At 37.9% G+C, this 144179-nt stretch overlaps 1 protein-coding gene across 1 annotated transcript; it reads right to left on the bottom strand.

The window, feature by feature from the left end:
* Positions 1-2337: 2337 nt before the first annotated feature.
* On the bottom strand, positions 2338-105293 carry LOC131071587 (uncharacterized). Its single transcript, XM_058007489.2, has 5 exons — positions 105057-105293; positions 96958-97029; positions 96780-96854; positions 54374-54457; positions 2338-2808 (listed from the first exon to the last, which is right to left on the bottom strand). The coding sequence occupies exons 1-5, from the start codon at positions 105078-105080 to the stop codon at positions 2593-2595; spliced, it is 471 nt and encodes a 156-aa protein (XP_057863472.2). The 5' UTR covers positions 105081-105293; the 3' UTR covers positions 2338-2592.
* Positions 105294-144179: the final 38886 nt, after the last annotated feature.

Below are 144179 nucleotides of genomic sequence, written 5' to 3' on the forward strand. Positions count from 1 at the left end.
TGTGGAGAACTAAGAAGAGCTGAAATCAGAGGTGAGAAAGTGAGCAAAAAGCTATTGGGGTTATTATGCTTTGTGTTACAACATTTTGGTTGCAATTGGTAGATCATTGTGTAATGAAACACTTACACAATAGAAGAATATAATATTTAATATGTTGCAAATACTTGATAATAATATGCTACTTCGAGGGGGCAATCTCCTAAACAACTTTGAGGGGTATCTCCAATAGTCTTCAATAAGAAACCAATATTCAACCTAATGATAATAACTAGACACTAACCCCTATATATACCTACTTATGTCTCACCTACAACTCACGCCAACTTAGACACTTAACTATAACCCCTAGAATGACCTAAATACCTATATCATAATAATGATTATGTAACTTATTTAAGAGTTAAGATAGCCACAAGCCGACCACTTACAACCCAAAAAATACTATAGGGTTAGGAGCATAGCACATTGTGTGTGTTCTTCAATATAGGCATTGATGACATGAGCCACATTCTTGTTGTGAGTGTTAACTAGTGGACTTTTGTGTTGCTTTGTTTGGCCCTAAACTAGACATTGCTCATGCAATGGGAGTCCTAGGTGGTATATTTGTCCTTGGTGAACAAGTTTCATTAGACTACAATATTGGCGTCTTCAAGCTTTGTGCATATTGGTCTGTTTGTTACCTTGGAAGACAATAACTTTGAGCAAGATAATTGATTATACAAGGATAGGAGTTGTAGTGTGGGTTGGATATATTGCAAGTATATTAATGATTAGATTTAGTTGGACTTGATCAAATGGTTGTGGTCATTGTTCCCGCTACACTAGAGTATCTAGAGCATAGTAGACCTTGTTTTAGTGAAGACTAGACTTTAGGGTTTCTACTCTAGTAAATGGTTGACGTAGGACACAACAATGTGTTGTTTGTGTGACATTTAGTGTGTCATCTTCGCTTGGAGTTCTTAGCTTTCATGCTTGGGCATGATGGAGGATGAGATAGTTGTGGTTAGTGTTGATGTGTTTTTTGTGCAGCTCGAACACAAAATAAAATACTAAGTATTTTATCCTCTCTTGAACAAAGACTCCTCAAGTGCTAAACTCTTGATCAAATGAGGCGACTCCAAGGTTTCTACTGTCAAGTCTTGACGAGTGGATAAACTTAGTGTATATGATGTGATTTTCTGTAATCACAAGGGGACTTACGTTTTGCTCATAGAAACGGGACTCGCCCGGACTCGCCTAAACTCGGCGAGTCCGAGTCCGAGTCATGCTCGTCGAGTCTCTGGGGCTCGGACTCGGACTCGTCCGAGTCTGGCGAGCAAACTCGCCAGACTCGCCGAGTTGGCGAGTTTGGCTCAAACTCGGCGAGTCCCAAGCCTCAAACTCGGCTACTGGTTGGGTTAGTGTTGATGTGTTTTTCATACACGATCAAACACAGAATAAAATACCTAAAGGTACCTTATCCTCTCTTGAATAAAGTCTCTGAATGCTGAAGATATCACGAAAAGGATCAATCGGGATGACTTCAAGGTTCTTTGTTGTAGGATCTCTATGTGTGGATAAGCACCAGTGGTCGTTGTATATGTTGTTTCTTCAAGGGGCCTTACGTACTTTCAGAGAAAGCTTGTCCACATTTTCTTTCCAAAATGCAGGAACAGGATTTTCCTAACACTAACGGATTTTCAAAAAATGTCAAAAGATAAGGGTTTCTAAGAAGGGATACTTGAACTAAATCCTAAGAATGACTCAATGAAGACTGGACTTGATAAGATTCTACCAATTTCAGTTTTGCCAAGAAATTACAACTCTACTAGAATTGATGCGATCTTCTAAGGGGATTCAATAACTTTCAAATCATTGAGGATATAGATATTATCATAGAGATACATATCAATACTTCCAAGAATGATTGAATTCTTAATCAATCTCAATGTTTCCAGTTGACCACACAAGGCATCCTTACAATCAGTAAGAAGCTAGTGGTTTGGAATATGAATCTTATCAAAGATCAAGCACAACACTTCGTCCTTCAAACTTAGAACTTAAATGCTATTTCAACTGAGAGTGATTCAAGAAGATAAACAATCATGAAGATAGCCACAAGTATTGCAATAAAACACCATAACTTCAATATTTTATTGATCTCATAACCAAATGGACAACAATTGTTCAAAATTCTTTCTTCACTACTCAATCTTGCTACAACAATAACTTTCTAACTTTCTTCTCTCTAAGCTCTCTCTCTTTTTTCTAACTTCTCTCTAACTCTTCTAACCCTTCTAACCTTCTAAAATGAAATGAGTAAGGATATATATAGCATCCTCAAATACAATGAACAGCTTGGATCAATTCAAGATCAATGGCCAAGATTTTACAATGAAACCCTAATTAGGGTTTGTTATAACAAACTTAATTCTGACCAATGAAATAATTACATTATTTGGACACATGTCTTCTCTGGAATATTCGACCAATGGATAGCCGGGGTAGGTACATCGAAGTTTGTGCCATCTTTATTGAGCTAGGTACATTGAATCTGGACATGCTGAGGTGGACCAACCCGACTAGAGGAGTGATGACTAGGATGCCACCTTGTCAAACACTTGGTTGATGCTCAATTTGGTGATGCCTTCCTTCAAATGCTGGACTGGAAGATAGATGGAGAAGGTCGTCCTTAATGATGTTGGACTGGAGGAGACCTTCCTTGATGATACTGGGCTGGAGGAGATCGTCCTTGATCTGGCTTGATCTTCTTTGATGAGAGTGTGCCAAGTAATTGATCCTCCGGCTTTGGGGGTCGTCCTTTGATGCCTACACAAAAACTTAAAATTAGTCCTTGAGCATAATATCTTAAAGCATAGAATTTAAGACCTTTCAAGGAACATATTAGACATTAATTTGAAAATGACAAAATAAATCCAAGAATTATGAATTTTCAAATTATGAATGAAAATCAGATTGCACAAGACTTAGATTTTCAAAGGATTGCTATGAAATCAAAATAAGTCTTGAATAGAAACTTCAAAAGGATTCTTCATGCCTTCTCCTTGAATGCTTAACTATAAACCTTTGAAAATGGAAGAAAGAAGATCAGATTTTTGCTGGATAAAAGATTGAATTTCTGGTCCTCCTTGGATGAATTATGTCCTGATTAACCTTCAAAAGAGCTTCACCCTCTCTAGCCTCCAACACTTAGCAAAAACTCGCCTCCAATCTGTTGGGATTCGCTCCTCTAATTTGCTCCTCAAAATTCGCATAAGAAGTAATGAATGAATGATTTGAATTTTGAAACAATACTCCTCCTTTATATAGGGCGCTCACCCTAATTAAGCATAAGGCCGACCTAGCAAATAAGCTTTAAAATAAGATAAAATCCACTAAAAAGGAGGCCAACTTGCTTGTAAAAGCCAATAAATGTGTTTTGAGCGCTCACTTTCATTTAAAATTTTAAAATTAATTTCAAGGCCTCCAAGGTGGATTTTATATTTGCTTTAAGGCTTTAAAAATTAATTAATTAAATGGTAAAGGCCTTAATTCATGCGAATTTAATTTAACCTCCCAAATGTCTTGAATTTGGCCAACTTGGTGAAAATTTAGGAATATGGAGGTTTGATTGAGGCTTAATGAAATTTCCTTTCTCCTTAGGCTTTGAAATATTTAAAGTGATGAAGGTCTAGATTCACTTCAAGACTTGTTTGAACCCCTTATCCATGCTTGTTCCCTTGATGAAATTGAAATTTTCTCAACCTATATTTGTAAATTTCCATGTCTTTGTCTTTACAATCTTGCAATTTGCCCTAAACTTAATCAATCAAGGTTGAATGATAGGTTTTTAATGATTTCGCCCTGGACCCTCTGGAAGGGTCAGGAGCGATTTTTCAATTTAAGACTTGAATACCTCATCCCCTTCACTCCAAAATCTCCCGGAAGGCAAGCTTATGTTTGTTTTGGCCTAATCAAGGTCTTGCATTTCAATTTTATCAATTTTCATGAGGGAATTAGGTGAAAATGTGAATTTCACCCTGGACCCTCTGGAAGGGTCAGGAGCGATTTTTACATTTTAGGCCACAATTCACCTTAATTTGATCGTTGACCTCCTCCAAGGCAATCTCCAGGGTTTATTTCTTTCCATCACAAGGTTAGCTCATCAAAACTTTGAAGGAAATATTGCATTTTCAAGAATTTCGCCCTGGACCCTTTGGAAGGGTCAGGAGCGATTTTTCTTGCTTAGGCTTACTCCATCATTTTAACTCCAATCCACCTCACAAGGTTAGGGAATGATCCTCTTCATTCACTTCACACATGCTTGGTTTGTTATTGCAAGGCAAAATAGGTGTTTGAAGGATTTTCACCCTGGACCCTTTGGAAGGGTCAAGAGCGATTTTCCTTCTCTGACCTAGAATCATCAAATTTTGAAACAAACACCTACTCACAAGTGGTCTCAAAGGCCTTTTCTAGCTTGGTTTAGCCTTGTCTTAGACACAAACTTGAAAGGAATGCACTGGTTTTGGATTTTTCACTCTGGACCCTTTGGAAGGGTCAGGAGCGATTTTTAGGTTTTAGGGCAATTCCTTCATCCTTTCATCTTCAAATCATTTCCAAGGCATGGAACATCACGCCTCACTCCCATCCAAGTCATGAATAGCAAAATCTTGTCTTAAATTTGCAAGAAAAAGAGAGAATTTGGAAATTTCGCTCTGGACCCTTTGGAAGGGTCAGGAGCGAATTTCCCTCTTGGATTCAAAATTTTCATCCTTAGCAATCCAATTCCACTTCGAGGCAATTCAAAAGTCTTCTCAAACCCATGTCTAAGCTTGGTCTAGTCCAATCTTTGGAAGAAAAGATAGGTTTTAGGATTTTCGCTCTAGACCCTCTGGAAGGGTCAGGGGCGAAAATCATGTTCTAGGATTGATTGCTTCTTCTTGACAATTTCAATTAGCTTCAAAATGCAAAACACTCTTCCTCAAACCCATTCAAGCCATAAAAACTAAAAATTTGCTTTGACCTTGCAAGGAAATAGGTGCTTTTAGGAATTTTGCTCTGGACCCTTTGGAAGGGTCGGGAGCGAAATTCACCATTTGGCACAATTCCTTCACTTTTTGATAATTTCTTGCAACCTCAATTCACTCCCAGGGGTAATTCTTTCCATGCTTGACCTTATCCCATACTTGGCTTAGCAAAATTTGATAGCAAAAGGTGATTTTGAGGAAATTCGCTCTGGACCCTCTGGAAGGGTCAGGAGCGATTTTTGCAATCTTGACCAAAAATCTTCATTTTTTCACCTTAAAACTTATTTTCTTAGTGGGATTTCATCTTTTATTGCCCTAGGAACAAGGTTTTCATGTCCAAGAAAGGTTAAAAATGGGTTTACAAGGAATTTCACTCTGGACCCTTTGGAAGGGTCAGGAGCGAAATTGCCTTTCTTGGCTAAAATCTCCATCCCTCAATGCTATCAAACACTTCTCAAAGCAATATCATGTCCATTCCTCTATTCAACACGCTTTGGGCATCACAATTTGGTCAAGTAGGGAAGGAAATGAGGTCTAGGAGGATTTTCGCTCTGGACCCTTTGAAAGGGTCAGGAGCAAAAATCATGATTTGGGCTTGATTCTTCCTTTTTTCCAACTCAAAATCACCTCAAGAGGTAACTAAACAACATCCTTCACCCAATGGATAAGGTCTTAAGCCAAAACAAGGTTAAAAGAATAGGCTTGCAAGGAATTTTGCTCTGGACCCTTTGGAAGGGTCAGGAGCGAAATTCACCTTCTTGGCTAAAATCCTTCATTTTCATCACTTCTAAACATGCCCAAGGGTTCCAACATGCTCATTCTTCCTTTCATCATGCCTTTGACACTTCAATTCAACCAAACCAAGCAAGAAATGCATCCTATAGAGATTTTCGCTTTGGACCCTCTGGAAGGGTCAGGAGCGAATTTCTTAATTCAGGCTCAATTCATTATCATTTCAAGTTGATTTCACCTCTCAAGGAAAACAAACACTGCTCTCCTCTCATCCAAGCCATAAAAATCAAAGAGTGACTTGATTTTGCAAGAAAAATAGGTGATTGAAGAATTTTCGCCCTGGACCCTCTGGAAGGGTCAGGAGCGAATTTCTTCTTTTGGGCAAAAATCCTTCACTTTCCAAGTTAAAACATCTTCAGGAGGCAAAAGCAAGTTATTCTCGTTTCATTCATGCCCAAAACTTGACCTTCTTCACTGCATAATAAGAGCTTTTGGGAATTTCGCTTTGGACCTTTTGGAAGGGTCAGGAGCGAAATTTCCCTTCCTGTCCAAAATCTTTCATTTTGCAAGCTTCCAAATCTTCAAAGGTATCAAATGATGTCCAATCTTTCCCCCGAGATAGCCTGCACATCAAAACTTAGCCAAAGTTAGTGAAAAATAAGCTCTTATAAGATTTTCGCTCTGGACCCTCTGGAAGGGTCAGGAGCGAAATCTCCATTCCAGGCCAAATTGCTCAGTCTTCAAGTTTCAAACCACCTCACAAGGCAAAGTTAGGTCCTTTTCCAAGCTAGGAACAAGTTTGCAATTCCATCTAAGGCAAGAAAGAGTTTTTAGGATGAAATTCACTCTGGACCCTCTGGAAGGGTCAGGAGTGAAAATCCTCTTTCAGGCATCATCTTGCTCTTCAAAAATCCATTAATTCCATCTCCGAGCAAAACATATCAATTCACCTCCAAACATGCCTTAGAAAGTATCACTTAGTCAAAAATGAGGAGAAAAAGAGCTTTACAATGATTTTCGCCCTAGACCCTCTGGAAGGGTCAGGGGCGAAATTTCCCTTTCAGGCCAAGTCCTACCTTACTTTGCTTCATCCTCCATCAAACTTGATCAAACCTACTCCTTTTCTTCACTGACTCTGCTCAACTGACTTAGACAGGGAAACAAGAAGGACTTTGACAAGAAAACCCTCAATCTAGACCTATCCTGACCTGAGACCTATTCTCCCTGCTCCTTGATCTAACCAACTTGACTCTCCTGAAAGGCATGCTTCATTCTGGCAATCTTGAGGCTTCAGGCAGACGACTAACAACCTCCCCAAACAAGACTAGATTTAGCTTGAAAGAAACCCTAAAACGAGCTTCCAAGGTTTAGCCCTAATCTAGCCAGCCCAGGTAGACCACTCACTCACTCAAAACCCTAAAAGCAGAAAGAAAAACAAGCAAAGAGAAAACAAAACCTAAGGCAAAAAGAGGGGGTCCCCATTCTAATGGGGCGATGTGTGAAATGGTCACAACAGTTAGTAAAATGACAAAAAAATACATTTTAAATTTTTTTTTTTAAATGAATGGTATCGTCTTTGTTCACTACAACCTTCGCCTAAAAATGAGAAAAATTAGGGTTACAACATGTCAGCCAATAGGAAAATAACACCCGACACCTTTATTAAATAATAAGTTTTTTTGGCCTCGCGGGGCGATGCCCCTTGACCCCACCTTGGGGGCACTGCCCCCAAACCCCCGTCGAAAAATATGGGGGGAAACTGCGTCGATAGAAGTAGGGAAAATTTAAGCTCCGAGTCAGACACTAATTGGATCGACCAAGTAGATATAGAGGCTGAGACTGTAACCATGGCAGAGGAGGAGCGGAGAGCACGAGCACAGACAGGAGATTCAGAGGCAAATAGTGACACGGATGTTCCTGATGTTGGTGAGCATGGCATGGTGTCACGGGGAGCGGCTATGTCTGTCGAATCATCCAGGACCTACCTTAGACGCCTTCGCAGGGGACCGGGGCTGGGGCCGAAGGGTGCAGGCTCCTCTGAGCCATAGGCTTGTAGTTGTATTTACCTTTGGTATTTGTATCAAACATTTGATGATGATCATATGATGACATGGATTTTTTATTCCATGAGTTTTGTAATATTGTATACATTTGACAATATTTATATATCTATGTTTGTTATTTCCTTCATCTACAATTTGCGTTTATGCTTATGTGATTGATGTATACTTGTGTATGTAATCAAATGAGCCGAGTTTGATGATGTTACTGTGTCTTTAAGGTGTATTCAATAAAGGGCACCTGAAACAAGTTTTAAATCTTTAAAAATCTCTAAATTTCTTGAGTTTTTCACCTTCCCAAGTCCAGCCGAGTCTGACGCCAAGTCCCGAGTCTGAGTCCGAGTCAGCCTTGCCGAGTCCAAGCCGAGTCCGAGTCCCGTTTCTTTGGTTTTGCTTGAACTCTGTTGGAACGTGAATTCTAATTGACTTGAAAAAGATAAAAAGGATAAGGGTTTAGAAAGACTACGCTACTCCTAAGATCAATGATAATGATGAATGTTATTTAGACAAACAGATTCCCTCAAATCAAGCCTTGCTTCATCATGATGACAACAACTACACAAGACCGATGCAATCTTCTAAGGAAGTGGAAGATTTTCACATTGCAAATACATCACTCAAATACCCAATGCTGGTGCAACCTGAACAAGTATCCACAATCAAACTTAGCACAATAACGAGGTTTAGCTAACTTTACACTTTAGCTTACAATCAACAAACTACAAAAAGTATGAACCAAGGAATTTATCACAATATCTTCATAAGCATCCACCATGATCAATGAACTTTATCTAAATTTGAGGATATAACATTAAACCGTGCAATATGTAGAAGAAACACCACTATCCACCATAAATTCAATGAAAAGTATGTTTGTTTATATGCCTTGGCAACAATTTTTGCCTCCTCCTAATCTACTCTACTACTAACTGCTAACTATTGTCTATTGATCAACTATTAACCTTTATAAATGAGAGCATTGAACCTTGTATAAAGAGCTTATTACAATTCAAAGGCTTAGATTGATTCTCAAATCAATGGGCAAGATCTTACAATAAAACGCTAATTAGGGTTTGTTACAACAAACTCCTTGACCAATGAGATAATTACAATAAATAGGACACGTCCATCTTTGAATGTCGATCAAAAAGTGATGACGTTAGGTACATTGAACTTTGTGCCTCCAAATGTGGTAGTTATCCTCCTCATTGGATGAGTCAAGTACATTAAATCTAATGCTTTCACTCGGAATGATGTGATTGGGTTGAAGATGACTAGGCGCCAACTCAACTTACTCATCATGTAGATCATCACAAAGTGGCGTGATTGAGCAATATCTCTTGATACTCAACATTATCCAAGCTTCATGATGGATGTGATGATAGTGGGAGATATTCTCAAATTGCATCATCTTTCTGATTTGACCACTTTCACTTATCCTTCTTCACACTTGGGAATTTTGCCCCTTGTGTTGCATTTGATGTAGACATTGTGACGTTTGTGCTTGATGTACTTGACCTTCTCCTTGCATTGGTGATTGATCTTCCTTGCCTTGCCGAAGTGTTCCTTGATCTTCTCTCATGTGATGAAGTCTTCCTTCATGATTTTGATGTAGACTCTATGATATCTATGATGGACCCTCCCTTTGTTCATGATGTGCTTGGATAGCTCACCTTGATGTGGGGAAGTATCTCCATATGCATGTGGTGTATTAGCCTTGAATCTTGGGTTTTCAAAGGAAATCCAAGATAATTCCTCATCTTTATTGCTCTATCTTGATGTGGTGAGTCTTCCATTGTATCATTGTGAAGTTCTCTCCCTACAATCCGTGAGGATAGATTTCCTTGAAATGATGTTGTATCTTGCACATTTCATCCTTCATGCTTGTGGATCTAGACTCCTTCACCTCCTTGTTGAGTCTTGCATCCGAGCATGAGCTGCACCTCTTCACTGGTTATGTTGATATCTTTCCTCGAACCTTTGACCCCTTCAAGCTATTAATACAATGCTGAAGTTGTGAAATGAATATGCCGGTCTCCTCCTTTGCATTGTTGAGTCTTTACGTTGTTGTTGCATCTTTCATCTGTATCCCGGAACGACCCTGAGCTGATTCCTCCTTTTCCTTGCCTTGAATGTGTAGATCATATCTTTGCGTTGGTGAGTCGTTCCTTGTATGCGCTTTTAAACTTGAACGCCTTGACTCCATGTGATTGAATCCTCGAGATTGTGATGATCTTCGTGCTGCTAACTCACCACCTCGTCTACCCATGCGAAAAACTCCCTTTCCTAGCAATCATCATCACATCAGTCCTGAAAGAAAACATTACAGATTAAAATCAATGAAGTAAAACTCAAATTTATACATGAAATCAAACTCTTTCCAAACTGAAAATGGTGACTTCACTAAGAATATGAGACTTTAAGGATCTGAAGATGCCATCCCACGAGTCTGATTTCACCTTTCCAGGTCTCATATGATCAAATGATGCACAGAATTAAGCCTCAACCAAGTTGCCTTAACTTCACCTCAAGCTGGAAATGACATTTTAAGTCTGGAAATAACTTGGAAAATCCTGAAAACCCCTCTCAAACACCTACACTCCAGGGCTGATATTCCTTTTAATTGGTTCTGAATTTAATCAGTCTGCCCTGGATTCCCACCAAATCAGTCCAAAATGTCTGAAAAGGCACAAATGTGATTTAGGTTTGCTCAATATCTGATCCATTAATTTGCCTTAAAACTTGAAAGGAAACTGATCAAAATTGGCCTCAGATCTGCTTGTCGTGGATTCCTCCTTAAGGTCAAGGAATATGAGAAGTGACATCGTGGATTCCTTGAGGTCAAGGAATTTGAGCATAACACTAAACTTCCTCCCTCAACTTCGTTGATCATTCCAGCTTTCTCTTATCAAAGTTATTTTGTTTGCAATTTTTTAAAATATTCAAGGATCAATATGGATAATATAACTTTTGTTTCACCTCACCTTCAAGCCTCAAGTCGCGGATTCCTTGAGGTCAAGGAATTTGAGAAGTCACATCGTGGATTCCTTCAGATCAAGGAAAAATGATCACTTCATCTCCTTCAATCATTCTTCACTTTCTTCTTTCTTGATTTTGCTTCATTGAGGAGTTCAATTCTTTTCATCTTTGCAAACTTCAAAAAAAAATCCAAGGATAAATTGAGTTAAGGCGATTTTCATCTTTTATCTCTTTCAAGTCTCCCAAATCGTGGATTCCTTGGGGTCAAAGAATTTGAGAAGTGACATCGTGGATTCCTTGGGGTCAAGGAATTTGAGAAGTGACATCGTGGAATCCTTGAGTTCAAGGAATTTGGGCACTCAAGGATGACTTCTCTTATTTCTTCAAGATTACTTCTTTCTTCAACGTTGATTTCACCAAGTAAAAGGTAGTTGTTGCAAGTTTGATTGGAGATGATCTCCCTTTGTTGAAATCATTTAAAGCTTCATCAACTTATGTCTTTCGCCCATTGCTTGGAAGGTTGATCATCAAGGATTTGGGTAACTCATAGATAACTTCACAAGTCTTCTCTAAAGTCTTGGATCTTTGTGTTTGATAATGAAGACATGGATAAACTTTCACTTGCCTTGGTGAACCCACTAATAGTGCAACTCCTGAATAAAACTAGCCCTCGAGGCCCTAAAGTCATGGATTCCTTGGGGTCAAGGAATCTGAGAACTTACATTGTGGGTTCCTTGAGGTCAAGTAAAATGAGCACTTGAGGACAAGTCACACTCTACTCTTCAAGTCTTGAATTTTGGGGAATGATAGCTAGATCCTTGCATTTGATCATGAAATCATGGATAAATTCGTTCATTAACTCTCATCTAACTTGATAATGCAACTTCTACTTGACCTAGTTCTTCAAGATTTCCAAGTCGTGGATTCCTTGAGGTCAAGGAATTTACGAAGTCAAGTTGGAGATTCCTTGAGGTCAAGGAATTTGAGCACTCAAGAAATTTAACTTTCATCCACACTTGTAAATCTTTTGATATCCATTTTTATCCATCTAAGTCTTGATCGAATTCTTTCTTTCTCACCCAACCTTTGAGGCACTTCCATTTGCTTGAGTTGTTCATCATTCATTAAACCTATCTCATGACTTAACCTATGGGTTGCATTGTGAATCCTTGCTCAATGAAGTTCTTGACTCCTATCCAATACTCAAGCATTTTTGACAAAAAGAAGTTGAAGGTTGTTCGCTCATCTCAGTCCAAGACATGGACTTGCTGACTTGATCACAACCTGACAATCAAAGCACTGCATCTCCTCACAAGAAAAAGGTTAATGATTAAAGAAACTACTGCCAAGCTAAGCAAACCAAGTAAAAGAACTATCCTTCGAGCAAAAAAGTGAGGGTCCTGTTGTGACATAATCACACATCACCCCATTGCAAATGTTGAACCCCTCTTTTTGCTTTTTAGGTTAGGGTTTTGGCGTTTTAGCATTTTGCTCTCCGATCTCTAGCCTTAGAAATGAGTCAAGTTTTGTGAAATTTGGAGGAGTCATCAAAGTCAAAAAGTGAAAGATTGGTCAAAAGAATGTTTTGATGCTACAAAAGTGCTCAGATAGGTCAAAGGAGTAAGATCACAATTTCCCAAGGTCAATTATGGCAACTTGTTTTTTAAGGAATTTTTTCTTTTTTGCTAATTGCTAAATTTAGAAAGTTTTGTTTTTGGCATTTTGGGGCCAATCTAGGAAGGTAGAATCCACCCATGGCATGATATAATTACCCAATCAAGTGTGAGGTCCGCCTAGGAAGGTAGAGAAAGTTCCTTAGACACACCCCAAGTCCGCCTAGGCATCATAAAAAAGGTTCCATGTGCTATCATGAAGTCCGCCCTAGGGTAGCATAATCTTCCTTGTGCACTAGCCAAGTCTGCCCAAGGAGTGGGTGTGAATAGTGATTAAGTGTTGGGAAAAGGATAAAAGTTTTTAAGTATGGCAACATCGTGAAAATTTCTTATCAAAAGGTTGAAGTCCGCCCTAGCAAGCATCAAAATTCCTAATCCAAGTTGAAGTCTGCCCATCTCAAGATGCAATAATCCTTGGCAACTAGCAAGTCCGCCCAAGACATGGCAAAAGATTCCTCAACATTGTGCAAAGTCCGCCCTATGCTAAGGAAGTCTTTCCTATCAACACATCAAGTCCACCCAGCAGCATGGAAACATTCCTCAAGCTATCATGAAGTCCACCCTTGGTAGGAAAAAGGAAAGTTTTAAAAAGAAAAAACGAAAAACAATAAAAGCAAGGGTGGAATTAGAAGGAATTCGCACAAGCCATGAAGAGAAAAGAATTTGAAAGTGAAAAAAAATTAAAGCATTAGAAAAGTTCCATGTGCCATCACCAAGTCCGCCATGGGTAAAGAAAAGAAGTTGCTAAAGGTGGAAGGGAATAAAGCAAGGAAGAAAAACAAAACAATTCGCCCAACAAGGAAAGTCAAAAGTCAAAAATGAAATCAGAAATTGGCCTAAGTGTTGGATCAAAGAAAAAAAACAAATAAAGGAAGGGGAATTCTCTCAAGCTTTGAGAAGGTGATAAGATGAATAGAGCAAAGAGAAATTAACCTAAGGAAAACAGTTTGGAATTTTTTGGATTAAAGACACAAAAAGCTGAACATAAGAGGAATTCACCAAAGTTGAAAAGGCTTCTATAAGGAAGGAAAGCAGGAAAATTGCCATAAGTTTTAAATCAAAAAACACAAAAAAACAAGGAGGTTCGACTTGAAGAGCAAATTATGATTGGGTTCATTCCAATTAAAACTCATTAAAACAAAAAAAACAATGCGAGGCAAAATTCGAACTTCCTATAAACATCAGCCTTGGCAATTCATTATTCACAACTTTCTTCTCATGTTTAGAATCTCTTTCAAAGTTTCTAGGCGAATTTGAGAGGAAATTGCAGGTTCAATGTAGCAATAAGGAAGAATTCAGATGATTGAAGGCAATTTGGAAGCAATTCTTTTAAGGAATTTCTCCATGATTTACAGGCTCATAAACTTTTCTAAGACAGATTTCAAGATTTCAACACTTCAAAATTCTTTCCTCAGTCTGAAACTCTGATTCTCAGACCTGCACATAGGTTTTCTACATCAAATTCTTTGGATTTCATCAAAGAACAGGGTTGTTTTTTTGGTGCTTTTCAATCTTCGAAGCAGAAATTTCCTAAATCAGACTTAGTTTTACAAATTCAAGAGTTTTTCCAAGTCGGATTTCAATTTTCAGAATTTTCCCAAGTCTGATTTTCATTTCTAAATTCATAATCAGACATTTAATTCCAAGTTTTTCCTAACTCTGATTTTCGTTTTTCAAACTTTGCTTAGTCTAATTTCGGGTCTGATTTCAAGAATTTAATCAGAAAATTGAGTTGTATTTCCAAATTTGTCATGTAGACATCATGCCTATTTCCCTAACTTAGGAATTTCTCATATTTTCAGGTAGTAGATGTCAACTTCTCGGAAAGTGCAGATAGTTCAACAACGAGGGCCCCCAAGCTGGATTCCAAGGTTCAGACAAAGTGGAAGAAAGTTAGTGATACTAACTGTTGATGTGTTTTTTAAGCACATGCAAACACAAAATAAAATACCCAAGAGTATCTTATCCTCTCTTGAATAAAATCTCTCAAATGCTGAAGATTAGCTTAAGGATCACTTGAGAAGACTCCAAGGTTCATGAATGTAGGGTCACTACGTGTGGATAAGCACAGTTGGTCGTTGTAAATACTATTTCATCAAGGGGCCTTTTACGCAAGCAAAGTACTTTGAGAATGATATGCGATGAAGTTTCTTCCTAACACTACTAAATGCTTGCCAAAAAATGGCAAAAGATAAGGGTTTAGAGAGGTTCTAAGATATCCTAAGAATGAATGGATGAAGAATGACACAAGTGAAACTCTACTAGTCTCAGCATCGCCATACAAGAACAAATCCACTAGAACTAGTGCAATCTTCTAAGGACATTTAGGGGTTTTCAAATCATTGCTAAACATAGATACCATTACTTGAATGCATATCAATGATTGAGCAACAATTGAACTTAAGCACGATCAATGATTCCAGTTGACCACACAAGGCACACTCACAATCAGCAAAAGGCTAGTGGTATGGATTATTAGTTTCACAATACATAAAATGCAACATTCCATCATTCAATCTAAGTACTTAAACTATCATCAAAGATTGACTTGAGAAGATAAAGAACCATGCAATAGGCTTCAAAGATTGATTAGGAACACCATAACTTCAATGTTTTGTTAATCCAATAGCCAAACAACAACAATTCTTCAAGTCCTTCTCTTATCATTTTTTACTTCTATCTCTAATATCTAATCTCTCTTTTCACTATTCTAGCACTATTCACTTTTTTTACTCTCTATTAACCTCTACAAATGAAATGAGTGGAGTTTATATAGGACTCCCAAATACAATGAAGGGCCGAGATCGAATAGAGATCAAGGGCCAAGATTTTGCCACCTAAACCCTAATTAGGGTTTGATACAAATAAAACCCTAATTAGGGTTTGATACAAATAAAACCCTAATCAGATAAACATTATCATAGAACCAACCAATGAGAAAATAGCATGTGCTGACACGGAAATCGAGGAAGCATCCTCCAATGAGAAAATGAACTGTCAAGTAGGATCCTAACAAATTGTCTTCTAGAATCATGTTCCCTTTCTCACGTTCCTTTTTGGCATATTCAATGAATCTGGTCACTATGCTTTCTATCTCTGTCATCGGGATCTCAAGGAGAGACTTCAGTTGCTCTTCCATGTGCATGACTTCTTTGAAGGCCTTGATGATGGCATTATCCCATTCAGGTCCGAGTTCTTGAGTTTTGCTTGCTAAAACCACGAACTTAAGCATGTCATACAACTGTTCCTTGGTGATCATTCCATCGGTCCCATGAAAGATGACTCTTATCTTTTCCTCCAATTCTCTAGCTTCTATGATCATTCCTGGATCGATCTTTCTTTCTAAAACAATTTGTGCTACTTCCAGAATCTTATCATGGATTCGATGCATATAATCTTGAACTTGACTGCATCCATTTCCAATCTCCTCAAAAATGACTCTCTTTGTTCGAAGTAGACTGCTCCATCGTAGAAAGCTAGGTGTAGATCCCTCTCTTGTTATCTTCTCTCTTGACCAAGCTTCTCGAGATGTTTTCCTTATTACTTGAAGCACTGGAATGATGACATCTCTAGCATGAGCAAATGCTTCAAAGGCTTCTATGAGGACATTTGTTCTCCCAAGAACCTTTATGACTGTGTCTAATGTCTTCATTATGCCCTTCATGAACTTCCTAACTTTTATGTATGCATCCTCTATCCATGCATCCATCAACTGTGTTGAATTCCTCATCTTCTCCATATGATCAACTGACTCCGCGGGAAGCAAGGGTGGCGGTGTAGCTGTTGGACTCTAATCTCTCAATGGTTGTTGAAATTGTTGGACATAGTTCCTCCACGCACTTATCTCCTTTTCTAAACTTCTATTCTTTTCTATTTCAGCTCTCAACATGTCATTAACTGCCTTCAATGAATCAGTTGCATCACCTATAGCTTGCTCGGAAGTGAGTGGACCCAAATCAATAGTCTCCATATCATACTCATCTACTGTGATTTCACCTTCATACTTTTCCACCCTTGGACTAGCTATTTGCAACTTCCTTGATCCCGAATCATCTCTAATCCCCTTGGACATTTTCGTAGCTTTCCTCTTCTCGGTGACTTCTCGAGTTTGGCTTAGAAGACTCGCTATATCATATGTTTGCTCTTCCTCAACTACTATCACTTCTTGAGCTAGTCTTTCTTTTAGCCATTCCGGAATAGAAGATCTTCCTTCTTGAATTTGTGCTTCTTCATGTATTTGTTCATCTCTGGGTGGTGAGGTAGTCTCATCATTATCTTCTTCTCCATCTCCTTCGATCTCTTGAATGAGATGGGTGAGATCTTCTTGTTCGTGAGACAATTTCTCCTTGCCTTTATCGTTGTGAACTGTAGATTCCGTTGATTCATTAGCTCCTTGACTCAACTCTTTTTCTATCCTTTGTTCTTCATGTCTGGAGGAAGGCTGACTTGTATTTAGTTTATGCTTCTTTCTTGAGGGCTCCTTTTCTCCACAATCCTCCTTTCTCTTAGATCCTCTTGAGTTAAATGGTTGAGGAGCAATCCCACTTGCGCTTGCTTCATTTTCATCATCTTCTCTTTCTTCTAAATGGAATGTTGGTGTTGTATTTTGTTCTTTCAGCTTCTGGTGTTGTATGTCTATCCATATGCAGGTGTAATCTAAAACTGGTTTCATCAATTCTTTCAAGTCATCAACCTCTATGTCGACCCATTTGATTTTGATCTCTTTGTTTTCATGGGAAGTCCTCAAGCTTCTTCATACGAGCCCTAGATGTATCACCTCATTGATGAAATCACTACAGGTGTTAAGATAATAAATTGGGCAAGAATAATCAATAATAATATTGATGAGCAGCTAAGGAACTTGGAACATACAAAGTCTTTCTACATGAGTTCCTATGTCATCTATATACTTGCATGGTGTTACAGATGCAAGCGATTGATTTGCAAAGGCATTGTGGGAAACAAAGACGGTCAATTCAAGCCATATGATTGCTATCTGCAACTGCATATGGAAGAGAAATCCCATGTCAAAAGAGTTATCGATGCATTCTTTATGTATGTCACCAGGACACTTCAAGGAGGCACCCATCAAAGATTGACACAAAAAGCAAAATATTTGATATGTAAATTTGGGTCTTGGTATATTCATTTCCCTAGATTCACATACCTGAGAGTCCAAGGATTCACAGGATGCTCATATAAACTTCCAAAATTTCCAACAAATAGAATGCTCCTACTTGAAACAAGCAATTGGATATGTTTGGGAAAATCCAAAGAGCCAAGCAGAAAGCAAGAGACCCATTTCCCCTCTTCATTGGAAGGATGTTGGAGTCATGTCCATCAGCCCAAGCAGCAGAAAGTGCAGATGTTGAGATGCAGTGGTATCCTTTCTCCTTCTATAGGTCAAGGTCTAACTTTGATCCCCATCGCCATATTACAAAGATAGATGAAAGGAAGCACAAGCACAAGTTTGATCTTGAAGATTTCTAGGCTAATGTAATATCCCCCTTAATTTTTTCCAAATTTTTTCCCACAATTACATTCAACACAACACTTGTTATGGTTAGGAAATGAAAACCAAATGTTGCTGAAAGCAACCCTCCACTTTCTAATCACCAAGAGCCCAATCTGGGAGGGTGAGAGTATACAGTGACGAGGGGATCGTTAGATGCCAATAACTGAAAAATTATTACAATCTTCGGGCGGCAAGCTAGCCCCTTCCACTTATATAGCGGAATAAAGAAAACAATGCAATCACTTGGCGATAAACCAACCAAGGACAAGCCAAAGAACTGAAGAATGCAATCACTCAACCGCTTGTTCAGCGGGAGGACTAGAAATGAAATTCAAATCAACTCTATCGCTTATGCAATGGGAGGACAGTATTACAATATCCAAAATAGGTGGCAAAGCCAGCCTCTTCCACTTATGCAATGGGACTTAAAGCAATAATCCAATAGGATGGTTGTTAGTACTACTAACCAGCTTACAATGCATAATATAGATTACAAACTAAGAGAAATCACTATTCCAAGATAGGTGGCATGGGCAGCCTCTTCCATATATGCAGTGGGACAAGAAAGAACAATAGGAACTGTTGTTAGTACTATTACCAGCATTACAATATGAATCATAGAAGTAAGAATTGAGAACCAACAACTACAAATGATAACCAAGTTCCTTCTTTCCACACCAATGAACTTACACACCCCAAAATCAACTCCCAACACCAAAAGCTCAAGGCACACCAAGAAAGCTCTTCACACAACCAACTTCAAATTCTGAAGTTAACAATAACACACTGAAAATATGCAGAGCAACAAGCTACGAACACACTAAAATGCTCCAAACTTCCCCAAATCAACTCCAAATTGCACCAAATCAAAAGCAAATGAAAGATATAACATAGACAACACAAATAGAACCTCAAACCTACACCACAAACATTCAGCACGCAACCCAAGACAGCCAAGGAAAGGGGACGGCTCTGCTGGGAAGTTCGACTTGCTAAATAAAATCCAAATCAGCTTTTCAAGATCCGCAAAATGGTGAACTTTATCGCCCAAAGCATAGAAAGAGATGGAGCCGATACCTAGAACCACACGTCAAGCACACTGGGAGCCACGAGTAAAAAACACCTTCAGCACACACCGCAACCAGCAACATGAACACTCAAGAAAACACACCAAAACATCTGAAACTGACACAAATTATGCAACATTGTTCTTCAATCCATTCCTTTGAATGAAGAGAGTTCACAAGCTCGACTAGTTGCCGTATTGCAAGCAAGAAATCAAGCGGCAACTAGGAGGTATGCATTCCCCGAAGCTTCATTCCAACTTTCGGCAGCACTTCGTTATAATTTCTTCATAGATACCCAAAATGAGAGCCCAAGGCCTATATTTATAACTTTTTGCCAGCCAAATTCAAATTCAAATGCTCATCCACATTTGGCGTTGCATTTCATTTCATTTCCTTGCACAAGTTCGCCCAATTTATTTTCACCATAAATCGCCATTTTTTATAAGGCACATAAAATAATGTATTAAGTGGGCACTCAAATATGACTTCAAAAATAAAAATACAACTAAGGCAATATACTTAGGAAATCGCCCATTTGCATAGAGTTATAATTTAATCTCTAACACCAAGTCACCCCCTAGAAGTCATAAACAATTTCGCCTACGCCATGGATAAAAAATAAAGTATTAAAAAATACTTCCTCTTCCAAATGTTGAATACTGTCAAAATGAACTGATGCCAAGGTACTGAACTACATTGCCGGAAAGACACTAAGCTAAGTTGTAGACTCCTGCTAAAAATAGCACTGCCAAAAATAGTACTTACTATAAATAGCATACTGCTAAAAATAGTAAGTGTTTCCAAGGTGATTTTCTCCACATTCTAAGCAGCTGCCGAACTTACTAAAAATAGTAAGTCCCGGAAAGCTCTTCAAATTGGTTTGCATGTTATACCATCGTAGAGCTCTTAGAAAACCCAAAAAAACCCACAAACCTCAACTACTTCTGCCTCTATTTACTAAAAATAGTAAGTCGGTCAAACTCCATAACTTGCTATGCATGTACCCTCACTGCGAAGCTTCCTGAAAAACCCAAAAGGAATCCAAAATCCAAACTGACAAATTCCAACGTGCAAGCCTTTGAAACTGCAAAAACATCCTCCTACAGGTAGGAACCCCTAATTTCTGCTTCCAACTAGCCTACGGGTCTCCAAAATAGGCTAACGGTCAGTTAAGCTGATTACTACTGAGAAAAGGACATTACAGTCCGCTCTCCCCAAGATTGCTTGTCCTCAAGCAACTAGAAGTCGGGATGCTGCAAATATCCTCATTCTCCCAAGTAGCATCCTCCACAAGTAAGTTCTTCCACTTCACCAAATACTCTTTGATTGTCCTTCTCCTCAAAGAGCGTTCTTGTGAATCAATGATCTCCTCCGGCATCAATACCATCTGTCCTTCCTCATCCAAAGGAGGTAAATCTGAAGAGACCACAACATTGTGTCCAAGCGCCTTCTTGAGGCGTGGCACGTGGAAAACATTATGCACCCTGCTACTCATTGGTAGCTCGAACTCGTAAGCCACGACACCAACTCTCCTGATGATTCTGAATGGCCCATAGAAACGTGGCTTGAGTTTCTCTGCTCCACTCTTCTTGAGAGTAGACCGTCTGAAAGGCTGAAATCTAATATAGACCATGTCTCCAACCTCAAATGAACGCTCTACACGTTGCTGATCAGCGCACAACTTCTGCGGATTCTGCACAATCTGAAGGTTGTTCTTCAAAGCCTTCAGAATGTCTTGACTTTGTTGCAACATATCCCTCGCTTGAGGGGCTCTACTATCTCCAAAAGTCGAATCAGCAAAGCTAGCTACCTCATATCCATATAGGGTTGTGAATGGAGACATCCTAATTAACATGCGATAGGAAGAGTTGTAACAATACTCTCCCAAATGAAGCCATCTCACCCAAGCCTTCTGCTGCCCTGACACATACTTTCCAAGATAACCTTCTAACCACTTATTCACAACCTCAGTTCGTCCATCAGTCTGAGGGTGATGACTGCTGTTAGGAGTGAGTACTATGCCACTCAATCCGAAGATCTCCTGCCAACAGATGCTTAGGAACTTGTTGTCCCTATCACTCACAATGGTTTTTGGCAAACCATGCAATCTAAACACTTCTCTAAAGAAGAGATCAGCAACCTGAGCCACTGCAAATCAGCTGGTAATGGCAAAGAAGTGTGCAAACTTAGCCAATATGTGCACAACAACATATATGCAATCTTTCTTTTGCATCCTTGGTAGCCCAGTGATGAAAGCTATCGAAATGCTTGGCCCTTTTTGATCAGGAATAGGTAAGGGCTGCAGCAAACTAGCTGGGAAAGTGTGTGCATCTTTGTTCTATTGGCAGACCAAACACTCTATAATGTAGCGAAGGACCACATCCTTGAGTCCCTTCCAAGAAAATCTTCCTTGGATCTGTTGATATGTCTTGAAATACCCTTGATGACCAGCCAACAGGATGTCATGAAATGATTGTAGAATCTGTTTCTTGAACTTGAAATCAAGTACTAGGAAGATTCTACCTTTATAGTGTATCAAATCATCATCCATCTAATACTTTCCTTCATGCAAAGTGCCCTCCACTAGGCTAGTAGCAAACTGATTTTTGGCATACTCTGCAATAATCTGTCGTTTCCAATCAGCAATAATCTCAACCAACGAACTCAAATGCGGTCATCTTGACAAAGCATCAGCCACAATAATGTTCTTCCCGACTCCTTGCACTCTATCATAGAAACTATCTCTAAGATCAAATCCGTTGTCCCAAATGCAATTACAAGCTGAGTGTAACCAATAACAATAATCTGGTGCCTGGATGTTCAACCAAAACCCAAATTGGTTGGCCCAAACAGACATCCAATCTATCTGAAGCCCAAAATTAATCCTGACAATAAGCTGATTGGACTGAAATTGTTCAAATCTACAGCTGAGAAAATCTAATTTTTCAATATATAACCTTTGCATTAAATAACCATCTCTGCAATACAGAGTAACTTCAGCCAAAATCATTTTTTTTTTCAAACCACGTGCTAGAAGTGACTTCCCAAAAATCACCAACTCGGTGGGAGACCAAGTTTTACTCATAATCTCTTTCCATTCCATTTGCAAGAACTCAAATGGGCTCAGTTGGTCACAGAAATTTGAAGTAACAGCAGCACTAAAATCATATTTCAGATTCACAACACTCCATGGTGTACTTCTTCCATCGTCTTTCGTCACCAGCAATCCTTGAAAAGGGTTTGGTGCATAGATACCAACCCCAAGAGTGGCTCTGCCATGTTGCTTCACTCCTAAGATTCTCATTTGGCCCCCACTGAAAATGCATTCAATGATGCTTGTAGATTTATCACCAATGCAATACTCCTCGTCAAACTGTAGGCTTCCAAGGTCAACCATCAAATCATGGCAATCCACACCATCATGGTCCTCTGTAGAGAGTAAGTCACCAAGAAACTTGGATGGCCCAATAGACAACTCGACCAATTCTACTTCACAATTACATACCACACCTGGATCCCATATCTCATTCATGTCATCAGGGTTAAGAGCCATCTCATCATCCAACTGAAAGAGTGGATTATCTAAGGTCACATCAACACTCATCACAAAAAGAGGGTTATCAACAATCTGAAAAGTATTTCCTTCCTCCAACTTAGACCAACTATCCTGCTGTCCTAAATCTGAAAATTCCAATTTAGGACACTTCTCCAAGTCAAAGACTTTCAGAATTTGGTCAAGCTCATTCTTCAAAGTTCCATAGATGGCACACTCGCCGAAAACTCGCTGAGTTTTTGAGCTTGGCGAGTAGATTTGACTTCTACTCGCCGAGTTTTTGGCGAGTTTTTGGCAAAAACTCGGCGAGTCCGTGACAAAAACTCGCCTACCTGATTCACTTAGCCAAAAACGGCAAAAACATAATTCATTTTTTGTTTTCTGATTGGGTTTTGGGCTAAGAAAGGGGAAGTTGACGTGGAGTGACTTGCAAGGTGATTTGGAGGGATTTTTTAGTGATTCCAAGTGGATTTGAAGGGGATTTGAAGGGAAAATCAGATTCCCAGGTAAGTTTTTTAATTTTTTTCTATGCTTTTTTAAAACAATTTGTTTATTTTTTGTTGCATTTAGATGGATTAGAAATGATTCCTAGGTAGTCTGAATCATTTCTAAGTTATTTGCACATGATTTAACACTAGATTTGACAAGTTTTGTTGAATTTTCACAATTTTTTTGAAGAATCTAGTTTTCAAAAAAAAATTCAAACCCTACTTTTTTTTTTAAAAAACTTTGAATGATGTCTAAATTTATTTAAACTAATGTAGATAGTTTGCTAAATTGTTTAACTAAAATATTTTATTTTTTTTCACTTTGTATGTGTAGGTTAAAGTAAGCATTAATCATGGCAAGGGAGCAATGGCCACTAGATCCATGCCCATCTAGATATATAGGCACCCATCCTAGAGGTGCTAGAGATGGGGCATGGAGGTATGCCTATGAGGCACCCGATCCTGGGTCAGTTATATGCATAAAGTGTGAGAAATACTTCATGCAGGCATCAATCGCCTCAAATACCACCTTGTAGGAATAGATAGGCATGATGCTAGAGCATGCCCTGGGACCAAAGGAGAAATAAAAAGACAAATGAATGCCCTACTTGCAGCTGGGGAACAGAAGAAATTGCAAAGGGAGAGGGCAAAGCTAGCCATGAGATCAGCCATAGCTGAATCTCAAGGAGTTTTTGTTGACCTTGAAGAGGAACAAGAAGCACTTGAGGGCATAGTGGGCTCTTGGTGTGGCCCACATATCCGCAAACCCACCATCACCTCGACCATTGCTTATGCTTCCTCTAGTAGAGTACCTGGCACTGTTCCACTTCCATCATCACGATCAAGGTCCATAGGTGATTATTTTGTGCCCAGGAACACACCTAGAGCACAACCATCATTAGAGACCACTGGATGAAATAAGGAGGTACATGAGAAAACTGACATTGCAGTAGCTGATTTTTGATACTTCAACAACATTGCATTCAATGTGGCGGACAATGCTTATTGGCTGAATTTGGTGACTGCTATGACAGTTTAAGGAAAGGGGTACAAGGCCCCTTCTCGCAAGGATTTGAGTGGGAGGTTAGTAAATTACTACATAGTCCACTTTGATTTCATTTTTAATTATTTTTTAGATTTCATGTTTATTAAATCAAAATTATGTACTAAGACCTAATTTCACTTTGCACTTACAGGTTGCTCACAAATGCAATTGCTAGGGCAAGAGAAGTGATGGAGGATCAAAAAATTGAATGGGCAAATTATGGTTCCACCATTCTTTCTGATGGGTGGACAGATGGCAAGAACCGTACCATCATCAATTTTTTGGTTGCTTGCAAGGAGAATGTAGTGTTCTTGAAATCTGTTGATGCCTCTAGCAAGGTGAAAAATGCATAAACATTGGTTGGAATGTTCAAGCATGTTGTCAAGGAGGTGGGGGTAGAGAATGTCGTGCAAATCATCACAGATAATGCAGCAACATATGTGTCAGCAGGTAGAATCCTTTTAAATTATCACCTTTAGGCATTAGCAATATTTTCATTTGTTGTGGCTTTGTTTTACTTGGTTGCATATTTCTTAAGAATAAATTCTTCTTTTGCAGGAAGAATCCTCCAAGAGAGGCACCCCACTCTTTTTTGGACACCTTGTGCAGCACATGTCCTTGACCTTCTTTTGGAGGACATAGGAAATCTTGAGTGGGTGACTCCAGTTGTGGAAGATGCAAGGAGGATCACCAGATATATTTACAATCACCCTTGGGTCCTAAATTTGATGAGACAGCACACCCAAGGGAAAGATTTGGTGAGAGCTGGTGTCACAAGGTTTGCAACGATTTTCTTGACGTTGCAAAGCCTTCTTGCTGCATTGACTTCTTTGAAACAAATGTTTGTGAGTGGAGAATGGCTTAACTCACCTTATTCAAAGAAGCCTGAAGGAGAGGTTGTCGCATGCATAGCCTTCGACAACCAATTTGCACAAAGGGCTGAAGAGATTGTGAAGGTTGTTACTTCAAAACTTTAATTTTTAAATTTTAGTTATTCTTGATTCAAGTCTCTCATTACTAATTTGTAACTTCATTATTTAAATTTTAATCTTTTTGTAATTTGTATTTTTCAATTGTAGCTGTCAGAGCCCTTGGTTCGAGTTTTTCGCTTTGTGGATGGGGATAAAACCCCAATTGGATATCTTTATGAGGCTATGGATAGGGCCAAGGAGTCTATCAAAAATTACTACAAGGGGGATAGACTCAAATTTGATCCCATTTGGGAAATTATTGTTAGGAGGTGGAACAATCAGCTCCACCAACCCATTCATGCAGCAAGGTACTTCCTCAACCCTCGTTTAAGGTTCAGGGGTTCTTACTCAGATCCGAATGGAGAAGTCATGGAGGGCCTCAGTACATGCATTGAGAGGATGGTACCTAATGTTGAGGAGAGAGACCTCATTGTGAGTGAGCTCCAAAATTATGAGGGAGGAAGGGGTAAGCTATTCTCTTCAGAGCTGGCTAGGAGAGGAAGAACCACTCAAACCCCAGGTATAACATTTGCCATTTGGATTTTGGAATCTAAAGACTAAAATGATTGATAAATTATGTTTTCTCTTTTCTCTTTGCTTTCTAACTTTTCCATTTTATTTATTTTGCAGATGCTTGGTGGCAAAATTGGGGTGGAAACACCTCACATCTCAAAAAATTTGCCCTCAGAGTCTTATGTCAGCCTTGCAATTCATCCAATTGTGAGCGCAATTGGAGCTTGTTTGAAGCAATCCACACGAAGAAGAGGAGCAAGTTAGCACAGAAACGGCTCAATGACCTTGTCTACGTGCAATATAATCTTCGATTGCGCATAAGGTAGAGGAACTAGAAGGTGGTCCAATTGACTTGGATGATATAGATCCTTATAGTGATTGGTGTAAATGTTATTCAATTCTCAATTCAAAATGCAAGTTATATTCTAATTCATCTTTTCTTTTAACTATGTATTCTCTATTTAATATGATAAATTTGATTATCTTCTTTTATATTGCAGGTGAGAGGAGCATTTATTGATTTCGATGTCCTTCTCACAAATGCCGATTGATATGTATATGCAAGCAGGGAGGATCAAGCAATGCCTTGACCGGTCATGTCTTTTAGACATGACCGATCAAGACATTACTTGATCGCACCCTTTGACTCATCGTTGCAATTACCAATCGGTGTATGCTTTAATTAACAACCCGATACCAATCGGGGTATACTTAACTTGCCACCCGATACCAATCGGTGTATACTTAACCTAATACCAATCGGTGTATACTAGTTAATCTCGATAACCATTATTGTTCACTGTTTAATATATCAACCGATATTAATCGGGGTCCATACGTTATAGTGTAAACCAATATTAATCGGTATTCTATGCTATAGGATGATTATCGATAGTTCAGTATTGATCGAACTAGGTAGATTGAATATATGCAAATGAAAAATGATCATCAAATGAAGGAACAATAGCTTGAAGTTTTTCATCATAGTTTATCGATAGGATAAATGATTGAACGAGAGACTTCATTTATCTCTCATTCAGTCATTTATCTTACTGAAGCTATCATGCATTAACACTCCCTCTTAGCTAGGTAAGATAAATGAAAAACAACATATCAAGCATCACAATTCAAATGATGGTTAGTATTCTTTACTCAATCTGACTCTTTAGAAAATCATATCCCCTAATCACATGATATGAAGTATCACCTAAACACGTGATACAAATGTTCATCACATCAATCTTGTGATGACAAGATATCACCTAAGCATGTGATATCAGTATTGCCTAAACATGCAATACTTAAGGATAAACATATGAGAATGATTAAATTCTCATCTTATCCAAGTTGTGGTATGTGCACTAACATCTTATACAAATGTTTTACCACAGCACAATCATGGCACATCCATGACATACCAGAGATCCAACATGATAACTGGTTTGGACATCATAAGATCGTCACCTTATAATGTCTACATACGAGTGTTCATTATCTTGAGAGATCGTCACCTCTCAGATATGAACCCAGGGGATAAAATCCACAATGTCCTATCATGACAAAGAAGTTTACACATTAAACATCTTATTGATATGTAAATACAGATTACAAAGCAAATTACCTTTCTATCATACCTAAACCTTTTCTAAAGTGATCAACCTTCACTCTGGAAAAAAGTTTGGTCAGAATATCTGTAGTTTGATCTCCTATACAAACATATTCTAATTGGATCACATTCTTGTCTACCATATCTCGCACATAGTGGTATGGAATCCCAATATGCTTGGATCTGTCATGGAACACTGGATTTGCTGAAAGTTTTATGCAGCTCTAATTGTCACAATGTATGATAGCAGGTTTCATAGGCTCTCCAAACAATCCCACAAGCAACTTCCTAAGCCATACTGCCTCTCGGGCAGCCATGGAAGCTACAATGTATTCGGCTTCGTTGGAACTCTGAGCCACAGAAGACTGCTTTGTGCTGATCTAGGATATCATGGCTGAGCCTAAACTAAAGCAACACCCTGAAGTGCTTTTCCTATCAGTCACACTTCCAGCCCAATCTGAGTCTGCAAATCCATGTAGGTCTAGATCAACTTTCTCATATTTGAGACCAAGGTTTAGAGTACCTTGTAGGTATCTCATAATGTGTTTTACTGCAATCAGGTGGATCTCCTTAGGCTCACACATAAACTGACTCAAGGCATTAACTGCATAACATATATTTGGTCTTGTATTTACAAGATACATCAGAGACCCAATCATTTGCCTATATAGAGTAGGATCTGATGGTTGTGATTCTATTGCTGCTTCCTTAAGTTTATGAAGGTTTGTTTCCATTGGAGAGGTCATGGGTCTGCAGTTTAGCATTCCAAATCTCTTCAAAATGTCCAAGGTATATTTACCATGGTTTAGTATAATGCCATAAGTATTTTGCCATACTTCCAACCCTAGGAAGTAATGAAGGAGTCCCAAGTCCTTCATATCAAATTCTTTAGCAAGGTCTTTCTTACACTGATCTATGAGGTGCTCTTTTCCTGTGATTAACAAATCATCAACATATAAAATTAATATTAGCATATCACCTTTGTTTTGCTTATAGTAGAGATTAGGATCTGCATCATTTTTGGAGAAGCCTAATTTTGAGAGATAGGTATCAATTCTTTCATACCAGGCCCTGCGAACCTGTTTAAGCCCATAGAGAGCTTTCTAGAGTCTACACACATGAGACTCTGTATCATGAATCTCAAACCCTTCAAGTTGCTCTAGGTATACTTCTTCTGAAGGTTCCTGAAGGAGCAGCATACTTTTGAGCTTCTTCTACAGTTTTGGCGGCCCATAGTGGTTTTTTCTTGAGGTTCTCTCTAGGTGGGTTTTGAGTTTCACCTACATTTTCCTCAAGACTCTCCCTCTGAAGCTCGGGAGCAGAGTCTTCCTCTATTCTAGGGGTGGGGATATAGACTTCAAGTTCTATTGAGCTTTGGGCTCTTTTGAAGGCTAAGTCTTCTTCAAAGATTACATCCCTACTCAGTTCAATATTCCTCTGACCAAGTATATAGATTTTGTAGGCCTTGGAGGTTTCACTATATCCTACAAGTATTCCCCTTTTTCCAGAAGGCTCTAATTTTAATCTATTCTCCTTAGGTACATGAATGTAGATAGGTCACCCAAATATTCTAAGGTGGTTGATATCTAGCTTTGTTTTAGTAAATTCTTCCTCAGGGGTTTTAGCTTCAAGATGGGAGTGAGGACATCTATTTTGTATATATACAGTAGTGCTTGTTGCTTCTGCCAAAAGGTTAGTATTTAGATTCTGATCAAGAATCATGGCTTTGGAAGCTTCTACAATTGTTCTATTTTTCCTCTTAGCTACCCCATTTTGTTCAGGGTTATAGTAAGCTCCCTCTTAATCCCAACATTTTTTTTTTAAAAAGTCTTTAAACAAATCTGAGGTGTATTCCCCCCCATTGTCAGTTCTTAAGGTTTTGATTTTATTTCCTGAGTAGTTTTCTGTTAGTGATTTAAATTCCTTAAACCTATTAAGGGTCTCTTCTGATTCTTTACATTTCAGAAAGTAGATCCAAGTTTTTCTAGAGTAGTCGTCAACAAATATTACATAATACAAACATGGGTCCACATACATCAGAATGAACTAACTCTAAAATTTTACTTGTTTTCCTAGTACTATTTTGACAAGCACCCTTAGTATTTTTACCTAGGGCACATCCTTTGCATGCCCCTGAATGATATTGCTTTAACTTAGATAGGCCTGTGACAAGGTTTCCCATTGATGATAAAGCTCTAAAATTCACGTGGCCTAGTCCTCTATGCGAGACTTCATTAGCATCTGTAGTTTCATGGATTAGGAATAAGTTGGGCTTTGTGCACAGCTCATACAAGTAGCCTTGTCTTTAACCAATAGTTTTAGCTTTCTTGATGGATGAATTCTTTGGCCAAGCCAACACTCTGTTGTCCATAAAGGTCACTCTGTATCCATTATCCTCTAGTGCTGATATGGAGACTAGGTTTCTCTTGATGCCTTGGACATATAGTGCTCCTTTAAGTTGTAATGATACACCTGACTTTAGTTTGATGGTGCAGGTTCCAACTCCTCTGACTGGATGTGTGGAATCATCTCCGATAGTCACTTCCTCATCATTCTCCTCTATCATGGAGTCTAGCACTTCTCTAAACCCTGTAATGTGTCTGGATGAGACACTGTCGATCACCCAGGAGTTAACCTTGTTTGATGCTTGGTTTGTAAGTGCTGAGTAGAGTACATACTTCTCGAAGTCATCTTCCCTTTTAGATTTTCCTGCTTTGGCAAATGTGGCTTGTTGTTTGGCTCTTTCTGGACATTTGGCAACATAGTGCCCGAATTTGTCACATCTGTAACATTGAATTTGTGAAAGATCCTTCTTGAAGGTGTTCTTGTCATGACGACCTTTCCTCTTCCTAAATTGTTTCTGCTTGCTTTTCTTGTTGGAGTTTGTATTTAGGACTTGAAGATCTTCATCTATATTCTTTTGTTTGATCCCTTTCTTATTTAAGCTTGATTCTTCTTGGAGACAATCTGCCTTTAGCCTATCAAACTTAGGAAATCCATCCCTTGCACTGATGCCTTGGACGAATGTTTCCCATATACTAGGCAACCCATCTAGAGCAATGAGTGTTATTTCTTTGCTTTGGATCTCATATCCAAGGGTTGCTAGTTCATCCCTTAGGGCTGATATCCGCATGAAGTAGGCATTGATTGACTCCCCTTTGATCATAGCTATATGATTTATTTCTCTCTTTAAAGCCAAGGTTCTACTAGCATTGGATATCTCAAATGCATCTTCAACTGCTTTGAACATGTTGTAGACCGTTGCATGTTTCCTTATGATGGGCATGATTTTATTTCTCACCCCATCAACTAAGATTTTGATGGCCTTTTCATTTCCCTCTATCCAAGTTGTTTTGTCAGGTTCAGTCTCAGATTCTGCAGTTTCAGTTTTTACAAATGATTCAACTTTAGTTTCTTTTAGAATCATCTAAATTCTAAACTTCCATGCTGACAAGTCAGCACCTCCTCCGAATCTATCTTTGAATCTGATAGCGCTAGCCATTAGAAGAATTGTGATGTTGAATATATGCTTGTTTTGAATTTTCCACAAAATTGAACAGCCTCAGGTTCGATTTAACTATAGCTCTGATACCATGTAAATGTTATTCAATTCTCAATTCAAAATGCAAGTTATATTCTAATTCATCTTTTCTTTTAACTATGTATTCTCTATTTAATATGATAAATCTGATTATCTTCTTTTATATTGCAAGTGAGAGGAGCATTTATTGATTTCGATGTCCTTCTCACAAATGCCGATTGATATGTATATGCAAGCAGGGAGGATCAAGCAATGCCTTGACCGGTCATGTCTTTTAGACATGACCGATCAAGACATTACTTGATCGCACCCTTTGACTCATTGTTGCAATTACCAATCGATGTATGCTTTAATTAACAACCCGATACCAATCGGGGTATACTTAACTTGCCACCCGATACCAATCAGTGTATACTTAACCCGATACCAATCGGTGTATACTAGTTAATCCCGATAACCATGATTGTTCACTGTTTAATATATCAACTGATATTAATCGGGGTCCATACATTATAGTGTAAACCGATATTAATCGGTATTCTATGCTATAGGATGATTATCGATAGTTCAACATTGATCGAACTAAGTAGATTGAATATATGCAAATGAAAAATGATCATCAAATGAAGGAACAATAGCTTGAAGTTTTTCATTATAGTTTATCGATAGGATAAATGATTGAATGAGAGACTTCATTTATCTCTCATTCAATCATTTATCTTACCGAAGCTATCATGCATTAACAATTGGACATCACAGGAGCAGCCTCCATTGTTTTCTGACACTGACATCACTGATTTGGAGAGGTGGGCTATGGAGGAGGGGGGTGGATTTGGTTTCAGGCTGGATGACATTGAGGAGGAGGAGGATGAGGACGAGGATTCATTGCCAGTGCCAGAAGCAGGTGGAGACATAGCTTCATCCAGGATGAAGGATGAGTCTCAGTCAGCCATACCGAGTGAGGAGGCACAGTCACGCCCACAGCAGACTTATAAGCCATACCGAGCGAGGAGGCACAGTCACGCCCACAACAGACTTATACGACTAGACCCTCTAGTTCTACCTCTCCCCAAGTTTTTGTTAGAGCTGGGAAGAGGAAGTTGTAATTGTAATTTGTAATGATGTATTTACTTTTGTTTTTACAAAAACTATTTAGTAATTTACTATTTTGCTTCCAGGCTTCCAGCCATCAGCATTCCTCATGAGGATGTGATTTTTGTAGACACTTTGCATTTAAATATATCTAGAATCAGCTTGTTTCTTTTGTGTTATCATTTATTGACTCATTGGATGCATCTTCTCATTAAATTTTGCAAAAAAATGCATTTTTTACTAAGTTTAAGCGTGTTTTTAAGTTGTCGAGTTTTTCCCGAGTTTTTTTCCCAGGGCTTGGCGAGTCGAGCCGAGTCGCGAGTAGTCCAACTATGCTTCAAACTATGAGTTTCAACACCATTATTCTGAAATGCAATTTTTGATCAGTCCTCTAAATCTGCCCCTTGAATGTCATCATCTTGGTATATTTTAAACTCACAAAATGAAAATAGGACAGCCTCTTGGTCATTAGGAACTTCATCATTAGCTGCAATATTTTCAGACTTATGACATGAATCTCCATCCAACAATCTGTTAACCTTTTCCTTTTGTTTAACATCTTCAATTTTCATCTGCTCTTCCTCTAGAAGCACATGAGTGCATTCAACACTGTCACTAGCTACATAAGAAACATTAAGAGATTCATCATGCACAACCTCAATTACTGTTTTTTCATCTTCTTCCGGCATTGGTCTCAAGGACAAATAATTGTCCAACTTCTGAACCCACGATTGTCCAACTTCTGAACCCATGATCTAGCAGAACTTTTATCACTCTCGTCAAAATGGGCTAGAGTAACCTTTCCAAGGGCTTGCTGATAATCTCGTGGAGCATAAGGGCAGCTATCATATCTTCCACCTCTTTTCTTCTTTTGGTTCATAAACTGGTCCAAGGTGAGGATATTTCGAATCTCTACAGGGAGAGAAGCATACTCCATGTAACTATTCCTTATTTCATCTACTATTGGTATCTCAATTTCAGGTTGAGGCACTTCCTTGGGTAGGAAGACGGGTTGCAAAGGTCTTGAAACTAACCCTCCAAGTGTTCCTCCATTGTTTCTCCCATGGTTACTCCTGTTTCCATTTCCTCCAGGGTTATTATAAGTGCTAGCTTCAGGTCCATTAGTGGGTTGATTAGGAGTCCCACCAATATTCTGATAAAGTTTGGCCAGCAACTGGGACAGCATGTCCATCATGGTTTCAAATTTTCTTTCCACTCTAGCATCAGGACCCTCATTCTGTTATGTTGTTCTCTCTGCCATAGAATCAACTAAATCAACTGCTACCTCTATAAAAGTCTCTTCAACTGGCACTGCAGGAATCTGATACTGTTGTCTTTTCTACTCTTTGTTGTAGTATCGGATGTCTCTATCACCCATGGAGAACTCTAATCAATCTGAACTCACAGGCTGGCAAGAATACCAGCTCTAATACCACTGTAATATCCCACTTAATTTTTTCCAAATTTTTCCCACAATTACATTCAACATAACACTTGCTATGGTTAGGAAATGAAAACCAAATGCTGCTAAAGTAACCCTCACTTTCTAATCACCAAGAGCCCAATCTGGGAGGGTGAGAGCATACAGTGACGAGGGGATCGTTAGATACCAATAACTGAAAATGATTACAATCTTCGGGCGGCAAGCCAACCCCTTCCACTTATATAGCAAGATAAAGAAAACAATGCAATCAATTAACAATAAACCAGCCAAGGACAAGCCAAAGGACTGAAGAATGCAATCACTCAACCGCTTGTTCAGCGGGAGGACTAGAAATGAAATTCAAATCAACTCTATCGCTTATGCAACGAGAGGACACTCACAATATCCAAAATAGGCGGCAAAGCCAACCTCTTCCACTTATGCAATGGGACTTAAAGCAATAATCCAATAGGATGGTTGTTAGTACTACTAACCAACTTACAATGCATAATATGGATTACAAACTAAGAGAAATCACCATTCCAAGATAGGCGGCATGGCTAGCCTCTTCCACTTATGCAGTGGGACAAGAAAAAACAATAGGAACTGTTGTTAGTAATACTACCAGCATTACAATATGAATCATAGAAGTAAGAATTGAGAACCAACAGCTGCAAATGATAACCAAGTTCCTTCTTTCCACACCAATGAACTTACACACCCCAAAATCAACTCCCAACACCAAAAGCTCAAGGCACACCAAGAAAGATCTTCACACAACCAACTTCAAATTCTGAAATTAACAATAACACACTGAAAATATGCAGACCAGCAAGCTACGGACACTAAAATGCTCACAACTTCCCCAAATCAACTCCGAATTGCACAAAATCAAAAACGAGTGAAAGATATAGCATAGACAACACAAATAGAACCTCAAACCTGCACTGCGAACACCACAAACATTCAGCACGCAAACCAAGACAACCAAGGAAAGGGGACGGCTCTGCTGGAAAGTTCGACTTGCTACATAAAATCCAAATCAGCTTTTCAAGATCCACAAAATGGTGAACTTTATCGCCCAAGGCATAGAAAGAGATGGAGCCAATACCCAAAACCACACGTCAAGCACATAGGGAGCCATGAGCAAAAAACACCTTCAGCACACATTGAGACCAGCAACATGAAAACTCAAGAAAACACACCAAAACATCTGAAACTAACACAAATTCTGCAGCATTGTTCTTCAATCCACTCCTCTGAATGAAGAGAGGTCACAAGCTCGACTAGTTGCTATATTGCAAGCAATAAATCAAGCGGCAGCTAGGAGGTATGCATTCCCCGAAGCTTCATTCCAAATTTCCACAGCACTTCGTTATAATTTCTTCATAGATACCCAAAATGAGAGACCAAGGCCTGTATTTATAACTTTTTGCCAGCCAAATTCAAATTCAAATGCTCTCCAAATGTGCCCAAACCAAATGCCATTCTATTTCATCCACATTTGGTGTTGCATTTCATTTCATTTCCTTGCACAAGTTCACCCAATTCATTTTCACCATAAATCGCTAGTTTTGATAAGGCACATAAAATAATGTATTAAGTGGGCGCTCAAATATGACTTCAAAAATAAAAATACAACTAAGGCAATATACTTAGGAAATCGCCCATTTGCATAGAGTTATAATTTAATCTCTAACGCCAAGTTGCCCCCTAGAAGTCATAAACAATTTCGCCTAGGCCATGGATAAAAAATAAAGTATTAAAAAATACTTCCTCTTCCAAATGTTGAATACTGTCAAAATGAACGGAGGCCAAAGTACTAAACTGCATTGTCGGAAATAGACACTGAGCTGAGTTGTTGACTCCTGCTAAAAATAGCACTGCCAAAAATAGTACTTACTATAAATAGCATACTGCTAAAAAAAGTAAGTGTTTCCAAGGTGATTTTCTCCACATTCTAAGCAGCTGGCGAACTTACTAAAAATAGTAAGTCCCGGAAAGGTCTTCAAATTGGTTTGCATGTTATACCATCACAGAGCTCTCAAAAAACCCAGAGAACTCAACTGCTTCTCCCTCCACTTACTAAAAATGGTAAGTCGGTCAAACTCCATAACTTGCTATGCATGTACCCTCACTGCGAAGCTTCCTTAAAACCCAGAAGGAATCTAGAATCCAAACTGACAAATTCCAACATGCAAGCCTTCGAAACTGCAGAAACATCCTCCCAGAAGTAGGAAACCCTAATTTTTGCTTCCGACTAGCCTATGGGCCTCCGGAATAGGCTAACGATCAATTAAGTTCATTACTGCTGAGAAAGGGACATTACAGCTAATGTTGATGATGAATATGAAAGAAGAGAATGTTGTCCCCACTACCAGTTAGCATGATCAGATTACTTGAACTTTTCCCCATACCAGATTAGTTAGAAGATGATGGAATTTTCACCCAGCCACGCTATGAGGAAGAGAAAGATAAACCTCTTCTTGCAAGACATTGGTCCGAACCTGAACTTTCAGATTTGGATACATTAATGAGACAAGTCATGAAATTCACAAGGTGGTGAGTAGATCAGCAAGTGCACAAGCTAAAGGAGAAGAAAATCCTCTTCACCTATGATTTGATGAAAAACTTGGATTTTAATTCCTCAAAAGATGACGAAGTAACACATGACACCAAGAGGCCAAGAAGTGGAAATTCTAGGATGGACACAACAGAGGGTTCAAAAAGAAAGAAGTAGAAAACAAATAAAGCATCTTCTGCTATCAACACTTCTTTGGTTGAAGAAGTAGGGTCATCCACAAGCAAGGGAAAGGCTCCAGTTGAAGATATTCAACAAATTGAGATGAAAATTCCTCCTTCAGTTCATGAAGAGCTGAATGTAGAGCCTGTTCAGCAACAAACTATTCCTGATGGTCCAATAACAACAATGGATGTGGACTTCGAAAATATTGAAGTTGACATTGTGGAAGAAGGTTTTTAGGAAGGAATGATTTCCGCACTCAAGGGAATTGGAGAAAGTGAAGGGAATGATGAAAATAAAGAAGAAGATAATGGCATTGAACAGCCAAGGGTGCCAAGTTGGTTGTTGCAAAGAATGAAAAAGAAAACTATTGTGGAAGTCCAACTAGTGGACAATTCAACAAAATTCCTAGCCAAACTGAACCAGCCTGTCGAGAAGAAGAAAGCAAAAACATATTCCTTGATCAATAGGGATGGCACAAGATCCCGTTCAGTGCAAGTGGTTGTTCCAAAATTTGACATCCAAAGAAGACATTGCTCCTGAGGAATATGAACTAATGACTGTGGACATAGGTCCTACTACAAAGGAACACGAAATTCAGGAGTTTGGTGATTCAATCAATACCATCAAAGAAAGGCTAAGGAAAGAAGTGGAAAAGAAAAACAAACTTAAGAAAGAAAATGAACAATTGAAAGGTTATATCCAACACTTGGTGAATCCCATCAACAGGGAGGAGACAGCAATCGCTCCACCTTTGATTCTTCCACGGGAATCAATTGAAAATTTTGAAGGAAAGAAGATGGCAGCCAAGGACGCTAAGGAATGGATTGCTAAAGTTGCAAATAAGGCCATCAAGTTCGTGGAAGAGTTGGCACAAGTTTATGATCAGGTCTCTTCCTTTATGTACAGAATCCAGTGCATAGCCAAGTTTTGGGAGGATTTTGAAACTGTTCAAGAGAAAAAAGTCCCATGTCTGAAGGTATTGAAACAAATCCCTAAGCAGGACTTGGTCAATGGAAAGGTGATTAATACTGGGCCATCATATGACTTCGATACATGGTATCATGCATTGGTAGCTAAAGGAGAAGCCTTGGAAAGGATGAAGAATGATGGTACCCGAATTGAAGAAATAATCAAGGTCATCCAAGACAAGGTCTTCATCATATTGCTGATGTGCTTGAATAGGAAACAGTCCGAGACAGGGACTTGGACATGGAAAACTTGAAGGCCAAAGTTCAAAACAACTTTTCCATTGCTGCAAGCTCAGTCCAAGGACAACATTTCAGCAAGGCATCTTCTTTCATGTCCATTGAAGGTGGTTTTCAAAAGCTAGAAATTGATTGGATGACCACCTTTGCCACATGTCAAGATGAGATGGACTTGATGGAGTACAAAACTGGCATCCTGCCAAGTGTCCCAATGGAAGAGTTGGGTCCCAAAGTGATCAGGTTCATCAAATTTGCTGCTAAGGAAAAGGATAAGGGAAACCCGCTTCTAGAAGAAAGCTGGATTAATTAGTTGTTCATTTCTCATTGGTCCATATTGGATAACTATGCTAGTTAGCCCTAATTAGGTTTTTTGTTTAATCTTGGCCATTGATCTTAAATCAATCCAGGCTGTTGCTTTGCAATAAGGGTGTCTATATAAACCCTCCTCATTTCATTTATTTCATATGAGAGACTTCGAAGAAATTGTTGTGTTGATACTTCTTAAGTGCTAAGGCATAATTCATTGATCAATTGTTGGTGAATCTTGTCTACTTTTGCAAGTTAGCATGGTTTCTTTGCTCTCATAAGAGTAGGTTTTATTTTCAAGTTGTTAGATTGGATGAAGGATTTGATGGAATTGCTCAATGTGGAATGATGTGTTCATACTTTTGATAATTGGATGATTTTCAGTTATTGTGCAAAGTTAGCCTGAACTTTATTCATTGTTCAAAATGTTGATGAATATGAGTAATATGAAAATCTTTTGAATTCCATAGAAGATTGCATTGGTCTTGTGTACATGTTGAGTTTGGCGAAGCGAGGATTGGTTTTTATTCTGCATTTGCAATTTTTGTCTCTCAAGTTCATAGGATTAGCCTAGGATTAGAATTATCTTCCTCAACCCTCATCTTTTGCCTTATTTTCCAAATCTAAGTAGTAGGATTGAACTAGAACTTATTAAAAATTGTTCCAAAAAAAAAAAGTAAATTAGGAATCAGTAAAATCTTTAGAACAATTAACTCCTAGGACAATTGTGTAAGTCCCCCTTGAGATTACCAGCATATCACAATGAACCAATTGAGACTATCCCCATGAATCATGAACCTTGGAATCATCTTTGTGATCACACAATCCATCTATTTAGCTAATAGAAGATTTTGATCAAGAGAGAATAGGATATCTCTAGGTATTTTATTCTGAGTTGTGCGTGCATAAAAAACACACCAAAAGGTCTCCATTTGCAATGGGACGATGTATAAAAACATCACAACAGTTAGGATGGTGGTCACTTGGAATATATTGCAAATGCTTCTATGAAGCCCATGAGAACAACAAAGTCAAATGGTATGGCATGGTTATAACCTTGGAGTTTACTTCATAGATATGTTGGAGCTTCTTTTTGCTCTTGCAAGGTATATGAAAAGTGGGAGAATGTTGGGATTAGATGTGCCATCCACCTTGCAAGTCCTAATGTTCAAAATATTTGTTTATTTGTATTTATTGTTTTGTCCTCGTTAGTGAAATGAGGCATCCCACTTTGAGGTGGCACTTTTGGCCATGTGTCAGCTATCTTGAAATGTGTGTAAAAAGTTGTAAACGTATTTAATGTCACTATAATATTGGTGTGGGGATTACTTATGATAGATTCTATGGCACATGTAAAATCATGATTATAGGGAATTGCAAAGCAAACTAGGAATCTTGACCCACTTGTGATACATGTTATGATGTGTTACAGAGCATCTTTCTAAGAAGGTAAATGATAAATAATGAGTCCATATGGGGTGTGAGCCATGAGATTTCTTGCCATGCGTTGTGACATTTTCACACATTGCCCCATTGCAAATGGGGACCCCCCTTTTTGTTGCCTTCCAGCAGTATAGGTCTCATTGATTAAGGTGGCTAGCAGTCTGAGTTAAGCTCCAAGTAAGATGTTTTGCCTTAGGAAATGATCAAGATCTCATTTGCAAGCAAGAAAAGTCTTAGGGTTTTGAGATGGTGAGAATTAGGGTTTTAGAATGGCATACGTTAAATTGAGAGAATGGTCACAAAGTGGCATATAGTGATAAACAAATGGTGAAGCATGATAGCATTGGGCACATTAAAGTCTTGAGGTGAAAATTTGGCTAAGGCAAGATTTTGCTTAAGGTGTAATATTGGCATGGGTTTGCCCACTATGAGGTAATTGTATGAATGAAAGGTGGAATTGTGCCTAGGTTAGAGGTGGTTTGAGGCAAATATGCATAAAATGGACTATCTCAATGAACAAACCTCCTATAGCAAAGATGAGATGGAAGTTCATCTTGTGCAAATGAACCCTCATGTGTCGCCTCTCGTGCAAATGAATAGAAAATGTCCGCCCAATTTGTGCAATTGGACAATCAAATGCCGCCACACCAAGCTTGATCTAAGCAAGAAATCATTGTGCAAACAAAGGTCACTTCATTGCCCAACTTGTGCAAATGGAAGCATAAAAGCCGACCCAACAAGTAGAGGTTTTGTTCAAACAGGGATAGAAAGCGCACTCATCAAGTTTGCTTGTGCAAATGAGCATCTAAAAGCTGATTAGGTTGTGCAATTAAAGACCTAAAGTCCGCTCAAGAACAAGTTGTGCAAATGAAGCACAAAACACCGCTTTGCCTTGGTGCAATAAAGTGTTCTATAGTTGATCAAACAGGTTTGCTTGCGCAAATGAGACCATGGATAACGCCAAGTTAGTGCAAATGAGGCACTAAATCCGCCCAAGACAAAGTCATCTAGTACAAACAAAACTCAAATTGCTACCTAGGTTGTGCAAATAAAGCCCATAATACCAAAATCATAATGCAAATGGGAATCAAAAATACCGAATTCATTGTGCAATTGTGTAATGTCCCCTTCTCAGTGATATGCATTCAGTGGTCCATTGGCCTATTCCAGAGACCTGTAGGCTAATTGGAAAGGAGAATTAGGGTTTCCAACTTTTGTGGAGTTCTGCACGAGCTTTCTAGGGTTTGTCAGGAGGGAATTCTTCAGTTCTACTTATGGTTTCCTTCTGGGTTTTCCATGAACTCCAAGGTGGCATAACATGCATTTGTTTCTTTGGTGAAGTCAGAACTTACTAGTTTTAGTAAGTTAGGGTTTGGCTATTTGGTTGATGCAGTTCTACTAAGCTTTCCAAGCTCTTTCTCTGGGTGCGAAGATTATGTTTTTTGGAGCAGTATTTCTTGACTTACTATTTTTAGTAAGTGGTTGTGTTGAGCATTTCTATTTTTAGCAGTCTCGAACAGGGTTCTGACTCAGCACAATTCAGTGGTCTTCATCGCACAACTTCATCATTGATTTTGGTATTAATCAATATTGGAGTTATAAGTTATTTAATTAAATATTAATTCCTTATCCTAAGGTTTGATATTTAATTATTTTATTACTGATTAATCGTGTTTTGGGTGACTTAGGGAAAAGGATAAATATATGCTACTAATATCATTATTTCCCTTAGTCAGGCGGTGCTGAGAATGATTAAACATGTCATGTTCATATTGTTTTAATATTGCAAGTTGTTCACCTAGCAAAAGTTCGAACTTTGCCTAGGGAGTTGGAAATAAGTGGACGCCATTTTGAAGGGACATGTTTAATTAAATTCAAATGTGTTGGGTGCATTGGAGGACATGTAATTTGGGCAAATTTGTGTGCATTTGCATTTGAATTTGGTGGAGCAAGGTTATAAATAAGAACCTTGGGCTCTCTTTTTGGATATCTACGAAAATTGCATTGTTATGCTGCCGGTTTGGAACTGAAAATCTGAGCTTCGAAGTATGGCTTCCTAGCTAAGTCTCAGTTTCGTACTTGCAAGATAGTACCTAGCTGTGTCCATGTATTCTCAGTGCTATTGGTGAGTGAGTTGCAGATTGTGGAGTGTTCTATTTGGGATTGGAGTGTTTTCTGGTTGCTGGTCGCGGGACTGCTGAAAGTGTATTTTGCTCACACCCCTTGACCAGGCGATTCCATCATTCTGGGTACCGGCTCATCCTTCCTTCCTACCACTGGCGATGCATATTGTAAGTTTTTAGCATCTTATTTTGAGTGTGGATTTTTATATTGCAAATCGAACTTCCCAGGTTAGGCGTTGGGTTTTGTGAATGCATTGGGAAGCGTGCAAAATAATTGTGGGTGTTTCGATGGCTTTCTTTGGGTTTGTTTTCTTTGTAGCTGGTATAGATATTGTTTAGAACAGATTTGGGGTGAATTGGGTGAGTATTGAGAGAGTTATGAGCGTTTTAGTGAATCCATAGGCTGCTGGTTTTGTAATTCCAGCCTGCAGATTTTTGATGTTAGCAGAAATTTCATGTTTCTTATCTGGATGTTCCGCATTACTCTCTTCTCACATTATCTTGATTATTGTAAGGTTAAGTAGTAGTACTACTAACCAATTCTGGTTTGTAACTCTCACCCCGCTGAAAAGTGGAAGAGGCTGGCTTGCCGCCTATTTTCAAGTAAATTGTAATTCAGTCCTCCCACTGCATAAGTGGTCGAGTGATGTCTGAGTGTAATGGTCCTCCCGCTGCATAAGCGGTTGAGTTGAGATTGTTTTGTAATTTCGGTCCTCCCGCTGAAATATCGCAGTTGAGTGATTTGTGCCTTTGTATGTTTCTCTTGGCTGGTTCACCGCCAAGTTTCTTGCATTCCCGCTGGATAAGCGGAAGGGGTTGGCTTGCCGCCCAAGCATTGTATTGTTTCCAGTTATTTGAAGCTAACGATCCCCTCAACACCGTATGCTCTCACCTTCCCACATTGGGCACTTGGTGATCAGAAAGTGGAAGGGTTGCATTTTCCAGCAAGTTTTCAGTTTATGCTTTCTAACCTTAACGGGTTATCTGTTTGTGGATGATTATTATTGGCCTAAAAAACAAAAAAAATAACTGGGATATTACAAATTGAAAGGTCAAAGGCCGCCTAAAGTATGATAGAGCAAACAGAGGATAAACCACTGAATTGATTGTGCAAACGAAGGGTTTAAGGCTGAATTTATAATGCAAACAAAGAGACAAATGCTGCCTAAAGAATAATGTGCAAATCAATCAAAAGATGCCAACCTCTCGAAGACCTTTTCAAGCAATAATAGTAGGTCAGCCATCAAGCACTAATCAAGGGTATAACCGCTCAGCAAGGAGAATTTAAAATGTTTTATTTACTAAATAAGGTCGGCCTAAGATCAAGGTAAAGAGACATACCCCTTCAGTCATCCACACCTATAAGAGGGACTTTTAACCTCACTTTACGCATCATTCAAATAACAAACAATCAGCGAATTCCGATTAATACATGAGAGCAGTGCGAAATACATTGGGATCAGCAAATTTGTTGATCATTTCATTGATCAAATTCAACATCAAGCAAGGCGATTTTTGAGAAAGGTTTTGAACCCAATTTGGAAGAATTTTCAGTCCATTTCTTGAAAAGGTTTTGAACCCAATTTGGAAGAATTTTCAGTCCATTTCTTGAAGACAGCCTGGGCAGAATTTTGTGAAATTTCGTATACCATCAGACCTGTAGCAGCATCAAGGGCAAAATTACTTGGGATCAGACCTTCAGCACTTGTCAAGATTTCGTTTGCAAAGCGTATCCCAGGCAAGATCATCATTCATTATCAATTTCAAGAAACCCCAGGTCTGCCATTTTGTTATAAGAGTTTAAAATCGAGTTATTTATATCACTTTCAGGTCTGATTTATTTGTCCAAGTGCTGTAACTCCTATTTTTCAAGACAAGTTTAAATTGTTCATCTTCACCAAGGTATGTAAACCGGTTGATGGGACTGTTCTTGTTAGAGATGTCGTATCATGAAAGTTGTTGATCCTTTTCTTCTCATATTTCTGCCAGCAACTTCATTTGCATTGCAGTTAAGACTGAAACATAAAGGTTAAAATCTGATTTTGACATCAGCCAATCACTAAAACCCAAAGCTATATCAATTTCATGACAGAAGTTATCTTTCTTGTAAGTAGATGTCTGGAGCAAAGACTGGAGGAAATGGGAGGCAGGCCCAAACGAAGAACAAATTCAAAGACGTGCTCTTCGAGACTAAGCTCTATTCTAAATGGTGAAAGGTTGGTGATACCAACCTTGGTCACATTGATGTCAATGACTTCAGGGATCGAATGTTCAGAAAACGAAATTAAACACTTCCAAGATGGCAAGGAAACTCACAAGGAATGGTATTTTTGTAATGTCCACATTTTTAGTTTGACATCAAATGATGTGTCGTTAGCCCGTTTTGCCTTGGTCCCAAGGACTTTACAGGGATGGGTGAGGGATTTGGCCTAGGCGATTTCAGTTTCAAGACAATCGGAGATGTTCTGACGAGCTTTCCAGATACTTACTATTTATAGTAAGTCAACTATGGCTCAGTGACTTGAAATATTTGATGCATTTTTGGATGTCAGCATTTTTGGTGTATTTAATTCTTCATCAATTTCGCCAATTTATTGAGCTATTATTTAATTGGGCGATTAAATTAAAAGTTCCTAAGTTAAATTTAAATATTTAATTTAAATGATTATTTAATGCTGGGTCTAATGTTTAAAGGGAAAAATCAAAAAGTTCCCTTTCATTGTGGAGACATAAGGGGGATAATAATATTTATTTAAAACACTCTTTTATCCCACATTCTTGGTGCATTGGGATTTAAGCCGAAAAAGAGTTATAAAAGAAAGCTTTTAATGCTGAAGAGAACCTCTTGGGAATTGTGTTATTGGAGTTTGTGTTTCTGGAGAAAATCTGGAAATTTCTTGACTTTTGGGGATGTACACCCTCATTGGCGACATTTCCCACGTTTGTGAAAGATAAAATCTAGGAAATTCTTTAAAATTAATTTGCAGAGATTGGGGAAACATGGAATTTAGCATGTGCAAGTTGAAGTTCGTAACTGGGAGAAAAGCAAAGTTGGGTTAATTGGAAAGGGCATTCTTGACAGCCATAGGGTATTACAGTTTTTCAGTTGCAGACAATATTGCACCGATAAAGGATGTTCGCAGGGATTGGAGTCTTCATAAGAAATATTTACAGCCTTGGAATAGCGGTTGGGTTAATTTATAATTGAAAACTTCTTGAACAAATTGTGTCAGTCATCATATGAAATACACAGAGGGAACCCGAATGTATGCATTGAATAGACCAGACGTCTAATGCTGGTTATGATTTACATTGAACGACTCCATTAAAGGTGTTGGGCGTGAACATTAACCCCAGCATTATAACTGTTTGGAATGCTATGCACTGTTGGTGCAAACATTGAGCAACTCAGTTTCCTTTTCTGCTGAATGTGAATAGTTTCTTAGCTGAGCATGATATCTTCTTTCTGCTGAGCACATACATCACTGTGGTTGGGCGTAAGCAACAGACCTGGCTGGGTGTGGACAATACTTTGGTCTGGGCGTGATTCATGAGCATGCTTTAGCATTGGGAGCATGGGACAAGAAGTATACTAAACTTGCGTGAATGAGAAAGGAGTTGCTGGGTCGTGTGATTCAATTCAAACAATCAGCAAGACGCCAAGTTCCAAGTTCACCATTTGTTCTCCTGCAAATTGTATTTGTTTAATGTGAATCGAATAGGAAGAATAGTTTGTGTTCAAGGGGAAAGGGCAACATTGATCTTTCATACTGTTCAAAAGCTTTGTTTTCAAAAGTACAACAGTATTGCATGGTGGTTGCCAATCAATATTCATTGGTATAGTTATTGGCTGTTAAATTAATTGCACATGAATATGTTTGAAAAGAAAGAATGCAAAGAAACAAAATAAACGCACTAGGTTAAACTTAACAACAGTTCACAGGATTAAAAAAAACAGTCACTCTTCTTCTCAGAATAGGGCAGCCTACTACAGTGGTATAAGAGCTATTGAGCCTACCATCCTATGGAGTTGGATGTCAAAGTTTTTAAGGTTTAGCAAAGTAACTCAAGGAAAAAAAATTATGAACCCTACAACAGAACAAGTCATGGGTCCTCTTTCAAAGGAATTTAATGAAACTTTTCAATGTGAGTAGCTAAGAGATTTGCAGAAAGAAAATGAAGTGGGCAATTGGCTCTATATACTTGGATTAAGATTGGAGTCTATGAAAGAATTTGATGATATTCTCTCTAAGTTAGAGGAATTAGACTCATATTTTTCCAAAGTAGATCAATCAGATTGGAGGATTCTAAATTGGGCTTTGAAGCCTTTAATGCTTGCTTTGGTCCAGCACAGGTTATTGAAACATCCTTGTGAAGAGGTGAGAATTGCAGTTGCCTCTTGTCTCAGTGAGATCACAAGAATAACAGCTCTGGTAGCACCCTATAATGATGACATACTGAAGAAGGTTCTACAGCTGATTGTTGAAAGTCTTTAGGGGTTACATGATGTTAGAGCCCCTACTTTTGGTAAGAGGGCTAAGATTGTAGAGATTATGGCAAGAGCCAGAACATTTATTATTATGTTGGATCTCCAATGTGATAAGATGATTCTGCAAATGTTTAATTGTTTCATTGCTGAAATTAGGAAACGCCAACTAGACAAGGTGAAGTCAGATATGTTCAACATCTTGTCCATGATCTTGGTTGAAAATGATGATGTTTGTATGCAGTTGCGATCAAATTTGCTAGACATTTAGAGAAGAGAGTTGCATGTTTCAGTTGCTACCTATGATCTCTCAAGAAGTTTGGTTGAGCTGAAGATTGATAAGTTTAGGGAACAGTTTACTACTGAAGAGTTGATCACTTTGGGCTTACAGGTTTCACCTTCTCTTCAGGGGAGAATTGATTCAGATGCTGAGAAGGAAGTCACAGCTTTGAGTACATCCACTTCTATGTATGATGAAGGTAAAAGGGATAATGACTTCCATTCAGTTAAGGAGGATATTAGGGAGGTTGAGTCAATCACTATAGGTGAGGGGTATGCCAAATTTTTCATTGGGGATGTGCAGATTTTCATTGATAAAACAATGGAAGAGAAACTTCCTTGAGGAGTCTACTTGTGATAACACTACTGCTCCAGTAGAACTGCATGATGAAAGCATACCATCTTCTAGTGATTTGGGCACTGAGGAAATTTCTTCAGGTGGAATTCGTGCTGATCTAATTCAAGAGCATAGTGTGTGCATACAGACTTTGTAGAAGAAGAATTTCAGTCACAATCAGTTGCTTCTCACAGCCCGCACAGTTTGTGGAATCAACTGAAGGTGAATGAGGATGGGATTGTGGCAGCCTTATCCCATCATAATGAGATGCAAAAACTAGTTGAAAATTACCTTTGGATGATTCAGTTGGAAAGAAGACAAAGGGAATTGAAGCAGAGACTTCTCTTGATAGCTTGCAGACGATCAAAGAAGGTATGGGAACAATGAAGTCAAATTATTTGCACCTTCTTTCAGATCGTGATCACCTTCTCAACCTAGTTGAGATTTATTCAAATGCCTTGAGAAGGAAAGAGGAAGAAATTGATGATCTTTGTTTACAGTTGAGCATGGCCCACTCTTCCTTACACAAAGCGGAGGAAACCATTGCTGGTCCATCAGTAATCCATGAGCGTGATGTGAGAATCTTAGAGATCAAACAAATTATTGAGGGGATTGAGGAAATTTGTAAGAAGAAATGCCACAATAGGACTTTAGCACCTTTCCAGATGATTTCAGTTTATAGTTTGGAGAGGAGCATGTTAGTTACCATTTTCCAGCACCTTCCTCATGGGATTTACCTCCTATTTCATTGATTGATGGCTGTCCTACATTGCTGATCAGAATTTTCTCAATTTGCACTTTGGGGGCAGCGGCTATTGAATTGGATAGGGAAAATTGGAACTGTTTTTTTGGAGTAGGAGGAAAGGAGTATGATGAGTTCTTACCCACTTTGGGCTGTAGAGATACCTTGTAGTCCATTTTTTATTTGGTTTATTGGTTACATGGTGTTGTACTGATCCATACCAACAGCTTGACAGGTATTGGTATTTGTTTTTATGCACCTATATTGGGTGTCATTCATATTTGCAGGAGACCACTATGGGTGGATTGAACTGTCGATGACTCAGACACCTCTGACTTGGTCACAGGCTCATGCATCTTTGGAGGGTTGGATGGTTCTCATGTTGTTAATGTTGATGGAGTTGATCTTTCCGCATTGAGCTGTGAGCCATCTTTTGTTGTTGCCAGCACGGAGGGAATTATACATGATCACTCTGATATTTCATTGGTGCAGGCAAGAGTGTTTCACCTTGACTACATGTTGAGGTGTGTTTACCAATTTACCTTTAGCTCACATATACAGGATTTGACTACGTCACTGATGGCAGGGAAAGGTGATTTGATTATGGAGCTTTGGGGTTCGTCTTGGTATGACATGTTTTGATGGCAGGTGATGAGCCCATGTTTGGCAAGCCTCACACTTTGTTTCAACCAGCTAGTTGCCCACAAAATCAGGTGTTTGAGAGTTGGTCTGTTTGGACTAAAGAGGGTGACAGAGTAGTGCAGCGTCAGCATGGTGGATTTTTTCCTTCTGGCGAGAACCCAAAGTGTAGTAGTATTGTTGTTGTTATTCCCTATTTCAGTATATACAGAAGATCATTACAGCTGTTGCAGGTGGATGGATGGAAATTTAGCCTAGGATTTGGTTTCTTAATGAGTTGATGTTACAGTTTATAGTTTTAGACCTGCATACTTGCAGTTCCGAGCACTCACTGACATCTATGCTGACAATTGTAGGGGATCTGTGGGGCATAGTGCAGCTATCCTTCACTTCCTTATGGGAGGGGTTGATTCATTGCAGTCATTTCATTCTTCTTGAGGTTGGTTTTTGGAGAGGAGCGAGGAATGTTTTCTTTTGGAGGATAAGCAGGGTGTTTTTTCAGTTGCCCAGGATCGTGATTGACAATGAGTTTGTATTCTGCTTTCTTAGGAAATTCTGTTTTGGTCTTGATAATGATTTTCCTATGGGAATTCAGGGGTTGAGTGTGCAGTGTGCATATGATGTTTTATCAATCATGATCAGAGTGGCACAGTATCAGCATGGGGGGTCCGTTCAGAGTTTGATGCAAGACCTTGCAAACACATTTTGTAATAGGTCGATAGTTGTGCTGATTGTGTCAATCTATGTTGCCATTACAAAATTCACTCACATGGTTTCTCAGTTTGATTCCTTCTTTGAGTCGTATCTTTGGGTGATGATTCAGTTATGCAGTTCGTGATTGCCTACTTCGGTGGGGGTTCGCGGAACATCATTGGTATAGGTGATCAGCAAGATAGAGCTCGGAGTAGTTGGTGTTACGTATCTACTGGGTTCATTTGGGACCCTGGGATCATATAGAGTTTCAGCATGATTCGAGCTAGTAACCGAAGGGTTACAGTAATATCCCAGTTATTTTTTTATTTTTTTTCAAGGCCAACAAGAAGTTAACCCGTTAAGGTTAGAAATCATAAACTGAAACATGCTGGGAAAGTAACCCTTCCACTTTCTAATCACCAAGTGCCCAATGTGGGAAGGTGAGAGCATACGGTGTTGAGGGGATCATTAGCTTAATTAACTGAAAACAATGCAATGCTTGGGCAGCAAGCCAGCCCTTTCCACTTATCCAGCGAGAAAGCAAGAAAACTTGGCGGTGAACCAGCCAAGCGAGATACACAAAAATACGAATCACTCAACCGCAATATTTCAACGGGAGGACTGCAATTACATAACAACCTCAACTCGACCGCTTATGCAGCGGGAAGACCATTACACATAGATATCACTCGACCACTTATGCAGTGGGAGAACAAAAATTACAATTTTGCTTGATAATAGGCGGCAAGCCAGCCTCTTCCACTTTTCAGCGGGATGAGAATTACAAAACAGAACTGGTTAGTAGTACTACTACTTAACCTTACAAAAATAGAGATATGAGAAAGAGAGTAATGCAGATTATCCCAATAAGAACATGAATTTCTACTAATAACCAATCTGCAGGCTGGAATTGCAAAACCAACAGCCTAAGAAAACTCTAAAAAGCTCACAACTCTCTCAATACACATCCAAATCACCCCAAATTAGTCCCAAACCCACACTAGATTAACTGCAATGACAACCAACCCAAACCATGATATCATACTCCCCTTATTGATTTTGCATGCATCCCAATGCAAAACAGAAAACCACGCCTAGCTTAAGAATTTCGATTTGGTCTAGGAAATTCAAAACTCAATTAAAAATGCCAGAAACTGACAAAGTATATCGCCATTACTAGGAAGGATAAAAGAGCTAATACCCATAACAGTCAGTCGCTTCAGCAGAGAGGTGTGATCGAAAATGCACTTCAGCCACAGGCAAACCAGCAAGTCACCAAAATCGTCCCAACACCAAAAATGACTGACATGCTCTGAGAATGTAGAAGATAACAGCACACAGCTAGGTACTATGTTTCAAGTATGAAACCGGGAAGCACTAGGGAGACGCACTCCGAAGCCTCAAGTTCTGTCGCCAAACCGGCAACATAACATTACAAATATTCAAGATGCCCAGAATGGGAGCCCAAGGCTCTTATTTATAACTTTCACACCATCAAATTCAAATGCAAATTGCTTCAAACTCAACTCTCTCCATTTGCATTTCATTCCAACTCACGTGGACCCCAAGAGTGGCACCATCCTACAAGTCAACCCTCATGCCAAAAAGCATGGACCACGATTTTCACTTAGGGAACAATAGAGATGAAAATAAAATAATATCTCATCTTAATAATTTTGACATCTCCTTATTAGACATAAATTTCGCCTAGCACTTAGGAAATATTAGGCATTAATCCCAAATTCAATAAATCAGTAGTAATTGATTAAATTAATTAAATATTAAACCTTAGGATAAGGAAATAATATTTAATTGTGTCACATATGACTTCCGTACTGATTAATGTCAAAACCAGGATGAAACTGAGCCAGGAAGACCACTGAACTGCTGCAGGATCAGGACCCTGTCCACTGCCAGAAATAGAATTATGTCATACTGTCACTTACTAAAAATAGTAAGTCATGAACTAATGCTCTAAAAAGCATGATCTTCGTGCCCAGTGACAGAGCATTGAGAGCTCTGTACGACAGTATCACCAAAATAGCCATTCCCTGACTTACTAAAATAGTAAGTCCTCGCCTCATCAATGTTGGACCCTCATTGTTCATTTATTGATAGTTTGTGATTACATTGAGGATATAAGTGCTGATCATTACAACTTAATGTTATAATATCGATTAGTTGAAAGAGATGAAAAATCAGTTGTTAAAACCATTTTATTTGTATTAGTTTTATCAACTTTTACATTACTGAATATCACTGTCTATCGTGAGGGAGCAATCTCTGACAACAGAAATTTATTTATATTTGATTTAATAATAATCTTTATTAACCATAGAGTCATCTTTAATGAGACTATCGTAATTGTTTTTTTTTCTTCCTATGTCTTTGTATGCCTTGTATTATATATAAAGGAGTTTTCCTTTAGTTGTTCGGTTCTAGAGTTCTAGTATCTAGATAGGGACGTTGCACTTGTTTATGGTTAAGAATATTATAAATTATGTTTATAATATAATATTAATTTATTTTTATTTGAATATTTCCGGAATATTATTAGATATTAATTAAATAACACATTCAATAAAAATTCAAATAGTAATTCGTTGTTATTATTATATTAATTAATAATAATAATTACTTCATTTAGGATATATATAATGATCAAGGAGGGGACATGACAAAGTTCACAAACTCAAAGAAAGAAAAGGAAAGGGATGCATGATGACCCAGCCCAGGAAAAGAAACATAAATCAGCAAGCACTCAATCACTACTAGCACTCCTTCCGTGAGAGAAGTGGATCTCTTTGTAGACACGAATGCAGCATCAATCGTTGATACTATTCAATCATTGATATGCATTCAAGTGATGGTGTCTATGTTTGTTGATGGTAATTTGAAAATCATTCAATTCCCTTAGGGGATTGCACTAGCCTTTGTGAAGTTGTTCTTTGTATGTCGAAACAAAGACTAGATGAGTTTCATCAAAGTTGTCCTTCATCCTTAAATACTTAGGATTAGTTTAGTATCCCTCAAACCTTTTAACCTTTTGCATTTTTTTATCAATCATCTATTTAGTAGTAGTAAGTAAGAGAGTGGCATTGCATATCATTCGAAGGCTTTAAGTATTTCTTGAAATCAAGAAGTTTACCTCCTTGAGGACATATACGTAAGACCCCTTGGAGGAGCAGCAAATACATCAACCATTGAGCTATCCACACATCAACTATAGAAACCCTGGAGTCGTCTCGGTTGATCATATAATTCAGCATCCAGGAGAATTTTGATCAAGAGAGGATAGAATACTTCTGGTATTTTATTCTGTGTTAGAGGTGTCTAAAAAACACATCAACACCATGGATTTGGGGACCTTGTTTGGGTCCATGGTAAGCTTTTAGTGGTTTTCTAGGCCACCTTGAGTCTATATATGGAGGGCTTGAGTTTTAGATGCAAGGTTATGCTATAAAATTTCCTCCAGAGGAGTTGTATGCTGATCTCCATGTTAAGGTTCTATGCCTACAAGTTATCATAGCTATTTTTGTTGCTCATAATACATTGGTTTTGTGCTTTTTAATGTGGGGTTTTCACCCTAACAGGTTTTCCCCATGTATGTCAATGTCTCTTATTTCTATCTATGCTGCTTCTTTTCTTCTCTCATTTTTATTCCTAAAGTGTTAATCGACATATTATTATGCTGCTGAAATTTCCATAAATCAGAAATCTACATTTCTTTCCTCTACGGATTCATGTGGGAATGAATGTGTCATTTTTCTGCTTTATGGGCATAGCTTGGTTGCATTTTTATCAGGCTTTTGTATAGTAAATCTTATGATACTAGAGGTGCATACTCAGTACTTTGCTAACACAAATCTTGTCCCATAAATGTAATCCAAAATGCATAGATTTATAGGTGAAAGAGAAAGATGAGGCAAACCAGTCAAACATAGACACTGGAAAGTGAATAAAAAGACTCCCAAAACATGACAAGGACTTAGGAACTTGTGTTACCCAAACCAAAAGAGCAATTTAAATTGTATTCCAAGATATCTTATAAAGGAGACAACCTTTTATAATCAAGTGCCACATTGGATGAACAAACCCACCTTGGAATAAGTATTGAGAATATGTTACATGGGAAAAGGAAGATTGTAACAATGACTAAGAGCTGTCTATAATAAATTTCAGTTGTTATCCCTTGCTTTGGATCATAAAATCAGAGATTACTTATGAGCCATCAGATCTGAAAATATATTTAATTTTTGTGGCAAGTAGTTGGAACCAAAACCCACCTTTTGAACTAAAACTTTATAAGAGACTGGTTGTAAGACTATTACAGGATTGGAAAACCCTTTATTTTTAGGCAATTTTTAGACTGATATTAGTTGTTTTCTCTGTTTTCTTGGGTTTTCAAACAGTGGGTTATGTTCTTGTGAATGTTTCTTGGATTTCAAATTAATAATGGCAAAATTCCTTGTATTTTAACTGAATGTCATAAGAGTTCAAGGTTGTGAAGGATTGTATTTTAGATTTGCTCATGCATATGATAGACTTTTATAAGTTTCTTCATGGTTGAGTTGCCCTTAGAGTTCTGCATCACCTTGTGTCTCTAATTGTGTGTAAAACTTATCAAGAAAGAGAGACTTTTCAAGAATTTTATCTTCTCAACATAATTCTGATTTCACATCACTGCAAAAGAAGCTCACTTTTTTCCCTTTTCTTTCTCATCTTTTGCATTTTTTTATGCCCATTGATTAGCATAAAGATCTAGAATAGGATTAAAGCTTACAAATTGACTAGTAAAGCAACATTTTCTTGATTGCAAGTGCTATTCTATTGTTGATTTGAACTAAGAAGTGATAATAGGTATGCAATGAATTGATTTAAAAATCAGTTGACTTCACACGTTAGATCTGAAAAATTGAAAATACTGATTACTTGTGATAAAACCAATAATTTCTCTGATTTCTTTTGGATCATTCATAGTCCCTTTGATTGGAACAACATTTCATCAATCATTGAGTTACCTTGCATGGCCATGACCTGGTGATATAAACCTTGAGGAAGTCTAATCTCTTTTCAGGAAAGGTAGAGCACATCTGTATTTTATTTGAGGCATGATAAAACATGCATCAACAGAATAATAGATGTGCAAATGTCTGCCCAAAATGTTTATAAATCAAACAAACAATTCAAAGTGAGGGACATGCAGTTCAAGAGTTCTAAAACAAAAGAAACAAAGAGGGTGCTTCTGATAAATCATCTAATTTGGAGTTAATGATGGCTGAAGTTTAAAACAGAGAAGTAGAGTTGGAGAAAAACTGGAGGCCAGGGAGTAAGGGTGTGCAGTCAAGCCAGCAGCAGTGATGATCATGAAGTAGTTGCAAATGTATAAGAGACGTTATTATCTTCCCTGCCTCAGATTCTCACAGCAGATATAATGCCACCTTCACCTAGATAAACTTCTATTCCTATTGTTACTTGAGCTGCACTGCCCAAAACTTATGAATCCTAGATTGGCATTACTTTTACCTGTCTCCCACGTCACCCTAAGCATAATACAAATTGCTCTAAAAGCAGGGATAGATATGAGAGCAATAAAATGCAGTTAGAAAATAAAGAATAAGAAAAGTATAATGTAAAGAGCCATTATGCTACACTGAGATTGATGCATTCAAGTTATTGAGTTGTTTTTACTTCTTCCAGATTTTATTCCTCAATGGTGCTTGTTCTTAACCACTGTAATCTACACCTATTATAGGATAATAGCATATAGGCACATTCTAGATACTGTTATCATATGGATTTCCAATGATTATCAAAGTCCATGACAGTTCAAAGTGGATGTTCTCCCTGTATATAGTATTGTTATTAAAGAAAAGATTAAACATTGCTCTATATTGTGTCCTATGTATCGTAATGTGTTGATTCTATTCTACAATGCTTGCACATTTTTCTTCTAGGATGTACTATGGTGTGTGTCTGTCTGTGAAGTTAGTATTCTACATTGAATAAAACAGAAATTCACTAAGAAAAGATATATATGAACATTGACAGTATACCAGGATTAAATTACAGTTATCTATAGAGAAAAGAAAAAGGATGGTGAAATTTACTTGATCTGCAGTTATCAACAATGATGGTTCTGCATTTAATTCACCATTGTTAAAAGTTGCAAGCTTTGACATAATAGCCTCCGCCTGTGGAAGAACCACTGCATTAATATGGGACTGATAAATAAAATGCATGAAAACTACTAAAGAGTATTTTGATCCAAACAGAAATCCTCTGGTCGCATTCCACTTTTGGCATGATTTGGTAGAAACATAAAATCGCAAGTAAAATTAAACCAGCAAATTGATCTATTAAACAATGTTCACATACTACAACTTAAGGAAAATTAGAACAAGTGCAGTAGAGAGTATCATCAGGTTGAAGTAAAATAACCCTGTTTCCCATTACAATAAATACCAAATGTGGCTCACCACAGTGGTTTGAATGCTTGATAAAAAAAATGTTCTTGGGTTGTCTAGTTTACACTGTACTAATGTTGTTAGTATTAGATTTTATGGCAGTTGATCGAAAGCCACCACAACAAGTGTCATTGTGTACCTCTTGTGTGTGGCAACAGCAGCAACATTTTATTTTAAGTTATTTAAGAGAATCCCTGTCCTTGCCATCTATGTCTTGTTTTTTGTGTATTCAAGGTTAAAACATGCATTTGTTTAAGTTTGAAAGCAAAGCTCATAATGTTTCTATCTCCAGGTATTAGGATGAGTAAGAGATCAAGCAAAGACTCGGCTTATAGCAGCACAATCTCAAACAACCACTTAAGGCATACTTTTCAGGTAGTTGATGCTGCTATATTAGGCTTTATCAAAAATGTGTTCAGTGAATATAGCCAATCAAATGCAGGGGAACAGCACACAAGCACATCCATGTTTTTAGTATTGTGCACATTCAATAATGTGATGTGTTTTGTCATTAGTTAGGTGATTCAGGAACGTTTGTCTGTAGGTGACTAACTAATACTGCAAGAATTAATTGAACACAATATTTTATTAAATAACTGAAAGATCATTATAAAGAGGTTCCTCTCCTTATATACAGATTGGAGAATGAAAACTGCAAACAGATAAACATGACAACTCACCCACTACTAAAAATAATGAACTAAAAACCAAAAAAATATACACTTGCCACTAAGGTGGCTTAATTACAATTTTAAGATCTTTTAATAATTTAATATTATTCTAATAACCCCCCCCACCCCTTAAGGCTTACTTCACTAAACGCAAAACATATTGAACTAAAAACATCTTAAACCATGAAATTTGCCATTCTTCAAAAAGTTTTCTTTGAAAACGGACCATATACCAGGTTGAACTCCATCAAGCTGCCTCGAACCTTCATAAAAGTGTAGTTCCCGAGTTGAATTCCCAAGTTCCCGGATTACCACCTCCCCAAACTCTCAAATCACAAATATCCCAAACCATTAGACAACAATCCATACTAAGCTACATTTAGAGAGTTCCATCAAGTTGTCTCATAACCCTCATAAGGGTATGACTCCCAAGACACACTCCCGAGCTAACTAGGCAACCATCCATTTTGAATTTATCTATACTGGATTTCTTCCTATCTTCAAAGTGTGGGTTTCTTAAAATACGTGCAATTCATTTGGCATAGTAATCTTTGCAGGTTTTCTTGGAAATGCATCTAGAGCATTTTCAAAATGACGACAAAGTGTGTCAGAATTAGCTTCAAGAAGCACCTCAGAACATTTTACTTAAAGATATCTATAGAGGAAATGCATGGCTGCCTGCAATTTTTAGTCTACTTCAACTTCAATGTGCTGGTCATTTAGAGCAAATCAAATCCCGAAAGTTAAAACCATTAACTTGAAAAATGTTTGGATCATTCCAGTACTACATCATTATAGCTAGACCTCCAATCTTAATCTCCTCAAGCATAGACTTCAAAGTTGGATCATGTACATGTGTTCCTACAAAACCCGACTATAGGAGGTTTTTAGTTGTCTTTCCCATAGCAAATAAAACAATAACAGGCCTTTCATCGTGAAAAATGAGAATCAAATCAGCAACTTTTGTCATTCTATCAGTTGATGCATCTGAAGAACAACCAAACTTAATGACACAAGTCAACTATTTGTTGCTCCTCATTCTTCTTCTTTCCACCCTCTGTCTTCTCAACCACTGCTATAATTTGGCTTTCGCACCTATTCACCACATTTTCTTTTCTAAAATGTCAAACATTAGCATCTCCCAAGATGTTATGTGCTTGAACTGACGACAAGCTAACCTTGGCAAGAATGTCAATATGGAATGAAACCTAGTGACATTAAACCTTAGGCCACAATGATTGAAATTCAAAGATGACAACTAATTCTCAAATTAAATGTGTGCTTTAGTTTTGCACAAAACAACTTAATAAAACCTTTCCACGAGTTTGAACCCAATAATCAGTGAAACAATGCCAAACAATTAAATCCCTAGCTGTGGCACAAACTCAAAATTGGCGTGCGATCTTAAAAAATGACACGAAAATACAAATATATCAATCATGTGAATACGTAGATGATAAAATTGACACAATTTTTGGAAAATTTGTGTGATCTTAAGCAAAATAAACAAAGGATTTCTGAGTGTGAATTTCCTTTTCTGAAGACAAATTTACTAAAAAATGAATCTACGAAATCTGAACCTAGCACATTTTTTAGCAATAAATATTGGCACGATTTAACAAAAAAAAATCATAAATCCCTAAAAACAAATAGGTCGTGAATTATACCAAGAAAAATTTGCGATTTTCATCTTTCATTGAAATTGACAAATTCATGTGACCCCTTGCTCTGATACCATATTGCAAAAATTAATAGAACATAATATTTTATTAAATAACTAGATGATCATTACAAAGAGATTCATCTCCTTATATAGAGATTGGAGAATGAAACCATGCAAACAGATAAACATGACAACTCACCCAATACTAAAAATAACGAACTAAAAAACAAAAAACACTTGCCACTAAGGTGGCTTTGTTACAATTATAGGCAATATCTTTGAATTATTTAAAATTATTCTAATAATTTGTTTCTCTTTGTTCCCACTCATATACAAACATTTTTATTTTCCATGTTTTGTAACATCGTGTTTCCCCTTTAGTAACGTGACAATGTATTTTGTCATTAGGTAGGTGATTTAGGAGTGTTCATCTTATGTGAGTTTGGAATAGTCTATTTCCCAACTAATAAAGTGCCTATCTATTGTAAAACCAAAAATTCTATAGTTCTCATATGCTGCAAGTATACATTGTGGTCCTATACAAAGCCAATTGTTGTACCATATAAAACTTTTGTATTGTGTCAATTTTAAGTTTAAATGTGCTATTTTCTTGAGTACAACTCATGTTTCAAGGCTTGTAAATTTGACTTATCCTATATGATTATCATCATTCTATGGTTCTTTTCTAAATTTTCGCAAGGTCATGGAACAAAGTTTTTTATGTCATTCATCATGGTGGAGAAAGGAAGTTGTTGTTGAAGGAATTTGCTAAAGCTGATAACTAAGTGTGCACCTAAGTGAAGGGAAGTCAGGAATCCAATGAGGAAGTGCATGCACCTTATAACATTAAGCTCAAGTTCTAAAATACAATCACAAGCGTGCACCTTCCTAAAGGAGAAATTCAAACGAAAAATTGACTAAATATGTTGTTAAAGTGTGCACATGGAACAGAGAGGCAAACCTACTAAAGGTCCAATTTTTTTTGTCAAGTGCACGTGGATGAATGAGGTTTGTGTGGGAGTGTGAGTTGTGTGTACCTATGTGCAGGATAATTGAAATCTAAGTTATATTGAAAAGTACACACCATAGTGAAGGGTGCTTAGTTTTAAATTGAGAACTTCTAACAATGATGTATAAGTGCACACTTCATAAAGGAAACAAAATGAAAAGGTTGAAAGCATAGATATCAAGAGCATGCTTGGAGTTGAAGGGTGCACCTCATCAAAGGAAAAATCAAATGTTCAAAAACCACGATGTATAAGTGCACTTGAGAATGTCAAGTGCACCCCTGATAGCAAAGATCAGCAGTTGATAAGATCCATACATATAATAATGGCAATAGAACAATGTAGATGAATAATCACACAAAACATAAGAGATGCTTGTGGGCCAAGATGTCCAAATATCCAATATTTGTAGAAATAGAATAAACCCTTGAGATACAATAACAGCATATAATACTCCATATTTCTGGTAGAAATGTGTAATGTCCCCTTTTTATGGCCTTTCCAATATCGATAGAAGCTCCAACTTTCTTGGAGAATGCCAATCTTTTTGGGTTGGATTTCTGATGGTGGCAATGAGTTCAAGAAATCAAGACCAGTCCCACGGTACTTTTCAAATGTAGTTTAGTTTATACCTTTTGGGAGCATTCCACATTTCTTGAAGAAGTTTGCTATTTTTGGAAAGAACCAAACTTCACAAAGTTTGATATCCAGCAAACTTAAGGTGACATTGGCATGGCTGGAATTCTTAATTGACTTGTTTTAATATTTTTCACAACTTGGTGGTCGTGTGGAAATATAATTATTTTAATTATAAAGTGATTCATATGGTTAAAAGTAAATTTAAAAAGATCACTTTATAAAGAGATAAATATGATTTTTCTAGAAAGTTATTAAATAGTCATAGAATATACCATATAGCTTCTAGAAGGATCCTAAATAAAAAAATAATATAGTCACATATAAGGAGCTGGAATGATTATTCTTCAAAAAGTGATTTATATAAATAATTTCTACGAAGTTCCACAGACGGAGTTATAAAAGGAGGTTGAGGAAACTCATTTCATTCATTCCTAGCATTTGATATTTTGTTGAAACCCCAACTGTGGAGTTGAGCAAATTTCTACTACCCTAGAACAAAAATTCCAAGGCAAAAATTAATTTTGGGAGTGAAAGATCTTCCCTAGCCAATACAAAGGTGGATTCATTTAGGATTCATATGTGTGTCCAATGCATTCATTTTATGTGAAGATTTGTGTTGCAATATTATTTCCAATTTGAAATTAAAGTTTGAAGAATTTCTTGGAAATATTGGCAAAGCAAATTATAGAAGGGATTTGAAGGGAAAGATACAAGCTACATGATGATGTGTTTTTTATGCACATGCGAACACAGAATAAAATACCCAAAAAGTATCTTATCCTCTCTTGAACAAATTCTCTCAAATGCTGAAGATTAGCTTAAGGATCACTTGAGAAGACTCCAAGGTTCATGAATGTAGGGTCACTACATGTGGATAAGCTCTGTTGGTTGATGTGATTATGCTGGAATCACAAGGGGACTTACGTTGGAATGCCTGGATGCTTGATTTACTAGAACTTAGATCATCTGATGTTTCAATCTAGTGATGCTTTTTGTCCTAAACTAACTTGAGTTGAAAAAAGGGCAAAAGGAAAGGGTTGAGAGAGTCTATTCTAAGACCTAGAATGTAAGAAGATAGTTGAATGATTAGCTAGAATCCTACCGAGCGAGGTCTCACCATCAACTGAACAATTTGACACAAGAGAGTCTATTCTACGACCTAGAATGTAAGAAGATAGTTGAATGATTAGCTGGAATCCTACCGAGCGAGGTCTCACCATCAACTGAACAATTTGACACAAGAGAGTCTATTCTACGACCTAGAATGTAAGAAGATAGTTGAATGATTAGCTGGAATCCTACCGAGCAAGGTCTCATCATCAAACTGAACAATTTGACACAAGCTCAGTGCAATCTTCTAAGGACATTTCAAAGATGTTCAAATCATTACCATCGAACATTGATCACCATTCAAGTTAATGCATAAACAATGAACGCATAACAATTTGAAGTTAAGCTCATATCATTCCATTTGACCACGCAAGGCACACTTGCAATCAGCAAGAGGCTAGTGGTATGGACTAAACGGATTCCACATAAATGCTTTCAACAAATTCTTCCATTCAATCTAATTATTTATCATCTAACATGAAGATCCAACAAGAAACCATGCACGTTGTAAAGAAACAATACACTTCACCATTACTTAATGAAAATGGAGTTCATTTGCAACTTAGGCAACAATTTTTGCCTTCTCCTCCTATTCTATTCTAATTGTTATTCTATTCTTCTATTCTATTCTCCTCTTGCTACTAACTATTCGCTATTAGCTAACTATTAACTATTAACCTTTACAAATGAAGCATTTGAGCTTTATATAGAGAGCTCATTTACAATGAACGGCCGAGATCAAATCTCTATCAACGGCTAAGATTTTACAATGATACCCTAATTAGGGTTTGTTACAACAAACTCTCCTTAGCCAATGAGAAAATTACATTTAGTGAATGTGGACCAATAGATATTGAGGGTAGTTACATCGGAGTTTGTGCCTCCATGGGTGAGCTTGGTTCATTGAATCAAGACGCGTTGATGTGGACCTCTCTGATTGGTGGAGTAGCGACTGGGATGCCACCTCAATCTTGCACTTGTAAACTTGATTTGATTCATCATCATGAAGGGATGTTGAGTGATATCTCTTGATACTCAACATTATTCAGTTGCTCAATGGGATGATGATGATGAGAAGCAAACTTTGATTAACTCTTCTGAAACTATCTGCTTCTTCAATCATGGTCGATGTAGGTCTTGTGATGACTTTGGTTGATCCTCCTTCCTTTTTGACATACTTGATGAATGATGTAACTGGTTGAATGTAGCTCCTCATTGTACTGACTTCGACTCTTGGATTCCCGAAGGGAATTCAAGATTGTAAAACATCCTTCCATTATGTAGGTTATCCTTCCTTCATGCTCTAGTGTTTGCTGATGAAGCTTCTTGAAGAGGTCCTCCTTGTATCTTGTCCTTGGTGTTGAAATTTTCTCCTTGAGATCCTTGTTACAATCTTCCTTCAACCTGGCCCATTTGATCTTTTTTCTTACCTCCTACAAAATGAACAATTGAAAATCAAACACACATGATATACAGCTTGATCTAATCTTTGATTTTTGATGATTTCATTCTAAATGAAATCAATGAATTCACTGTGTAGAAGGTAATTTGAATGTCCTAGGACAAATCTGGGTTGTCTGGAGATGAATTCGCTGATTGATAAGCTTGCTGGCTGAGCAAATTCGCTTCTCCCTGATGCTCCAATGATAAATTTGCCTTCTCAAAACATCAGACCTGCTCCTTTAATGATTGAAATTCCCCTTTATGTTGACTGAAAATCGCTGATGCTTGATGAAGTTCGCTGCTAGAGAGGGATTATGTTTTGAATTGATGCTAAAATGATTAATTTAACCTCTCTTTTATATGCGCTTTAGGGTAAAGGATGTGTCTCTTCGATATAAGGCCGACTTGGTCTAATAATAAATAGCTTCCTTAATGCTGGCCGACCTATCACATTCAAGCCCTCCCTTTTGGAATTCGAATTTTAAATCAATTTGGCGCCAAAATACTTGTTTTGGGGAATTCGCTCTAGGGCCTTAGTAAGGTACACAAATTGGTGAATTCGCTCCAACACCTTCACGAGGTACACATGATAAAATTCTCTCTATGACCCTTGCAAGGTACATCATTTGGTGAAGGATTCGCTCTGGACCCTTAGCAAGGTACATCATCTTGATAAAAAATTCGCTCTATGTCCTTCGGAAGGTACATGACTTACTTGGAAAGTTTGATCTCAAATCTTAACAAGGTACATGCTTGAACAAATTCGCTCTAAAACCTCTCCAAGACTTCAAAATTCACTCTCGATCTTCACTTGGATAAATTCGCTCCTGATCTCTTGGAAGGTACACATCTTGGCAAAAATTCGCTTTGGACCCTTAGGAAGGTACATGTCCTTGCGAAGAAATTCGCTCTCTATCCTTTGCAAGGTACATGACTTGGAGATGAAATTCGCTCTAAATAGGCTGCAAGGGACATGATCTCTCCAAATTCGTTCTTGACCCTTGGCAAGGTATGGGGTTTAAATAAGAAATTCGCTCAATGTCCTTGACAAGGTACACATGATAAAATTCGCTCTATGACCTCAGCAAGGTACATCATTTGGTGAAGAATTCACTCTGGACCCTTAGCAAGGTACATGACTTGGAGACAAAATTCTCTCTGGGACCTTTCCAAGGTACATTACTTTAGGATTCGTTCTAGGATCTCACTTGGAGAAATTCACTCTTGATCCCTTGCAAGGTACATAACTTTGTGTTGAAATTCGCTCTAGGACCTTAGCAAGGTACATGACTTGAAGCAAAATTCACTCTAGGGCCTTAGCAAGGTACATGACATGAAGCAAAATTCACTCTAGGGCCTTAGCAAGGTACACATGATAAAATTCGCTCTATGCCTTGTGTAAGGTACATGTCCTTGTGAAGATTTTCGCTCTAGGACCTCAAGAAGGTACGGGGGTCAAGGCAAGTTTGCTCCAGCAAGGTACAGGGCCTAAATGAAATTCAAGGAGGACACCATTCAAACAACCAAGGCTTGTTCTTGCAACTAGAAATATGATCAGATAACACAAGAAACCTAGGCATGATACAAAGGAGTCCTTCTATCTAACTATCATGCTCAACTCACTTGACTTTCTTAGTTCCTCATTTCAATCATAACCCTGCAAACAAGAGACAAGTCAATCATTCCAAAAGCCTCGACAACTGACTGTTTTCACTCCAACCTTAGGAGACCACCCTGACTTGATGAACCCTCTAGCTACTTGAGAAACTTTGTCCCTTCAATGCAAAGATTAATAGCAAAGGACCCTAACGCTACTTAGAAAGCAGAAAAAAGTGGGGGTCCCCATTTGCAATGGGGCGATGTGTGAATACCTTACAACACTACAATACCACTATAGTACCTGCTACAATAATTGCTGCTGTTTAAAATCTTTCATCAAGTTTGAAGGGTGAATTTTGAGCATTAAATAAACTATAAATATATTGTTGAAGTAATCATTGGCCGCCCAAGTCAAAGGAAGGCAGATCTGAAGCAAGGCATTAGTCGCTGCCCATATCAAGGCAAACTTAGTTTATATATCAGCTGCCCTTCTTTCTGCATTAATAACTGTCATATTTGGTCCGCAATAGTGGTTTAATGGGGCATAGGGTCTGATTAACAGCACAGCAGTCTGAAACAGCACTAAGAAAGGTTTTTAATTAGCATATCAGCATTCAGCTTCAGAATTATCTTTTGTTATGTAACAAAGTGTATGAAAAGAAAGGTATTACATTGTATCAACCTTTGTAAGTGTTTACCGCTTGAAAAATTAAATACAAGAAATAATAATGCACATGACAATGCATACCAAACACGGCAATAAAATATATCTTTATTCGCGCATGCAATTATTACAGAGAAGAGACTAGAGATGGTCGGCCAAGGATTACAATAGACCTGACTATACCGTACTCCTTTCCTTGGCGATACACAACATATTTAAAGAACCCGACGATTGCCGAGAGGTACACAACCGTCAAACAACCGACGCATAACTACCTGAAGGACAACCCACTTAATACAATTAATTAATACACTGTCGGGTAACCAAAATTATCAAACATAACAATATGCATTTTATGCCAACTACATTATCTCCCCCAAAAGAAAAAGTCATCTTCCAAATGACAAGTAAACATCAAGTAATATATGGAAAGACTAATGACAAGACTGTAGGGCAAGACTTGTACTAGACAACCCCAACATGCAGTTTACCTGCCAAATCAAAAGGGGGTTTGGGGGGCAACGCCCCCAATGGGGTCAAGGAGCAACGTCCCTTGCAAGGGTTTAGGGGCAGCGCCCCCAACGGGATCAAGGGGCAACACCCCTTGCGGGGTTGAAGAGCAACGCCCCTCGCAGGGTCCTGGGGCAGCGTAGCGCCCCCACTGCCAACACCAAATTACAACCTTCAAAACTACACGGAACTCCATGGCGCACATAATTTTTGAGATTTTTTGAGACGCCAAAAACATTGTTGATGAAGCCAAAAAAAAAAGATTTCGCAGTGTATAACCAGCCGTACGGTTCTCTCTGCCTTCTCTGTGTGTACAACAGTACAACTTGCCAAGTTGTCTCCTATATTGAACCAGTACGACCTTCTGCATACTACCCCCACGTACAGTTTTTGCTTCATGTCGTAAGAACTTCCTTGATTGTCATTCCTCGTTTGATTGGTCTTTGTACGGATTCAATATTCCAACTTACTATACAGATTTCCAGATTTCTCTAAACTTACCTGACAATTTTGTACGGATTTCGCCAAAATCCCTTCTCAACTCTGTACAAACTCCCTCCAACCTTGTACAGATGTCTGTAAATTTTTCGTGTATTCCTTCACGCCTCGTACGGATTCCTGTTGTACGGATGTCTTTACTATTCGTACCGGCCATATGGCATCCTTTTGGTTATGCACGGAATATTTCTCTCTTGCCAAGTTCGTGACACCGTATGGATTCGTACGGTAATTTTCCTACCACAAATCTGTACGGCAATTCCCGTGAGATGCTTTCCACTCGTACAGCAAATTCTTCATGTCTCGTGCAATGGCCTTCTCCCATACGGGTCCGTACGGTACTCTCACCCCAGCTGGCTTTGATCATACGAGTTCACAAGGTGACATCGGCCTGGTCTATACGGCTCCATATGATGGCATACATCATTTTGACCGTACGATGGATGGCATACGTCGTTTTGACCATACAGTGGATGGCATAAGTTGTGTCCATATGATAGATGTACGTTGTTGTTTTGTTCGTACAGTGGATGGTGTACGCTCATGTTGTGTCCGTACAGTGAATGAACTACTCCTTTCATGACCCCTTCTTGCCTTCCACTTTTGTGCTCGTACGGTGTATGGAAGTAGCCTCGCGACCAAACTTTGTGCTCTTCGTATGATGTATGAACTTCCTGTGTCGTGTTCTTGTCTTTGCCTGTACGGTTCCTTCTATTTATTTTTTTCTCTCAATTCCATATTCTTTGACAATACGCTTGCATATGATCTGACCACATACGGGTATGATTTCCTTTCGTGTAGGCTCCTTTGTTTGTATGGCCTCTATCCTTCATCGGTGGGCTTTTCCCGTCCACTTCCCATCTCCGTACTACCAGATGTATCATTCATACTTTACATGCTTTCATTAGTTGCTCTTCACCAGGAGTTGTAGCTTCAAGAAAATTACATGTTGGTGAAAATAGCTCACAGTCCTCCATTTGCCAGTGGAATAGTCCATTCAAGGAACTCGTCTCATCTTCAGAGCAATTTTCCAGTTCGAGCACCCCTTCATCGTTGGGTTCCATGCCTTTCCTCTCTTCGTCCATACCAAACTCTCCACCCTCGGACTCTGAGTCGGAGGATGCCAGTTCTTCACTCACCGCTTGGTCCCTCAAGTCAATCACATACTTATGCCTTTTACTCTCAATGGAGAGTGTGCTCTTCTTCCAATTATGATTTGCCTTCGCCATGATCAACCAACCTCTTCCGAGGAGGGCATCATAGGCCTTTTTCTCCAGTGGAATGACGATGAAGTCGAGGAAGAAATGTTGGGTGTCGATAACAACCTTTTGTGCCATAAGTGTTCCCAAGGGTTTGATACCATGTTGGTCGGCACCTACAAGCTAGAATGTTGGTGGCCAGAGAGTTGGTTTGCCCAGACCCCTCCATGTTTCTTCCAGCAATACATTTACTCCAGAGCCGCCATCCACGATGGTATTGGTCAGCTTTCGTCCCATGATCTCAATTTCTACTATAGCTAGCTCCCAGCCAATACTCACAGTGAGCAGCATGAGGTCCATGGCAGACATGCCAGGTGGTTCTACTGCCGACATGGGGTCCATGGCAAACGTGCTAAGTGATTTTGTTGTTGGCTGGCTGGCTACAATCCTGGCTGATGATATTATTACCGACTACATTTGTGAGTGTCATCTTCAATTGTGGCATCCTCTGCAGAAGGTCAGATACTCGTACTAGTACGGTAGCTTGCAACATTTGTTTTATGATAGTTTTCTCAGACTCCGATCGTGGTGGAGTACTGGCGGCATCATGTGAGGCCCTTTGCTCCTCCGCCATCGCCCATTCAACATCCACCTTTGCCTCTCGGAGTCTTTCCTTCTCCGTACGGGGATCGAGGTACACTGCTTTTTTGCTTTGTAGCCTCGTGATTGTGAGTATCTCCTTGTCTGGCTCTTTGACGTCCAGCATATTTACCCCTTTCTGCTTTGGACAGTTGGTGTCTTCATGGTCACCTGGTTCACACCGTTTGCACAATAATTGTACATTGTCTTTCTTGTTCTGGTAATCTCTCACAAAGTGTCCCCATTCACTACATTGTCAGCACTGTATGATAGGACGTCCTCTGGAGTCGTGTTGTATTTGGTTTCGCCCTCGTTGATTTCCATAACCGCTTGGTGATACAGTTTGTGATTTCGATGGGCTGGACTCTCCCCATGTGAAGAGTACTTGTGTACTTCTCATCTTCAAATTGTACAGGCACTCCTTGATTGAATGCCCCGGAACTTGGCAAATTTCACAAAACATATTTCTAGGACAATAACCTTTCGTGTTCCCCTCACTTTTGCACTCAGTACACCATAGTTCATTACCTTCTCTATTGGTTCCTTTCTCAGCCTTCAATTCTTTCATCATTCTCAACATATCCCGTCGAAGGGCTCGTACGGTTTTGGATTCTTCGTCACGGCTACCTTCGGGGTTCTCATCATCGTCGATCTTCCTCCTCTTGAGAGGAGGTTTTGTTTTCACTCTCGATATCCATCGCCCGATTGTAAGCATCGGCATACGAGAACGGAGGCACTACTTTCATCTTCTTGCACAGTGAGGGTATCAATCCCTTTGTGAACCACCTCTTCTTCAACCCGTTGGTTGGTTGGTTCTCCATCTTGTTCAACAGTTCTTTGAGCCTACGGTTGTACGCGCGTACACTCTCAATTTTTCCCTTGCTTGGTATTATAGACTTCGGCCACGATCTCATTGTCATCCCTCAAGAGTTTGAATTCCTCCTCGAAGGCCTTCTTCAAATTATTCCATCTTGTTTTATACTAGGCGTCAAGGTCGGTATACCAATCAATTGCCATCCCCCGGAGGGTGGCCGAAAACACCTTCAACCAGTAATCTTGGTCGTCTTGGCCATTTGCCTCCCAAATGGTTATACATGTTTTGAAATGTTGTATGGGGTCTTCTGATCCATCCCCCGTGAACTTCGGCAGTTTTTGCTTCTCCTAGGTGTTCACCATTGTTTTCACTTGGAAGGTACCATGTGTATTCACCTTGTGTGTCAAACATGGGTGGACTGTTTCGACCGCTAGGTTCCAATGCTTTTCCTGCACTTTTGTCCACGCAGGTGTCCTCTACACATCCACCTTCAATGTCCCCAACACTCGAGTACTTCCAGGTGTGTCGAACTTGGGTGGACTATTCAGACCGCTAACAGTGCTTTCCTTGCACTCTCGGCCACGTGCGCGTCCTCTAAACGTCCACCTCCAGCGTCCCAACACTCCGAGTACCTCCAAGCTCTGACTCCTCTTTGTGCTCCCTTCGGCCAAGGGTTGGCAAATCACCTAATTGCTTGGTCTTGACCACCCTATGGCCTCTTCTCATTTTTAATGGGGTCTACGGGCATGAATCACTCAAGGCTGACCTGATTTCTTTAAGGCAACGGCACCAAAATGTTTACCACTTGATAAATTAAATACAAGAAATAATAATAATAATGCACATGACAATACATACCAGACACGGCAAAAAAAAATATATCTTTATTCAAGCATGCAATTATTACAGAAAAGAGACCAGAGATGGTCGACCAAGGATTACAATAGACCCGACTATACCGTACTCCTTTCCTTGGTGGTACACAACATATTTAAATAACCCGACGGTTGCCGAAAGGTACACAACCATCAACCAACCGACGCATAACTACCCGAGAGTGACAACCCACTTAATACAATTAATTAATACACTATCGGGTAACCAAAATTATCAAACATAACAATATGCGTTTTATGCCAACTACAGTAAGCAACCCGTTTCAGTTTACAGAGGTCTACAACAACATCGAATACCTTTAAACATATTGAAGTCAGATCTATTTAAGTATTTTTCTCACTTTTTGTCTTAACAAATCTGAGTACAAATTGAAGTTCATATACATTTGTTATGAAAATAACCTGCTGAAATAATTTCTGAACAATAAAGGAAAGGAATTTGGCTTCTTATTGTGATCTAGTGAAACCATTTCTGTGTATTGCGAAAATCGTTGTTGAAATACACGTAATATAGTTTCTTGTCAACTGTTTGACAAAATATCCCTATGCTATCATTGAATGTTGTGATGCTTTTGTGAGGAATTCATAATTTGAATTTATAGTAGTAACTGTTCTAAACCATTGCATTCAGAAATATTCTATGATAAGTTGTATGCAAAGTGTTTGATGGAATGTCTGCAAGCTAAAATCAGAAATATTGTAAGTTTGGGACAAAATTTTGTGATGGGGACTTTACAATGGTATTTGAGCTGGTGGTCTTGCCATCTTGTTGGGAAGTTTAGGTCTTTGTAGCTTGCATCTATTATATGTCAGTTTCAGCAGTTAGAGGTTGGTTTCAGCAAAGTGCATGACAATGTTCAGTGGCTTTAGCAAGATGAAGTCATTTCAAGAATCCATTGAAAGATCCCCCTCCAAGGTCCGATTTGATTTTTCTGATTTGTTTAGGCTTGCTGATTGAAGCTTTTGTGTTTGTTTGCAAAGATTTGAGTTTGAGTTTCAATGCTGGTGATGGAATGGGTTTTACTGTAGAACATATGTAAGAAAATAATACTTTTTGAACCCAAATGAAAAGATTATGAAAGACTGATATTAAAGTCTGAGTTCTAATTTATTTAGATCACCAATGCATTTATTCAGAATTAGAGAATTGAGACACCATGAACAAGAATTTGCATACCCGGAAGTCTAGCGCTCAACAAATTGAGGAATTTATTGAAGAGCTGAAGGGAACACCTGAATAGGGCATCCAACTTGCTAAGGGGCGCCAATTGGTTTTATTTGCAATAAAAATAATTACTGAAAACAAATAATGAAAGTAACCATGGAAATGCTGAACCCTACGCCTGGCCCCCAGGCAAGATTATTAAATCGAACTGGGAATATCTAATGTGCATCACAAACTGTTCCATAATTTTTTGTGGTGACTGAATGAATCACAAATTTGCTGCTGATAATTGCTAATCAAGAAATCTGCACAAACTCCAATGCTGATCCCAAATGGTACGGCATGCAAGAGGAATGGTACGACTGCAAGGATAGAAGTGCGGCTGACCTGGATATTGTACAGCTGGAGAATGAGGCTTCAAACCCTCCAGATCTGCTCACAAATTGCCCTATGTCTGCTGCTACCAAATTCTACTGAAACCCTTGCAGAGAATTTCACCAAACAATGCCCAATCATCCTCCAGGTGGCGTCCTGTTTTATTAAATAAACCTGATATAAATACACCCAAATCCTAGGTGCGTTATTGCTGAAGAAACTGTAAAATCTGCCTGAATAAATCATTCAATGTAGCACAAATGGAAATCCTTTATAGATACCCCTCAATGGTGAACTGGGTTTTCGTCCAATTCACAATTCTCAGGTTGCCAGGTGACCATTCAATTCTAACCAGTGGATTTCAATAGGGTATTTGGCATACCTTCTCCAAGGGTAACTATGTGTGATCTCGCAAGAAGGATAACCCCCAACATAAAGAGGCCTCACTTTGCAGAATATGCAAGCCAAATTTAACACAACAAGAAAACGATAGCATATGGCGTGAGAGAATGAGGGAACTCCTCTCACATAAACATAAAGCATTCTATATGACATAGCACACCATTGCTCTATTCGTAGATGTCATTCATACTCAGGTTCCTATTGAGAAATGGGGCAAATTCTAGCCTATCTCATAGCTTGATCCCTCTTGGATGACAGCATTCTATAGGACTAACCTAAAATATGCAAGCACTGGTAGGGGAAGAAGCAGCACAACCAACAAGGAAGAAAAGAAAGTGTCGAGCGATGGGGGAGACAGTATGGAGGAACACCATGAGCCTATAGAATTGTCTTCATCCACATCGGCCACTATACCAACAAATGAGGTGTCATTGGTTGTTGATGCATAGTCCTTACCAAAGATTGAGATTGAAGAGGCTATTCTCGTCAACGATACTCCCATAGCCCCATTGCCATCTTCACTACCAGTTACGTTGTGATCGTCACTGACTGTTACACTGCCAACTACATAGCCACTTACACTGCCAACTACATAGCCACTTACATTGCCAACTACATAGCTAGCTAGTTACACTACCAACCAAATTGCCAATTACGCCAGCTACACTACCAACCACAACACTAGTGGAATACATTTTACCCACCGAGGCCACTCTACCAACAGAACCCATATTACCAGCTAAAGGCACTTTGCTTGGGGACGCCACGTTGCTTGCAAACACCACTTTGGCTAAGAAAGCCAAACAAATTGATCACTAGCTACACCTACTTGGGATTTTGGTACAGGTTCTAGCTTTTCCAGTATCGAGTTCTCCAAGGCTCATGGATGACGTACACAAACAACAAGACACAGAATTGATCATGGTTGTTGATAGCGCCTAGCCTAGTCCTACATAGGCAACTATGCCTTGCATGGAGAATGTACAGGAGAAAGCACCATAGCACCCTTCGACGACCCGAGAGTTGCCCATGGTTGATCCATCTATTGAGGATCAAGAGTCAAGTGGGACGAAGTCAAAAGGCATAATTATCAAGATTGTTAAGCCTGATGAAGAGGACGAAATTGGCACAGTTCAAAAACATCTACAGGATTTACAGTCTATGATCATAGTCATACAGGAGGTTAGAGACATCTTTAGGCGATTGGATGTAGAGGATTCTCCTTTGGTGGTTAGTGAATCCCAATACATCTTGGCATTTATGCAAATAGAATGTGAAGCGGAATTCGCTAGATGCTTCGCTTCTCAAGGATGGCCAAGGGTAAAGATTCCAAAGATGATGGCAACTTGGCACCCTACCAAGCCTACAGTAGGGGAAAGACATGGTCAAATAATTTCAGCTCTTTTTGGCATGGAGACCTCCTTCAAAGATCTATTCTATAGACTAAAGCATTAGGTAGTCTCTATTGACGAGACCACATAGCACAAGGATGAAGCCCTTTAGATGGTGCAGACAATACATGCTGAGATGGTTGACTGTATCTAGAAGTTCGAGGAACAACTAGCCCGACATGCACAACTCGTTGAAGCATAACGGGTTAGATTGACAGCCACGAAGGTGAAACTAGCTGAAACGAAGGCACAACTAGTTGATAAGGAGAAGGAGATTGAGCAAACCAAACACCAACTAATTGGTAGCAGCTCAACATTTGAAGTTGCGCACAGAGGAGGTCCAAAGGCTTTGGCAACTACAATCCTTGACATCCACTCCCACATCCTCTATACATCTAGGGACGTCTTCTCATCGTACTTCTCAGTAGTTTTAGTTTTGGTGTTGTTTAGTCCTCAATTTTGTCAGTTGTCATCTAGAAGATGACTTTCTTTTTGGGGGAGCTGATGTATTTCAGAAATAAATAAAAATGAGTTAATTTGAAATTAAGTAATTAGTCACTGACAATTGATTGTTCGTTGGCAGTTGCCAACGGTTGGCATTTTCAACCAACCTCAGCTTGGCTATATATTTCTTATTGCACTTGCAGTTGGGGACTGCATACATGAATTTCCTGTATCTATTGCACATCCAAGAAAGAATGAATAAAAAGACATCTTTCTGGAACATTGTTGCAAGTAATTGTTATTGTTATTGTTATATTTTGTATCTTGTTATTTCCATTTTTGTTTACTCTTTGCAAATCATTCAAGTAGAATACTCGAGTAAACAATGGCATGGTAATGTATGCTCATCTTTTTGCTTTCAATCCACATGAAAATGATTTGGTTATGTTTTTTATGATACACAAGAGTGGGATAGATAAAAGATTTCATAGAATACTGTGGTATGAGGTGCTCCCTTCCACATAAGAAACATTGATATTTTGTAAGTATCTCAACTTGGCTGATTATTACAAGAAATTTACATTGATAGTTCAATGTTAATCAAAGTGATACAATGAAAGCATGATGTAGTGTTCTTGAGGTTAATTTGGAATCCTAGAATCTCAAAGAATTTTATCCAAGATTAGTCAAGGGTTGAGTTGTGATTGCTTGAGGACAAGCAATCTTGGGGAGGGAGGAGTGTAATGTCCCCCTTTTATGGCCTTTCCAATATATGTGGAAGCCCAACTTTCTTGAAGAATGCTAGTCCTTTTGGGTTGGGTTTCTGTAGTGGGCACCCTAGAATGCCCAAAAACTAACCCCATTGCTGATAGGAATTTAGTCAAACAGTTTGCAGCCAACTCCTTATTCCTCCGTTTAATGTTTCAATGTTTTTTTTTTTTTGTTTTTAAATATTTGCACAGGTATGGAACCACATAACATGAACTAAAAAGAATTTACAATAATAGGCAAGCTGGAAATTGAACTACTGCTGTTATAATATTATTTCCAGAATTAACAAAAATCAAATACATAGCAGGTTATTTTCAACTCACTAAATACTCCAGCATTTTGACATAATGTTCCAATCAAAGTTTCTAATTCTGCTGCTACAGTAACATGAATAGTGCTGCATGAATAGTGCCAAGTGAATAGTGCCGCGTGAATAGTGCCAGGTGAATAGTACCCGCGTGAATAGTGCCGCGTGAATAGTACCCGCGTGAATAGTGTCGCGTGAATAGTACCCGCGTGAATAGTGTCACGTGAATAGTACCCGCGTGAATAGTACCCACGTGAATAGTGTCGCGGCTTGTAGCTGGAAATGCAACCAAATAATGCTGCTGCTTGTAGCTGGAAAAGCACCCAATCTGCCTGTAAATGAAGCTGACAGCGAAGGATTCCAAAGGCCAAACCCCAAGGGAATGACGTCTAGAATGTCACAAGAGAGGATAGACGTCCTCTAATGCCAAGAACGGATCTGCAACTCACACACCAAATTCTTCTCATATTCCACCTCCCCAATGAAGCCACAAAAGCTCCCTTTTATTCTTTCTCCAAGGGGCGACCCAACTCACTCAAGCAATGTGGGATAAAACATGTTCAATATAAAACATATTAAAATATTCACTTATGTCTCCCTTGGTTGCCCCTTTGATTTACACATATCTCCATAGAACAAATATTAAAGTAACACTTTAATATTTTACAATTAAATTAAATGTTACTTTAATAAAACTTCAGGCATTAAAATATATTAGCAATCGGACTCCGAATAGCGTGAGTGATAGCTCGTCGGAAAGCTCTCGCCAAGGAGTATCAAATCCAATCACCAAAACTAGCCCCCGTTGTGTCCTGCTGACTTACTAAAAATAGTAAGTATGCCTGAAACTAAGTAAATCAACTTCGTTTTGGCCCAAACTGGAAATGACTAGGCCAAAACACTCCAGGATCCCTTTAAACCCTTCGTTAGCCCTCGGGACCATGTAGAGCTAGGCTAACGCACATATACTTGGTCAATCTGCTAGAGTGGGGACATTACAGTCCGCCCCCCTTGAAATTGCTTGTCCTCAAGCAATCTCAGTCCAGCCTGCTGTATCACCTGCTCATTCTCCCATGTAGCATCTTCCTCCGGCAGGTCTCTCCATCTAACCAAATACTCCTTCACTATCCTGTTTCTGAGTTTCCTCTCTCTGGTGTCCAGAATAGCCTCAGGTACTAACACGAGCTTCCCCTCCTCATCCAAAGGAGGTAAATCTGCAGAAGGTACTACACTCTGACCAATAGCTTTCTTAAGCCTAGACACATGAAATACATTGTGCACCCGACTGCCCTCTGGAAGCTCAAGCTCATAGGCGACTTCGCCCACTCTGCGAATCACCCTGTAGGGACCATAAAATCTAGGCTTCAACTTTTCAGCTCCGCTCTTCTTGAGTGATGACTGTCTATATGGTTGTAGCCTCAAGTAAACCATATCCCCTACCTCGAAACTGCGCTCTATTCGGTGCTGATCAGCGTACAATTTCTGTTGATTCTGGGCCTGCTGTATATTCTCCTTGAGCACTTTCAGGATGTCCTGACTATCCTACAATAAGTTTTTGGCTTTGGGCACTCTGCTGTCCCCCAAAACTAAATCCATGAAGCTAGGTGCATCATAACCATAGAGTGCCATGAAAGGAGTCATCCTGATGGACATATGATAAGTGGTGTTATAACAATACTCTCCCATATGCAACCATCTGACCCAAGCTTTTTGTTGTGCAGTTACATAGTTCCTCAAATATCCCTCCACCCATTTATTCACAATCTCTGTTTGCCCATCTGTCTGCGGATGATAACTAGTGCTAGGTGTAAGATCTGTACCACACAACCTAAACAACTCCTACCAAAAAACACTCATAAACTTACTATCCCGATCACTGACAATGAATCTGGGCAACCCATGTAACCTGAATATATCTCTAAAGAAAAGATCTGCCACCTGTGCTGCTGTGTAAATGGATGGAATAGCAAAGAAGTGAGCGAACTTCGTCAAGCGGTCCACCACCACATAGATGCAATCCCTTCCCTGCACTCGTGGTAACCCAGTGATGAAGTCCATCGAAATACTTTCCCATTTCCTATCAGGAATGGGCAAGGGCTGTAATAAACCTGCAGGAAATGTGTGCTCTCCCTTATTCTGTTGACAAACCGCACACTCCCTGACATACCTCTGAACATCATCCTTGAGCCCTCTCCATGAGAACCGCTCTCGGATCTGCCTGTAGGTCTTGAAGATCCCCGGATGCCCAGCTGTGGGTGCATCATGAAATGCCTTTAGTATCACCTCTCTCAAATGTGATGACGGAATCAAATAAACCCTGTCCTGAACTCTGATCAATCCATCTATCACCTCATAGTGATCATCCTGTATAGTACCTGAAATCAATCCAGAAGCCCAAGCATCTCCGACATACTCTGCTATAATCTGATCTCTCCAATCTCCTGAAATCTCTGCCAGAGCACATAAGTGAGGTCTCCGAGATAAGGCATCAGCCACCACGTTTTTCTTACCTTTGACAAACTCTATGTCAAAGTCATAAGCCTGCAATTTAGTAACCCATTTTTGTTGCCGGTCATTAAGATCACGCTGGCTCATGAAATATTTTATGCTATTGTGATCAGTTTTGATCACAAACTGTCCGCCTACTAAGTATGATCGGAATTTGGCCAATGCATGCATTATGGCCAACATCTCCCTGTCATAGATAGAATAGCTCCTCTCAACACCTCGGAGCTTCCTACTCTCGAATGCAATGGGATGTTTCTCCTGCATCAATACTACCCCTATCCCATCACCTGAAGCATCACACTGAAGTTCAAATGGCTTCGTGAAATCTGGTAGAGCTAAAACCGGACAAGATGGCATCACTTGTTTGAAGTGGTCAAAACATCGCTGCGCTGCTTCCGTCCATACGAAGGCTCCCTTTTTAGTGAGGTCTGTCAAAGGTGCTGCAATCTGTGAAAACCCCTTAACAAACCTCCTGTAAAACCCGCATAAACCAAAGAACCCCTTAAGTTGTGTGAGGTTCGTGGGAGTAGGCCAATCTACTATAGCTCTAATCTTTTCAGGGTCTACTCGAACTCCATCTACACTAATAATATGCCCAAGGTATAGTAATTCTGTCATACCAAACTCACACTTAGACTCCTTGGCATATAAAGACTCTCTCTCTAGGATAGATAATACCTCCTCCAAATGCTGTGAATGTTCCTCCCAGGTCTTACTGAAGACCAAGATGTCATCAAAGAAGATCAAGACAAATCTCCTCAACTGCTCCCTGAATACCTGGTTCATACAACTCTGAAATGTAGCGGGTGCATTGGTTAGTCCAAATGGTTAGTGCTCTGATACCACTGTAGTGGGCACCCTCATGCTGAAACCTCATTTCCAACTTCGCTAGGTTGAAAGTGAACTCAACCAGCGATGCCATCCATGTCATACCGAGGATGACGTCGTAATCTCCCATGTCCACAACGTAGAAATCATCCTCCAACTCATAGCCATCTCCAAATCTAATGTGAAGATTTGAAACCTTCTGAGTACATAATAGCTTTTGGCCATTAGCCACCATGACCCTAAAACCCTCATGCTCCTCTGTCTATAAACCTCTCCTGGCTACCAACTGTGTATCTATAAAGTTATGTGTAGCCCCAGTGTCAATGAGAGATGTCACTTTCTACCCCTGGATAGTACCCCTGACCTTAAATGTGATTGCCTTTTGGGCCCCTGTCAAGCATCCCAACGATCTATCATCCTTAGGAATGCTGCTCTCCTCTATCATGTTACCCTCATCTGAATCGGAGTGCTGATCCTCCCCCTCTGACTCTGACTCCTCTGCTGAAAAATACTCCATTTGATTTGCCTTAGCCTTGAGAGGGCATTTATGAGATAAGTCCCAAGGCTCTCTACACTGGAAGCACAGTTTCTTCTTTCGAAGTTCATTCAAGGTTTCACTGTCTAGTCCTTTTGATCCTTCTTTGGGTTTGTTATACTCTTTCTGAAATGGTTTTTTGTCTTTGTCCTTGCGGTAGGAAGAATCTGTTGAATGGTATTTTCCTTTGTATACCGAAGGGGCTAAATCTCGTGCCTTTTTAGTTGTTTCTGCTAAGGTGAGTGGATCATGTCCCTTCACCCAACCACGTAATGGATCAGCAAGCCCATCACAAAATAACACCACCAATCTCCTAGGAGAGATATCAGTAACAAGTACAGACAACCGCTGAAACTCGGCGATGTAAGCATCCACTGACCTTGACTGTTTTAACTGTGCTAGCTCCTTGAAATGTAACTCGGGATCCCTAGTGTCAAATCTCTCAATCAATCTTTCTGTGAATTCCTCATAGGATGTAATCTGATTATGCCCCAGAGTCACCATGCCATGATGCCACCATTCATGCGCAACGCCGTCCAAATGCATAGCCGCATACTTGATAGCCTCATCCTCAGGCATAGGATTTAGCTGCAAGTATGTATCTACCTTCTGCACCCAAGCTCGTGCAGTCATCTTCCCTGAAGCATCATAATAAGGCAAGGAAAGTTTTCCAACTTTCTTCCTCAGCTCAAAATTCTGATTCCTCCCTCCTGCTCTAGGCATATGTCTCATCCTCAAGTCCATATAATCTCTGAGGGAAATATCTGCCTGAAACTCGGGTCCACTGGCCTCCCAGTCCCTCCTGAACTGACCCTGTAACTCAGTAATCTGCGGTTCGTTCACTGGTTGAACCAGATCCCTAGGTGGAAAGGTGGGTAGAAGAGGTCTCGAGCTCGCTGTTCGAGCTGGGTGTGCAATGTGTCTAAAGTTATCCGCCTCAATTCCATTGTTGCCATGTCCATTATTACCATTAATGTTATTCTCAGGGCCATTGTTGTTGCCTCGGCTTCCATTATTATCATTGCCCCTATTGTTATCGTTTCCCCCATTGTTATTGTTTCCATTGTTGGCCTCACCTGGATTAATATTAACGCCCATCTATCTAGCCATAAGCTGCAACATCATGTCCATTCGCCTATTCTGCTCCTGCTGCATACGCTGCCCTTGCTCTAACGTACCCAGCAACTGTCTGAACATTACCTCCCCCTGATCTGGAACGATATTCCTCTCATCTCGGTCAACCATACTGCTGTCCTGATCGAAGAATATTTCCTCTATGTCTGTATGACTGGATTCTATGTCCACCTGCACGGATGAACTAGACTGCTCACTCTGACTATCCGGATTTCTATTTTGTCTGGCCCTGGTATTGCGAAAATTATAATGCCCCTGTCACATGCTCAATCATACATTCTGGACCTGTTTTATTTCTGCAATATGTTTTGGTGAAAGTTTCCCACAAGATGGCAGAATCTTCTGCTCTGATACCACTGTAGTGGGCACCCTAGAATGCCCAAAAACTAACCCCACTGCTGATAGGAATTTAGTCAAACAGTTTGCAGCCAACTCCTTATTCCTCCGTTTAATGTTTCAATGTTTTGTTTTTTTTGTTTTTAAATCTTTGCACAGGTATGGAACCACATAACATGAACTAAAAAGAATTTACAATAATAGGCAAGCTGGAAATTGAACTACTGCTGTTATAATATTATTTCCAGAATTAACAAAAATCAAATACATAGCAGGTTATTTTCAACTCACTAAATACTCCAGCATTTTGACATAATGTTCCAATCAAAGTTTCTAATTCTGCTGCTACAGTAACATGAATAGTGCTGCATGAATAGTGCCGCGTGAATAGTACCCGCGTGAATAGTACCCACGTGAATAGTGTCGCGGCCTGTAGCTGGAAATGCAACCAAATAATGCTGCTGCTTGTAGCTGGAAAAGCACCCAATCTGCCTGTAAATGAAGCTGATAGCGAAGGATTCCAAAGGCCAAACCCCAAGGGAATGACGTCTAGAATGTCACAAGAGAGGATAGACGTCCTCTAATGCCAAGAACGGATCTGCAACTCACACACCAAATTCTTCTCATATTCCACCTCCCCAATGAAGCCACAAAAGCTCCATTTTATTCTTTCTCCAAGGGGCGACCCAACTCACTCAAGCAATGTGGGATAAAACATGTTCAATATAAAACATATTAAAATATTCACTTATGTCTCCCTTGGTTGCCCCTTTGATTTACACATATCTCCATAGAACAAATATTAAAGTAACACTTTAATATTTTACAATTAAATTAAATGTTACTTTAATAAAACTTCAGGCATTAAAATATATTAGCAATCGGACTCCGAATAGCGTGAGTGATAGCTCGTCGGAAAGCTCTCGCCAAGGAGTATCAAATCCAATCACCAAAACTAGCCCCCGTTGTGTCCTGCTGACTTACTAAAAATAGTAAGTATGCCTGAAACTAAGTAAATCAACTTCGTTTTGGCCCAAACTGGAAATGACTAGGCCAAAACACTCCAGGATCCCTTTAAACCCTTCGTTAGCCCTCGGGACCATGTAGAGCTAGGCTAACGCACATATACTTGGTCAATCTGCTAGAGTGGGGACATTACAGTTTCAGTGGTGGCCGCAAATCAAGGCAAGTCTCATTGTACCTTCCAAGTGCAATTTCAACCTTTTGCCAGCATTCCACATTGGAAGTCTGTTATTTTTGGAAAGCACAAAACTTCAATAAGTTTGATATCCAACGAACTAATGGTGACATTGGCATGATCATAATTTTTAATTGCCCTATTTTAATATTTTCAACAACTTGGTGGTTGCCCTATTTTAATATTTTCAACAACTTGGTGGTTGTGTGGAAACATAATTATTTAATTATAAACTGATACATATGGTTCAAAAGTAAATTAAAATAAAAGTCAATTTATAAAGAAATAAATGTGATTTTTCTAAAAAGTTATTAAATGGCTACAAAATATAGCTTTTAGAAAAATCCAAAAAAAGTAAAATAAAAAAGTGATTTTTAAAAATAATTTTGGAAAGTTTCAAAAGAGGTTATAAAAGAAGGTTGAGGAGACTCATTTCATTCATTCCTAGCATTTGATATTTTATTGAAATTTCATTGTGGAGTTAAGCATATTTCTACTGCCCTAGGACGAAAAACCCTAAGGCAACGATTGGTTCGAGAGTGAAAAGTCTTCCCTAGTCAATATCGAGGTGGACTAATTAGCATTCAAAGGTGTGTCAATGTAATATCCCCATTTTAGCTCACCATGGTCTATGCTTGGTTTAGCCTATCACTGGGTCCTTGTAGGCTAATATTGGTGATTAGAGGACCCTATTGTGGAGTTTTTTGGCTCTCTAGAGGGCAGTTGTCTGTGTTTTCATCTCCAAATCCTCCATATGTTCTGAGGCAATTGATATTCAGGGGTTTTTGGCTCTATTTGCATATACTTACTATTTATAGTAAGTTAGTTGGACATTAGAGACCCACCTTCTATTTTTAGTAAGGCATCCAGATTGACAGTGGGAGTTGTGGACTAATTGATGATGAAGTCAGAATCATTAAATAATAATTATTAATGGAGTTATGACATTTAATTATTATTAAAGTGTTACTTTAATAATAATTAATTATTTTAACGGAATATCATATTGACTTCATGTGACTTTATAATTGAGAGGTATTTAACATCATAAAGTCAGAATATAAAGTGTGAACATTAAATGACTTTATTTGTCTTTATAATAAAAAGGTCATTTAATGATTATAAAGTCAAGCTATTTAAAAGTGCATTTAAGTTATATTGGGGGGCCCACTTTAAGAGATGATATGAAGTTATATTAAATGCTTTTAAAGTATACTTTATTATAAGTGATAAAGTGTTATTTAAAAGGGAGATATAGGTCATTAATAAAGTATACTTTAAATTATAATGTTGTGCACTTAAAAGCTATGTTACCCGGGGACATGTCCCCGGTATTTTTTTTAGGCGTCCCCATCCCGGGGACAGGGGACTCCTAGGGGACGTCCCCATAAATTCTGCATATTGACAATCAATTTTGACAATGAATTCTATAAGCAATTTGACTTTGACTCTCAATTTAACACAAATTTGGCATAAGAATTCTGCTAGTTCTTATATGTTAAGGTTCTATAACGTATATGTGCATGCGTTATCCATGTTTTCATATGAATATTTTAAATTTCGCTATGTATTTTAAATTTTCCTATTTTTATATAGCCGTCCCCTTTGTCGTCCCCTGGCCATCCCCAAAATTGGCAAAAAAAATCACCGTCCCAAAAACATGTACCCCCGTCCCCTACCATCCCCATCCCGGAAACTCGGGGTAACATAGCTTAAAAGGAGATGAAATTAAAGTGAAATTAAGGGGGATGAAGCCAAATACCAATTGAATATTATATAAAGGCTTTTTGAAAAGGATTTCATTTTTTTATCATTTCATACTTATGTTTTTGGAGTTCTTGTTTGGAGAAGGAACCAGCTAGGGTTTCTGCCATTGTTGAGCATTGGAGAACGAATACTCTTCAGTGTTGTGCAATTTTGCGGCTGTGAAATATCAGCTGAGATTATTGCCTGTCTGTGGGCTTCATACAAAGGTCTAGATTGTGCATATTGGTGAAATATTTGAGAAGATTCTGAGGGTTTGAAAAGTAAATCGTTCAAAGAGAAGATAAATTTTGAGGCTGCATTTTATATTAGCTGGCAAATTTATCAAAGCCGTACAGCTCCTTCATTTCCAGCCGTACAACTCATTGCCCTAGGCGTGCTAGCTGCTAAGGGTTATCAGAATTCCAGAATGGGGTTATCTCCAGCATAAGGAGTTCATGCTTGCTGCCACAGTTTATCAGGTTCTTTATTTGCATTCTTTTTGCATTATATTGCAGTCATAAGAAAATCATAATAAGATTGTATATGTAATGCTGCCCTATACACAGCAGATCAATTCTGTAATTACAGTAATGTTCATACTGAAAAGAAGTATAGAAACTCATATGCTCTTGGTCTGATTGCACTTCATGTTCAATTTGTAATCACTTTCATTCCATTGCAATATCATATTGGAGGCACAGAGAGTTTGGCAGCCAATTGTTTGTCAAAATGTCTTCTAACTAGAAGTGTCGATTTGCATTATTAGATTAAGGTATCTAGTTGCTTTGGGAAGGTGTAAAAAGTCTTGTATTATATTTTCATAACTTGTTAAGCATTTTAGCATATGTCTACAAGCATTTTATAATCTTTGGCAAACATCAAAATGCAAACACGGCAAACTGAAATCTAAAACAACATGTACAGAAGTTTCATGACTACTGTTTGACAATATTCCTTGAGGTACAAATCAGCAAATTTGGATCAGAATAAGCAAGGGATACTACAGTCTAATGTATTCAGTTTATGTGAAGATTCATGTTGCAATACAATTTCCAGTTTGAAATGAAAGTTAGAAGAATTTCTTGGGGATACTGGCAAAGCAAATTACAGAAGGGATTTGAAAGAAAAGACACAAGCTATTCAATTCCTGCTACGGTAGTTGGTGTTGTTTAAAGACTTTCGTCAAGTTTGAAGGGTGAGTTTTGAGCATTAAATAAACTATAAATATATTGTTGATGTCATCATTGGCAGCTTAAGTCAAAGGAAGGCAGATCTGAAGCAAGGCGTGAGAACTAGGAGGAAAGTCTATGCCCAGATCAAGGGAAACTAGGTTCAATACATCAGCCTCTCTTCTTTCTGCATGAATATCTCTCATATTTGGTGTGCAACAGCAGTTCGATGGGGTATAGGGTGTGATTAACAGGACAGAAGTCCTGTTGTGACGTTTTCACACATCGCTCCATTAAAATGGGGACCCCCTCTTTTTGCTTTTGTTTTGCCTGTTCTTCTCTCTGCTTTTAGGGTTTTGAGTAGGGTTTTGAGTGAGTGAGTTGTCTGGGCTAGGGCTAAACCTTAAGGGTTTCTTCCGAATATTTTTCAAGCTGAGTCCAGTCAAATTTTGAAAGTTATTAAGCATCCTTCCGAGGATTGATTATTGAAGTAAGATAAGTCTGTCAGGAAGTCAGATATGTCTCAGGTTAGGTCTAGTTAGGGTTTTTTTGAGGGAAAATTCAAATTTTGTTTAAGTGTTAGCATTTTGAAGATGAAATTGTATATTCTTGCCTAGGTAAATTTTGATCAAATTTCGGAGGCAAGATGATGCCTGAAACAGAGAAAGTGCTCCTGTCCTTCACTGGAGGTCCAGGGCGTATTTCATTCCAAGTGCAATTTCTTGTTTTGTGAGGGCTTGCTAACTGATTCCGGGCCTTGAAGATGACCTAACTCTGCCTTGTGAAATGATTGGAGACCTAAATTTTGAATGGATTAGCTAGAAAGGACAAAAGTGCTCCCGTCCCTCACCAAGGGACCAGAGCACAAATGTTATTTTATGCATATCTGTCACTGACTTTTCCATTTTGTTTTGTGCAAGGTCTTCCGGAATAATATTGGGACGTGACTTGGTGTTTTTGAAGATTTTGAAGACATGAAAATGGTCAATTTTGGAGGTTGAAGGAAAAAGTGGTCCCGTCCCTCTCCAAGGGACCAAGGCAAAGTGCTCCCGTCCCTCACTGAGGGACCAAGGCGAAAAGGCTTATTTGAGCCATTCTTGCCCTTGTTTGGTTAAATTGAAACATCAAAGGCATAGTGAAGGACGAAATGAACATGATAAAGCATCCAAACTTGATTGAAAACAATAAAATGATGAAGTTTTTGCCTAGAAGGTAAAAAGTGCTCCCGTCCCTCACTGAAGGACTAGAGCACTTTTCTTTATATGCACAATTTTAGACCTCTTTTGGACATTAACTTCTATTCATAGCATGAAGTAAGATGAAATCTTCCCTAGCAAAGAAATTTCGAGGTGAAAAGTGAGACAATTTGGCTTAGAACGCAAAAAGTGCTCCCGTCCCTCACTGAAGGACCGTGCCACTTTTTTAAGATTCACACTATCTTTGCAAGGTTAAGGTGATTTTATGATTTGAAGAGGTTAAGGGAGGCATGTTTTGTCCATTGAATATAATTTAAGCGGTCTACAAAGGAGTAAATCAACCCAAATGATAAAAAGTGCTCCCGTCCCTCATTGAAGGACCGTGCCACTTTTTCAAGTTTCTCTTCATTGTTCGATATTTTATGATAAAACTTGACTTGGATGGGAAAGACGAATGATGTTTTATGCCTTGGATGCAATTGAGAGGTTTAAAGAGCAAAAAGTATGCCAAAATGACAAAAAGTGCTCCCGTCCCTCACCAAGGGACCAAGACAAAGTGCTCCCGTCCCTCACTGAAGGACCATCCCACTTTTCTAAAAAAAGAAATTTCTTGCAAAGGCAAGGCAAGTTGCGTGATTGAAATGAATGAGAGGAGGCAAGATTCATCCATTGAAGATAATTTCGAAGGCTAGCAAAGGACAGATAAGCTTGTAATTGCAAAAGTGCTCTCGTCCCTCACTGAAGGACCACGCCACTTTTTCAAAGTGCTCCCGTCCCTCACTGAAGGACCATGCCATTTAATATGTTATCTTCCCTTTCTCACAAATTTTGGACAAATTGAGACCAGGGCGCAATTTTCAAATATGACCATTTACCTTGCATTTTGAAAGGATATTTTTATTACCAAGGCTCAAGATGGTGTGAAATGTGATATTCTACGCCTTGAGGGTAAATTGAAGATTAATATGATCAAGAATTCATGCAATGGACTCAAAAGTGCTCCCGTCCCTCACTGAAGGACTGTCCCACTTTTTTTTGAAAACAACAAATTCCCTCCGAGATTATGCCAAGGCAAAGTTGTGTGAGATGGTAAGGATCCTCTAAAACATGGTGAACAAAGGTTTGACTTCAAAAAATTGAGAATCCTAGCCTAAAAATGAAAAAGTGCTCCTGTCCCTCTCCAAGGGACCAGAGCGCTTAACATGTGCATTCTTTATTTTTGCCATATCCCAAAGTTGACATCCTCCAAATCGCATGAAATGCCAAAATCATCAATTTCAAAATATTTGAAAAAATTTAAATTAAATTGGCATTTAATAAAGGCGCATGGCATTTAATAAATTAATTTTGAGCCTCAAAAAATCGATTTTTTATTATTAAGGCATTTAAAATTAATTTTTATTAAATTAAAATTAAAAAAGAGAGCGCTTGAGGTATCATTTTCATTATTTTACTAAGTCGGCCTCTTCCTTTTTAGTTTTATTTATTTTTTGGCATATTTTCATCAAGTCGGCCTATGGGGAGGTGAAATGGTGAGCGCTCTATATATTGGGGTGTGTTTTTTATTATTCAAATCATTCATTCATTGTTTCAAGTGCGATTTGGAGAAGCAAGGAAGGAAGTGCAAAAGCTGGCCTATTTGGAGCGAATTTTCCTCAAGTGTTGAAGACTAAAGGTGGTGGAGTTGATGCTTGTAAAGACTAAAGGGGGCGCATTTTGCTAAAGGAAGGACTTCAATCTACATTTCGCCTAGCCAAAATTCACCTTATTTTTGCATCATTTTTTTAGAATTAATTCTCAAGTGGAGGTATGGCGAGATCATCCTAGTCCCAATGTTGAAATTGTGAATTTTGAACTTCAAGTTTTTGAAAATTGCGTAGTTATTAGGAAATGATAACTCAAGATTTATCATGAAGTTTCCTAATTAAAATCTTAAATCTTCCTTTTGAATCCTAATTTCTACACTTCAAGATATATTATTAATTGTGAAATATTGTGTAGGTATCAAGATGGCGACTCCCAAGCTCGAAAGATCTACAAGTCGGAAGGCTCTCCTCAAGGAAAATCAAGCCAAATCAAGGACGGTCTCCTCCAAGAAGATCAAGCAAGGATAAGGGCGACCTCCTCCAGTCTAGCATCGACAAGGATGGCTTTCTTCAATCAAACATCAACAAGGGCGACTTCTCCAATCCAGCATTCTAAGGGCGAGGTACATCAACATCCTGCACATCAAGGACACAAGAAGTCAAAGCAAAGGGTTCGTTGAAGAAGCAGATAGTTCCAGAAGAATTAATTAAGGTTAACTTCTCAACGTTACCAAATTGAATATCAACCAAGTGTCAAATAAGGTGGCATCCCAGTCATCACTCCTCCAGTCAGTGTGGTCCACCTCAGCATGTCCAGATTCAATGTACCTAACTCATAGAAGGTGGCACACTCCGATGTACCTACCCCGGCTATCCATTGGTCGATTTTTCCAGAGAGGACATGTGTCCAAGCAATACAATTATTTCATTGGTCGAGCATTAAATGTTATGTAATGGTTGTAACAAACCCTAATTAGGGTTTTCATTGTAAAATCTTGGCCATTGATCTCGAATTGATCTCAGCCATCGAATTGTATTATGGGCACTATACAAACCCCGACTCTTCATTTTGTAAAGAAAATAGATAGAAAGCAATAGAAAGGAGTTAGTGAATAGAGAGTAGTTAGAAGGTGATTAGAATAGCAATTAGAGTAGAGTAGAGAGAGAAGGCAAAGATTGTTGCCAAGATGTTGTTGTAAAAGACTTGTAACTTCATTGAAGAAATGGTGAAATTTATGGGTCGATTCGACAATTTGCATGGTCTCTATACTTCTCGTATTTGATTTCGTGTTATTAGATGAGTGGAAGAAATGTGTTTGATTGATGGTGGAATTCGTATATCCATACTACTAGCAGTTTGTTGATTGCAGACTTGCCTTGCGTAGTCAACTAGAATCGTTCAGCTTAAGCCTAACTTCAATTATCGCTTCTTCATTGATATGCATCAACCTGATGGTGTCTATGCCTGCAGTGATGATTTGAACATCATAAAGCTTTCCTTCGAAGATGGCACTAACCTTGTGGAGATGTTCCTGTGATGTCAAAACAAGACTTAGTTAGAATTTCATCAAAGATCATTCATTGCTCTTACATTCTTAGTGTTAGGATTAGATCCTTTCCTCGCCCTCATCTTTTTTCTTTTTTTAAATCAAAGCTAGTAAGAGCCTATGTTCCAGCAATATTCAAAGCAGATTAGACATTCAATCATCAAATGTAAGTCCCCTTGTGATTCCAGCAAATCACATCATACCACAGAGAGCTTATCCACACGTAGAGATCCTACAACGAAGAACCTTGGAGTCATCCTGATTGATCCTTTTCCGCGACATCTTCAGCAATCAGAGGCTTTACTCAAGAGAGGATAAGGTACCCTTGGATATTTTATTCTGTGTTTGATAGTGTACAAAATACACGTCAACAAGTCCGAAACAGCACTAATCAGGGTTTTAAATCAGCATATCAGATTTCCAGATTATTAATTGTTCTGTAACAAAGTGTGTGAACGGCCAGGTATTACATTGTATCAATCTTTGTGAGTAACCTGTTTCAGCTTATACAGGTCTGCAATAACATTGAATACCTTTAAACATTTTGAGGTTGGATCTGTTTAAGTATTGTGCTTATTTTCTGTCTTAACAAATTTGAGTACAAATGGAAGTTCATGTATATTTGATATGAAAGTAACCTGCTGAAATAATTTCTGAATACTAAAGAAAAGGAATTTGGTTTCTGATTGTGATCTAGTGAAATCCATTTGTGTGTATTGTTAAAATACTTGTCGAAATACACAGAAGTATAGTTTCCTATCAACTGTTTGACAAAATGTCCCTATGTTGCCATTGAATGTTGTGATGATTTTGTGAGGGATCCATGATTTAAACTTATAGTAGTAGCTTTCTAACCATTGCATTCAGAACTATTCCATGATAAGTTGTATGCAAAGTGTTTGATGGAATGTCTGCAAGCTAAAATCAGAAACATTGCAAGTTTGGGACAAAATTTTGTGATAAGGACTTTACAAAATGACTCCACACTACATCTCCAAGAGATCCCAAACAAATAACATACTTTTCACATATCCTTGTATGATATTTACCCTGTTTATATAAGCTTCCTAATAACATAATGGGGGGATAAACCACTAAACCCAACGTAGGCTTACTCATTACCTAATAAAATTGACCCAATATCAGTAACTTAAGGGATGTGTGCTACATGTCAGCATCTCCATCCCCCTATATATCATATCCATAGGTACGTAACAAAAGTCTTCAAACTTTATATTGACAAGGGCCTCCTAGGGAACACCTCTACAAATAATTGAATTCAAAATGCAAACATTGAAAAAAATTTTGTCAAGCATATGTTTGGGGTGTAGGTGCATGTTTGGCGGTCAAGTGGACACCTCACTAAGAGAATATTCAAATCCAATTATCAAGTACATGTCTAGGGTACAAGAGTGTGTATAATCTGATAGGGCACACCTCACTCAAGAAAATATAATTTCAAACTCAACATATAAAACCAATTATTAGATGCACATCTGAGGTGCAAGTGTGCACCTCACCAAAGGGATATTTCAAATTTCAAAAATTATTTTAACTTTATTCACAAGTATACACCTAATGATGAAGTACACACTTGTACAAAGAAAATCAAAAGTGCAAGTTCAAAGTCTGTTTTATAGCATATTGGCATGCGTGTAAAGTAGAAATAGGAACCTATCAAAGGGATTCGAAATGTTTTAAGTGAATTTTCAAGGTTTTCTAGATGCCTTCAAGTTAGCTATGATCCAATGAAAAGTTGCCGAGTCATCAAAGCCAACCAAAACCACCTATCCATGAGTCTATTAGCTTGCACTATCTTTATTTGTCACCTTTCTCAAAGGAAAAAGCATATTCTAAGTTTTCCTATTTATAGCCCTTACTATTTTTAGCGATCTTTATTTTTAAATTTTAGCCCAAAGTTATGTCTTTTCGATCATCTATCTTTGGATCTCTTGTCATGTGACTTTGAAGTGTGTTTGTAATAATCTTTACCATCAATCTAGATAACAATTTTGTAGTTTTAGTTTTAGTTTTAGGATAGAATTTTATAATAAAACTTGCATTGCATGCAAGCAGTCAGTTCCTAGAGTAGTAATAGTTAATGTTTATTTATTTTCATGTAATAGCTTTGTAATCATTATAAATAAGAATCATTTGCACTTCATTCTAATGGTAATTCTTGTGCCTACTGAATGCTAAAATTTCTATTCACCAAGTATTCATTATTGTTAAATCAAAACTCAATGTTCATTCAATAGAATTTATTATGCCTATTTTCTTATAAATTGCTATTGAGATTTTTTATTATGTGTTCTAAGGTACATGTGATGTCCCCTTCTAGTTGACATCCGTCAGCTGAGTAGATTAGCCTATCACAGACCCTCGTAGGCTGATGAGGTTGGTTAGAGGGTCTCCCGGAGATGGATTCTTCATCTTCAGAGTGAGCATTACAGGACTGGCTTTCATTTGAGGTCTCCAGGACTCCGTTTGAGACACTTTCTATTTTTAGCAGTCCTGCTATTTTTAGCCAGTGGGTTGGGTAGTGGCAGAGTATGGCTTGGCAGTCTCCAATTCTGACAGCAAGCAATTCTGATGGATACTTAGAGAGATATTAATATTTAATTACTTTAATTAAATATTAAATGGCAAACTTTAATGTTTTAATATTTTTAAGTCACTTTAAGTTATAACTTAAGTGAGGGTCTATTTCTCATCGGATGGGGCCACTTTTATATTAAACTGAAAAGAGATTTATTTTTGAAGCTTCCATAGTCAAAAATAAATATTAAAAGTTAATAACATCATTTAATGCCAAATCGTACTTTTCTTGGGAATAGCGCCAAACCCTAAAGGGAAGAGTTAAAAGAAGTTTTTAGGTCTTCTTTTCATTATGTGAAGATTTGATATTGAGTTTGCTCTGAGGAGACTGTGGCTTGAGGGTTTCAGTAGGGGTTTCTTTTTGCAGATGATCTGAAGGTATCGGTACAGGAAAACGGCGGATTTTTGTGCAGTAGCATTAGAGGCTATGAAATATCAGTTGATTTTGCTTTCAATTGGTTTTATCCAGAAACCAAGATTGGGCAGATTAGAAAAGGTTTTATTAATTTTTATGCAAAGGATTGATTACAGCCACACAGAGTCAGGACTCAGAACAGAGGCAGAAATAAGTGTGTTTACAGCTGGGGTTTTTTGTGTATGTACAGCCTGCAGATCTGCCGTACCTTTCTTCCTTAGAAAGGTACGATTTTGTTGAAGGAGGAGTCCAAAAATTCTGAAATAAATCCTAAAGGAGACACCTAGCTGGTAGCTTCAGTTTGAGCTGCTAAACTCACCATTCCAGGTAGTTTGGACTGATAAATAATTTTGTTGTTATTAATTGTTGTTGTACGGCAGCAAGGATAATTAAGGGGTTTCTTAAATGTGAGGTATTTGACAATAAATCTTCTTGGTCTTGTCTGATTTCTTTATTGAAGGTGTTTATGAAAATTGAATGTAATAAGGGTTTGATAATCCTAATTTTATGAAGTTCAATTAATTTCCAGCTCTTTCCAATGTTGCTTTTTTGCATACTATTTGTTCAAAACTAGCCTTGTTAGAAATTGCAAAATACAAAACATAAAACGCAACAGGTTCAACTAAACCCCCGTTGTCTGAGTTGAGAACCCTTGGAAGGTTCTTTAAGTAGATCAAGTGGATTTCAAGGAGGTTGGAAGCTTGTATTGCAAATTTGTTCGAAGTTGGAGGTTGCAACTTTGTGTCAATCCCTTTATTCAACTGGCATTATTGTTCTTATGTGTTTTAACCTATTCGATCCTTCAAAGAACTTGCATTGTTAAGTCTCTAATCATAGCTTAACAATGTAAACATGTAGTTGTAGGGTTTACTTTCAATCACAAAGCATAAAAACCTTTTTCTTAGCGACAAAGTGTGTGCAATCCTTTTGCCCTAAGTGAATCCAAAAAGACATTTAATTTTATTTAGCATGCTAATAAACGAGTCCAGAAAACACTGAATATTGTATTTAGCAAGGATATATTGTGCAGATTGGATTAGGTTAGGCATTTGATTTCTCAGGGTTCTACATCGATCCTCTATACTTTCTTCTTCTCAAAATGAACCATTTCTTTGTACCATTGTAGGATTTGTTGTTCTTTTGATTTTTAGTTGCATTTGCCATGAAGATCTTGCAATATGATATAAACTACAGCAAGGACTTGGGTAGGCAAACAAATACTGTGTCAATGTCTTCAATTACAACCAATTTGCGTCTTGTGGTTGAAATATCCCCTGCTCTCAAATGGCTGTATAGGCAAGGAATATCGTCAAACAATTGGCTGACAACCTGCTGTTCTAAGTCTCAGACTGTATAACCTGAGTGTTATGCGGTTTACTAGTCTGCTGAATAACTTGCGTGTTATGCTGTTTTGACTGTTACAAAGTTCTGATTGTTTTCTCTGTGGTTGTTTGAATGCTGATGAAGTGTATGTTTGCTTGTTGATTTACATAGGTGTAATGCAGTGAGCAGAAAGACAGATTGACTAATGAAGACGAATAAGAAACCTCAAATTTAACATCCACAACTAATTGTCATTTCGTCAAACATATGGCAGGCATCTTCAGATTTAAAGCAAGACTTATTATAGCAAATATAAATCTCATAAACTGATCCCTTAATTTGAATGCACCCCCATTTACAACTATCAAGCTTTATGCTTGCAAAAATATATGTATTATCCTCTATACTCAGAAATATGAATAATCATCTATGGCAGCCACACCAACAGACTTTATAAGCAATGTAATTATAACAAAAACAAGGTATGAACCTGGTGAAATAAATCGCCTATTGCTGTAGATGAGGAATCAAGTCATAACTAAGGTAATATGCCCTTCCAAGGGCCAAATCGAGCTCCTCCTTTAGCCGCCCCTGTTCCTGGTTTGCTTCTGATCAGAAACAATAATTTGCAGTCTCTAAGTCTCTTTTCAATCATCAAGAACCAATGACGCCACCTCAGAAGTAGAGCGCTCCAGTAAAAAGGTAAAGTCAATGCAATAATGGGCCTCCATGAACAAAATCATGGTCTCCTTGGGCTGTTATACGGGGATACAACTGCAGTATATAAAATTTGCAAATCGGTTTTCCAGGAAGCCAAAAAGATGAGGATTCCAAGCACAAAAATGAACCCCCAATGATCTTATCAAAATCTGAAGTGTCTCCAATGTAGATCAGAATAAATTGCAGCCTTGATTTTGTTCAAAACCGTCGATTTCACCCTGGAAATGGAGCGCCCCAATCAAGTAATGAAATCGATGCAAGTGATGGCTAATAGAGCCAAATTGTGACTGTCCCAAAACTGATATAAATCTGAAAAGTTACTGGGATAAGAGCTCAGAGAGTGTAATGCAATCAACTCCAAAATGGCAACATTGTTGAAGACACTTGATGCCAAAAATACCTCTAATATGATCCCAAGTAAAAATTGGCCCTTGGCCACCAATGTAGCACAAATGAGATGACTGAAGTATCACCTCCTCAATGCAACCCCTCAAGAGATCTTTCACTCCCTCAGTTATGCTATCAATGGGAGTTTTCATTCCCAAAGACAATAATCTGCAGAAACCCCTTGGCTCTACAAAACTCAATCAATATCAAAATCAATTCCCAGGCTGCCTTGTAGCTCAACTAGATCTTCCTTTATACTTTTTCAGTCCATCTCTAGAAGCTTCTAGAAATAATATTATTTCACTTAAGTGACTTTGTGATATAATTTTTAATTAAGTCACTTTATTAAATTAATTAAATATAAAGTCATCTTTTAATATTTTAATTTATTTGATAACTTTATAAATAATTAACTTAATATTATTAATTAAAATAATTAATCAAGCTATCCATAAGAAATATCAATAATTTGGACAACTTAACTAATTAAATTAATTAATTATTCTTACTCCAAAAATGGGGACATTATAGTGGTACTTGATTCTTTCAACTTCTTGCAAATGCATTCTCATGTAGAGAGGTCCCAAAGCACCTAAAGTCTCTTGCAAGATCATTCTAATGTTCCTAGTTCATAACTACCACTTTGTCAGTCAAATAACCCATTTGTTTTGCCATATTTATAAAATCTTCATCCACAAGTACTGACTAATGTTTCCTTTCACCCACTATTTGATGACCCAAGTTTATGAAGGCAAATGACACTAAAATGTTTGCCATTAATTCTACACTACCAATATTCAACAATGTAAATAACAATATGTGTTGCAAAACTTTAATTCATTGCATATATTGTTTGTAATGGTCTTTTCCTTATTGCGTATGGACTTCTGGAATTTGGAGAGGGATTATTAAGTATGTCTAGTTGTCTGGTATCATATCTCTATTGTTATTTCAAAAGTGTTTTTCTTCTTGATTGACTATAAATGTAGCCCACAAAATAGGCAGCAATCCTGGAAATGTTTGAGCCTCCAAGCACTTAAAATGAAAAATGTCTTTAACTAGTAGTTTAGGAGTACATGTTAGTTTGTGTGCAATTCATGATTCAATATTCCCAAGGAAACATCTCTAGTGATCTTCAAGAGTTTTCATTCTTAGAATGATCTCTTTCATGTCTTCGTCAGCTTAATAGAGGTCATATGTGCAGTAGGTTAGACCTTAGTCTGGTGACAAGTTGGGGCCAAGAGTAAACTAGATGCTACTATTGTGTCTGCAATTTATCTATTTTCAGTTGTGCTCAGCCTTGTTTAAAATACCTCTAGGAACACCCTCCTAGGTCTAGTTGAGCCCAAAGCAAAAGGGAGAATATCCACTCTCAGCAATTGGTTAGTTATCATTCACTCTCTGTTGATGAGTTGATCTACCCACCCTTCAAAAATGACATTTCCTTGAGCAGCAATTTTAAGAGCTAATACCTTCCCTAACATTGGATTGCTTCATATATGACAATACTTACAAATTTACAATTATTAGTCATATAACTGAACTCAGGAAATTAGACTAGCATCTAATGCCAACAAAACATAACGAGATGCATACAACAAAAAATTATCTACAATCTTTAGACAACACATGGTCTTAAGAGTTTTCCTCCACGAACAAAGATTTTTGTGGATTTTGAAAAATAGCAAAATCTATACATCTTTCAGATACCCTCTCTCAAGTGTGTAAGATGTTTCTATCACTTCTTAGAAAAACCAATGATGTATTAATAAAATAGGATTATTTTCTTCACTATGCCTTTGGAGGCTTTATCCATTTCTCTTTGAAAGGTGGCACCACCAATTCATAAGGAAAATGGCATTCTTTTGTAAGCATATGTTCCCCATTTAATTGTGACAGCAATTTTGTAGCAATAATTGTTATCTACCCATACTTGATTATACCTTGAGAAACCATCTAACAAGCAAAACCTCCTTGGTCTACCTACAAGTTTTTGCATTTTTTCCACTAATAAAAGTGGATAATGATTTTTGCAGGAAAAGATATCTAAAATCAATGCATAATCTACTATCATCATTCTCTTCTCTCACTAGAACTAGATTAGCTACCCAAGTAGAATGCCTGATAAGATAGACAATATGAGCATCAATTAGCTTTTTTTCATTAAAGGCTCAATTCTGGGATTGATAATCCTCTATTTTTGCCTAAAAGCTTTACATTAGGAAGAAGCTCTATTGTATGTTGTATGACATGTTGGTCACACTTTCAAATTTTCATAGCTCCAAGACCCCTGTCAATGTTTTCCACTAATTACCAAAAACATAGCAGCTACCATCGAAGTAAGCCTCAGCTACATCATAAATATTCAATTAGGATTGATGCTTGCTGATTTATTTGGAAGCTAAGCGGTGGAGGAAGGCAATGAAGTGCAGGAGATAAAAGGGTGGCAAGAACATCAATAGTGAGGACAAAATAAGAAAAACCCTTCAGATCAAATTGCTGATCTCTGACCAGGAAGAAGCATCTCAAAGCTGAGGTTTTCAATATTTACGTCAAAATTCAGAGTAAACTTTGTGGAATTTTGAATTTTCAGCAGCCACTACTGCCAATAAAGTAGCTAGCGATTCCAATTACTAAAAGGGGCATAGGTTAAGTTTGGGGAATTAGAGGTGGTTCACACTAGCTGGAACAAATATTCTGACATGTCAGTTCTTCAAGTATTCCAATTTTTGTTTTTGCTGCACCAGTTGCTTTTAAGACAATTATAGAAGAGATATATAAGGCACAGAAGATATTTTTGTGGAAAGAAGCTTCACATTTTGATTTAATAAAATGTACTCAATCAACCGAATGTTGCATAAATCAAACTCATTTAGGATGGGGAGTGGACGAGATGGGTTACAAGAACAATCTAGTTCTTCTGTGAGGCTTTCCTGGAGATGATCCAAGTAATTGGGGATGCTTTGGTCTACCATTCTCAGTGATAAGTATGCTCCTGGAGCACCCTTTTGTAGCTTGTAAGGAATGTGTAGAAGCTGTACAAATTGGAATTGTTTGATTATAAGATAGCAAAATAATTCAAAATAATCTCTCTAGAAAACAAAGAATGGTCAAATAATGCTCTTTGGGACGATTCCTCTGATGAGTCACGCTCATGGATTGGGTCTGATTCTTAAAAGTTATGTCCCTTCCTGAATAAGAATATTAATTAATCTAGATTTTGAAATTATTTATTGATAATTAATATTTGTGTTTGTATCGAGGTCTGCCTACAACTAGACTGGAGCCCATAATTAGAGAAGATGACCTCAACCCATACACAGAAATCAGCAAGCCATAGCCCTGATGTGTCAGCTGAGAATCTCAAACCTGAGACTTGCCTGTAAAATTAGACCTGCCAATGTGTTGTGCTCCTAAACTTGGACAAACAACATTAAAATTGATGAAAATTATTGGGATGACAGTTACAAATAGAATTATCAGAATTAGGTTTTTTACCATAATGTATTGATTTTACTCATATGAGAAAGGGTGACAAACCATGAAACTGCAAACATAGAACACAATAAGACCATTTGTGGAAAGTGCTGAGGCTGTAACAATAGAGCTAACTATGTTAGAGGGATTAAGCAATTCATTGATAGTGACATAAAAGATAATGAATAAGACCATTTGTGGAAAATGCTGAGGCTGTAACTAATAGAATTAACTATGATAGAAGGATGGAGCAATTGACTGATAGTAACATGCAAGATGGTGAATAAGATTAGATGATCTCTCCTAATCCAATGTGAGTTTAATATCATTTATTAGGTCTAGAGGGGAAAAAGGTTGAAAATCTTTTACTGATCAGTAATTCAAGAAGGAAGTGGGATAGTCAATATGGTATATTGAATCTAGCTTGTTGAGCATTACAAAATATGACCAGTATTGTCCAATTTTGTATAATGCTAAAATCTAAAACATTGGGCACTTATTGAAAATTTGAAATGACTCAGTTCTAGCACTACAAAGAAATTTCCAGATCAACATTCTAAGCTAATGGGAAATGAAACAGTAGTCCAAATAGAAAGCAAAACAAGTTTGAAATGCATGAAAAAATTGTTGATACATATAACAAACTGTGATTAGGACTGTTTTAGATGGTGGAGATACAACAATAAATCGTGTAAATATTAACCTTGCTTCAAAACTGTCCCTAGATTTCTATGATTAAATTGCAGTTGTTTGAAGCATTGGATTCCCATAGGATTTTTCCTGTCAAGTCCTGGCTCTACTCTTTAGGTAGATAACAAATCAGTGTTGTGTCTTGCCTGTAAGATGGTATGTGTGAATTTTCAACTTTCAAGTAGTAAATCATCTTTTAAAATACAGCAAAGAAAATAGGAGCTAAAAGATATCACAAAATTGATGTTTGATTCACAAGCTCTGAACTCAGTCCAATAAAGGGTAAAAACTAAAAACCACAAAACTGACACTTTGGTGCACATGAAAACAAAGGAAACTATAAACATTAATCTGGGTCACCACGTTAAAAGTCTCATAAACAAAAGCATATTGGCCAACCATATCAATAGGCATAGGAATATAGTCCAGTACAGCACATGAAGATATACCTTAGCTTCAGCCAAAACCATGACTAATTCTTCAGGCTTCTCTTTGCGAATAGCTTTCTCATCAATATCTGCTGACTAAAATAACTTGTTTGCTTTAAACAATAGTTATGCATTGTCAATGAATAACAGATCAATTCAGCATCAATATCACGAAAAGAGCTATTCAAGAATTACATACAATGATAGTGAAATCAAACCCCATCTCTCTCAAAATAGATTGGCGAGAACTTGATGATGAGCCTAGTATAACCTGTGGAGATCAAAGTCACAACGTCACAGCATTTACTAGCAAAGAAAAACATAAAAAAATAATAATAAATATACAAGACTTACTAGAGAAATATTTACAACCAGATTTCATTAAAAACATTATGTGCATTTTTAAAAGAATAATAAAATCAAACACTGGATAACTGCAATGAGAAATAATCAACCCAATACCAACCAAACTTGAGGACATGTCTCAACACCATTAGCAAACATTAGATGAAGAGTCAGCATCAAAATATCAGTAGCTGCCAAAATCCTATATCAAGGAACATTGCTGACTCCATGGGAGATGGGTTCACATTGTTGAACAGGATGGCAAGTTGCAGCCACCAGTAAAGTTCACTTATAGATATTTAAAATTTAAATACATCATTACAATTCCAAATGGAAGGCAAATTATCAACTGGGACCCCTTTGTAAGTGATTCCACTCACTGGAAGCTCTGTGAACTCAATACAATGTTTCACTTTTGCATAACCTCTTTGTTAGTATAGCATTGGCCATAATGCGTGTTTTCAGGATTAACTTGCCTTTGAAAAAAATTTATAGGTTTTACCCTCAGCTGGAGCAAGAAGGAAAAAATCATTTCAAGCGAGAGAAGGATGTCTTTATCTTCATTAGAGACTTGGATGAAAACTTCAGCAAAAGGATATCTAAGGAAGAAATCATGGTCATAGGAGAATGGATTGACTGGTTGATACAATTCCTTATGTTCACCTACATCAGACTATGCAATTTTAGCGTCCAACCATATGAATAGGTGAAGGACTAAGTTAGACACCCCAAAACAAAATGTATGTCATTCATTGTCTTAAGTATCAAATGTAATTAGCAATGCTGATGGGGAAGGTGATGATAATGACACAAAAAAAGAAATAAGCTAGATCCAACTTGTACACAAGCAAAGGTCACAGAACCAACATCACACCTCCTTGTGGAGCACAAAAGAATCCTCTCTCACAAAACTGTAAGTCCAACCCCTCCCTCATGCTGAGAAAGTGGTTAAAAAAGATAATATTTTGAATTCTTCAATCTTGATTGATAATATTACACATTGTAGTCCATCATAACATTTCTCAGAAAAATTCTCACATTTTTCAATCTGCTTCATTCTTGGGTTATGGGATCAAAGCCATCCCCCTAGGCCAAGTGCCTCTGACTCCTCCGGCCATCTAAATTCTGATTTAACTGTACAAGAGAGTACATTATTTGGTTCCTAATTACGTCATAGTCTCATTGCTTGTTTAAATGTTGTCACTTATACACCAAATTCGGCATCCCAACCTCCTCTAGGTGCAGCAATTGGTCAATCAAAGACAAAGAGTTTTTAATCAGTGATCCCTGAGCTAGAAACTCTTTTGTCTTTGATTCCACCCAAACCATCTAAAAAATGCCAAAACCCAAATTACTATTCAAATGGATGAATCCGGTAAACTGTGTGCACAAATTGCCATTCCCTTAGCTAATAAGAGCAAAGAGGGTATTTAAGCTACGAATTACTAGATTCATAAATTAGTAGTGGGTAAACCCTAAGTTACCGATCCGGGTTCGGGAGCAGGTTCGAGGACGCGAACCTGGTTCATGGGTTCGAGCAAAAACGTTTTTGCCTTTTGGGTTCGTCCGTACATATATATATATATATATATATCTCTGTGTGTGTGTGTGTGTGTGTGTGTGTGTGTGTGTGTGTGTGTGTGTGTGTGTGTGTGTGTATTTAAAGAAATATACAAAATTACAAATCTATATACATTTAATAGTATGCTACTTCATCATTGATCAATGACAAATGCCAATTCAATTGATAGTTTTGAATTTCAATAATATCATATTATGTCATATACTCATGTGCCATATAATATATATCAATGTATCATAGATTCATATAGCAAGGGGCGGATTAGGGTTTTTTGCTTTAAAAATGAAAAAAAAAAAAATTGATGTTTAAAAGTCACTTTAAGTGACTTAACCCAGGCAGTGAACCTGCGTTCACCTAGGTCCGGACAGGGTTCACCCAAGGGGCCTTGGGTTCCTAGTGGATTCATGTTTGGGTTCCCTGTGGGTTCGTGAACCCAGGGCCCCTGGGGTGAACCCTGTCTGAACCAGTCACGAACCCAACGCTAACCAAGACCCACGCGGACCCGGTCCGTGTTAGGGGCTCTGGACAAGCGAACCTGGTAAGTTAGGGTAAACCTAGTAGAGAAGGAGATATTCAGTAATTAAGACACTAATGCAATCTACCATCAATGGGATTGAGCAATATCATCAATCAAAAGCACGCCTAAAGGAATGGATCAATAAATTTTGTATATATGAAATTTGTTTACTCCAGTAAATTCAAACCAATGTCAAACTCTGTTGTAACTGCCATATCAAATGATAGATAGGAGTGTAATACCCCAAGTTTACGAATCAGCATCAAGGATCTATAAATAGCGCGGACATTCTCCTCTAGCTCAAAGAATTAATCAGTACAATCCATTGCACACTAGATGATCAAGGCAAGCCTTTCTCATCCATGGCTATAATGTAATGATCCACCCCTGGATCTTTAATGCAAGTCCGATTTTTTGTTTGAAAATTTTCTGATTTTCTGATTTTCTGATTTTTTGTGTTTTTTGTAGTTTTTTGCTTGGTTTTGACTAAGAAGAAATGCAATACAAAATAAAGAATGTTGAAGAAAACGGTACAGCAAATAAACACATACAATAGATAAATTTTTATGCGTCTTTATTGAGTGATTTGCTGGCTACATACCCCTTATCAGCATGTATAGGTCTGATACAAAATCTGGAACAGCAAACTTACCTTGATGAGTTAGGTATTTCACCCAAGAACATTGTCCATGGGTCTGATCAGCTCCAATAAAGATCTGAAACCCCACATCCCAACTAGGAATTTGCTGCCTGGTTTCAAAATAATGTACGGCTGGCTGGTAATTGTCAAGGGTACTAATAATGACTCAAATCTGCTCGTACAGTCAGAAATAACAAAGAATCTCTATTCCTTTCATTGCTGCAACCTTAATTATGAGTCATGTTGCTGATTTTCCTGAATATAATTGAAATTCTGACCTTTGAGAGGTCTTCCACTTCTGTAGGTTTTCCAAATTGAAGGGGTTTTTGTCCCTACAACCTTTGAATCTGACCCTGAATTTCAGAGCTCTGATTTTCAACTTCTTCCTATAAAAAATGATGTCAAGAATGCTCAAATGGAGGCTCCCAATGTGACTTTATCCTCCTCAAACCCTAATCAAACTTCTTAGGGTTGCATAATGATTTAATTTATCAAACTTTATTGAAATATTATAATTTATTATTAAATCTCCCTTCTTCCTCCTTGTAGGTACCTCTTCATGGGCTTTCATTACATATTATATCTCTCCCCCTTTTTAAAAACAACTTGTCCTTACTAGGGAGGTGTACCATGGGGGCCTCTTTTAATTTATTAATTATTATTAAGTAATTTAATCAATAAGACTTTATTTTATTCACTTAAAATATTAAAGCAAACACTTTAAAATTTTGTCTTATTCCAAAGCCATCACTGGACCATCTAATCATCTAGAAAGGCTCACAAGCCCCCTACAAGACTCCACAAGCTCCGGGTGGTCACCAGGCAAACTATCAGTCCCCTCCTAAAAAAAGGAGACTGACTCTGAGCTCCTGAAACGCCTCACAAACCTTCCCAAAAGGCACAAGACTCCTGAATGGACTCCCTATCCATTGTATTAGCCTACAGGAACCTTGCTGATAGGCTAACCTTGCTAAAAACTCTGACACTAAGAAAGGCACAAAAATGGGGATGTCACATATAAAAGAAGTTTCCAATTGCATCAAGAGAGATCTAACTAAGTTAGCCAACTTTGAGAAGGTATCCATGAAAAACATTTAGTCAAAAAATCAATTGCAATCAACGATGCCAAGTCTTGTGAACTAAAGCAAGGCAAGTGTCAAAGGACATTGAATGTAATGTTTAATTGAATACTAGAATGTCTTTTACAAACTCCCCCCTCAAAGAAAATAACAAAAAGGTTGTAAACAATTACTATATACATCCTAAGCAAGGAAGAAGCAGCAAAGCAGCATATCAAGATAGATCCTACTGCCAAACAACATCGAGAAGAAAAGGCCAAAGACAAATCACAATATAATATGGCAAATTGAGCTTGACCCTCTTCAATTTTATTGTTGAATTCCATATTTGTGATTTAATTATATGTGAAATAGTTTTTAGCTACCAAAAACATTTTATCACAACTTTGTATAGTGACCAAAACCGATTTCCTATTAGATATAATATAAAGTTAGACTATACTTATACAAGCACTTAATGCTTTGAACAATGTATGCAAGGGTGAAAATCACATTACTTGATCTTTTCCCGTTTGTGTTGGACTCACTTTCACCTAGTTGTCCCTTATGCAATGACTTTTGTAAAAGTGCAATGTTTCTATGTAAGCGTTTGCAATTAACCTAATAATAGCTTCAAATATCGTCAAGGAATATTCCTAATCCATGGGCCCGAAATGACCCCAAACTTTCAAATTCAAATTTAAATCAGTGCCCAGGCTGACTCCCTCCCTACTTGTCACTACTTCCAACTTCAACACGAAATGTATTAATTTGTGTACTAGGTTGTTGTATAAAAGGACAAGCACTAATACATTAATGTATTTTTTTTATTTTTTTTTCTGATAATAACTTCCGATTAAAAGTAAAATGCAATGCAGAATCCTTCCCACTTTTTGATCACTTAGGTCACGAAATGGGCAATGTAAGAGCATATGATTTTCTAGGATATACAATTAACTGAAATGCAGCAACTAAAAGCAAAGCATCAGGTGGTTAGCCAGCCAATACCACTTATTCGGTGGGGTGCATGCAATACTGAGAGAAGTAAACATCCACTCTTTCAGTGGGAATTACAATGGCACTTCTATTTTTCCACGGGAAAGCTTATACAATAGTAAAACGAAACCAGCTTTTTCCACTTAACCAGTGGTGATTGTAAAGTGGTGAGCAATTACAATCAAACCTCTTATTAAACGGGGTAAGTATCAACAATAAACCAAGAATAAACTCACTGCCGATACGACCATCCAATGTTATAATTTAGAATGTGTGAAAGAGATAGCTTTGGGCAGTTTGTTGCAGCATCCATGATATCTGATTATACAAGTTTTATGTATATTCATTGATTTATATCAGTCTCCAATCTGCAATAAAAACTCATATTTTGAAATTTGGAAGGATTTCAAGAAATTTTTGTGCATTTCGGGCTGATCAGGTGAAATAAATTCAATAGTTTTGCATGCAGATTTGTGTTGGAGATAAGGAATGATAGGTTTGATTCATAGGAGTATTATTTTGTACATATGATGTTATTTTCTGTTATTTATTTCATGTTGAATTTGGTGAAGTTTCAAGTTGATTTGATAGTCAAATCACCAAAAGTGAGTGCATAGTTTATAAAAATCTTGTGAAATCTTCGTGGGTGTTTCAGTTTAATTTGAAAGAATCAATTGCATGTTGTTTTTGGAATGAAATGTGAATTAAATTTTCTGTCCCTTTCTGCAAATATAGTATGATACATAAATTATTTAACTTGGGACATTACAGTGGTATCAAAGCTAAGATCTTGCCAACTTATAGGGCTCTTAGTTGCAAAACATGGGAGGGTTCTACAAATCCTTTATGAGGAATTATGAAATCAATGAAAAATCAATTAAGAGATAATTTTATCTCAATTTGTTATGAAAAGGATAGGTATATTGTCGACAATATTTGAGGCAAAGACAAGGGCAAAGAGTGCAGGCCTGCACAAGTAAATTTTACAAGGCAATCCAACTGAGAAGAGATATGATGGATCATAATATATTCATGAAGTGCTTAGGCCAGCTGCATATTCACATAAAGAGGCCAATTTTGATGGCTCTCAATCACACTACCAAGAGATGGACAAGAAACAAAATTGTCTTCCTCTCCAAATCAGCAAAAACAGCAAAGTGATCAAAATAATTCCAACTCTAATGGAAAGGTAAAGATAATTTTACTACTACTTTTGCTAGGAAGGATACTAAAAACATTTTGTGCATTGTGATATTGATGGCCATACAGATGAAGAGTGTTGGAGATCGCATCCTTTAAAAAGAAAGACCACTACTCTTGCAAAGTTATATTCTACAAAGTTTGTACAAAAAACCATGAGGTCAATGACTACTTATTTGTTCATAAATTATACATCAATCTATCAAAGAAAAGTCAAGCTATGTTAATATACCAGAGTAAAAATGAAGGGACGCCATGGAAGTTACAAGAAATGAAACTACTTAACTTCTATGACTTCGTATCTCCGTTTCATCATTTTCTGGAAACTCTATTGGATAGCACACAGAATAGGGCTGATGCTAACAGAGCTGTAGAAATTAGAACAAGAGGAGTTATGGCTGTGATATGGCATAGAGTACCAATGTTGCACCACGAGGTGATAGATGGACCAAATCTGTCTGAATTATCCATAAAGAATCTAGCCCAAGTGCAGAGACCGTACCACAATTGGAAACTTTTTAGCTTGAGTGGGAGGAACTGATATTTCAAAAATACTAGAATTTACTTCTTTTTCATTTAAAGCAATTAGATATTTCATAAAAAACTATGATATTCAAGTCTGGAAAACAGAGAATAAATGAGCACTCAGAATCTGATTTATGTTTTAAAGTTTTTTCAATTCAGATTCAAAATTTTCTCCCTAGTGTTTCTGCACGACGGTTTACATTAATTACAGCAAGTTTGTAGTAAGGCATATAACTGGATGAAAAGCCGTGCAACCATGAAGAGGTCTCTGCAGCCATGCTGTACCCATCCAATTATTTTGACCTAATTAATTCATAATTTATACATTAACATATTTTATACTCATGGTCTCTGCAGCCATGCTGTACCCATCCAATTATTTTGACCTAATTAATTCATAATTTATACATTTACATATTTTATATGTATACTATAAACTGACCCTATCCATAGTTACTTGGAGATATAAGATGCGGGTACCGGTTGAGGGGTGCAATACGAATTTTTGTACGTGAGAAAATAAATAAAGAGACAGCTAAATTACATTTAAATGTAGTCACTGGAAATTGTGGTTATGGGAATGGAGATGCAGTTATTGTTCATATAATGGAGTTTCCTGGTAACTATATACCCACACAGCTGACCTTTTCGGATAATTCATAAATTATATGCACATATAATTAGAGGTATAATATACTGACCCTATACCCACAAAGCTGAACCTTTGGGATCTACGACATTTTTTAATTCTGTACGGATAAGTACTGGTAGAGAGCACTGAGCACTTCTAACTAGTGCTTGAGCATTACCTTTCAAGTGAAACAACTGGGTTGTATTGAGTATTTAGCATTTCTGAAATTATGTGCATTTCAGTCGTTACCATAGAAGGAACCGATACCATGAAACTGAGTGAAACAACCAGTTCTTGTATCAGCTCAATTAGGCCATGATCAAAATATGTGATGCAATTTACTTCAAGTTAGGTGAAGGATATCTAAGGGCGGGCTTGTATAACTGTTACACACATTGTAATGGTATCTTCAGAAGCTGTATACAAACCCCTTGTGCCGTACCCATTCAGAATAGGAATTTAGCTGCACCAATCCAAATTGCTAACATATTGGAACCCATTCCTTAGTAGAGACAACCGGCAGAATTAGGGGATTAATACACTGAAGAGGCATAGAAATTAATGATGAGAAATACTCCAAGGGCCTGACAAATACCACATACCGCAATTGACCAGTTTCTTATAGCTTAGTAGAGAAAGGATAATAACAATGTAATGCTGTGTTGTGGCATTACATTGCATTGAGGGTTCAAATCTGAACAAACTAATCAATGAGATACAACTGAAATATTTGCTATTGTATTTTATACTCAAGCAAGGAAATGTATTAGATGTTGCAGGAAAAAGATTGAAAAGGAATCGAACCTTGAAGGAAGTATTTGAATCCATTGTATGTTATAGCTTCTCGCGTGTAGCAGAGAGCAGGCTAAAAGTGCACTAGCTATTCTAATACGTTAGGATAAAAGTGCACAACTATTCCAATACGTTATCTTCAAGCATTATCATTCCATAGCTGGTGGACGATCGAATTGATGTGGAATGGAGGGAAAAGTCTCTACGAGGGATTCGGACTACAAGCTTTAGTTGGCTGGAATTGGTGCTGTATGTTTTTAATATCTTAATGTAATGTAACAAAGTTCCAAAAAGTGACATAGTGGTCAGTAGTAATAGTAAAAAATTTAAATTCGTAAGTATGTTTGCTTTAAGAATATTTTGATTTTGATTTTGATTTAAGAAAATATATGATTGTTTGAAGTAGCTATTTTGATTTTGATTTAAAAAAAATAAAGATTGTTTGAAGTAGCTGTTTAGTAATGTATTTGTAAATTGTGGTGAGGATGAGATAATAAGATTGATATTGTGTATTTTGAATTAGAAATAGTCAATATAATTTGAATTGTAATTGTTAGCTTTAAATTGATTTTATTTTAAAATTTTTATTTTAATTAGATTAAAGATTATAATTATAATTAAATTAGTTTATTATAATAATATATTATTCAGAAGGATGTTGCCTTTGTTAGATTGAGTTTATTATTTTTTAAATGACTAAGTTAAATATATTGTTGAATTATTATATTGTTAATTATAAAATTAAAATAAACTAAAATAACAAAGAATTAGAAAGTGATATAAGTTAATGGAATAAAAGATAATTTTGCAACGACAAATATTTTTAATAATAAAATAATAATGTAGTTAAAATTATTAGATAGAAATTATTATGGCGTTGAGAAGGAGGCTAGGTCTACAACCCAGGGAGTTTCAAGATTTTCAACCCAATGATCAACCCAGGTACTATGTGAAACATGTTTCTTGCTCATGGTTGAAGCCTAAATGGGTTTGGGAGGATCAGAACATAATTTTTCCACCAAGTTTGAATAGGAGGGAGAATGGCTAGTGGAATAAGGGTTTTGGGAAATCCAAAGACGAGTAGCAAGGCACTTTCAGCAATCGAAGCAACACCCAGTCAGGTCTGAAGTCAGAATGGCAAAGGGTGTGCGAGAAAGAATGGAGACCGAAGAAGATCCCAAGAGTGGAGGCTTCGAACAAGGTAAAATTGACCCGACTGGAAGCGCAAAAGTTGTCTTTCTTTTTGGATAACAAAAGTTGGAGTGATTTTGTCTCCTTTCTGAGGGCAAAGTGTTTTTTCATGAAATGGATTGGGGATTGGCCTGCCTTTGGTCGAGCTAAGAGCTGGTGTGAGGAGAACTGGTCGTTTAAGGTGGATTTAAAGACTATGCCTAATGGTTTCTTTTTAGCAATCACGGAGGACAGTAAGAATAAGAGTTGGGTTTTCAACAATGGTATTTTATTTATGGGAGGAAGAGGTTTGTATGTTAGAGATTGGGAACCAAACTTCAACCCTCTTAAGGCCCCTCTTGAAGAAGTGCCTATTTGGTTGCGCCTCTATAACCTTTCGCGGGAGTATTGGAATGAAGAGACCTTCCAAACGATTGGGAACAAACTCGAGTTCTATATTAAATCAGATGAGGCTATTGAGAAAAAAGATTTCAGCATGTATGTGAGAATATGCATTGGATGGAAACCCCATTCCCCTTTCCCATCTTGCATCGAGATAAATACCAATGTAGGATGCTAGACACAGTAGATTGAGGTGGAAGATCAAACGGAGCAATGTAAATTATGCCGCAAAGATGGGCATTCGGAGGAGGTATGTTTGATTGGTCCCAAGGGCAAGTTAGTGGATTCCTCATTGGAAGTTGCAAAGGTGAAATTTGTGGTAGAAGAGAACAAAGGACGACAGGTAAAGGGTTTGGACATCAGGGTTTCACCTTCTACGGAGCCGCCCCAGGACAAAAGGGTTAATGAGGATAATTAGAGTTTAGAAAACACGACTAAATCGATTAGAGTGGATCATATCACAAGCCAAATTGAAGCAGCCAGCCTGGTGGAAGAGGCCTTAAACAAGGTTGAGAAATCCATGGAGGCTCTTGATGCTAGAAGGAAAGTTACTCGGAAGGAGCATAAATTGGATGATAGTGCTCAGTCGGAATAGGATAGGCAGACTAGAAAGGATAATGTAATGTCCCCTTCTCAGTGATGTGCATTCAATGGTCCATTGGCCTATTCTGGAGACCCGTAGGCTATTTGGAAAGGAGAATTGGGGTTTCCTATTTTCTAGGAGGATTCTTTGGTGTTTTCAGGGGGTATATGTGGGAGTTTGATAGTTTGTATTCTGGATTCCTTCTGGGTTTTCAGAGAGCTTCATGATGGTTCGACATGCATCTGCATCGAGTGACTTTTTCCAGACTTATTATTTTTAGTAAGTACGACGACTACTCAGAATGTGGTTAAAATCACTTTGAAAACACTTACTATTTTTAGCAGTATGCTATTTTTAGTAAGTACTATTTTTAGCAGGATGTCAGCAGGCCTATTCAGATGGCTATTTTCTGCAAGTCAATTTGAGCAGTTGGTCTTCCAGCATTTTTTGGTGCTATTTTTGGCAAGGATTCCGCAGCTCAACTCAGTGGCTATTTCTGGCAGTATTATTTTGGCAGGATCTTGTATTCACTTGGATGACTATTTTTAGCAGTTCGATTCAGAGCCCCAACTCAGTTCAGTTTTGGTGATTTCCAACACTTCAGTCTCCGGCTCAATTTGGTAATAATCAATATTTGAGGAGAAGGTATTTTTAATATATTAATACCTTGGGCATGAGGTATTAATTTTTTATTATATTATGGATGGACGACTTAGGAAGGGAGAAAATATTAATTTTGTCCTAAGTCTTTTTGGGCGAATTATTTCACCTTCTTTTTGGATGCCAAAGTGCAATTTCATGAATATTATTTTTTAAGCATTATATTTATCAAAAGTGGCGATATGGATGAAAATGTGCTTAAGTTATAATGTTTTTATGTTGCAAAGTGGGGACCAAGGGAAAAGTTCAAACTTGAAGACTAGTTGGTGGATTTTCATCTTGGGCGCCATATACTTGAAGGAAATGAAATGAAATAAATCGCCAAATGTGAGTGGAATGAAATGACATGTGATTTGGGCGAATTTGGAGGCATTTGCATTTGCATTTGAATTTGAATTTGAGCCTTCAAAATCTATAAATGAGAGGATTGGGCTCCTCATCCACCATCTATGAAGAAAATTATAACGAAGTGCTACCAAAATTTGGAGTGAAGCTTCGAGGAATGCATACCTCCTAGCTACCGCTTGGTTTCTTGCTTGCAATACAACTAATTGAGCTTGTGACTGCTCTTCATCCAGAGGAGTAGATTTGAGGAACAATGTTGTAGATTTGTGTGTCAGTTTCAGATATTTTGGAGTTTTTTCTGAGTGTTCATGTTGTTGGTCGCGGTGTGTGTTGAAGCGTGTTTTCATTTGTAGCTCCTTGTGTGTGTGTCAGGCCATTCTGGGTATTCGCTCATTCATCTCCTATGTCATGGACAATTCATCTTGTAAGTTTTTGTTGGTTTTCTTGGAGTATTGAATTTTATTATGCAAGTCGAAGTTTTCTGCAATAAATGCCTTATGCTAGGAGTGTTTTGGGTTGCATGTTGAGTGTTTGGGGTCATATTGTTGTTGTTTTCCAATTCATACTTGGTCGCTCAATGCTTTTTGTTGGTTTGGGTGTGTTCTTGGGTGAATTGAGTGGGTTTTGAGTGAGTTAGGAGATTTTTGGTGTGGATTAGTGTTGTTGGTTATGCATTTCCAGCCTGCTGTCATATATATCGGATTTTCGAAAGTTGGATTTTGGGTGTGTTTTTTAGAGTGTGAGTAGATTGGGTGGTTAGGTGATGACTGGAGGTGTTGTTGCAGTTGTCATCTCATAATAAGCACTTGATTATCAAATTTCATATTTATTGTAATGCTCGTTAGTAGTACTAACAGCAACATTTTGGCTTTTGGTTGTCCCACTGCATAAGTGGAAGAGGTTGACTTAGCCGCCTCTCTTAGATTAGTAATATTTCTTATATTCAGACATCATTGTAATGAATTTGTAAAGCTGATTAGTAGTACTGACAGGTATCTTTCAGATTTCTTATTGGGTTCCCACTGTATAAGTGAAAGAAGCTAGCTTGGCCACCTATCTTGAGTTTGTAATACTGTCCTCCCACTGAATAAGCAGTGGAGTTGATATTAATTTCCATTTCTTGTCCTCCTGCTACACAAGCGGTTGTGTGATTGCATTCTTCAGTTCTTTGGCTTGTCCTTGGCTGGTTTACCGCCAAGTGATTGCATTGTTTTAATTTCCCACTATATAAGCGGAAGGGGCTGGCTTGCCGCCCGAAGATTGTAATCATTTTCAGATATTGGCATCTAATGATTCCCTCGACACTATATTCTCTCACCCTCCTAGATTGGGCTCTCGGTGATCAGAAAGTGGAGGGTTACTTTCAACAGTATTTGGTTTTCATTTCCTAACATTAACAAGTGTTGTGTTGAATGTAACTTTGTGAAAACAATTAACGGGGATATTACAGATAATGGGAAAAGGATAGTTAATGAGGAGGATTCAGATGAAATGGTATGGGAGGAAGAGGAGAATGAATGGGGTTTGATGGATGATGAAGATATTGTTGACATTCGCACCATCAGCCAAACTATTTCTCAAATTTTGAAAGCTTGTATAGGAGAAAAGAAATCCAAAGGGAGGAAGTCGAACATGATCAGAATTGTTATGGCAGGTAATGCGAAGGGACAATGTAAACTTTTAGTAGGGAAGGGAGGTGCCCTTCCTAAAGAAAAATGAAACTCATAAGTTGGAATGTCAGGGGTTGTAATGCCCCTAACAAGAGGCATCTGATCAAGTGTGGGATTGATCAGATGAAACCTAATTTGGTTTTTTTTAGGAGACTAAAATGAGCTCAAAGGATGCAGGGGTTTTCTTGAGATTTTGGAGATCGTGGGTAGGAACTTTTTCAAGTGTGAATGGTGTTGTGGGTGGGCTTAGTATTCTTTGGAACCATGTTCTTCTAAGGGTGGAGGAATTCATTAATTCCCAAGCATGGCAACTGTGTAAAATTCATTCCTTTAGTCTTAACTGTGATTTCTTCCTTATTAATGTATATGCCCATGCTAAAGCTAGTTTGCAACCAGAGGTGTGGAAGCAATTGTTGATGATTTTGCATAACTTATCAGAGGACCTGGTGATTCTTGGGGGTGACTTTAACACAATTTTGGATTTGGCAAAAAAGAAAGGAGGTAAAGTTGGTGTAAATGCTTTACAAGTTGGCTTCCAACATTTTGTCTCTGAGAATGGGTTGAGAGAGATCAAAACTAATAATGGAACTTACACTTGGTCTAACCGCAAAGTGGGGAGGGGAGCACATTGCCAAAAAATTGGACATATTTTTCCTGGGGGTTAGTTGGGATAATATGCCGCTAATCTTTGAAGCTGTTATAAAATTGATTGTTGCCTTTGATCATTTTCTGGTCGAGCTTCTTGTGGGGTTGGACAGTGCTCTGGTTAAATGTCCCTTCAAATTTGAGAAAATGTGGTTGAGGGACAATGGGTGAGAGACCTAATGAAGACTTGGTGGTTGGAAGCTCCAGAGATTTATGGCTCAAAGGCTTTCAATTTTTATAAGAAGTTGCAGTTTCTCAAAGGGAAATTTAAGGAATGAAATAGAATCAAATTTGGGAATATCTTTGCAGATAAAGCTGCTATTGAAGTTGAATTAGAGGAGATTCGGGAGATCATTATGGACCAAGGTATGATGATTGATACCTTTAACAAGGAAAAGAGCTTGAAGTCCAATTATAATGAAATCTTAGCAAGGGAAGAGGTGTATTAGAAGAAAAATCCCCATGAAGGATGGTTGAAGGAAGGTGATAGAAATACAAAGTTTTTCCATAACGGTGAAGATCAGGCAATCTTGGAATAAGCTGACATCTATTAGAAGCAGGGAGAATATTCTTTTGGACAAGGTGGAAGATATCAATAAGGAAGTGGTGGATTTCTTCAGGGAGCTTCTAAAGCAAAATACCAATTTGAACGTTCAACGGCAGGATCAACTACTTGGGTAGATTCCTCATGTGATTTCTGACAGTCAAAACCGAGTTTTGTGCAGACCAATTCATTTGGAAGAGGTAAAGTAGGCTGTTTTTCCAATGGTAGGAGACAAGGCCCTGGGGCCGCATGGTTTTCCTACCTTTTTCTATCAACATTTTGGGGAAGTAGTTAGTTCTGATGTTTGGAGTGTTGTGGAAGAGGCTAGGGAGAGTGCTTGGGTGGCTAAAGAACTTAATTTCACTTTCATTGCCTTAATACCTAAAGTTGAAAATCCTGACTCCTTTAGTGATTTTAGACTGATCTCACTATGCAATACTTTGTATAAAGTAATCGCCAAAATTATTATGAACCATTTGAAACCTCTTTTGAATTTGATCATCTCAAAAGAATAGAGTGGTTTTGTTCCTAGGAGATCAATTAGTTGAAGGCATTATTATTTCCCATGAGGCTATTCACACAATTAGGAGAGTCAAGGTTGATCGAATGATTATTAAGTTGTATATTAGGAAGGCATATGATATGGTGGATCGTGACAACCTGCTTTGAGTTTTGGATAGGTCTAGCTTCTCTTCTCACTGGTTGAATTGGGTGAAAGCATGCATTGATGGCCCTTAGGTCTATGTTCTTGTCAATGGGAGCCCTAGAGGCTTCTTTCAAACTTCTCATGGCCTACGGAAAGGGGACCCTCTCCCCCTCTCCATTTTCATTATTTTGGTTGAGGTCTTGGGGAGGTATATCAAGCACCTGAGGTGTAATGGACAATGGAGAGGGATTAGTATTGCGGCTAGTCTGGACTTGGTCTCCCATCAACAATTTGTTGATGACACAAATTCTCTTTGGAGATGCCTCTCTTAGGGAAGCTCATACCATAAGGAAAGTAATAGACTCTTTTTGTGACGCTTCAGGCAAGCAATTGAATTGGTCCAAGTCTGATGTTTTCTTCTTTAACACAACTTTGGGGAAACAAAGGGATATAGTTAGGATTATAGGTGTTAAGTCTTGAGCCTTCTGGGAAGGTTTTTAGGTACTCCACTTTTTTGGGGCCCAAATCAGGTAGGATTGTGGCACAGATTGATGGACAGTTGCATTAATAAACTGGAAGGTTGGAAGAGAAAATTGCTTACCTCGGCAGGTAGGCTATTGTTTTTGAAATTGGTTTTGATGCTCTGCGAAAAGGGAAGGTTAGTCAATGATATCAAGACACAAACGAGAAGAAAAGGCAAACTGTTAGTGTCAAAAATCACAAACAAAATACTTTCCTACACAAGCATATCAAAAGAGATATCAAAAGCATGATAAAATATCTAACTAAGAAGGTAAATATGATGAGGCATCTCCAAATGCCTCCTAACATGCTCTTGGTTTCTTCTCCCTTGTTCCTCTCCTCTCCAAGTTCCAAAATAGTGTAGCTCTCAGCAGCTTTTTGCACTATGGATGCTTATGGAAGTTTGAGATTGAAGTATTTGCTCTAAATGTGAATAAAAAGCTAATATTATGCTATTGATACTAAAATGATTTATTTTAACCAAAATGACAAGATTTTAGTTAATTATGCTAAAATGCTCTCTTAAAATGCCTATAGCTTAAATGCATACAAGTTTTCAGGATCATGACTATGAATGCTAAATGCTTGAGGATTTGAAAATGAGGAATGTGAGCTCTATTTATAGGTAAAATGGAGCAATGGATGGTTGAGATTGAGCAATCTCAACAAGGGTCAGGATTGAATGATTTCAAATCCATGTGAGGGCTTTCAACCCAATCCCAGGATGACAAGTGTCAATGTGAGATAGGTTGAGAGGAGAGGGAATAAGCATTAAATGCTTGACATGACTTTGGGAGTTAAGGTTAAGGTTAGTTGAATGAATAATCTCTTTATTCAAATAATAAAGCTTTTATCCAATGGATAAACTCTTGTGCAAAGGCAAGAGGGATAAATATGGTCAAAGCAATAAATGTTTGAGGAGACACATGAGTGAAAGTTGAAATAACCATAAATGGTTATGTAAGAGCCATTAATGGTCATGTAAGAGCTATTAGTGGTCTTGGAAGACTTTGGAGGTTAAATTGCTGAACACACAAAGCATTAAATGATTTTCAAAGACTTTGAAGTCTTTGAGAAGTGACTCCAAGTTGCTTAGGAATGTGACAATAATTAGGGGATGGATTAGGCTAATTAGGAAGGGGTTAGAAGATTCTAGAAGGGGATTAGATTTGCAAGTGGGTTTGGTGGGTGAGGGAAAATAGGATTTTTAATTAAAATAAAATTCATTTATTTCAATAAATGTGTGCAAGTTGCATCTGTAGGAAAATGCAAGTGGGGGGGGGGGGGGGATAAATGATTTAAATAAATGTTTGATTTAATTTATTTAAAAGAGGAATGGGGGGATTTAATGAAATAAATATGATTTATTCATTTAATTGATTTGAATTTGATATAATGAATTAATTAAAATAAATTGAATAATTTATTTAATTAATAGGAGAATATTTGAAGATGAATTAATTAAATGTTAATTTAATTAACTGATGGCTGGTGGATTTTTAATCAAATAAATAGAAAATATTCATTTAATTAAATTGGACAGATTTATGTAACTACAGGTTCTTTTTACAATTCCAATTTACTCTATGATGTGTTAAAAAAATCCTGAGAAAGTTGTCAAAGGCATTAATCCGTGTATGAGAAAGTTCTTTTGGAATGGCAAGAGTGAGCAAGATAAGATCCCATTGGTGGCATGGGACAAGGTTTGCCAACCAAAGATGCCAGGGGGTGCAAGGCTGAGAAACTGGAGTCTTCTAAATGAAGTGATGGGTGCAAAATTAATTTGGCAAATGTATTTGAAACCGGACCAGAAGTGGGTTCAAATTTTGAAGCACAAATACCTGGATTCCACTAGTAGGGAAAAAATCTTTACTATACGGGAACTCCCGAGAGGATTGGCAATTTGGAACTTCCTTACTTCTTATAGGGAAGTTATTATGGAGCATATAACATGGCAGTTGGGGAATGGGGAGAAAGCCAATTTCTGGGTTGATTCGTGGGATGGAGCACCTTCTCTGGCTCTAAGAACTATTGTGAAGAATATTAGGCAAGTAGCTAAGCTCCATTAGGGTTATAAGGTTAGTGATTATATGGTCAAAGTTAGGAGGAATGGTGTGGAAGAATGGGTTTGGAAGGATGTTGAAACGCTTCCCCTGTCTCCCCCTTTGTGGGCTTCCTTTGCTAACATTCTCGGTGAGTATAGACCGTATCTTTCCCCCTAAGAGGATGTCTTAAAATGGTGTGGGTCAAAATTTGGGAATTATTCAGTCAATTTAGGCTATAAATCATTGAAAACTCTTTGGTTAAAAAGGAGTGGCCGTCTAAGCTCTTCTAGAGCTCCAAATGCTTATGAAGGTGGGTGTGTTTGCATGGTTAGTGTTGAAGAAGAGAATCTTGACGGTTGACAGGTTGAGTAGACTGGGCTTTAATGGACCATTCCAATGCATCGTGTGCAATGCAAATGATGAATCTTTGGATCACCTGCTACTGCAACATGAAATGGCACAGTGTGTATGGAAGTTCCTCTTGTGCAAACTGGGGTGGGAAGTCCCTCTTCCGGAGAAGGTGGTTGACCTATTTAAGAGTTAGTTTGTTGAGCATAGAAAATTGGTTTTTTCTAGCATATGGATTGTCTTGCCCTCAATAGTGGTGTAGGAAATCTGGAAAGATAGAAATAGGTGTATCTTCCAGGATAAGGCAGAGTCTATGGAAATTTTATGTGATAAGGTGGGTTGAAAGGGCCATCTCAGAAGTTGTGTTTGCATCGACAATAAATCATAACTTCCTTAAGCACCCTTTTCAGTATGATTGATAAATATATTCAATCTAGATGGCCTTTGGTGCAATGCAAACATGTTCATGGGTTTAATAGGGTTCATCTTATGGCTAAGGTGGAGAGGAGAGGCGAAGAGGTGTGGACTAGGCCAGAGCAGGGATGGATCAAGATCGACTTTGGTGGGGCGTCAAGAGGTAACCCGGGCATCTCAGGTGCTAGATGTGTGGCTCATGATGAAGAGGGGAAGGTTCTCTTCAAAGGGGCACAGAGGTTGCAAGATGGGACAAACAATGAGGCTGAGGTGCAGGTTGTCCTATTAGCGGTGGAATTGGCCAATAACATGAATATCTCGAGAGTGCACCTAGAAGGGTATTCCAAAGTAGTAGTGGATGTTATCATGAAAGGCATGTCTTTAAGATGGTGGATTAATAAATTCATATCAATTATTTTCTCAAAGCTCGAGGTTTTTCAAGATTTTCACATTTTACATATTCGAAGAGGAGGGAATGAGGTGGCAGATTCATTGTCCAACGTGGTGTGTGAATTGGATAGATGTGTGTTGAGATGGTGGGGGGTGATGATTTAGACGTCCAATGGCATTCTTAATCAATTTGCATGTCCACCATACTTGGTTGTTAATGCAAATTTTGTGATGAGGACATCTAGAATTCTTTCTGTGTGTTTTGGTTGGCTCGATTGAAGTTGGCAATTAATGTCGATCAGTGCTACAGTGACGAAGGAGTTTGATGTGATTTGCATTTGTGGTGGGAGTGGAGATGTGTGTGACATTCTCTATGTCTTCATCAAGCTTTTTGATATGTGCACTTGGTGTTTTTTCAGGGAAGAGTTTGAGGCAAACACTTTGGTTTTCTAGATTGCTATGGAGGCCAATTTCACTTTGAGGACCTCCAAGATCCTTTGTGCATTTTGGGGGAAGGTCTTAGAGTGCAGATTGAAGAATATGTTCCACTCCAAGGATGCTCTTTTGATCAGGAGTGTGCAGTTGGTTCTTGATGAGGAGTTGGGAGTGATTGGATACCGGTACCGGACCCGTATGGATGTATACTCCCTCATCATGGTGTGGGGACTCGACTTAGAATCCTCATGTGAGCCGTCTGAAGGGTTTTGAAGGCAATAATCCAAGAGGAGTTCCTCGAAAACATGGAGACGCTCCTGGAATGGGTTGTACCAAGCGCATGTTTTGATATTTGTGAAGGGGTTTTGGGGTTTCATCAAGAGTTGAAAGGTAAATTCATTCCCTTTTTTAGGGGGTGGGAGAAGGTGAAGGCAAGGTTCATAGAGGAGGCGAGGAGAGGGTGGGAGGTGCTAAAGTTGTTCCTACAAATAATGAAGTTGGAGGAGGTGATACATAAAGCTCGGGCAAAAGCAGAGGATGGGGAGGTGACAAATCGGAGGCAGAGGCCGAGAACAAGAAGGATGAGGGACGTGTTGGCTCTTACCTCGGCTCCAGGTAGTTCTTGATGTTTTACTAGGTGCTTGTGTCTGGGATTCATTCCCTTATTTAGTATTTTGTTCATAGAACTTGTTTTCTCTATTAGTTTTTTGGACTGGTTCGGGTAGGTTGACGAGTTTTGTATGCCTTGGTTTTTCTATGTGCACTGCTTTGAGGGCATTTAGTAGGGTGGTTTTGAGAACAATTATGGTTTGGTGGTTTGAGTTTACCACCTTTTTGTTTAAAGATTATGTAATTATTTTTCCTTTTAATAATATTAAAACTCATATTATCTACCAAAATAATAATAATATTGAATAATGATAAAAACTACTATCATTGGTATTAAAATTATCACAATTTGAATAAAGAAAATCTTAATTAAAAATTATATACAATAAAATGATATTAAATTTAAATCAATTTAATGTGAGCAATTTAGTTGAGTAAGTGATGTGCAATAAATGATTTTTAATTCTTTTTATGTTTGTTTATCATTTCACTATTGCAATAAAGATAATACAAAATAAAGATAAATATTAGTAATTATATAATCTTAATTAAAAATTATATACAATAAAATGATATTAAATTCAAATCAATTTAATGTGAGCAGTTTAGTTGAGTAAGTGATGTGCAATAAATGGTTTTTAATTCTTTTTATGTTTGTTTATCATTTCACTGTTGCAGTAAAGATAATACAAAATAAAGATAAATATTAGTATTCCTATATAATTGTTTTTTCATTATTATATTATTAATATATTATAATTATAGTATAATATTATTCTATAATTTTTTATATATTTATTATTATTATATTTTTCTTTATTTAATTATTATAATAAATATTAGTATTAATCTATAATTTGTTAATTATTTGTTTATTGGATGTGTGAAATAAATTTGAAAAAAAAAATTAAACATACTAAAGATTATGTTATTGTACCTAAAACTTTGCCTAATAAGATGTAAATTTTTTAGCCAACCAAATTGAAGAAAAATATTTTTTTGTAATTTAGAAACTTAAGTAGCGGGAATCCCAAATTTCAAATCTGGGAATGGTGAACTTCCTGGGGAAGGAGGATTTCCTAGGGAAGGCAGTTTTTCTGGGGTCGAAACTGGCAATCAGGCAAGAGGACAGGCATCTCAAGGTACAGAAGAGGACAAGGAAATAGTCAAATTGGTGGACGAGAAAGATTCCAAAACTGGGGACCCACATGATAGAGGTAAAGGTAAAAAATGGTCTTCCCTTTTTGGAGTGAAGCCGCTGGCTAAATCAGGGCTCCCGGAAGTTACAAATATCTCTGATCCAGTTTTAGGGTTTATTGTTATTTATGTTCCGGATAAACTGGTAGATCTAATTGTTGTTGGCTTAACCATGACTTTAGTTGGATGATTTACTGGCTTTATGCCTAACATTGATGTTGTCAAGAATTTCATAAGGAGGAAATGGGTTTTAAAAGGTCAAGTGGATGTGGCAGTGCTGCCTAGGGGTTTTTTTTCCTTTGCTTTTAACTCTGAAGAAGATATGAATAAAGCTCTATGTGAAGGTCCATGGATGTTCGGCAAGTCAACTTTGGCTCTTCAGAAATGGGTCCCGAACCTCGCCCTTGATGAATCCTTCTTTGTTTCGGCGCTAGTCTGGACTCGCCTCCCGAGTCTCCCACTGGAATTCTAAAATGAGGAAGTCTTTAAGGGTATTGCGAATTCTTTTGGAGAACTTCTTTCGATTGATCCAATGACGGTGGCTAGATCAATGTTAGTCTTTGCTCGCATCTGTGTAAATGTTAATCAAATGACAGATATGCCCCAATCCATAGAGATTATTTCTAAACTAGGGAAATGGACCCAAGCTATTGAATATGAATCACTCCAAATTGCCTGTTTCCATTGCAAGAAATCGGGGCATTGGGCAAAATCATGTCTTCTTAAGAAGAGTAAGGAAAGTAAATCTGATAGCAATGTGAAGTATAAAAAGATTTGGCAAACAATTGATAAAAAAGGAGACTCATCAGCAGAGTGTGATCAAAATAAGGATGTAATGGAGCTAGTAAATGAGGTTGATAAGGGTGAGAACAGTAATAATGAAAAATAGGATTGTGTCTGCTCTAATATCCAAATAGAGAGTACTAAAGAGGGGGAGCAAGGTAGAGAGTTGAACAACAAAAATAAACCAGAGGACCAGGAGGTTGGATCTGTCAGTCAGGAGAAGGAAGAGGTAAGTCCCAATGAAGTTGTGCCTGTTTCCTCTTTCTCAAAATCAATTGAGGAAAATTTTAATGAAGCTCAAGAGTTTAACCCTTCTGATTTAGAGCCCTTATTGCTTTTAACTAATGGAAGCCCAAAGCCTCCTCAATGTAAAACCCCATCACATAGTGTGGTAATGGATATCCTAGAAGGAAATCTCAGGATTCTTGGTTCGAAAGAGGGAAAAGTGAATAAGGAGGAACTCAATGGAGGTATCTCAACTAGAAGCAGGAATAAGAAAAAGGCTGATGTTGGAAGCCAGGACAAAAAGCAGGGGAGGCCATCTCTAAAACATCAAAGGGAACAGGAAAGTTGGAAGAACTGTGCTGATGGAACACAGTGTTCCATCGAGTCAGCCCTATCTTCGGTTAAAGTATGAAGATAATATCCTGGAACATCAGAGGGATGAATGCCCCTCATAAGCAGGATGTGTTATGAAACATCATAAGAGATCATAAACCGGATGTGGTCCTTGTTCAGGAAACCAAGATGTCTAAGGATAAAGTGGAAAAGATTAGAATTTTTAAAAATAATGGTGTCATAGGATCTAGCTCGGAGGGAGCTTCTGGAGGAACTGCGATTTTTTGGAATCAAAAAACCATTAAAGGTAAGGATATCATCTCTGCTTCTAATAGGAACTTTGTGCAACTTGAGCATATCAAGGATAAATTTGTATTGGTGTTAACCAATGTCTATACGCCTAATACCAAAATTGGGAGAGCTAAATATTAGAAAAGACTTGCTAATGACAGACTTAAGTTTGCTGATCAAAGTTGGATAATAATGGGAGATTTCAATACTCCGCTAAAAGAGGAAGAGAAGATGGGAGGTCTCCCCTTGCAGCTTGATGGGAAACAAGACCTTATGGAGTTCATTAATGATCAAGCTCTTATGGATGTGGATCTTCAAGGGATTAACTATACCTGGACTAATAGAAGAACCGGAGAAGACCTGATTCAAGTGAAGTTAGATAGAACTTTAATTTCTCCTGAGTGGTTAGCCAAGTATAGCTGCTATCTTGCTTCTATTATCAAAATTGGGTCAGACCATTATCCTATCTCTTTTACTGCCAACTCTTTGTCGGCTAAGAGAAACTTCCCTTTTAGGTTTGAAAAAGTGTGGTTATCCCATCCATCATTGGAAGCTTGTGTTGTTGATTGGTGGAATTCTGAGGTTGAGGGTACGACTCTCTTTAGAATAGCTAAAAAGCTCAAGGCTAAAATTAAAATTTGGAATAAAGAGATTTTTGGGGACATCTTTAAGAGTAAAATTCAAATTAAAACTAATATAAAAGAAGTTCAGGATAGAATCCAAGAGAATGGACTGTCTGATGAACTGAGGGAGGTGGAAAATTCTCTTATGTCTAAATACCACACCACTATTTCTAATGAAGAGAAGTTCTGGAGACAAAGATCTAGAGCCCTGTTCTTGAAGGAAGGTGATAAAAATACCCAGTTTTTTCACCTAACTGCTCTTAAGCATAGGGCAGCTAATAGGATATCCAGATTATCCTGTAATAAAGGGATTTTAACGAAGGATAATGATATTAGAAAGGAAGCTCTGGAGTATTTTGGCACCCTGTTGGGAGAAGTGGATAACTTGGATATCAGTAATCAAAACATCTTGTTGCAAGCTATTCCTTCTACCCTGACTATGGACGACAATAACTACTTATCCCGCATTCCCTCTAATCAGGAAATCAAAAAGGCGGTGTTTTCATTTCAAGGAGATAAATCACCTGGACCGGACGGGTTTCCAATGTTTTTCTTCCAATGTTTTTGGCATATTGTGGAGACTGACATCTGCAAAGGTGTTAAAGAATTCTTTGGATCTAGAAGGCTTCTTAAAGAACTGAATGCTACCTTCATTGTCCTAATCCCGAAGATCCTAGGAGTTGATTCTCTCAATAAGTTTAGACCCATTGGTGTCTGTAACTCTGTTTATAAGATTTTATCCAAGGTTCTGGCTTCCAGGCTGCTGGAAATTCTTCCAAGAATTATCTCTGTCCAGTAGAATGGTTTTGTCCCTGGTAGACAGATTCTGGACTCCATAATAGTTGTTCATGAAAATATGCATTCCCTGAAAGTTGCTAATAATCAGGGGTTCTTTCTGAAGTTAGATATGGCTAAAGCATATGATAGAGTGAACTTATAGTTTCTCCTTAGGATTATGAGAGCGTTTGGTTTTGGTGAAAAAGGTATTCAGCTTTGCTCTCAACTCATGGAAACTTCGTCTTCTGCTATTATTGTCAATGGATCCCCGTCAAGTTTCTTCAAAAGCTCTAGAGGTCTTAGACAGGGGGACCCCATATCCCCTATCTTGTTTACTATTTTAGCTGAAAGTCTGGGTAGATTTATATTTAAAAATGTGGAAGAAGACAATCTTAGAGGTCTGAAACCATCTTCATCCAATTTCACTTGTACTCATGAATAGTTTGTTGATGATTCTATCACTATGGGGGAAGCTACCATTATGGAAGCTAAAAATACGAAGATGTTACTACTTACTAAGTTGCCATTAGTTTTATGTCCAAAGTCATTCTATATACTCTAGTCGGTTACTACTACTAAAATATTCAGTCCGTAAGCACAAAGCAGTCAGTTATAGAAGAAAGTAGTCACAGAACCCAATACACACCAAGCTGTCTACCGAGTAACACTCTATGTCTACTGAGCAGCAATAATGATACACCAAGTTGATATACACCGAGTGAAACGTGTTACCAGATTCATTGAACCTAGACACATATGTGGAAACGTGTTACAAGATCGAGGAACAAAGAACCGTTATCACATTGTAAATTGCACTTCTAGATTGTGTATGATTTTGAGGTCATCTATCCAATGAAATATTTTGTATGGTTATTCATTCAATAAATCATGTTTGTAAGATTGAAGCAATGAACCAGATCACCGACATAAGAGATCTATTTATACAGCATGGATTGGGATCAGATAGAGATACAGAGGTGTATGAAGCAAGACATGTGTGATACATAAGAAAGCACAGAGTATTATGACTGTCAGAGACACAAAGGTCACCGAGAAGGATTCTAGAGAATAGTCAAGGAACAGAGTAAACAGAAGGGTTTACCGAGTTATTCTATGGGTTACCGAGGTATGCTATAAGCAAGGTAACCTCATTTTGAGCACATATAATCTGCTATAACATTTTAGATGTGAAGTTGCAGATATTTGTAAAGATTTTATTGTAATATTTTGAGTTGTAAGAGAAACCTTTAACAGGGTAAAAGACTCTAACAAAGTCTATAAATTGTAAAGCCTTTAACCAGGTGCAACATTTAGAATAAGTGTTGAAATATCCTTTAGCAAGGTAGATCTAATGATCTTGATACTCCTAAGAGTGTAAGCTATCATAAATAGCTAAACATGTAGCTCTAACCGAGCACTCTTTATTATTGCAGTAGTGAAGTTGTGGGTGCCATCCCCACCGCAGTTTTTCTCTCTAACCAAGAGTTTCTGCGTTACCAAAATATATGTGTTATGGAGTGAATCATGTATGATTGTTATTTATTTGTTTTAGCTTTATGTTATGTTACAACAGTTTTTGGTTTATGCATAATAGTAAAGTTATTGTTCAAGAAAGGATTTGAAGTACTAATTCACCCCTCCCCTCTCAGTACATTAGCTTTCCATATTGGGCCTAACAGAAGAATGTGTTGAATATTTATGAATCTGCCTCCGGTCAAAAAATTAATTGGGATAAGAGTTCTTTGTTCTTCATCAATACCCCTGTTCAAAGACAATTAAGGATTGAAATAATTATTGGCTGCAAAATATCTGAGCTCCCCTCTTCTTATCTGGGGCTTCCTCTATGTATTAAGCCCGAGGATTTTTTCTCGAATAAGTTGATTGATAGATTTAACTCAAAACTGGTTGGGTGGAAAGGGTCAGTCCTTAGTCAAGCGGGCAAAGTTACTCTAGTCAAAGCCACTCTCCAAAACTTGCATGTTTATGCTCTCAGTTTGTTCAAAATCCCCAGAAAGTTTGCGGAAGCAATTGAAAGAATTCAAAAAAAGTTTCTTTGGTCGGGGGTGGAAGTAAAAAATAGAATTCCCCTTATTTCCTGGAATAAAATCTGCTCCCCTAAAGCCTCAGGGGGGTTGGGTTTAAGGAATATCAGCTCTATGAATAAGGCTTTATTAGCTAAACAAATTTGGAGAATGAAAGGGGAGGAAAGAGAATGGAATTTAATCTGGAAAAACAAATATCTTTATATGCAACCTTCTGAGGAAGAATTTTTAGATGATTCTTTTATTGTTGAAGGATCTGCTGTATGGAATGCAGTCCAATCTGCTAAAAGTTGGGCTGCTGCTGGTCGAATTTGGAACCTTAGGGATGGTAGGAAAATAAGATTTTGGGAAGATAGGTGGATATTGGATAAACCTCTGGAGGAAGTTCCAATCCTTAATGAATGGAAAGACTGGTTCAAAAGCAGGTTTGGGGAGTTGGTCAGAGACTACTGGAGAAATGGGAAATGGATTGATTTTAGCTAGCATTGTTTGGGGCTTAAGTTCCTTTAGATTGCTCTCTCTGCTAAAGTTCCTAGAGACAATAAAGATGATAGATTGATATGGAGGGAAACCCCAGATGGGAAATATTCTATGTCCTCATCCGTGGCTATCCATAATGAATCTGTGGAAGAAACTCCTATTTGGGCTAAAGTCTGGAATAATAAGTTAGTTCCTAAGGTTAATATCTTTTTTTGGATTTTCATCCAAAACAAGGTTTTAACTCTGGACAACCTTCAAAAGAGAGGCTTTGTTTTTCCTCACAGGTGTTCTCTTTGTTGCAGGGAAGAAGAGACTGCTTGCCATATTCTTAATCAATGTACATTTAGTCAGGAAATTTGGAAAGTTATCTTAAGCAGGTGGAACTTGAGCTGGGTTTTTCCGAATTCCCTAGGGGATTCTTGGCAGTAATGGCAATGCCCTAGTTCTAATCCAAAGATTGTGGAGACTTGGAAACTTACTTTCCCGAATGTTATCTGGAATATATGGAAAGAGTGCAACAATAGTATTTTTAGGGATAAAAGTGCTACTCCTGAAATGGTGGTGGATAAAATTTACAGGAGCATATTTGAATGTATCTATGGCACTGATAATGGACCAGCTACTAAAGAAGATTTCAATGACAGGTGGAACCTCTTTACTACTACTACTAGTAAGGAGAAGGGCAAAGAAGGTCTTGTTTGGTGTTTTCCTCCTCGGGGGTGGATTAAGGCTAACTTTGATGGGGCCTCTAAGGGGAATCCGAGTAAAGCTGGATATGGGGGCATTGTCAGGAATTTTGCTGGAAGTTGCTCAGTGGCGGTAGCTGGTCCTTTGGGGAGTCAAACTAATCATTTTGTCGAAGCCTTAGCTACCTTGAATACCCTAATAATATCTAAGAATCTTAATCATGATAAATTATGGATCAAGGGAGATTCACTTAATATTATTAAGTGTTTGAAGGGGTAGTCGAAGCCATCTTGGTCAATTGAAAACATTATCCTGAAAGCTAGGGAAATCATCGCTAGTTTTAAAGAAATAATTATTCAACATGCCTTTAGAGAGAAAAATATGGTGGCGGATTGTCTGGCGAACCTAGGAGTTAACTTTGACTCTCAAATGATTTGGCATAGGGAAGATATTAATATGAACATTAAAGAACTCCTTAGAAAGGACAGATTTACGAGGAGGGAAGGACCGCATAATCATGATAGGGTATATGAATAATTTATGATTTGATGGAAAGGTAATGATTACCTGACAAAGCGGCAGAACCCCAACCATTTTTAATATTACGTCGAACACTTTCTGGGTCACCCTTTTCAAAATCTCAAGTATCTATGGGAAAGAAGTGTCAAGTTTACAGAGGAACAAAGATGAGAATCCAAATTCAAATATGGGAGGAGATTTAAGGAGGGAGGAACTAGATAATACATCAAGATGGAAGGTGATGCCAAAAGTGTGGGCGAAGCTGGAAAAAGGGTCCCTCACAAGCTTTATGGAGAGGCTGGTGGATTATGACAAAGGTAGGGTGAATCTAGTCGTTTCCAAAATTTTAGAAAATTGGTGTAATGGGTCCTTTAAAATCTATGGGGTTAAGTTCAAATTGGATGTGGGACTCATTGCTACTGTGACTAGCATGCCCCATTTTGGGCTTAATTTTTTTAGAGACCTCAAAGTCTCCAATAACACGGTTAATTTGTTCCCGTGTAAGGAAAAAGAGAGGGCTAGAATTGGCAAAGCCACAGGGGGTTACTATGAAGCGTCTAATATCAAGAAAATCTAGGGATGGGTTTTGAACGCCATAATGGAATATATCACTGTTGAGGGTTGATTTTCCAGGGCCCAAACTTACCACTTTATTCTTTTAAACCATTTCAGACATGACAAAAGGGTCTCCCTGCCCTACTACCTTTTTAGGTCCCTTTCAAGGTCCCTCAATAAACATAATAAGAACCCCTCTAATCTGATTCTCCATTGTGGGCTTTTGCTGCTAATTTATGAGCACTGTAAAACCCTTGCCATTCTGGAAAACAAGAGGTTATCCGCCTCTCCGAGGAAGAGAAAGCTAGAGGGAGGCGATTCCAGCAAGGAGAAGGCGTCTTCTAGCAAAAAAAGTAAGAGTGCCTTTGGGATGGAAACCCATGAAGAAAATATCGAAACAGATGAAATGGGAAAAGATGGTAGTGAAATGGATACAGATGATTCTGATGGTGAAGACAACTGGAAAGATGCGGAGGTGGGTATTGAGGAAGAAGGTGGTGATAATGAGTCCGACAATGAAAGCCCTATCCACAGTGATTTCCCTGGCAAGGACAATAGCCACCCTATGGAGGATGTGGAGTACAAGGATAATGACGATAAAGATGTGAATTCTGAGAGGGAGGAGAACAAGGATCATGAGAAGGATATGACTAAGGACAATTTAAGCGAGGATAAGGAAAGTGCGGGTAAAGGGTTATTCCTGGATAACCTTAGAAAACTCAGTGAGGCGAGACTGGATTATGACAGGTGGACCTATGAACTCTTGAAGAACTTGGAAAAAAATGGGAAACAGGCAAACAAGAAGAGGAAGGATAACAACAGGGATCAGATAAAATGGAAGCAGGATATGGAGGAGAAGGTAAAATCGTTGGAAGAAGGGAGTGCGGTGATGAAAAATTAGCTGGGCATTATCTCGAATATCCTGTCAGCAGTCACTAAAAACTTGGAAGATATTGCTAAGGTCTTTGATAATTCCAGTTCTCCTAAACTAGTGGTACACCTTGACATGGATGAAGATACTATCCATATTGGCAGTGGTGAAGCTACTCCAGCTGGTGCTGCTAAGAGGACTAGGGCAAGTGTCAAGAAAGTTGTGGCTGCTTCTGCTAAGGATATCCCTAATCTTGGGGAAAACATCAAAGATCTGCATGGGATTAGCAACACCTTGGCTAATGCCCTAAAAAAAATCAATTAGTTTCTTCTCTTGGGTCTTGCTGGTTTTGCTGGCTTTGTGGGGCTTTAGTCGGTTCTCTATGGTTTTTTGTTGGCTTTTCGTTGGTTTGTCCCTTTTTGTCTCATTTTGCTTTATCTACTAAGTTCCACTTGTAAAGGGTTTCGGGGCCCCTTCAAAACCTGTTTTTACCTTAATCAAAAACTTAAGTAATTGAAAAAATAATATCACATAAAAAAATTCATAATTCTAATTGGTGGACAAGCAATTGAATAATAACAAGTTAAAGAAATTTGAGTGCAACTGATTGCAATAGTACTAGCCTAACGACAAGTACTAATAAGGGACATTTAGATAATGAGATATAGATAGAGGAAGAGGGGAGATTTTAAGATAGAGATAGAGTTAGAGGGGAAAGAGTGAGAAATAAAGGAATATCATTTTAGTTTTCAAGGAAAAGTAATTGGTTGAAAACTCAAATCAAACTCAAGTTTTTGTAAATATTGTGATGTTCTAGATTAATATGAAATTTTAGTGGGAGAAGTATTTATGATAGTTTATAAATTGGTATATTAAAATTGTGCTTTAGTCCATAATTTTGTTGTAAATCTTTGTTTTTTTATAATAGACTAGTTTATTAATCTTTGTTTTTTGGTGTATTGACTATTAGAATTTGACTTCACTATTGATTTGAGAGTATTTGAAAAACAATGATCATTCAAATTAAAATTTAAAATGAGATTATGTATCTATTAAAATTTATTTAAATTCTAAGAATCGGAATTTAAATGTTTGAAATTATAGTCAAAACTAGCTTAGAATTAGTTGGAATAGCAAATGAGATCTTGCACTTGCCAATGATTGTAAATTTACTTTGTTTAGTGGGAATAGTTACCTCTTAGAATTGCACTAATATCATTTGTTTAGGTTTGTTAAACAATATTAAACCATAGTAACATTCTATTTACATAACATGACAAAACATAAATGGAATTCAAATGCCTAGTTTAAAATACATTCCTAAGTTTAAAACAAGGGAAAAAAAACTTGAAATTAAAAACTAATACATTATTCATAAAAATAGAGAAATCTTAATTTGTTAGGTAATGTCAAATGTTGTGTGGATAAAGAGAAATAAACGTAGTGGACTAATAAATAATATAAGACTATTATGCTTTTTTTAAACATCTATAGACATAGTTGATAATTATCTAGAAGTGGCATGAAACTTTGTAATAATTATGTGTAATAGTTTATAAAAAATAAAGTAGTTATTTTTCATTTGTATGCATGTGTAAAAGTTTTTCTTTTTAAATATTTTTATCATTTTTTTAATTTACAAAGTGTTTGGACATTTCATGTACTGAATATTCTTTACTAAAAAAAAACTAACAAAATATAACTAAAAGTAAAAAATAAAATAAAAAAATTGAAAAAAAAATAACAACTTGATATACTTAAAAAAAAAATCAATATTTACTTTAAATTAAATGTATTCAATAAAAGTTATAAATATAAAATATATTAAACAAACAATTATAAATATAAAATATAGATAAGAATGTTATTATTAATTAAAAGAGAAAACATGGAATAGAGCTCTGCAACTTTTTGCAACCTGCAGATGAGACCATGGAAGAATGCAGGTTATTTTCCACAGAATCCAACAAAGAAGTCTCAGGATCAACATAGAGGACGATTTAGAAACTTAAATGATATCATATCAAATCAGAATATACCCTCATTTGTAATAGGCTTGAACAAAATACCTCTCGGGAAGGGGGGATGGCTATCCATTCAAAGCCTCAAGAGTCACTCAAGAGATAAACTAAAGCATATAGCACTTGGGGCTCAATATAATCAGTCAAAAGCAAATTGAGAAGGGGTAGATAGTCAAAGAAGCTCAATGAATCAAGCTCAGTATGGGTCTCAGAGAAGGAGGCAGGGGATAGAGTGGAATTATCAAATATTGTTGAACCCTAAGAAATCTAATAAAGATGAAGGAAATAGGACAAGAAAGAATATGGGAAGTAAACTATTTGTCATGCCTTCAAATCTGTTAGCTTTGAACACTCGTCACCTAAAAGAAAGAGCACTCTTGGTGAAATGGTGAGGAGATGAAGAAAGTGATGTTGAGATCATGGATTGGCGGAGAGAATGTTTTCCTGGTAAGTTAAGCATTCACCCTTTGTAGAACACTTTCTTCATTATTGAATGTATAGATTCAAAATTGAAAGCAGAAATCTTGTATAAAAAACCACTATTTTTTAAAGGATCGAGCTTCCATATAATCAATTGGATGCCCAACTTTAATCCCACCCAATATAAGATTAAGAAAAATCCAATGTGGATTAGTTTAATAGGCTTACCTACTAAATTTTGAAATGGAAAAGTTCTTATGAGAATAGGAGATGCCTTAGGTTCCTTTTTGGGGGTGGAAGAGGATTTCCTGAACAGAAAAAAAAAGAAAAAAGGGGGATGTAGCAAACATTTATGTTGAGATAGAATAATACCTGGGAGTTGTTATGCTCGACATACTTGTCTTTTCCATTTCATCCATAGAAATGTGGGCCCCCCTTCTTTTTCCTTTTTTTTTTTCTCTCTTGTCTTTCTTCCCTTTCCCTATCCTTTTGTTTTGCCCCTCCAAAGTTGAGGGTCTTCGGAACTCCGGAGTCCTTTTTATTTTCTTTGTTCGCGCTCTCCAACCTCGAGTTCTCGATATCTCGAAGTATGCCTTGTCCCTTTCTTCCTTGTTTTTTGGTTTGACTTCAGGATTTTTGGTTTTCAAAACCCCGAAGTCTTTTCCCCCTTCTCTTTGAATGCTTCAGGACTCTAGAATCCCAGAATCCCAAAGTATTCCCCCCTCGTTTGTTTGTATTTCAAAACTCCAGAATTCTGGAGTCTCGTTGACCTGTTGTTGGTGTTTCCTTCTTTACCTCATAATTTCAAGTTCTAGAAACCCTGAGGTCTTTTTTTGGTTCTCATTTTCTTATTTTATGATTTTCTAGAATTCCAGAACTCTGGAGTTCCGAGGTCACTTGTTAAGTGACCCCGAAACTCTGGGATTTTGGACCCCCGGAGTGTGCCTTGGTTCCTGCAGTATGCTAGGAGTATAAATAGGCCTTCAAGGGCCTTCAGAGCTTATTTGTGCACTGCTATCCTTTGATCTCTTCTCTCATCTTGGTGATACAGTTTCTCTCATGACACATTTTGCCTCCTTTATTGCTCCCTGTCCAAGTAGGTTTTCCTCTTCCTGGCTTTGTTTGTTTTTGTTGTGTTCTTTTTGTTCTACTTGGTTGATTGTGTTTTTCATAGCTTAGGGTTTTTCTTGTTTTCAATAAGTTAATTTTTTTTGGACATTTAGGGTTTTACGATCCTCTCTCGAGATCCCGAGTCTTTGAGATCCCAGACTCGCTACCTATCCCTAGCTCCAGAACCCCAAGTTCCCGGGATTCCAGAGTTCTTTGTCCCTTTGCCCTTTCCTAACTCTATAACCCCAAGATCCCAGAGTCCCTTGCTAAGCTTTGCCCTTGTCCAACTTTGGAACTTTGGGTTCTCGGGGTCCCGAAGGATGTTCTTGTGATGTTCCTTGTTGGTGAGCTAAAATAATAGCTCTTTTATGTCTATGACTGATAAGTTTTTCTTATGTTTTAAGTTGCATAGTGGGACAATGTGAAGGTCATAGGATATATTAGACTTTTGACTGTGTGCATATTGAATTTTAATCGAACCTATTGAATGTTGTATTATTTTGGCTAAGTATTCCTTCAGCTATGCGAATTACTATGATAATTTCATGTATGAGTGTATAAATGTTATGGTTGATAGGAAATGGATAAATAAGTGTTTGCATGTACTAACCTTTGATACAAGAATAAATAAGTAGCTGCGGAAGCAATCAAGCTATGCCAATTGGAGGATCGTGCCATGCAAACAGTTAGAGATATTTCGAGGTGGTTGAGAGCATTAAAGACAATAAGGGAGATGGTGTTTGAGTGGAGCGGCTGAAGAATAGAGAGGTAGTACCAGATCTATTTATGACTGTCTTTAGCAGGCGACAATCTAGTAGAAACCGTCATTCTATATTCTTGGTCGTGTAATGATGAAAGTCCCACGACCTTTGTGGTTGACTTCTTCCTTGTTGTAATAAAAGTTTATGTCTGATCTCATGGGCATGGTCTAGGTAGTTAAGAGTTTGTTATAATATTATTATAATTAAAGTTTTGAACCTCTTCGCACAGGTTAGGCAGAGTTTTCAGAACCAAGAAGTACTTCCCATGTTTTATGTACTGTAACAACTTTTGGAGATAATAAATAAAGCTATGTTGTTCTGAGCATAAAGAATCATTTGAAATCTGGGTATGCTCATCCAAAGGGGCCCACTTGGTGAGTAATCTTGTGTAACTATTAAATTTAGTTTTATTTTGTTGTAGTAGTTGTTCTAGTAATTGACTATTCCTGTAGCCATTGGAACCAGATCCTGTGACTGTTCCTGCAGCCAAAGCAAACAATGTGGTTCCTGTTTGCTAGCTGTGAACCTAGATAATAGTTGTTCATTTAAAATCATCTTTTAGTGTTAAAATTTATTGTAGCCATTTAGTTGTTGTGCCTTCACATGTTTATTTCAGTAACTTCATTTGTTGCGGTAGGATAGAATGACTCTTACAAGAACTTTGTTCACAAACACTGTTGGCCCATTTCAAGTAATACATCCCTGGGTTGACAAGTAAATGAACCCCAGTCATAGGAATGATAGATATTCAGAATGGATGTACAATCCCTGAGTTAAGGCTTCAAGTCTAGTTATTATCCTAATCGGCAAGGCAAACATTTTTGGCGTCGTTGTCGAGGATGGTGCCAAACTAAGAACCTATAGCATAGTCACGAGTTTTCAAAATTTCAGTTAGAATTATGTTTTGTTAGTTAAGATAAGTTGTTAAGTATTTATCATGAATCTGCATGCATAGATGAAGAAGAGATGCTCGTGGTAGGTTCCTTCCTAATCACCCTGATCATAGAGGACTCAATCCATATGAGGCACCAGATGTAAATCCTTTTGCTGCACTTTATCAAGCCCTAGATAATTTGGATTATCTTGCATTTAGACTTCTTAAAAATGGTATTCATTTTCGTTTTGGAACACCTGAAGAGGATCATCACCCTTTAGTTATTTACCAAGGACCAATGGTGGGACGTGGAGGTAATCCCCTAACTCTAGGTGGTGGCAACACCTATTTACCCAACCTTTGAGTTCCCTATCTCTGATCTACATGACAATGCCAATCTCAAAAACATCCCAGCTTCTTCTTTGCCTAATTTCTATGGGCTAGTTATAGAGGATCCATATACTTTTATGTTTGAATTTGATGTCCTCTGTAGGAGCTATGATAATACTACAGACGCCCATAGATTAAAGATATTTCCTACTACTTTGAAAGAATCTGCCCTAAGATGGTTTATGAGTTTAGGAAATAGCTCAATTGATACATGGGATGAGATGAAATGATTGTTTCTTGAGAAATATAAGGACTATTGTAGGGGAACTGATCGTCATGGAGATGATATCTTCAGGATGAAACAGTAGGAGGATGAGTGTCTAGAAGACTATCTTGAGAGATTTTTATTTTGTGTTAAGAAGTCAAAACACAGTAATTTAAATGAAGAATCTCTCAAGCTCGTATTATTGAGGGGTATCAATGATGACTGTACAGATGCTCTAGACCTTATGGGGGGAGAAGATATCACTCAATCATCATGAGACGACATCAGTAAAATTTACCAGAAAAATTCTAGGGCCGCTACAAAGAAAAATAGGCATTATAGGCTTGGGAAGTCCTCATCAACAAGAACCAGTGGCATTTCCAGGATGGAACTAAGCCATTTGTTGAAGGATTTTAAGGAGGATATCATAAACAATATGGCCACTCAGTTAGATACACTTCAAGTTAAGAAGAAGCACGAGGAAGTTGAAGCAATGCTTGCAGAATTTTGCCCTCATTGTAGGTAGAAGAAGAAGGACTACAAATGTAAGTTGGTTGCAAATCTTGATGTTCCTATGTTCAAGACAGTACATGGAGATGATGGACAACTCTTCTATGTTGCTCAAAGAAGACCATAGGTCCCAAGACAAGGTATGCCTCCTGATCCATTATATTTTGCTGGTTATAATGGGAATTCTTATGCACATAATAATCAGTGGCAACCTCCATATATTCAAAATTTTGGGAACTTTCCACCTCAAAATTGGTATAACCCCCAAAGTTCATGGCTAATTTTTTCAAACCCATCTCCAAAGTGGAAGCAACCATAGGGAAATTGGTCTCAATCTCAAGGACCATGGCAACCATCACAAGGGAGTTGGCAACCTACTCCTCAATGGAGAGGAGGCTAGCAGTGGTCAAATCAATATTTTGGATACCAACAACCACTACAGTAGCCACAACAATCTGTTATCATGCCATCCTCTGCTCTTAATGCTACTCTATCTAAACCTACCCAACTGCCAGCTCAACTCGTGCCAAATCCTAATAGCAAGCCCCAATAGTAGCAACAAGTATATTCTGCTGATCGTACTCAATATCCTGGATATTCTCTCAATATAAGCGATATTCATCTTAGATATGGGACAACATTGCCTAATCCATCTCCTCCAATTATAACTGAAGTATCTTAGGAAAATGAAGTATTGAGTCCAACAACTCAAGTTCCTCAGGTTCAACAACCTATCAGTTCACCTTCAGCTAATAAAGTGCCCCCATTCCTTCAAAGGTTGCAAGTCGAGGAGACTAAACAACATGAGGATGCAACCTTTGATCTTATTGATCAGATGAAACACATATGTGTTGAGATTCCATTATTCCAAGATATTAAGGATGTCCCCATTTATAGTAAAGCAATCAAGGAAGCATGTTTGAAGAAACCTGGTAGGAAGAAAAAGGATCCACAAACAGTTCATGTAATGGGTCAACTGGTTGATATTATGTTGGGCAAAGTGACAATATCTAAATACTCTAATCTTGGTAGCCCTATTGTGAAAATAGTCATTAATGAGACTCAGATAAAGAATGCTCTAATAGACTTAGGAGCAGCCATCAATGTTATGACTAAGAATATTATGCAGCAACTTAATATAACCAGTCTCAGATCCACTCCTACAATCCTGCAACTTGCTGATAGTTCCACAGTCTGACCTAATGGTATGATTGAAGATATTGTGGTTACTCTAGATTCCTGGGAATATCCAGCAGACTTCATGATATTATCTCCCAAAGCTACATTGGGAGGATATCCTATTATTTTAGGGATACCTTGGCTTGCTACGACTGATGCATACACTGGGTGTCAGTCAAGGGACATGACTATTTCTGATGGGAATTCTACTAAAACTCTTGCCCTGTTATTCACCTGCGCAACCTCGGCTTGATCAAGAGAAAGTTGTTTGGCTTAATGTGAGAGAATAATTAGAAGAAGATGTCAACTATGTTCGTTATCTTATGATGATTAATAGAGAATCATTTATTCAACTTAAAGATGATGATTGTGTGATCTCTAATATTATGAAAAATCAATATGGTTTGGAGCAACAATCCCAGGAGCTCACATCATGTGTCGCATCATTGGAGCTTCCTGTAGCCACAAACATATTGCATACCTTGTTACCATAGGAAGTACACACTTCTTATCTCTCTGAAGTGGCTTAGATATATCTTACTGTCAAGGTGGAAGTTGCTCTAAATAAGTGTTTGATTTATCTATCCTATATTGGATAACCAGTGGGTGTCACCTTTAGTCATAGTTCCTAAAAAAGGAGTTGAATGGTGTGTATGTGTAGACTACAGAGCACTCAACTCAGCAACTAAGAAGGATCATTTTCCATTAACATTTGTGGATCAAGTGTTAGATTCTTTGGCAGGAAAACAATATTTTTCCTTCTTGGATGGATTCAGTGGTTATAATCAGATTAGAATTGCTCCAAAAGATTAGGAAAGGACAACATTTACTTGTCCTCGGGGGACATATGCTTATTTTGTTCTTCCCTTTGGACTATGTAATTCCCAAACTACCTTTCAGAGAGCTATCATTAGTATATTCTCAGATGTTTCAAATGACTGCATGGAGATATATATGGATGATTTTACTACTTATGGTTCAGAGTTTTAAGAGGCATTGGGTAATTTGAAGAAAGTCCTACAGAGGTGTGAAGATTACAATTTGTCCTTGAACAGTGAAAAATACTTCATCATGATGCAAGAAGGAATAGTCCTTGGACATCACATTTCTAAGGCTAGAATTCAGGTTGACCCAGCCAAAATAGAGGTCATCCTTAACTTTCTTGTTCCTACAAAGCAAAAGGATGTTAGAAGTTTCCTTGGCCATGCTGGATATTATAGAAGGTTTATCAAGGATTTTAGTAAGCTGGCAGGACCCTTATATTATCTTTTGTCTAAGGACATGGAATTTGATTGGACTCCAGCATGTCATGAAGCTTTCCAGAAGATAAAACAAGAATTGATGCAGGCACCAGTCCTAAGAGGTCCAAATTGGTCATTACCGTTCTATATTCACATAGATGCATCAAACTATGCTATAGGAGCAGTTTTGAGGCAGAAGCTGGATAAATAAGAGAATGCAATTTATTTCATCAACAAAAATTTGCAAGGACCTGAGCTTAATTATAGTGTCACAGAAAAGGAGATGTTGGCAGTCATATATGCACTTAATAAGTTTAGGAATTATATAACAAGATATCAAATATTTGTTCACATTAATCATACATCCATACAATATCTTATGAACAAGGCTTCCATCTCAAGAAGATTGGCTAGATGGTTACTAGTGATGTAAGAGTTTGATATTATAGTTGTTGACAAACCATGGAAAGCCAATGTAGTTGCATATTACCTTTCTAGGCTCCAACTACAGGACACTCTTGCAGCAATAGATGACTCCTTTCATGATGAACACTTGTTCTTGATAAAAGTTCACACCCCTTGGTATGCTAATATTGCAAATTATTTAGCTGCTAATAAGTTTCCTTCTTACTTTTATCCCAAGGAAAGAAGGTTGTTATTTGAGAAAAGTTTCAATTTCTCTTGGATTGTTAATTGCTTATTATACACGGGACATGATCGAATCCTACGAAGGTGTGTCTGAGAGGATGAAACTTATGATATTCTTCATGCATTTCATGATGAGCTGTGTAGAGGACATTTTGCTGCTAAGAGAACAACAATCAAAATTATTAATGTAGGGTACTGTTGGCCAACTTTACATAAAAATGTAGCTAAATATACTAGGAAATGTGATAGATGTCAGTGAATGGGTAGGCCTACCATGTATGATGAAATGCCATTGCATCCCCAAATTATAGCTACACCATTTGACAAGTGGGGATTGTATTTTGTAGGGCCAATTAACTCTCCTTCCAATGGGAAAACCTACATTCTAGTATGCACTGATTACGTCACAAAATGGGTGGAAGAAAAAGCAATGAAGCATGCTATAGATAATAAGGTGGCTAAATTTATTTATGAGGAAATATTTACAAGATATGGAGTGCCCAGATAAATTGTTATAGATCAAGGAGCACAATTTACTTCCACGCTAATCACAACACTGGTTAATGAATATAATATCAGGCATAGGAAGTCCACTCCATACAATCCTTAAGCAAATGGTCAAGTAGAAGTGACTAATAGGGAACTAGAGGCTATTCTCACAAAGACAGCAGCTCTTCATAAGAAAGATTGGTCAAGCAAACTGCTAGAGGCCATTTGGGCATACAAAACTAAATGGAAAACAACTATTGGTTTTACACATTTGAAATGGTGTATGGGAAGCTAGCCATGATGCCCATTGAGTTTGAACACAAAACTCTTAGGATAGCTCTGTAGCTAAATATGAACCTACCTGAAGCACAAAGAGATCGAATGATGCAGCTGAATGCTCTAGTCAAAGTAAGAAAAATGGCTCTCCAGCACACAAAAGTTGTTCAAAATCATTGTACTAAATGGCATGACAAATACATTAAAGAAAGGAAATTAAAATATGGAGATTGGGCACTTTTATATGATTCAAGGTATAAAGATACAATGGGGAAGCTGCAGACTTGTTGGTTAGGCCCATATGAAATTGTTGAAGTTTTTCAAAATGGAGTAGCATAGTTAGCAACTATAGACCCTGTTCAATTTAAACTTCTAGTGAATGGACATAGATTGCATCTTTATCACAAAATTACCACAAAAGAAGACTTCCTACAACAGTTTGACATCCAGCCACAAGTCACAGTTCTTACAGCTTCTGCAAGGGGACTTATTGTCGCAAAGTCCTAAATCACTCTTTGCATGCAACCATAATAAATATTTCCACATTTTGTGGGAATACCATTCTCCGTTAATAAATTCTCTCACCCCACATCATCCCATCTCATCTCTTTTTCTGCCACATCACCCACTTCACTCCACCCCACCTCATGTTATGATTTAATAATTGTTTGTTGCAGCATTAATTTGCATGATTGCAGGTACGTATGTTATCTATTTTTCTTTAATCAAGCATTTATTCATTTATTATAATGATTATCAATTCTGATTCGCATAATCCGCTTTCATTATCAGTTCAATCCTTTTCTACATGTGTGGATACATGTGTCATCTTTGGTTGGGGGGGTGTTATGATTAAATTTGTGGTCTGTGGTTTTTCGTAAGTGACGTTTCTTGTCCATGATATCTTAGAGTGAGTCTCTGTCACTTAAGGCTTGTGTTACGTGTTTTCTTTTTTGAAATCATTTTAGAATGAGTTCAACATTGATGTGACAAGCTTGTAGTAAGTGAGTATACTTCTCCTACCGCCATTTTTGTTGCAAGGTACTGAGAGATAAATTGAGATAAAAGAATGGATATGGTGCATGATTTTTAAGTTTCACAAAGTATCTCGACACTTTGCATTTTGCTATAGAGATTTAACAAGAACTTTCGTTTGCTCAAGTAACCATGGGAGGTGCACCTATCCACCATGAGCTTGTAATTAATGATGCCCTGCTGTAGGATAACCACTGTGAACCCTATTTTCAAAATTATGGATGGATTGATTATATCCTAAACAGATTTTAATGAAGATATTGCATAGGAATTCATGCAAACATTTAGTGATGGTGAAGCTACTGTGAAGGGTTTACGGGTTGTAGCTATAGAGGAGAGGATAGCGAAATTTATAGGGTTTCCCAGGGATGGGAAATTATTTCCTGAAGCCAAGGATGCAAGGAGTGTGTAGGCGGAATTCACTCATCCAAACGATGGACCTCTTAGTATCGATAAGCAAGTGATAAGGGGGATGTCTCTTCTAGGAGAATGACTGCAAGTAGCATATTATGTGATGAAGCATTTGACATGTGACGACAAGTATTCCAATCTACATTCTATTCATTTCAAGTTATTGATCTATTTAAGGAATGGGCGGAGGATGAATGTCCCAAATGTTTTATATCACCTTATCTTTATCAATGCAAAACATATGCACAAGGGTAGTACCCGATCTGTGAGTCATCATGGGTTAATAAAATTGTTAGTGAACCATTCTCTGAGGGATGTCTCTCAGATGACATGGGGAGAATTTGAATATATTCATAGATTTGGAGAAGGCAATGTCCCTATTGTAGAAGGAACCACTGAGGGAGCCTCATCCTCTAGGGCTTCCATGGCTGCCAAACCTCTTGTCGTTGAAGATGCTCCACCCGACATAGAAGGAACCGTGAACGAACCAAGTGTTGAGCCTCCTTCCACTCAAATTCAAACTAGGGTCGCACTTCATAAAAAGAAAGGTAAATCAAGAGAAGTTGTAGAGGAAGAAATTATTGAGTGACCACAAGAGGCACAGGTTTCTCCTGTAGCCAAAAAGAGAAAAATAAAGGGAGATAGTTCTCTTGTGGTAGAACCTCCTACAGTCACACAAGAGTTGTTATTGAGAAGAATTTGTAGGGTCAGACAAAGGTCACCAGCAAAAAAAAGTGTAGAGGAGGTCATTTCTGTTGAATCACTAGAGCTAGGGCATGGCGGTTCGAAAGAGAATCATCCGTAGGAAGGACATGGTACTGAAGGATTGCAAAACCTAGCCAACATTGCAGAGTAGTTAATAACAAGTGACAAAGGTTTGAAGCCCTAGGTAACTGTTCATAAGCCTCTCATTTCCATTACCAGTTTATCCGCTGCTCTTTCATTTTATAGAGAATGGGAAATAGAGAAAGCTAGGATGTGTGGGATAATTGATCAACAACAAAAGGAAATTGAGAAAAGGGATAAACATATTGTTGCACTGCAGACTAAATTGGATATTGTGGTAGACATGATTCCTCGGTTAATGCAATATAGGGCTCCACCAAGGGTTTACGCTTTGTATTTGAAAGAACAACACGTGTTTTAAACTAACCTGCATTGTTAGGGATTTAAGCCCCTCTTTGGAGACCCCACGAGAATTTTATCATGCTTACCAAATCTCTCCTACAACCATTGAAAATTCATTATGTGAGTTATATTTGCACAGTTATGTTGTCTCCTCTGATATTGAATGGAATCCCTTGTTATATATTGGAGATATTCAGCTGAAAGCATTGATGTCTTGGGTACAAAATGAAATTAGTATGGGAGAACAGTCCAAGACACACAAGAACATGGAACTTGATTGTCCACTGCCGTTTAGGGCTGAAGATAAAAATCCATGGTTCTTGTATTATGATTGGCAAAACTTATTGAATAGATCTGACATTAAGAGCCAAGTTCTACCAGTCAGAGAAGAGGTGTTTCGAGAATATGAGAAGCTGATTGGGACTGAGGGTCAGATTACAGCTGGACATCTGGCTCAACGATGGAACAATATTCCTGATGAACTAAAATAGGGTGAGCCCCATTCATTGCCTAACTACCATGCAACAATACAAACATCCCCCAAGTATATCCGCTTGGGCAGGACAAAAGGAAATAATTGGTTACCCTTGATATTGCAGTCGCCCATTCTCATGTGGCTGCTCATGGGATGCAGAGTCATTGATAAGCCCTATGATGAGACCACAGACGAAACCAGATGGACCAGGTTGGATAAAATAAAGGGATTTTACTGGAACTTAGCCACATGAGGCACAAGACAGGGTACCATTGGTGATTTAAGAGTTAGTACCTGTGTGAGGAATTTTCCTCCTATTGGAGGACCAACAAGACATTAGGTTGGGGGGCAAAATGATGCGATAAAATAATAGCTCTTTTATGTCTATGACTGATAAGTTTTTCTATTTTTTAAGTTGCATAATGGGACAATGTGAAGTTCATAGGATATATTAGAGTTTTGACTATGTGGATACTGAATGTTAACCAAACCTACTAAACCTTGTATTATTTTGGCTGTATTCATGCAGCTATGAGAATTACTATGATAATATCATGTATGGGTGTATAAATGTTATGGTTGATAGGAAATGGATACATATGTGTTTTTATGTACTAACCTTTGATGTAGGAATAAATAAGTAGTTGCAGAAGTAGTCAAGCTATGCGAGTTGGAGGATCGTGCCATGCAAATAGTTAGAGATATTTCGAGGCGGTTGAGAGCATTGAAGACAATAAGGGAGATGGTGTTCGAGTGGAGCGGCTTAGAATAGCGAGGTACTACCAAATCTATTGATGACTGTCTTTAGCAGGCGATAATCTAGTAGAAATCGTCATGCTATATTCCTGGTCGTGTAATGATGAAAGTCCCACGACCTCTGTGGTTGACTTCTTACTTGTTGTCATAAAAGTTTATGCCTAATCTCATGGGCATGGTCTAGGTAGTTAAGAGTTTGCTATAATTTAATTATGAATAAAGTTTTGTACCTCTTCGCAGAAGTTAGACAGAGTTTTCAAAATCAAGAAGTACTTCCCCTGTTTTATGTATTGTAACAACTTTTGGAGATAATGAATAAAGTTATGATGTTCTGAGCATAAAGAATCATTTGAAATTTGGGTATGCTCATCCAAGGGGGACCACTTGGTGAGTAATCCTATGTAACTAAAAAAATTAGATTTCTTTTATTGTAGTAGTTGTTTTGGCAATTGACTATTCCTGTAGCCACTAGAACCAGATCCTGTGACTGTTCCTGTAGCCAAAGCAGACAGTGTAGTTCATGTTTGCTAGCTTTGAACCTGGATAATTGTTGTTCATTTAAAATCATCTTTTAGTGTGAAAATTTCCCGTATCCATTTAGTTGTTGTGCCTTCATATGTTTATTTCAATAACTTCATTTGTTGTAGTAGGATAGAATGACTCTTACAGGAACTTAGTGCACAAATTGTGCTGGCCCATTTCAAGTAATACGTCCATGGGTTGAGAAGTAAATGAACCTCAGTTATAGGAATGATAGCTATTTAGAGTGGATGTCCAATCCCTGAGTTAAGGCTTCAAGTCTATTTATTATCCTAATTGGCAAGGCAGACACTTGTGACCTTCAGGAATACGAGTTCCCAGAGTCCCAAAGTGGGTTCCCAAATGCCTTTTTGAAGACTTTGAAACCTTGGAACCATAGTATTCCAAAGTCTTCCTCCTTAATCTTTTGATCACTTCGAGACGTTGCGATTCCTGGATCTCGAAGTGTTGTATTTCCTGCCAAACATACCTTGGAGTTTTAGGACCCTAGAGCCCTGAAGTATGTCCCTTTGTTAAGTTTCCAAGCTCTGGGACCCTAGAACCCCGGGATCCCAAAATGAGGCATAAGGGTTTCTTTCAACCCCGAAACCCCAGTATCCTGGAGTCCATTGTTTTTAAATCAATCTCCTAAGGCATTGATTATACATGTTTCCCTGTGCAAATTGAAGCAATCTTATGGAAACATCAACTACACCCAGGAAGAAGACCAAAAGTGAGGTCAAACTTGAGAAGAACCTGGTCACGATGAAGTGCCAGTATCAAGGTAAAACTTTGGTCTTGAAATTTGAGAATAAATACAGTGGGTCACAAATACAGAAATAGGGCACATTGAACTTGATGTAATTAAATGGGAAGTGGCTCATCCAAACCTCTGATCACCATACAAAAGAATTGAGAGGTTTGGTCTTGTGGAAGCTATAGTCTTTCCCCGAGCAATGCAATCTCCAGAACTCATACCTGTCATAGCTCAGCACTATGACAAAGATACCAGGAAGTGCAGAGATACAAAATGAAACATGGTGGTTGATCTCTCACCTGAAATGCTTGCCATGACCTTTGGCATTCCCCAATACAAGAAGGTCCTCTAGACCACTGAAGAAGATGGCGGTCAGGATATTCAATAAGAATATCATAGATAACAGGCGTCACATAAATGAAGCATGGTTTCATGAACCAAGAAAATTTGGGCTTAAGGAAATTGATGACATCTTGAGAGCATACTTCAAAGACATACCAATGGACATAATCATTATGCTCAGTCGAGCCTTCGATAAAAAGGATTGCAGACATTACCATTTGTGGATGTTCCATTATATCCACACTATTCTCATAGGGAAGGAGTATTTTGATTAGGCACAGATAGTGTCTGACAAAATTCATAAAAAGTCATGTAATGTATTAGAGACAAAGAATTTCTTCATGACCTCATATGTAGTATGGGTAGTAGCCAGAAGTGGTATCTATCTTGGGCTAAACACTAGCGGAAAACTAGGGGAGGAACCCAGGCATAAGAGGGCATGGAAATATTACACTTAGTTGCCAATCCAACAATTCCATTTCAAAAGGATCAACGATGCATTCATCTATATAGTAATTTGTATATTTATAGGTGATGTCAAAGATTGTATCTCTCCAAAAGCCATGGAAATGGTACAAGAATGGGGAACATGGTTCCTCCAGAACCAACGCTCCACATATATTTGAGTAAGTGAATTCATGGCAAAACCTTTCTTTCTTCCTTGATACTACAACAACCATATCACCATACTTGAATATGCAAGGTAAATCATAGGGATTAAATCTCTTTTGACTCTCAAGCATAAAACCGAGGTCACTTTTCCAATGACTCTTGAGTATTACACATGCCCAAATATACAAACAACCAAAGCAACTATTCATGAGCTACAACTTCTTAGCTTAAAAGGATTTGATTATTCTCAGGAAATATATGAACCGTTTGGTAAACTTAAATAGATGATGCCAGTATAACACTTAGGTCATCTACCAGCTCTAGAGGATCTCTGGGCTGGCATGCAAAAAAACTTCGAAGCTAGGAAAAGGGGATTCTTCAGGTTGACAGTTCCCCAAATTAGGAACTTCAAGGTAGAGACAAATATACCTAATGAAGTTAGGAATGGTGGAAGTTACTTGATCCAACCTATGATGAAAACATAATTGAAAAGAGGCTTTTCTCTCCAATCAAGTGGTCAGAGGAAGAAAAAGTTGATATTGATACTGTAATCAAGAAAGTAGTTGAAAGAACAAGACAATGGCTTAGTCTCAGGATTCTCCCTAATACTTCCAAAGAAAAGAAGAAAGGGATGGCTACGAGTAACCCTTAGTCCAAAACCACCAAGGAATATGTAAGGATGATGAGGTCTGAATCCAGGAAGAATACCCCCATGGTGTTGGCAATTGACACTCTACTGGTTAGGTTTCATTATGTTGTCATTGATGGCAACATGATTTTGGGTCCCGACTTCATATGGTGTACCGACAGTCACTTCATAGACTCTACACCAACACTGACATTGGCACTGGCACCAGCAGGATAGAGATTTCTTTGATCACTGGCAAAGCAGGCCGACATGGTATGGTAAAGGTCATCGGTATTGGAGGCTGACAAATCTTGGATCCGACATCGACAACTTGTTTTAATGATTATTCATTTATGCTATGGCTGACATATAAATATGATATTGTATATATCCTTGTAAGATGACATAAGGCATAAATTTTGTATAGGGTATATAAGGGAGATTGATTAGATCATTTTGTAATAAGAACAAGAGAATAGGTATAGACATGTGGAATGAACATATGAATGTAATGCAATGTGAAACATATCAGAGAGACTATGTAAGTGAGGAATTCATTGTAAGGGTTATTTCGGTACTGAGGTTTAGGGTTTTGACTAGAACAAACAGAGCTTAAACCGAAACTGTATTCGGGCATTGTAGATGCTATGCTAAGCAGTTCACACCTCTCTGGATTGTTGTCTGTCTTGTTGTGTAGTCAATGAGGCTCCTGTTGTGATGAGCAGTGTGCTCTAGGTTGTAAGCCTTCCTGCAAGTGCAGGCCCATCATATACTGTAATATCTCTTCATATGACCATTGAATTGATATTGTGGGTCACAAATCCCACCGTGGTTTTCTTCATTGAGGTTTTCCACATATAAATTTGTGTGTTATGTTTCTCATTTATGTGTTTAGCTTATTGGTTACATCACTTCTTTCAATTATGTTTATACCGGTTGGTGTATGAATGTTTTGTTAAGGCTTAAATCCTCTATTCTGGTATAACATTGATTCACCCCCCTCTCTCAATGTTATTGGTTTCCAACAATTGGTATCAAATCCTTGTGCCTCAGAGGAAGTTTAACAACTTGAGGAAGATCTTGAAACTGGAATAATTGAATATGGCTTTGGAGAAGCAACTTGAGATGGCACTTGAAGATTATGATGCTGAAAGATTGAAGAACTTAAAGCTACAAGATGAATTAAATTCTGCTAAAGAATTTATTCTTGTCCTACAAGAGAGACTATCATCTGTTCAAGCTAGGAGAAAGGAACTTTTGCAAAATCAGGATGATGAAGAGAAAAATGCACGTAAGGAACAATGTCAGAAATTGAGTCAGGAGAACATGGTTATGAAGAATGAAATGCAAACTATGACTATGAGGATGTCTAAGGATATTGAGGACATTAAAAAAAAGGAAGAAAATCTTGATGTATCCCTGCAGAACAAATTTGAAGAATGTGGTAGGTTGACTCATGAAAATGAGATAGTAAGATCTAATTTGGTATAGTCTCGGAACAATGAGCAAGAGCTTGAGAGACAAATGACAGGTGTAA

This window comes from Cryptomeria japonica, chromosome 11, assembly GCF_030272615.1.
Source record: "Cryptomeria japonica chromosome 11, Sugi_1.0, whole genome shotgun sequence".
NCBI lineage: Eukaryota > Viridiplantae > Streptophyta > Pinopsida > Cupressales > Cupressaceae > Cryptomeria > Cryptomeria japonica.

Excerpts from the sequence above, each read along its gene's own strand:
- LOC131071587 (XM_058007489.2), bottom strand. The coding sequence starts at position 105,080 with ATGGATTCAAATACTTCCTTCAAG. Across the intron at positions 96,855-96,957 it reads GGTTTGATTTCACTATCATT|TCAGCAGATATTGATGAGAA; the intron begins GTATGTAATTCT and ends AAGTTATTTTAG. Across the intron at positions 2,809-54,373 it reads TGTTGATAACTGCAGATCAA|GCATCAAAGGACGACCCCCA; the intron begins GTAAATTTCACC and ends GTTTTTGTGTAG.